Source organism: Bos indicus x Bos taurus, chromosome 18 (assembly GCF_003369695.1).
Source record: "Bos indicus x Bos taurus breed Angus x Brahman F1 hybrid chromosome 18, Bos_hybrid_MaternalHap_v2.0, whole genome shotgun sequence".
Taxonomy (NCBI): domain Eukaryota; kingdom Metazoa; phylum Chordata; class Mammalia; order Artiodactyla; family Bovidae; genus Bos; species Bos indicus x Bos taurus.
This window is the reverse complement of record NC_040093.1, coordinates 46,142,780-46,286,593: the sequence shown is the minus strand read 5'-3', so window position 1 is coordinate 46,286,593 and position 143,814 is coordinate 46,142,780. Positions and strand designations below refer to the sequence as shown.

Sequence of the window (143,814 nt, the reverse complement as noted above, 5' to 3'; positions counted from 1 at the left end):
TAGCACCGCTTGGGAATTCTCTCCACTTTTCTTTTTTCTTCATTTCAAAGAATGTTACTATTTAATCTAAGTAGTTGAATTTATGAGTGTAGAGTTGTTAGTAGTATTTTTTTAGTAATCTGTTATGATATTGTCTTTTTTTGTGTGTGATGAGCTAGGTATACCAGCTTGTTTTACTTTTAAATTTTTTAAATTTAATTGTTTTAATTGGTGAAAAACTGCTTTACAATTTTGTGTTGGTTTCTGCCTTACAACAATGCAAATCAGTCATAATTGTTGATACATATACATGTCCCTCCCTCCTTTCCCCTCCCTTCATCCCACCCCTTTAGGTCATCAGAGAGTGCCAGGCTGGGCCCCCTGTGTTATTTAGCAACTTCCCAATAGCTATGCATTTTACACAGGACAGTGCAAATAGGTCAATGCTACTTTCTCAGTTCTCTCTACTTTCCTATCTCGGTGTTCCAGAAAGTGTGAGCAGCTACTCAGCCCTGGTGCAGGTACAGCCCTGGAGTCCAGTTGGTTGTCCTCACACCCCCAGGGGCCACCCTCCACCAGTGGAAGTGGGAGTCAGTAGATGATCCAGCCTCATTCCCTGGGAAGCCAACACTGAGCTGAGTCCTGTGTGGTCCCCAGACAGTCCCCACGGCAATGGGACCTCTCTGCCCTTGGCAGCAATCAGCTCAACAACTTTATTTGGTTTTCCTCTCTTTCCTCTCCCACTCTGCCCTCTCCTTCAACTTGTCTCCTAGGACCATATCTCAAGTTACCTTCACCCAAGTTCTATTCTTAGGCTCTGCTTTGGGGGGAATCCTAACTTCAGACACAGAGGAAATGAAAGATCAGGAGCCCTTCCGGAGAAGTATCTTTGAGAGCCCATAGATGGGTTCAGGCTTCCCCGGTGGCTCAGCGATAAAGAATCTGCTGGCAATGCAAGAGACACTGCTTTGATTCCTGGGTCAGGAGGATCCCGTGGAGAAGGAAATGGCAACCTACGACATCCAGTGTTCCTGCGTGGGAAATCCCACGGACAGAGGAGCCTGGCAGGCTGCAGTCCATGGGGTTGCCGAAGAGTCAGACATGACTGAAGTGACAAAGCACAGATAGATGAGCTCAGGCCAAGTAGGATGTGTGCTGTGCCCTGACCATGCTCCACACAGCAGGAACAGACTTAAGTCCCCAGGAGGCATTATCCCGAGGCTGTGCCCTGCTTCCTTCCTGCCGTGGGGGTGGCCTGGGAGAAGGCTCAGGACACCTCTAGGGAGAGCTCATCAGCACATGCACAGCTCTTGGATGTGTGACACTTTCACTGGAGCCTAGGACCATCCCAGGAGGCATGACAAGCCAGGGAATCATCCTCATTGGACCAAATGGCAAACCAAAAGCATTCTCACAAAGAGTCCTTTGAAATAGGCTTGATGCCATCTTTAATAAAATCATTAAACAAATGCATGCCAATCTGACACTTCCTTTTTCCTTTACTTTGATTATCAGTAGAACAATGCATTTTGGGGGCATATGGAAGTGACACATTTTATTTCATCTCGTTCTAGCTCAGGATTTCCCAAAGTGTGGTATGCTGTAGGAGGTACAGAGCCATATTACTTAACCTGAATCACATAGTAAGATAAAATTTTCCTCTTAATTCACTTCCCATTCTATAAAGACAAACAGAAAAGCCTGACTTGGTGCTATCAGGTCTTTAACACTTCTCCAAACTTTGACCATCTCTCTACTTAAGGAGGGCAGGAAACAGTGACTGGCTAGAGCTGTCTGATTGCTTTATTTTTACAGAGTTAATTTTCAGGTTTGTTTCTTTTAATAGGAAAAGAAAGGTTGACTTCCATATATGTAAATAACACAAGCTTTCTCTTTTAAATAAATTCATTTAAGCAAAAAATGGAGTTAATTAAAATGGTAACCCATTGTGGTGAAATTGATGAGAATGACTAAAGTTGGGAAACATCGTTTAAATCATGACTCCACTTATGATGTCTCTTTCCTGTTTTCAGAGTCAGGTCTCTTATTGATAATGAAAATGTTTCCATCGAAAGGGAGTAATCAATCTGGGAAAGGATTCCAGAGAGCTTTGTGGTCTTGACAAGGTCCTTCCCGTTTCTAGGACTCAGTTTCCCCATCTTTAAAACGGTAGCAGGATGAGTAAGGTGATCTCCAATAACCCATCGGCTCTGATGTTTTAGGTTTATAAATGTGGGTGAGCCCTAAGTCCTGACCTTCATCCTAGACTCCTCTCCCAAGAAGCTCAAGGTCTCAAACACATCATATGCCAAACTAAACCCATCTTCATCCCTGTAGCCTCTAGACATTTCCTGGTCTGCCTCCCAGCTGCCCAATCTCCACTGTGACTCCCTCTGCTCTGGTCCTAGGCTTCCTCCCCACTCATGGACTAAAATGACAGCTACCTGGTCTCCCTGCTTCCCTACTTGTCTGCTCAGAGGCAGACCTCACAGGTTACTCTGATGGATGGATTTCAAAGAAAAACCCAGGCATGTGAGGTTAACATACAAGCCCCTTACTATGGTCTACCAGATCTTCCAATTTCTGGCTTCTGTTTGCAACTCCCCTGTTTATATTTATTGCCATCTCCTTTACGTTCACTCTTTCCCCTCACCCCTAATATTTTATCGGGCTAATTCTTCCCTATCTTTTAAGATTCATCTCAGGTGTCACCTCTTCTGGGAAGCTTCCCTTGATCAGCTTACCACTGCCAGTCTGAAATAGGCATGGCTTCCTTCCAAGCCCCAGTGTTACCTTGGTTTTGACTTTCGCCATGTGGCATCATGATGATCAATCTATATATGTGCCATTTCTCTCGTCAGACTGACAGCTTCTTTGTATGCTTTGTCCCTCCCACGGGCTGGCATAGAATAAGGTGCTCACTAAATAAATGATAGACCTGAATGATTCATTGATGATTTATCTCATAATCCTGTGAGTCTACCACTTTGTCTACAGAGCGGGTGGTCTTCCTCTTCATACGTGGCTTTTTTTTTTGGTATAACCTCATGAGGACAAGGTGAATTTATCCCCTGCATCAATACTGTCCCTTTCCGGAGACTCAAAGCTTCTGGAGGACAGGGATTACTTCCTGCTTCACTGTCTTGCTAAGAAAACAGACATTTGAAACTGTAATTGTCCAGAGAAACACAAACTCTGCATAAACACAAATAAAATGTCCTCTAAGCCCCCTTCCACCCCCTGTTTCTCCTCTGTACCCTCCTCAGGCAGGCCATTCCACTCCTCCTAAATCATCATCTGTATAAGCTATGCCCTGCCATGACATCAGATACAATTATACATGGAGGGAAGAAATTTCTATTTTGGTCTCAAGAAAATTATGTGATTTTGCTTAAGTTGAATTTTAAAACATGGAATATGACTGAACTTAATGTTAGTACTTAAGAAAAATGTTCACAGTAATTACAGATGAGGATACCTATATGCAATTTATTTCAAATTTAGTAATACAAAAAAATTCTGGATCCTAACATCACTATTTATAACTTGGCCAGGAGAACTCTGAGAATCCCAGTTATTTCACCAGAATAGGTTATTCTTCATGTATCTTATTTAAGCAATAATGCATGACAGAGCGTGAATTATGGCATATTAATTCTCACCTAGTGTGCTATTAGGCTAGTGCTGATGGCCGAGAGCTGTCAGTGCAACTAGGCATGAATTAATATCTAATAATTCCCCTGCTGAAATGTCTTATTGAGATTATAGCATTTTATTAGCAAAGGTTATTCCTTTAAAAATGTTTTTGTATGCTAATTGGGAGATGGGGGCTCGGCATGAAAAAGCCATCCCTGCTTTTTCCAGCAGCCATTTCTAAGACTTCTCTTTGATGTCCTCAGCATCTCATCCTTGTTGATACGCTAGCATCTTTTGGAAGTTTTCTCAGAAGCATGACACAGAGGAACTGCCTGGAAAGTGGAATATGAACATAAGCACATGCACTGCCCAGATGCTGCATTCAGTAAAATGTAAGTGAGTCTTGAAAACATGAGCATTGCCAGCAGGTGCTAAGGGCGAGTGTGAGATGTGGAAGACTTCCATGGGCAGAGGGGACCAGACACTGTATGAGTCTAAAGAAGAGGCTTTGAATACTGGCTCTAAACACACTTACCAGCTGCAATACTCTGGCCAAGCAACTCATCTCTCTGGCCCACCATTTGCTTCCAATACCACGGGCATTCTGCCCACCTGGTAGGTGTGCTGTGATGCACAGAGTCTACTCCTCTCTGCACCCACTGTCCCTAATACTGAAGCCAAAATGAACCCTGCGTGACCACTCTTCTCCCCTGGGGCACGACTACCAGCCTTCCATTGGCATCTAATGCCCCATGGATTCTGTTGTCATGGAAGCCACTTTCCCCTTGCTCACGGGGTGGTTCCAGATACTCTGGCCTTCCTTCTGCTACTCAGACAGGCTGTGGTGCCTTCTACCTCAGGGCCTGCACACATACTGCTGCCACTTCCCAGCTGTTCCCCCACCCTGCCCTAATGTTACCCTTTGCCTGGTCAATACTTACGCACATTTCAGATCCTTGCTAAAACTAGAGAAGCTGTCTATACCCTCCCTGGTAGGCATTCTAGAGTTCCTTCTCTGGGCACACGGAGAATGCCCCTCTCCAACCCTCCTTTAAGTTAGGTGTGGCCATGTGACTTGAATTGGTGGATGGAAGGTGAGCAGAAGTGACCTGTATTGCTTCCAAGAAGAGACACTAAATGAAATGCATTTCTTTCTCCTGTGATTGTGGAAGCAGGATTGAGATGGAGCCTCTCAGATGGCTCCTGAGTGAACATAAGAAGCAGACTTGCATAAGGAAAAAACAAATATGTCCTGCTAACCTTGGAGGCTTGGGGGCTATTTGTTACACCACAAAACATAACCTAACCTAGCTAATAACACCCAGTCTCACTCCCACATTTGGTCAGATCCCTATAAAACACTCAAACTCTCTGCTCAGATCATTTATCATGGCTGCAATTACTTAGTTATGTGTAATTATTGTTTAATGTCTGTTTTCTTCATTAGACCAAAAGTTCCGCAAGGACACGAACCACATCTGTTTAACCAACTACTGTATCTCCATTTCCTATGTGCCTGGCTCATGCTAGATGCTCAATAATATTTGTTGAATGGTTGAATAAAAAGAATGAATGATTCAAATGAATGAATGGTGACATAAATATATTAGACCAAAAAAAAAAAAAAGTATGATCATCCCCCTAATAAAGTTTCTTAGTTCAACAGATTAAAATCTCTGAATGGCAGGTCAAAAATGGTTCCCACCCTCTGAGTAATATGCCCTTGAACTCGCTCTGTGACCTTGAGTAAAACTCTTCCCCTCTCTGGGCCTTGGCTTCCACATCTGTCCAATGAGGGTAATGGAGCTGGGATACAATACAGTATGCATTTATGTGTTTATATAAACATAGAAATAAATCACACTGAGAATGCAGTTAGAGTATAATATCATCCCCAGTTATACTTCTCCAGGCTGACAGCAGCCAGCCTCTCCAGGTCTGTCAGCCACCAAACCCTGCAAGATGCCTCATCTACCTGGCAGTTCTCACTTAGAAACTTCTTTGGGTGCCCTTTAGCAGTGTCCGTCATAAAAATGTCCCCACAGAGGCTCAGGATAAAAAGTACATTTTCTTAGGCTAACAAGCATCTTCTTTCACTTGAAATATATGGAGATTGCTTTGTCCAACCCAGAAATGAAGTTGCAAATATGATTTCTCATCTATAGCCTATTGGTACAAGCAGGGGTCCTCTAGTGTTTGGGGCTCAAGAAACCTTTCCATTCTCCCCACAAAAGGAAAGAGGCGCAGGAGAGCAGAACAAACGAAATCACTCATGTATTACAAAATCAATGCCCATCAGTGCTCAGAATGGCTACGCTGCTCCATGTGTGGACAAATGTGGCAGAGAAGACACTGGGCAACATACACAGCAACATGGCTTTGCTCCCTGCACAGAATTTACAGCTGTAATTAAGTTCTGAACGGATCTAGGGGGACCTTCACAAGGAAACAACCAAGCTAAAAGGCTAAGGAGTGATTGCCTCCTGAATGGTGGTTCAAAAACACATCCTGCCTCCCAAACAGCCATTATTCCATGGAGGGTTGACTGCAGGGGAATGGCCAATAGCACAATGAGATCTCCAATAAATCCTTGCTATTCTAGTGGTTTGAGACTCTCCATCTTCGCTTTGAACTCTCATGAGACAGCCAGTTTGACTCTCAGAAGCTGCCTGGGTCTGAGTCTCTTCCTCTCAGCATATATCAAAGGAATATACATTTTCCTTCTATGAGTCCTGGGGCAGACAAGAAATTTAGCATCACCCTCTCTCCTTTCTGACCACTTGCAGAAAACTGACTTATAGGCTCTGACAAGTCAGAGGGCTGCAAATGACACGAATGTTCTCCTAACCCTCGGGGGGCCACTGTCTCCTCCACATTAGGGAGCCTCTGCTTTTAGTTCCAGCCTTTGTGCAAAGCACCCAGCTCTGCCTGGGCCATGTCTCTCAGATATCCGTCCAGAGATAATCAAGAAACTGTCGTCATCATTTGCTAAAAAAAAAAAAAAAAGAAAGAAAACGCAGGAGGCTGAGATTTACAGCCTGGCAAAGATGGTTATGTCTTTATGGTTTTGTCTACACTCTACCTTGCAGATGCCATCTCCTTGGGAACAGTGCTCCCCTCACCTGGAACAGGCTCTACCTCCCAAGTGTATCTGCTCAGAGGCCTTCACTGCATTTTATGGGGAAAACCACGTGATTGAGGTACTGCAGAGGGGAGCCCACTGTAGAGATAGGATTACTGAGGCAAGTGGAACAACTAGCTATGACGAAAGTGATGCAAGGCCCCTAGCATCAGAACCGTGTCATCCTTGTTAAAATGCATATCTTCAGGCCCTGTGCCAACCCAGAATATAAGAGCTGCTGGGGCCGGAATTCGGGCACCTACAGTTCTAGTAATCTGCAATCACCAACCTGTTTTCGTGCTTCCTCACACACTCTTACCCAGCTCAAGTCTGATGAACTGTCAAGTCCAAGAATCTCTGCAGTAAAACCTAATTCCACCCATCTTGCTCTAGAGTTACCTTAAAAGGAGGCAGATTTGAAAGTTGACACAGACAGACCATTAGCAGGGGCTAGTTAAACTGGCCTCACGGAAAACATACAAGTTTTAAAATCCTTTCCTTCTACCTGGTATTTTTCTAGTGGTGCTTGTTTGCTGTCGTTAAAATCCCCTCTCACTCACTCATGCAAAACCCAGGAATTTTATGAAGGTTCTACAAAGAGATCTGATATGACCAATCCCATATTAGCAAATTTAGGCCAGCTTCAGATGAAGGTAGCCAGCTTCCCAGGTGGCTCAGTGATATAGAATCCACCTGCAAATACAGAAGATGAGAGTTCCATCCCTGGATTGGGAAGATCCCCTGGAGAAGGAAATAGCAACCCACACCAGTATTCTTGTCTGGGAAATCCCATGGACAGGGAAGCCTGGTGGGCTACAGTCTATGGGGGTCACAAAAGAGTCAGACACGACCTAGAGGCTAAACAACAACGATTTCTGAGACAACAGGGCTGGCCCCTTGGGCTCTGTACTCTCTCCAGGCTGTGAGTTTCCATTTTTTCCTCCTGGCTGTCCAGAAGCGTTAGTTATCCTGCTCTCACCTCCTCGGAAGTCCATTTCCCCTTCTTGGTAAGCAGCTGGGTCCTTCTTGGCAGCTGCTACAGATTAGTAAATTACAAGTTCAAGATTAAAAAAAAGAAATGACTAAAGAATAAAACCTTGAGTCTGGCAATTTGAAGTCAGACTACCACAATGAACACCTGTTGAGAAAGACCATTATTAGAAGCTGGAGGTTCTGGGTGAAAAGATCACTATGAATTAATTTTGATTGCCTCACAAAACTCTGCATAACAAGCGATCTCCAATGGGGGTGTCAAGGGACTTGCATTTGAAGAGGGGGGGAAGATTTTGTTTCCAGCAAGGTAATACAAGCTCTGCCACGATATTACAATTCACCATTGGCTCTGCTTGTCTGTATGCCTCTGTGGAAACAGATTGTGTGTGCTAAGGTTACCATGTATTATGCTTCTGGGGAAAAAAGAGAAACAATTGATATCAAAATCTTTTCAAAAGGTTAGTTGAGAAAGCATGAGGTCAGAGACTCATGACTCCCAAATTGTTCAATCATTTATTTATGTCTTGTCTATGTAAATGGAGATTTGGGTGTGTTCTCGGGGATTTAAGGAAACTTTACTTTTTTAACCGTATATACGTACACCCACATCCATAATTTTTTTTTTTTTTTTTTGTAAAGAAAGAACAGAGTAAAAGATGTTCTTAGACATGGATTCGCTTGCAGTTAGATGACCTTTGTACTTGGTAATGTCATCACAAAAGAGAAAAAGTTAGGCAGCTCCAGGTCACGAGGCACGGTGGGTGGAAGAGTTGGGCAGGGCTGGAGGAGAGGGATGGGTATACTGAATATTAAGTGGTTTCATTCTTTTCTGAAAAGAAAAGAGACTCCAACTCAAATATGCCTGTGTCCTACCTGTCTGTCAGCCCCTGATTAAATCGAAAAGCAGGCATTCCATCTGTTTGCCCCAATGAAAAGTGGAATATTTACTAACTACTTTCTATTATGGCTCGTCTTAAGAGTTTCCTGCAAAATGATCCTCGCTTCATTTGAAGTCTATTTGGCACACAAAAGGAAGCTCCAGAAAGCTGTATGCTTTTAAGTTAATAAGCAACACACCCGGGTGACTCTGTGGCTGAATCTTCACACTTGACCATTCACAGAACATGAATTTTCATAGTTGTGGATGTCCATTTGTCATGAGACACAAAACCCCAAAATATCTCAAGAGCAAGGGACAATTAGGAACATAAAATCATAGTTCTTTGTCCCGGTTTGGGATAATTCTGAGTCTAGAAGTTATAGAAATCCACGTTCAAATTATGTAACCCTATTTTCCCCACCAAGCATATTATTTTACTAAAACCAATTTTTTTCTTCTTTCCAATGTACTGGGATGTTGCCTCCCAGATTTGAGCACAACAGGGGAATGAAACCTCCAAGGAAAGTCATCCCACAAAGTTTGAGGACGTTTCTGGGGTCCTTGCCTTTGTTTCTAGTTTATCCAGATTTGGGAAACCTCGCGGGCAGGGAAGACTCTTTGGGTGGCTGGCAAATGTAATCTCCCTAGGAGCAAACGCTTGGTAAAAAAATTCCAATTTCTGCACGATTCGGAAAGTCTTTGGGGGTTCCTCTGAGATATTAGATAATTGAATATAGCTTTCTCCCATTGAAAAAAAAAATTCGCACCTCCAACGACAGCCCCCAAACTCCCAAGATCCCTGAGCATACTAGTCAATTTTACGACAAAATTAATCTGGAGCGTGACTTACGGAGCCCCAGAGGGAGGTCACTGGGGCCGGTAAATATGTAAACATGGCTTTTTCGGTTTCCGTTTCGCATGAATACAAAATAAACTGCGGCCCTCCGCACGCTGGAAAGTTCTTCCTTAAAGTTAATAAAATCTGTCAACTTCCATAAAGGCTGAGAGGAAGGGGTTCACAGGTGCAGGCGCTCGGGCTCCGTCTCGGGAAGTCGGGGCAGCTAATAAAAAGCCCTGGGCACCGCGCGGCTCCCTCCCCATCAATTCCCATCAAGCGTTATTAGAGTCATCTGCCGCCTCCGAGGTGCGTCCCCCGCGCTCGCCCCGCAGAAGCGACAATGACATTTGGCCGCGCTGCAGGTGCGGCTGTGTGTGGCCGCGCGGCCCGAGTGGGCCGCCTTTGTGGCGCTCGGGTCCTTTGATCTGGGCCACAAAGGGCCGCGGAGCTGCAGCCCCCTGCTTTCTGCCTGCGGCTCCTCCCGGGCCAGGGAGGGGTTGGGGCGGGGGGCGCTGAGCGGGCGGCAAGGAGGGAGATGGGAGCCGGGAGCGCGAGGGAGGGGGCCTCGGGAGGGGGCGATCCATAATATTTATTTCAACAATAGCTTCAAATCTTTTTAAACATCATAAGAACACGGCTCATTAAGCCCACAACAGCCTTGAAATTGTGTTATAAAACCGCAAAACAGAAATCAATACATTTGCTAGAAAGGAGGTAATGAAATATATTGAGTTGCCCGAGAAGTGGTTTGTATGAATCATAATATTATTATGTGCGCATCAATTCCATTTCCAATACTTAAAGTTAACCAGCTAGCGAAGAGCGCTCTGAACCCCTCGTTCAACAAACTCTCCCCGGTTACTCGCCAGGCCGGCGCATCCTATAAATAACCTGGGGAGAGGGGCCAGATCAATGCCGCCCACCCCAGAGCTTCAGCTGCCGAAGCCCTATTGCTTCCCCGTCGGATCAATACGGGGCGCACAATGGCCCGGAGAGCGCCGGGGGCAGGCGGCAGGCCCACGGCTCCGCTCCGAGCCGAGCCTCCCTCCCGCCCGGAGCAACGCGGCCCGCTTCTACCAGGCCAGCTTCGGCCAGCTGCTCAGCCCCTCCTGGCCAGAAACTGCGGCTTCCCTCCCCAGCCTTCTGGAGATCCCGGCTTCTACAGCTTCCTCTCTGAGGACCCTAGTCTCCGAAACCAGCACCCACCCAGTGGATGAACTCCAGTTTGTTTTCTCATGACTTTGTGGTTGGAATGGGTGTTGTTTTCCTTCCCCTATACTGTTAGTGAATTAAAACCGATAACGTTTTTCTTCTCCCTCCTGATACCTTTTGAAAGAGAATCTGCTTCTGTAATGTACGGCAGCTACAAGTCAGGATAGATCCAGGTTTTGTGGAGCCTGAAGTTTATGCAGTTTGGCGGGGTGGTTGTGAAGAAAATCTATCTTACTCTTGCAAATTTCATAAAAACATGGCCAAGGCCCCTCCCAGTTTGAGAGCCGTGGAGGGGGTGGGAGTCTGAATTGGATCCTAATAATTTCTGGGAGAGTCTGACCCAGAAAAAGTCCAGGCCCCCTGAAATCATCTGATCTATGCAGTTCCCTGCTGCCTGCCGCTTCTGGAATGTAAGCCCTGTGAGGGGTCTGGCCCCAGAGCACAGGACCTGTCACCTAGTAGGTGATTGGTGAGTAGGGGTTTCAGGGAGTGGGCGGCTCTGTGGGGTCTCCTGGGGAACCACAGGCTCATGTAAGAGCTCCAGAAGTTTCCTGAAGGTCTTGAGTTGGTCAGCCTTGTGTCTCCCTTCTAACTCAGCTGCACCTGTGGTACTTGGACTCTGCATTTGGAGTTTGGCCTGATCATCAACACAAGAGCTGGTCATTGCCTGAGGATTCTCAATAAACACAGACAGCTGTGTGGGACTGTGTGTACACACACACGCAAACCCTCACACCTGAACAGATGCACACACAAAGCAGACAGGAATCCCCAGATAATCTAAGTCTGGGGAGGTATCAACGACTAGTATACGAGGGTCCCAAACAGTGGTTCTCATCCTGGAATGATTTTGCCCCCCACAGGGGATATTCCACCATGTCTGGAGACAGTTTTGGTTGTCATATTCTGGGGAGGGGGAGGGGGTTGAGAGGGAGAAGAAGGTACTGGCATTTAGAAGGTAGGGGCCAGGGATGCTGCCAAATAGCCTACAATACACAGGACAGCCCTTGCCACAGAGGACTCTCCAACCCCAAATGACAGTGGTGCCAAGATTGAGAAATCCTGAGCTAATGCTGTACCAAGGGTTCCTTTCTGGCCAGAACTGACAGGGCTGCTGGCCCTGTTTCAACTACAGAGCCTTGGACAGGCTCTGTAGAAGAAAGGGGATGAGCAGTGTGAGATCCCATGCCCCTGCCTCTCTTGATGCTGTGGCTGGGTACCAGGGCTCTCTGACTGATAACCACTGACAACCATTGCCCCTGGTATATTGCTGCTGCTATAGCTCTGGGTCTTTGCTCTGGGGCCTCTTGAGGACAAGCCCTTCTGAATATTTCCGACACACTAACCAGTCACTTGTTTGCTAAGAGTTGTCTACTGGTACTCCTGCCTGGCCTTTGAGGTACCTGACTCACAGGAAAGGCTTGAAGAAATAAATCCTCAGTCTTGAAATTAGTGGCATAACCTCTGCTCTCCATAACCCCCCTTCCATGAACACCCCTAATACCCCTCACCCCTACTGCATATACAAACCTCTCCCTCCAGCAGGTACCCCACCACACACTGGCCCTCTGAAGCTACTGGATAACGCCCCAGACTCTACAGTATAAGTACAGAATTAGACGCTGAATGTGCCTATATTTCAGAATCTAAAAGCTGAGTGAGTAATTTTTACAGCCCTAGAGGTTCCCCGCCCCCACCCCCGGCCCCGATTCCTTTGTCTCTTTCTCCTTTTTCCCCTCCCCGACCGCCTATTGTCTCATGCTTATCCCAGAATTGATCCCTCCTACCATCTTGGCCATTCTCAGACACAGACTTTATGATGACCCAAGTTTCTGCTTTTGTTGGCCAGGAAAGATCAGCGGTCACATGAAACAGCACAAATGTGATTTTCTTTGTTTGAAGAGGGGAGTGTCATCTCTGCTACATAATCCCAATTACGCACAATTAGCTGACTCAGGCCAGTGCTGGCCACTCATTGACCAGGCAGATGGTCACCCAGGCTATGATTTTGTCATTGCAGAACCTGGAAACCAGTTTAATTTGGGCACAGAAAACTAAGAAACTGTCTCCTATTTTCATTTGGCTTAACACCTACAGATAACCCTCTGATCATTTTAAGAATCAAATCTGTTGGGTAGTTTTTGGATTTCAAAAAATTGTTGTTTTTTTAAAATCAAATTGTTTTCACTTTCAGTTTGTACCTGAGGAATAAGACCAAAAGAAAACTGCCGCAGAACAAAATTTTCCACATTGGAGAGCTCAGAGATGCTTAACAAAAATTAGCCCTAATGATTAAGTTTTAAAACTTCAGAGGATGAAATTTAGGGAAAACAAAAACGCTTGCCCAGTTCTGAACATATTAAACTAACCCAAACAAAATGATTCAGTCATCCTTCAAGTCAGGATTTGCCATCATGGCTTATGGAACCAATATTGAGAAAGAAGGTCAAAATAATTTCTTTCCCTGTAAATTTTTGGGGTTTTGTTTATAAACACAGAGATTCCATCATAAAATATGTTTTTTTTAAACTGAGTATGCAAAACATTGAGAATTCCTCCAAATGGCAAGCAATTTATTCTTGTTTATTATGTTTATGATGTTTATTATGTTACAGGATGTCCATCTAGACTGGAAACATAGGCAAATATAAATAATGTGGTCAAGAACATCTTCAGTTTTAAAAACAACTAATAATATATTTCCAGACTTTATGGCCATCTTTTATTATCATTGTCATGTGGACAGCACAAATGAAAATCTAGTTCACACTGCTTATGTGATGTGAATACATACTCAAGAGTTAAATAGATCTTCTTTCACATAATAATATCCAGTTGCATAAATTTTTTGGAGGGCAGATCAAACTTTAAATGAATACCATTGAAGATACCCTTGGAAGGTGAAGAATCGTTTTTGAGAAGGGAGTTTTACCCGTTTTTGAAGTAGAGGCTTGCCTAGGTTGAATTTCCTTAAAAAGCAAGATGCACAATAATGATGGCAACATGAAGATGATGGAGATCAGGATGGGCATTCGTGTCTGTTGGACTGTTAGGTAGCAGGCATGTTGCTATACAGGCTTTGCATGGTTCATCTCAATGGAATCTTCTTCCATCTCTGCCCATGAATTAGGACACATCTTTAGGTACATAAATCTAATGCAGGGAAGATCCGTGTTTTACTTGGTTCCTAGATGTGAATGCAGCATGATGTCTGTGATAGAAAGACCTGGAAAATAGAAAAACGCACAACCCTGGGTTTTACTTCCAGTCTTTTCAAATAATCAGCTGTGCATCCTTGGTTGCTTCACTGACCCTTTGTAGGTCTTAGTTGCCTTTGCTGCTGCTAAGTCACTTCAGTTGTGTCTGACTCTGTGCAACCCCATAAATGGCAGCCTACCAGGCTCCACCATCCCTGGGATTCTCCAGGCAAGAACACTGGAGTGGGTTGCCATTTCCTCCTCCAATGCATGAAAGTGAAAAGTGAAAGTGAAGTCACTCAGTCGTGTCCGACTCTTTGCGACCCCATGGACTACAGCCTACCAGGCTCCTCCATCCATGGGATTTTCCAGGCAAGAGTACTGGAATGGGGTGCCAGTGCCTTCTCCGTGTCAGGCAAATTTATTCTAGGGCTAAAAATGCTGGAATTGCAGTACTGTCAACCCCACTGATAAGGAAGCTCCCTTTGTCTTCACAAAAAATCCAACTCACAGATTCCAGTATCCATAGGTAAGGAAAAAAGTCTCACCTACAACCTGGACTGTCCCATCCACTGGGAGACCCAGCTGCACTGACTGGAGCTACTTGAAAGAAATTTAGGTGTCAATTCCAATACTCTTCTTTGAAATTAAAAAGTCTATTTGAACCGGGGTGTGATAACTTGGGCTGTACCTTTGTGTAACACCATCGTATGTCCCATTTCTATTCTAATTCTTGAGGGCGATGCCGCTATCCTATTTATGGGGCAACACTGTGGTATCTGGCAGACAGAGCGATGCTGCCTAAATATCTCTTCAGTCAAAGACAAAGCAGATTGAAATAATAAATCGAGATCCAACCTCGTGGCTTCTACTTGAGTTGGAGTCACAATGTGGAGGCATTCTGCGGTAGGGAGTATGTTTGTCCATATTTTGAAGTTGATTCCTTTCAACCTGTTTTTCTTATCACTTGCATCCATTCCTGTCCCAAGGATTTGAATCTTAGATTCAGCTAAATATGAACAAGTTACATTTGCCACACTGCCTAGGTTTACAGCAGTCTCTGGTGTGTATGCCTCTATGTGTGTGTGTGTGTGTATGTGTGTGTTTGTGTGTGTGTGTGTGTGTGTACGTGTGTGTGTGTGTGCGCGCGCGCTGCCAGCCAGAGGTTTGGGGGCATTTGCATCTGCAAATGGGTGTCTCTTGCCAGTGAGGAGAGGGCCTGCCTTTCTACAGCCCTGCAGTTCTTGAGAGCATTGGCTGTATCATTTGCAGCAGCTGAATCAATATTTTAATGGAAAATTACAAAGAAGATGAGTATTTGGAAACCAAAGTTTGCCGACCAAGAGCAGAAAATAAACAAGACTGCACATCACCTAGAAGATGGAGACCTAGGAATTGACTTCCCACCCATCTTTTATTCCTGTACTCATTTTATAGCCAGCATATTCTCTTCCAGTCCCTGATTGCTTATTTTAAATTGTCTTCCAGTTCCCGGCCTCTGTCTTCCCTGTCCTCCTCCCTGCCTGTCCCTTCTCTGAGGCCTCCCAAATGATACAGTCTGTGCCATTAGTAATGTAGCTGATGGACAGCCCAGAGATGCTTCTTGTCTTCAGCCAATCCTGGGGAGAGCAGATGAGGAGAAGGGGGGTGTCTTCCTCCTGGAAGATGATCTACAGCAAGCGAAGCCCCCCTGACCCTCTCATTGCAGGTCCAAGGCTCCGCAGAGGAACCACAAAAATACTGCAGAAGGTAAGGCTGCCAACAAGTGCAGTCAATACACAGAAGGGATCTGGGTCAGAGGCACAGATCGATATCAAGGCGTGAATCACTGACCTCCGTCCACGCTCACCCGCTCTAAATTCTGAGTCCCTGTTAACTAAAGATCGCATTTCCATTGTTACAGCCCAGAAAGTGATTCCTGGTTCCGTTGTTTTACGTCTTAAGAGACGTAAAAAAGCCCAAAGCCTATTTGGGAAGCCTTTTTATTCCATCTTCTAAATATCCAAAACACAATTCCAAATATTTCCAAGGTACACTTCTCTTCCATTCACCATAAACCCCAAAAAGAATGCAGGTAGAAGAAAAAGGTGCAGTAAACATTCCTTTGTTCTGCACTGAGCTAATGGTATCTGGATCATTCTGGAGGAGGTATCATAACAAATTGTCTCTCTAACCATTGTCTCTGCAAAGGTTGGGTAAAGTCCCAAAGATCAAGAGCACATTTCTCAACAGGAGGGAAGGGCGGTGGTTTGGGTGACTTTTGCTTACTACACAGGGAATCCCCACCCCCCGTCCCTCCCCAGCCACCCCATGAGTTTACATATTGCAAAAACTCTAAAGGAGGAAAACCTCCACTCCAGGAATAGTGCAGAGAAGAAGATCCCGAATATCCAAATTTAACTAACCGCTCATCCAACCCTCGCCTTGGCAATTTAGAAACTATTTTCTCTATCAGCCGGATCACTTCTCTGCCTTAGAAATATACTGTTTTCTACAGAGCCTGACTAGCAACCTGGGGCTGTACATTCCCCAACCTTTGTGTCTGCATGACTGGACCCCAGCGGGGATGAACCCCAGGATCATGAAGTTCATCCTCAGAACTTAATTAAAAAATATACAATCGCTAGTTTCACCTTTTGTAATTGTCATTTACAGTTTTCTAAGAAAATCAAAATTTTGCAGGTAAAATATCAGTTATTCCAGAATTTAGTACCTGGAGTTCTAATTACTGTAAAGCACGATACCAGGGCAAAGTCCTATAGTTTAATGGCGGAATGCTAATTTGAATTTTAAGTGACTGTTGAATATTAACCCTGATGCTGTTCTGGCCAGCAATTTCTCAACCTCAGCACTATTGACCTTCTGGCTGGATAATTCTTTGTTGTAGCAGTTGTCCTGCTATAGGATGTTTAGCAGCAACCCTGACTTCAACCTACTAGGTTCCAACCGCAAACACCCCGTTGTGACAGACAAAAAATGTCTCCTGGGGGCAAAACTGCCACCAGTTGAGAACTGCTGCTACTCTCGGTAAAGGGAGCATTCATTTATTAAACATTTCTATTCTACTTCAAAGACAGCACAAAGTTAGAGCGCTTTTCTGGACAATGGAGTAACAAAGAAAGAAAGAAAGAAAGTAAATGATGTATTTCTATCCATTTAGTGGAGTATTAAGCAACCATTAAAAATATACTTTATTTTTAATAAGAAAATATGCTTATCTTACAATGTTAAATAATAAGAGAGCAGAACTTGAGAGAATATCGTCATGTATGTATTCTATAAGACACATACATTTTAAAATTTTAATTTTAGCTAATTTTTAAGACACATGCATTTTTAAATATTGAAAATATTCTAAAGAGAAAATACCTCTAGAAACACCTTAAAATAACAAAAACTATGGTTATCTATGAGTGGTCGGATAATGTAGTACATTTTTTTTTTATTTAAATTTTTCTGTTTTCCCAAATAGTCTACTATGAACATGTATTTTTACAATTTTAAAGCAGACACAGAAAAAGGACAAAGAATCTTATGTTATACAGCAGGCTTATGGTACATGAACAAAAAGCTGCGAACACACTGCCATCCTCTATTCCTAATTTAATTTTCCTCCACACCCTGAAGGAAGCATAGCAATTCCTTTCCTACTCATCTGATCCTTTTGCTCATTAAACCTTCACATCTGCTTCACTCTGGAGCCTTAAGTTTCTAAGGCCAGAATTCACAACACTGTTTATTTTGTTTTACACCTTGCTGCTCAACCTGGATATACTCATTCATTTGTTCATTCATTCATTCATTCCACACCCTGGCACTGTACTGGGTCATGAGGATTCAGTGAGAACAAGATGGGGAGAGTCCCTCCTTTCATGGAAGACAGATACTAAATCAATAAACACGTACACAAACAAGATAATTCCAGATAGTAATAAGAGTTGTAATGGTAATAAAATGTGGTGATATGTCAAAGAGAATAAGGGGAAAGCACTATTTTAGATTGAAGGGAAGCGATGTTCCTGGGAGGCTTCTCGGAGGAGGTGACATTAGAGCTGAGAGTTAATGAGTAAGAAGAGATAGTCAGGAAAAATGGGGAAGATCAGGCACACACTTTTATGTCCAAAGATTCGGAACAAGCATGGAACATTCAAAGGAGAGAAGAAAGGCCACTGAGGTTGGAGATTTGCAAACAATGAGAAGAGTAGCTGGAGCCTGAGCTGGGAAGTTAGCAGGTCCCTGATTAGACAGCCTTGGCTCCGCCAGGCTTCCATCTAGGTACACTGGAAAGTAGTAGCTATGAGTCGGAATCTTTGATGTCAGAGCCCTGGAATCTGCAATTTAAAGCAAGCTTTCAAGGTGATGTTGAGGCACTGGAAGATTTGAGAACCATCAGTCTAGTGTGTACATGCACCGTTGCTCAGTCATGTCCGACTCTTTGGGACCATCAGGCTCCTCTGTCGATGGGATTTTCCTGGCAAGAACACTGGAGTGGGTTGCCATTTCCTCCTCCAGGGGATCTTCCCGACCCAGGGATTGAACCTACATCTCATGTGTCTCCTGTATTGACAGGTGGATTCTTTACCACTGAACCTTCTAGTGTGTACAATTTTCTCAGAAAGTGTGGGAACTCTTTGACAGAACCATTTAATCAACTAAATTCAAAGTTTTGCTACTTAGAGGTGGTCCATGAATCAGCAGCTCCAGCATTATCTGAGAGCTTATTACTAATGAAAATTCTCAGGTCCTTTTTCCAGATCAGAAACTGTAGTTCAACCATATTCCAAATGATTGACAGGAAGGTTTGAGGAGCACCAACTTAAGCCAGTACATTATCTATTATAATAAATCTTTTGAGAAAAAAACCCTGAAGACTATGATATTCAGTGTAAAGAAGATTATAGAGCAACAAAATACCCGATTATACTATCATTTTTCTCTGGTATTAGGGAGTCCCAGAAAAAAAAGGAAGCCAAGTAAAAATCTGTTCCCAGCTGTGCCAGTATTAAGCCTCCTAGACTGACTGAACTCTAGCATCTGTACTGAAACCTTGAAATTTGAACTTGTGGGCTTTATAAAGGTGCCCTTGACTGAGTAATAGACACTGAAAATTATGTTACCGTTCAGATTTAAGGGAGGGAAAGTTATTGATTAAAGCAACTAAGTATCAACTTTTACTATCTTTTACTGGAATTTTATAGAATATTTAAAAATACATAAGACTTCAAGAAATACAAACACTATCATATCAGGAAAGACTTCTATCATTAACCCTTAAAAATCATCAGTCTTCTTCACGGTCTCTCTTCCTCTGACCCCGCACGCTTTGTAACACTTTCCTGACCTCATTGCACTTTGTGTCAGCATCTGTATGTTCTCCCTTTACTCTGTAAAATCTCTGTCTCTTTCTTTTCTCATTGGCATGGCATTTTTATTTTATTTTTTTTAATGGAACAGTTTAATTCTAGGATGGGTCTTGCTGCTTTTTCTTCGGTGGTTGGAAACAACCACATGTGCAGAAGTTCTGTGTTTACTCTGGCTCTCGCTAATCAATGGGTTTTTTTTTCATTCAGCAGACCACGACTCCTAACTTTATCTCTTTGTCCTTTGAAGCCAAAAGCTATTATTTCTAGCAGCCATCACTAATTCAAGAAAAAACACTCTGTTTTCTCCCAAAGTGTTATATTCTGTTTAAGGAAGCTAGAATTAGGAGAGTCTCAATTTCTATCATCTATTTTATTTTATGAAAGGATATTGAAGCAGAATGCAACAAGGCTTGAGAACAGAGGCAAAGTGTGTCTTCTCCATGTTCACTGGCTAGCCCCCTCCTTCCATATGATGATGGCCAAGCCCACCCACCCAAGGGTGTTGCATAGATTCACTGCAAAGTATAAACAAGGATTCATAGGTAAGGAGAGCTATCTTTTTAAACTTTTTCTTTATTTGGAAGCAGTGGCTGCTGCTGTACTTTTCTTGCCTGCCTCAATCAGAAAGATATTTCTTCTGGAAAAGATCTGATCTTTGCCCCTAACCCGGTTGAAGGTACTAATTAGGACGGGAAGGAGACCAGGAGACCTCTCCTGCGGACAGTGCCCCTGCCTGGAACAGCAATGGGGGCTGTTTTACTCAAATGTCTGAGTGCAGTCTGTGCCTGTCTTGGTTAAACTCTTTGCAGAGGGTTGTTCCTGGATCTAGAGCTTCTGTTGCAGGAGGGCTTGTCCATCCTCCAGACTTTAGAAGCAGAAGCTGCCGGAAATGAGGTCACTCTCTTAGTACATGGTCTGTGTGGTTTGGGCTACTTCTCAACTCACTGGCTGTGACATTGCTCTGTTCTCTAATGATGCAGAATGTAAATATCCAACAGCGTCAATGTCATTGTCCATACCATTAATAGAGCTAGTAATTCACTGGTTGCGTAGTACAACAGCTGTTAGAAAAGTAGCAGCCTAAAGCCACATGAGCCATTCGTCCAGCCATTTCACAAGAGTGCAAGCAACCTGAGGGCAGACAGCCATTCTGCACTGGTCACTGATGTGTCCCAGGACCGAGACTAGTGCCTGGCACAGAGCAGGTGCTCTCTATGAATGAATGAATGAATGGACTCCATCCAGCAAGCCAGTGCTGTTCCCAGGGTCTCCGGTGACTTCTAGAGCCCCCATCCCTTTTAGAGGTATGCTCCACCATCCTGTGTACAGATTTCTAGCTCACTTCACTGCACTGTGGGTTCCCTCATTCTGCCAGCACCAGAGGGCAACCCTGGGACTCCCCAAACTGCCTGGCACTTAAGCGGGTGCTTCATAGTTGAATCAGCTTCTAATAAGCATTTGGTGAAGGAAGGAAAGAGGTGAGGGCAAAGAGAAGGTGGGAGGGTGGAAAGGAAGTCTCTGGTAGGTAGTTCATCCAAGGTTGCCCTCTCAAGATAACTCCATCTAGATCCGAGGAAGCTAAACTATGTTAGCTTTGCTATGTTATACATCACATATATGTTATGCTATGTTATATGTGTTAGTGTGTAAAGCATTTTTTAAAATTTATTTATATTTTTGGCTGTGTTGGGTCTTCGTTGCTGTGTGTGGTTGTGGTGAGTGAGAGCTACTCTCTAGTCGGCACATGTGGGCTTCTTATTGTGGTGGCTTCTCTTGTTGCAGAGCACAGGCTGTAGGCATGCGGGTTCAGTAGTTATAGCTCCTAAGCTCTAGAGCGCAGGCTCAGTAATTGCGGTGCACAGGTTGAGTTGCTTAGCAACCTGTGGGATCTTCCTGGACACCAAGGACTGAATCAGTGTCCCCGGCATTGCAAGGCAGATTCTTAACCACTGGACCACCAGGGAAGCCCTGTAAGTTAGCTTTCTTACGTTATGTATGTCTTTGTCATGGCTGGGTCTGAACTAAACCTTCCCAACTCAAAACTTTGAGAACCTTCTGGCCAGAGGGCAATTACAACTCCTAAACTAGGGAGTTCATTAGAAAGAGCACTGGGCTAGCAGAAGAAAATGCTGGATTTAAATAATTCTCTGGCCCTGGGAAGATCTCCTTCAATTCTCTGGACCTCGATTTCCTCTTCGGTTTAAAGAGATTGGTATTGCCAGCTGCTCTGTCCAGGAGGGTGAAGTGAAACAGTGAATGTGAAAGTGCTTTGGAAGCATAAAGCCTCTAGCATGCAAAGGATGGTGAGGGAAATCTCCTCCCCCCACCTCACATGTGTGTTTAGGGTGCTTAGTGTTCTTAGTCGCTCAGTCGTGTCTGACTCTTTGCAACCCTGTGGACTATAGCCTGCCAGGTTCCTCTGTCCATGGGGATTCTCCAGGCAAGAATACTGGAGTGGGTTGCCATGCCCTCCTCCAGGGAATCTTCCCAACCCATGGATTGAACCCAGGTCTCCTGTATTATGGGCAGATCTTTACCATCTGATCTGTACCACCAGGAAAGCCCAGTTTAAGCTGTTCTGTATCTAGTATCTCCAGCAAGGATTTCTGCAGGAAATCCAGGGTCTTGTCTGAGATCTGCTTTCTGGTGGACCCCTTCTCCTGACATGTCCTTGTGCTGTGGATTACCTTCTTCTCTCTGACCCTGACGGTATCTACCTGTCCTCCTTCTACCCCTGCCTTCCTCTGCTGAATCAACCTATGGTTGCATCCACCACTTACACAAGGTGTTCCTGTCTTGTGGCCTTCCCTTCCTCCCTTGCCAAATGAGCTGATTGGACTTCATCTAGGGAGAAAAATCAAATGCATACAGAGGCCAGCAGGCTGGCAGATGGGTAAGGTGGTCTGTAGTAGGGGGAATGGAAGAAAAGTGGAGAACGGGTATGCTCCCTCTAAAGGGGACAGTGACACCTTAGCACCAGCCAATTGTTGAAATGTGGGCAGGCGAGAGCACTACATCATCTGACACTCAAAAAAAAAACTGGAAATTTGAACTTTTATATGAGATCTCCTGACTTTTGAATGTTGGCAATGCTTTCAAATTTGTTAAATATGTCTTGGGAGCCAAATAAAACACATATGCAGGCTGAACTCAGCCTCTGAGTCTCCACTTTGTGACCCGAGGTCTCTGAACATCCTTTAAGCGTTAAGAGCCGTGGCTCTTCTGGGCTGTGAAAATTGCTAAAAAATACCCCAAGCAAATTCCACCCTTTCCTCTCCTCTCAAATCCTCGTTGTGTCTCACCTGAGCTACCGTGGGGCTTCTCTGGTGGCTCAGATGGTAAAGAATTTGCCTGCAATGCGGGAGACCTGGGTTCAATTCTTGGATCGAAAAGATCCTCTAGAGAAGGGAATGGGAACCCACTCCAGTATTCTTGTCTGGAGAATTCCATGGATAGAGGAGCCTGGCGGGCTACAGTCCATGGGGTTGCAGAGTTGGATATGACTTAGCGACTTTTACTTCACTGAGCTACTGTGACAGCTTCCCTCCAACCCTCCATATCTACACAGGTGACCTTATGTGGAAATAGAGTGTCTGCAAATATGATTGAGTTGCGATGAGGTCATGAGGGTGGACCCCGGATCAATATGATTAGCGTCCTCATAAGAAGAAAAAATGAGACATACAGACAGACATGCACAGCGGGAAGATGATACGAAGTCTGACAAGGAAAACGCCATGTGACAATGCAGGCAGACAATGGAGTGATGTGTCTACAAGCCAAGGACTGCTGGCAACATCAGACACTAAGAACAAGGCATGGAGCAGCTTCTCCCCTGAGGCCGTAGGGTACATGGCTCTGCCAACACCCTGACTTCTGGCCTCCGAAATTGTGGGAAACTAAGTTTCTGGCACCGTGTTTGTTACAGCAGCCCTAAGAACGAATACACTGGCCAATTAGAGGGTGGGCACCAGGAAAAGAAGGCAGATCAGCCACCATTTTCTTCCTTCCCTCAGAGCACATCCAGACCATGAAAACCTGACCCTCTTCCCAGTTTCTTGAATTTCCTAAAATGTTAACTACTTCCTTAAATGTTCCCTGGATTTTCCAGGGATGTGCAAACCAAGCTTTGTATGCAAAAGAACATGTGAATCTCATTAATCCTCCTCACAGGGAGACAGAAATATACCAGCCGCTCAAGCCTGCAAGCTACTTCTCCACTGTGATAATTCAGAGGAAACATGTCCCTGTTCCGTGAACAACCATGTGACCTGCAGTCTGTGAAAAGCACAGGAGAAAGAGAGGACTTGTTTTTCCACGAGAGAGGAGGAGAGATGGGGAGTAAAGCCCCACACACTGCTATGTGGCGCATCATGTCCTCTATGAAAAAGACATCAAAATAACTTTATCTCTAAATATTAACAAGGTCTTCATAGGGTAGATAATGCTTGTCACATCCATAAAGCATCCAGTGTGTGCTGAAGGAAGGGGATGGGCTTAGTGTGTGGATTCACAGACCATGTGCATTCCTGCCACTTCTGTCAACACTGCATGGTGAGCTGGAAGGACCCTGGTCAGGAGAGTTCTCCTGGTAGAGGGAGGTGTTGAGAGAGCAGATCACTTCCTGTGAATCCCAGCTGATTCTACTCCTCCAGAAGCCTGTAAGTCGAGTAGGGAAAGGGGAGGGTGCAGAGGCTTGATTTACTTATTGTAGAATTCTGGGTCTGGGTTTGTGTTAGAGAGAGATGGGCAGTACTCAATCTTCTTGGGAAGATTTGTGACAGGACAAAAGGAGAGGAGAACGGTGAAGAGCTAGACACGCATGCTCCAGAGCTGGGCTGTCTGGGTTTAGACATTTCACTTAACCTCTCTGTACCTTAGTTTCCTTATCCATGAAATGGGCGCAATGATAACACCCACCTCACTTGGTTGTTGCAGGGATTAAGTGAGTGAATTCAAGTAAACCCTCTGAAACATCATGTGACACTTTCTAATCACTAATTACAGCTTATTTAAATGGTTGATTGTGGCCCAGTGTTGCGAAGTAAGGGAGCATTCACAAGTTCAATGGCTTAAAACAGTGCCCATCTATTCCCCTAGTTCTACGGGTTCTGGTCAGCTGGTCTCACCCAGGTGCTGGCTGGGGCTTGGCTGATCTTGGTTGGGCTTAGCAGAGGATAACTCTGCACCGTGTGGCTTTTATTCTTTCACCAAGACTGGTGAGCATGTTCTTTCCATGGTGATGGCAGAGGCACAAGGGTACAAGGAGAAACATACAGGCATCTCAGGGCCCAGTCATGGCGCTAGCACACCATTGCATCAAGTCACATGGGCAGACCCAAAGAGACGGGGAAATACACCCTGTCCTGGGGGTCAACAGTGCAAGTCCCATGGCAAAGGCTGCGGATAAGAGAGGGCTGAAGAACTGTTGCTCAGAATGAGGACTACCATAGTAACTCTTTTTATTATAATTGACATAAGAAAGATTAGACTGAGAAACCAGGTCAAGAAAGTATATCCTAACCTTCAAACAACAAGCTGAGCTTGGGCAATCACTCCTCCACCCAGAGTAAGAGGGTATAATTTGTTTAGGTAAATAACTCAGGCTCCAACTCTCACCCTACCTTCTATACAGCCAAAGAAGTTCCTTCCTGGCCACTCCTAGCTCTGAAGATTTAGGTAAGTGTGTGTGCGTGCGTGTACATGTGCATGTGTGCACATGTTAGATAGAATCTATTCTTTGTTAACATCTGCAGAAAATCTATTTGAGCAGCATTCCTAAAAGAACTCTTCTAGAAATGATTACTCACGATGACATACTATTAGGCCATGGTAAGCCCCCTAGTTAGCACAATGATTAAGAATGGCAGGTTTGGGGAGGGATGTTATCTTAGCTACCCCAGAGCTTTGGCCCAATAACCAGGGCAGGAGGGTTCTTAAAGGCACAGGGCAGCTTGTTGCAGAAATTAAGTCTTCCTACTCTGTTTTTGTTTTCTCCTTTGCACTTACGTGTGTGTTTAAGGAGAATCCCCCAACAGCAAAAAAGCCCAGGAGAAGACAGCACAGGTTCTTTGGCACCAGGGGGCCAGCTGCTCGGCTCTCTTTACCTGCAGAGGCAGGTAAAACCAGGGGGGCCTGCTGTTTCCTGGAAACAGCATGTGGATGTATGAGTACAAAGACAAGTGGGCAACTGGTCTACCTGTGCCTTCATCAGTACTCTTCTCACTGCTAAATCTGAGCCCCAGACCCCTCTCCAAAGCCCCCAGTCCCACAATTCCTGCTGAGAAAAATGAGAGAACCAAGCCTTTGTCAGTGGCTTCAGACTTTTTGATGACAACTTGTGCTAAGAAGCTCATCGATCATTGTGGCCTGGTGCACACACATATACGGCGGAAACAGAGCTCCATAAGTCACTGTATGTGCGCAGTCATCAGTTGTGTCTGACTCTTTGCGTTCCCATGGACACAGAGTAGTACATCAGACTCCTCTGCCCATGGAATTTTCTAGGCAAGAATACTAGAGTGGGATGCCATTTCCTCCTCCAGGGCATCTTCCTGACCCAGGGATCGAACCCACATCTCTTGCATCTCCTGTACTGATGGGCAGATTCTTCACCACTAGAGCCACCTGGGAAGCCCTGGTAAGATACTACATTAATACAGAGTGTGATCTACATAGGAGAAGGACACTGCTATTTTTTATTCTATTACCCTTAAAAAATAATGCTCAGGATAACCTGCTAGACTGATTTCATAATGTGCTAATATTAGGTTCCCAACCCACAGTTTGAAAAACCCCGGGCCAGTTCCAAGATGTGTGTCAATAGGTAGAGGGGTGGAGAAACAAAACTCTTTTAAGAGCCACAGACCTCACCCTTGTCTAGAGCAAGAGACGGTTGGTTAGAAAAAACTAAGAAAGGATGCAGCTAACGAAGCAGTGGGATGTGTCTGTGTTGTTTTGATGTGGGCACATCACCAGTGGGTGTGAACTGTTAGTATTTTTCCTGCCCAGGACTAGAAAGACTATTGGAGAAAACGGTATCCAGTGTTTTCTATTCCTTTTAAAAGAAGTAAACTTATGTTTTAAAAAGGGACCAACTTAAGTGAAATGATCAAATAGGTCACAGTGTAAGTGACTATGATCATGTGAAATTGTGGACAAGGTAAGACTGATGGAAGCTGCTGGGAAATTTTGATGGATATGGAACCTTTCAGGGTACAGATGGGGAAACCAGTCCATGGAGCAGACAAATTATGGCCCAGAGTTGGCTATTAAGTGGTCATAGCTCCCGGTATTCTGGGGTCCAGCTGTTCATTCTCTGATCTCTGGGTCTCAGTTTTGTTATAAAGGACAGTGGCCCTGTCTGTCTCACTGGACTGGTGTGAGATGAGATAGGTGGAAACACCCCAAAGTCTAAACACCAAAGCTAGCTCTGCAAGCTGGTTAGTATTCCATTTCACATCCTTTCCATCAGGAGAAGAGCCTGCCTGCCACGTTTGCATCTTTATCCATGTTTACATCCATGTGACTGTCCAGGCCTCTTACTGAATGTGGCTTTGATTACAAGATGGTGTAACCCCTAGTCTGTCTGCATCATGTCCACCTAGACTGTGCTGTGTCAGGATTCAGCTGGACTGGGTCCCATCTTGGGTCTAATAAGGAAGGATCAAGGGACTTCCCTAGTGATCCAGGGGCTAAGCATCTGCACTCCCAATGCAGGGGGCCCAGGTTCGATCCCTGGCAAGGGAACTACATACCACAAGCTGCAACTAGGACCCAGTGCAGCCAAATACATGATAAATAAATTTAAAAAATAAAAAGGAAGGACAGATTTGCGCAGCCTCCAACACCATGTCACATGTCTTCAAACTCCTCCATAGAACATAAGTAAAAAGTTGACCCTAGAACTGCCCTTGCAGAGTTGAGTAGCCAGAGTCTGTTCAAGGTGTTTATAAAGGCCCCATCACATTCCCCACCCCAGTCCTCCTGGCTTTAGGGCGGATCAGAGCCAAGCTGACAAGCAGTCTCTGAGTCTTTGTTAAACCTGAGCTCAGATGGATGTAGAAACACAAGAGAAGCCAAATCATATGTTTAAAAAGTTAAGAGGAAACCAAACTCAGCAAGGAACTACAATCCTGGATTTAGCCTGGGTGAATTTTCCTTCTCTGGGATTTCCTGTCCTTTTTTGGGATGTTTCTATCTGTCCAAATGTTAGGTGGCAACTGGCTTAAGGTCATCAACTGAACGGTGAAAGAAAACCTTACACACTACTTGGGTTTAGCTGCTAAAATATCTGTGGCTACCCAATCAACCCAAACGCAGGCTTACAAGACACATGTTCCCAGCCTCCATCTATCTGTCCTTAGTAGAAAGAGGCCAAATTTGAAGACAGGGCTTAAAGAACCATCCCTAACAATAAAGGCCAGGCCAGCATTGGGCCCCAACTGCCTGGGGAGGCAGGGACAGTGGGGCTGGTTGGGGAGGTCCTTAAGGAATGTAGAGTAAGTGAACCCAAAAGTCTGCCTCCTGCAATGTTCTTAGACTGCAGTTAAAATTTAACAATTTTTTTTTATGTAAATCATCTGGTATGTTCAATTGCATGGGGGTTGGGGGCAGCAAAGAGGGAACAATGGGCTGGGATTAGATAATTTACTTAGTGCTAAAATTCCAGGAAGTTTGTGTTGATCTGGGCCTGGATCTTGTTACTTTTTAGCTTCAATCTAAATCTTTATCTTCCTAGTATAGTTGAGAGGACATTTTTTACTTAGCCATTTTTACAGTTGTTAATTTTTCCCCCCTTTCATCAAATAGAGCCAGTTAGATTAGCAGCTCTTAGCACGGAGATGAAAATATTGGTAGGGCCCATTGGGCCCTGTTTTGTTTATTCTAACAGAGCAGGCTTTGATCTAAACATATTTCCTGGGGTCTGGACGAGATGACCTAATTCCTGTCTTATCCGTCTCCACTTTCTGTGAATCTCAGATTGCGCTTGACTGTGGAGCCCTTTGAAATTCACTTTACATTTTTTCCCATTTTGTTACCCCCTCTGACATTTGTTTCATTTGGGGTAGGGGTGTGTAGCTCCTAGTAAAAGACTCCAGTGCTTTATTTTTCTAACAGTACTGCTAAGTTTTAACAGAGTGGGAGCTTTTTTTTCCCTTAAGTTCTCTCCTTCTTGACATTCGCAACACGCCAAAAACAATAAGCAAATAATCTACTGCTAGAAATTTTATGTCAACTGCAAATCAGTCAGGATTTTCTGTATGACACTTTTTTCTAATTTAAAAAACAAAAGAAAACAAAAAACTGTCCCCCAGCCCCTTACACATCAGTTGAATAAACCCGGCCCAGGAGAATTGAGAGGCAAAGACTTAAAGCTCAAAGTGACTCTTGAGCCAATCGGTTTCCCTAAATGATCTGGAGAAACCTGCCCCCTTCCTTACTCTATGCACCCCTCCCCCCTCCACAGCCACTGGCCTGAGGGGCCTTGGGTAGCTTGGGTCTTGTCACTGGTCTCCCTTTTTCCACCCTAGTTTTCTGTCAATCACCAAACTGCTCTTCCAAGCCTATTTTCCAGAAAGAGGGGAGACCCTGTGTGTGTATGCGGGGATGGGGACAGGAGTCGGGGTAGGGGTGCGGTTGGGGAGCAACGCAGATGGAGGGAGAAAAACAAACAAACAAACACACAGGAATACAGGGAAGGAAAGACGGGGAGATAAAGGGCCACAAGAAGGTGGAAGAATGACAGCGACACAGACAGAGACCCAAAGAAAAAGAAAAAGCATCCTTATTCCGAAAGGTGGGGGGGGGGGGGTGTGGGGGTGGGGAGGGGGCAACTCAAGTTTCTAACGTTTGTAAATTTTGAGTGATGGGTACAAGAAAGTTGGTTATTCGCTGCACTCTTTTGTTTTGTTTTCTACAAGTCACATTTTTTTTTTTAAAGGAACTGAGGCAAATGTCACCAATATGAATATTTTTAGTTCAAAAATGTGAAATTTGGCTGTTACCATTCCGGGCAGCAACAAGCCCAGGAACTTCGGTGTTCGGTGATTCCAAAACTATCTCGACGCACCTCCAATTAGAGAAGGGGGCAAAGAAAGGCGAAAAAGTGAGGCGAGGCTTGGCGGGAGGGGGTGGGGCGGCGCGTTCACTTCGGCCTTAAAATAAACTTTGTAGCTTTATAAATATGAATCCATTTCTCTTCCGCCGGGCTGAGCCGAAAGGCTGGGTGTTTTTCTCACTCAGAGAGGAAGCAGGCTGAGGGCGACTTCTTGTTTTGGAAACGAATGTAAGCGGGAATAGGCAGGTAATGATCAATAGATTAGAGAGAGAGTCGATCGATGGATGGACAGGCAGGGACCAAAGCGAAGAGGGAAGGGAGGAGACAGAGTCACCGACTGAGACCCCGAGGCTCCGACTTTCTCCTAAGGGCTACGGTCGCCTTGGAAAGTCTGTCCAAACGAAACGCTGCTTTTGCTCCCCTTAACTCATCAGAAAAAGCTAGAAGGGAGGAGGTCGGTGGTGAGAGAGAAAAGAAAAAAACCGCCCCTGCCCACCCCGCCAGCCTGGCGGAAATGGACGCGCAGCTGGGGAGGCGCAGGGCCGTGACCCCCGCGCCGGCCGCGGTGGGAGCCCAGCGGTGGGGACCGCGCTGCGGCCGCGGGACTGACGGGGTCGGGGGGAGCGGTCCTGCAGCTGAGCGTGTGCTCGGAAACCCGCGTTGGGGCTCTGCCGACAGGACCCCTTTGGAGAGGTGGGCGTGGGGCTCGAGGGCGCGGGAGGGAGGGGGAGCGCCGAGGGGCGTGTACGAGCAGGTCCCTCACGGAGGCCGGCGGCCCTCGGATGCCCCTGCAGGTCTCAGGCTTGGTCCCCAGAGAAGCACCCGGATCCAAAGACCACTCAGGCCTGGGTACCCAGTCGTCGTCACGCCCAGCCCTGGGAAGAGGTTGAATGCCTCCTTTCGCAGCGAAAACGTCCCCCTCCGGCCCGCGTATGACAAGAGCAGCCAGAATCCCACCTATTCGCCTGGTCCCCACTTTTGAGCAGAGAGGTCTCTCTCGGGGAGACGTGACTGGGACCCTAGAGGCGCAATCGAAGATGCTCGTTAGCGCGCTGAAACGTCTAGGTGATTCTCCGCAGCGCGCCGCAGCGCACAGCCCAGTGCCTGCCCTCTCAAGGTTTGGGGGCGCTGGTCCCCATATGGCGCCCACCTTTTGGCACGCCCCTCCTGGGCCCCAGACCATTTAGCCTGCGGAGGCTCGCTCCAAGTGGCCATGGAGTGGCCTGCGCCCCGATGGAAACTTCTTCTGGAAGGTGGCCCGGACGCTTCTCCCTTACCTGGGCGCGGGGCCACTGTCTGCCGACGGTTTACCGCCGCCCTGCAAGAAAAAATTCGCCGACCCCTCTAGCCACCAACTACCACCCAGTCCATTTGCTGACCCCAAAATAGTGCTCTGGAGGAAAACATGTTCTAGGGGAGACCCTATAACAAAAGGAGAGAGGAAGAAATCAGACTGAATTCTGGTGATGCAATATTCAAGTCGACTCGACATATCCTTTGTCATGGACTTTTTCTTTCAAATATGCGTGTGTATTTAAATGCCTAAAAGACTAATTAAATAAAGACCAAGTTGACCTCGCTGGGTTGAGGCCCAGTTTCAGATTATATAACCCCAGCTGCCCCGGGAATTCTCCAGCAATGCTGCTCACAGCCGCCTGGAAAATGACTGAATTAAGGGAAGTGAAACCACCGGAACAGGAGAAATAAAGCCAAAGTCTCCAAGAGCACGGATGTCCTGCTTAAGGAAACTTACCTGAGCCGACGGAACCTCCTATACCAACTGTTTATTTCACACCATTTTTTTCTTTTTTCTTGGGGTTAGAGAGGTTGTAAGAAGAGTAGCCAAACAAGTAATTGATATTGGGAGAATATCTAGATTCTCCAAATTAAACAAAAATAAAAAAAAAAGGAAGAGAAAACACACATGCTCATGCAAACCTGTTTCTGTTATGCCTTTTACAATTCCTTATTTAGAGAGAGAGAGAGAGAGATACATACACAATTTACTGGTGCCTGGGGAAATGCTAAAATACATTTCGGGGCCTGGCTAAATAGAAATGCACTCTAAAAACACAGACACAGTATTTTGTTTTATCTGTTGCAAAAAAAAAATGTATTTGATTACTTGAGTAAAATTACAGTATCTCTGTTGTTAGTAAGTATTAAATGTTAAAGAAATTGGACCCCCCTTCCTTTCAACTTTCCAAGAAAGTGCATGTAACAGTCCATTTTTTTTTTCCTTCCATACCTAATACAAAATAAACAAACACTATACCTGCTCTCTTGATCAAGAAGAAGCATTTGCTCTTGTAAGGAACATATGTACATTTTAATGAAAGTGATATTTCTTTTTGTATATACAAGAGCATCTACATTTTCTCCACTGAAGGTTGTTCAAGATGCTATTCTTAGCAGCATTGTGAAATTCCAGCACACATTTTCTATTGTGAATATACCTACAAGGCAAAATGTTACGTCTTAGTTTCAACTACCAAAACAACACTTGTATTTTTCTCTAAAGAATTCTGCGTGCTTATCACTGTACAGAAACTTATTAACATTGAGGACGACTCAAGTAAAAAGCACAATACAAATAGCAGTTCAAAACGGAAAGGGTTAAATCTACAAAAAAAAAAAAGCAGGTTGAATTTTAGAATTAAAAAAAAAAAAAAAAAAAACCCAAACCTTTCAAAGAACCACACAGTTCAGTCTGTACTTTCAGTCCTCTCCTTAAATTTGTTTCAAAAGATTAGACAATGTGTTTGCTGATAAAATTTTCCAGCAGGATCAAAGTATACATTTATATACAGATTTTATTAGAGATCTAATGCATCACTGAGGCATTGCATCAACACCAGATTCATATTAAACTGGATATAGAAAATAAGTTAATGCCAGATTAGGACCGCCTAGCAGGGCAACTTGCAATTGCCATAAATGTTACAGCAAGTTTACAGGACTCTAGTCAATTAGTATTTAGTCCAAAAATACAGAAGACCAAAGTTAACGCTTGCATTCTGTTTGCAAAGCCAGGTTATATCACTAATAAATAAGCTTTCTTAGAACTCTAGAAGTTGAACAAGGTACAAAAGAATGTCTTCAGAACGTTGTAGTTCAGAGATCTGTGGGGGGGGGGGTGCAGCTGTGGGGGAACCAGAAGGTTGTGGGGCGGGGGGGCAGGGCAAGGAGGAGGAGGCAACCGTGGGTCTCATTCTGAATGGGGGATGCTCTCTCTCCAGCCAGAGGGCCTTTAACTTGTGACGATCTCTTTGCTGTCTTCCACGAAGCGGGTGAAACGGAAGTTGGTTCCGTTCTCGCTGCTTGCCATCTTCTCCAGGCCAGCCAGGGGCGCGCTGGGCTCTGAGTTCTGGAGCTTCTCCAGGTTTCCTGTCAGCCCACTAATAGGTGAGCTGCTTCCACTGCCCAGGCTTCCAGGAATTGGAGGGATGCCCCCATTCTGAATGACGGAGATCTCATTGGCCTTCATCGCCAGCCCGTTGGAAAGCGCGGCTGCGTACTGATTCCAGAAACTAGAAGGATCCCCGCTTCCTGACCTGGCCGCCAAATCCTTCTGGAACATTTCTGGGAACTTGACGGGATTGCCTCCTAGAAATGTCATAGGGCCATCCACAGAGAGCCGGCGACCCCGGCGGGCGGGGGTGCTATTCCACATGTGAGTGCCCATGTGTACCTGGGAGGCGGGAGAGAAGGGAGGAGGGAGAAGGAAAAAAAGGGGAGAGAGAGGGAGAAGCTTAATAGTTGAATCTGTCTCAGCTCACATCCCAACACTCGACAGGGCCAGTGGCCACAGTGTCTATTCTTATTACATACCGGACAGTGGGAAGGGTAATAAGAACCGTCCACTCCAGTCTGCTAGTAATAAGGTGTCCACTCTCTGCAACCCTGGTCCACCTCTCCTCTGCCTGGGCAAGGATGCCTTACTTACTCCTTTTTTATTACCTGTATTTAGCTTATAATGGCCTTGAGCAAGCCAGTCAGTTGCAGATAGCTCCTTCCAGGGTGAGAATTGTTACGTCCACTCTCATTGCCATGGCAAGTATTGTATCTGACACCCTTTACCCTATAAATGTCCTTTTCAGATGGAAAGAGAGTGCCCCTCACTGATTGCCCAATGGAGGGCCTGTGCGTGGAGCGAAAAAGCCAGAAAGTAATTATTCATCTCGCATTACTGGCAGCAATCTCTAGAGAAATACTCTGTCAACAGAAAAATGTACACAGTAAGAGCGCTCAACTGTTGCTCTAGAACTTAAGCATATTTGCTTTCTTTCCAACACATATCAGTAGGAATTGTTGTATGATCAATTATCATAATACCCATTAGCAGAGTGGTGACGTTACTGTTTTTAGAAAGACAAACCACGCTGGACTGCAGAGTTTGAAAAAAATAGATGCCCACACAGAGGAGAACTGTAATTATTAAGTGGTATGGGCAGCACACAGGCGACATGGAGGCCTTTAATCAATACCCCATGGCAACGCGGGGCTGTCTGACCTGGTAGGTAGAGCAATTCATTAGGCGCACTTAGCAAGACAACAGGGCCAGGCCGCTGTTTCGCTTAGGTACCAAATTATTCAAGGCGCTCTGACGTTCAGCAGGCTGCAGCCTGCCCTGGTCCCTGCCGTGATCCTGACCTGCATAGGCACCCACACTTCTCCAGATAAGCCACGCAGCAGCAGGTTCTCTTGCGAGAACTCGCCCCCTAACTGTCTGGACCAAAGACTCTGGGAGCGTGCCTTACGAACCCTCAATGGCCTCAAAAGAAAGAAGGCTGCTGGGGTGGTGTGGGTGAGGTGCGGATGGAGTGAAGTACCTTAAGATTGCCTTTTGTTGTGAAAGCTCTTCCACAAATAGTGCAAGCAAAGGGTTTCTCTCCAGTGTGAGTTCTCTCGTGAATCTGCAGGGCACTCGACGAGGAGAAGGTCTTACCACACGTGTTGCAGTAGTGCTGTTTGGGGGTTCTCCTGGGCAGAGCTGGGAGGAGAACTGGGGACGTGGCGGAGGATGACAGAGGCCCAGAAGGGACGTGACTGGTGGGGGTGTCCTTACTGTCCTGAGGAGTCACATGCACGAAGCCGTTGACCTCTGTCTTGATGAGAGATGCCAACGAGTTGGCGGGAATCACCGCCGAGTTCTGATTGGGGCCAAGGCTGGAACTGGGCTCAAAGAGCTGTGATGGTAGATCCCGCATCTGATGTGTCAACATGTGTTGCTTCAAATTACCCTTGGTGGAAAAGCCACGATTGCAGACTGTGCAAATAAATGGTCTCTCTTTGGTATGACTTCTGTAGTGAATGTCCAAGGCACTCTGACAAGCAAAGGTTTTGCCACAAATGTCGCAAGCAGTGTTTTTAAATTTACCCCGGTCTCTGAAAGGGAAGAGGATTCCCAAAGAATCTTCTTTGATGATTTTCTCTGTGTGACTAGATGTCAAATCCAGAGCCCCACCATTCACTGGGGCGGGAGACAAACCATTGGCAAACTCGCTTGCCCCTGCTCTCTGCAGCTTCTCCTCGGCGCTGGGTGACTTGTGGAATTCCTGGGTGCTGTTGGATGGGGACAGAGCCTGCATGGAGGAGGTAGACTCTGAGATGGCTGGGCTGCCTGCACTTTGGCTCTCCATGTCGCCACCCACCGAGGATGAATCGTTGGTCAGGACGTCCCCCTCGACTGACCCGTTTTCCACCGACTTCAGGCTGGCCTGCAGCTGCTCTGCCAGGCCGGCATTGATCATCTTCATCTGATTTTCCAAAGCGGCGATGCTCGACATCTCTAGAGGCAAAGGCGAGGAAGACAGGCTGTCTTGGGAAGCGTCTGCGGACTTGGGCGTGTCTGGGATGCTGCCCTCGGGACAGTCTTCCATGTTTTCATCGGAGAAGGTGTCTAGGTCATCAAAATTTTTCTCATCAAAGGAGCCTGTGTCGGACTCCATGGACTCGGGGTAGCTGTCAGGGACCGGGGTGTTGGGGATCTGGCCCCCCATGTGCATTCGGATGTGCTGCTGTAGGACCACAGCGTTGGTGAACTTCTTCTGGCAGATGGGGCAGGAATGCTGGACTCTGAGCGGGGGCATAGCTCGATGGACGCTGTAGTGGGTCTTCAGGTTCCCTTTCGTGGTGAAAGCCCGGCCACAGATCTTACACTTGAAGGGCCTCTCCCCGGTGTGGGTGCGGTAGTGCATCTTCAGGGCGCTCTGACAGCTGAGGACCCGGTGGCAGATGATGCACTCATTGGGGTCAGTGGCCTTCTTGTCAATGTTTTCGACCAGTTGCTGAAGCTTGGATGTCTCTGAGGCCTGGGCTGAGTCCAAGAGTCCCCCAAAGGGAAACTTCGCCTTGAACTGCTCGGACATGAGCGGCAACAGAGGGTTGGTGAAAGTCGAGGCACTGCCAGGACCGCCGTCAGATGCCAGGGAGCTCAGCACGCAGGCGTTCGGGGCTGAGGCCGAGCTGGGGACCACACCGCTCTCTTCGCTTTTGCCGCCGGGAGGGGGCGCAGTGGGGCCTTCCGCTTCCTCCGGGAGCCCACCCGGGTTTCTCGCGGCCGGCTCAGGGGCCCCAGAGTCGCTTGAGACGGAGCCCGGGGGGCTGGCGGCAGAATGGCTGATGGGGATGGGGGCTGGCTCTTCGGTCTTGATGAAGGGGGTGAGGTTCGGGAGGGTGGGGGGCAACGGCAGGCCGACAGAAGGGGTCAGGGTGGGCAGGACGGGTTTGGTGTCTAGCCAACTGGTGACCGGCTTTTCTGGAGGGATGGACATGCCGTAGGGGATGCCGGTACTGGTGGGTATGTTGTCCAAATGCTCAGGCACGGGGTAGGGGTTCATCTGGATATGAGGGTACTTCTCTTTGTGGCGCTGAAAGTGGACTTTGAGGTTCCCCTTGGTGGAGAACCTGTTCCCGCAGATGTTGCACTTGAATGGCCTCTCTCCGGTGTGGGAACGAAGGTGGATCTGCAAGGCACTGTCGCTTCCGAAGACTTTTGCACAGAACCTGCACTTGTGTTTGAAGAACGCCTCATCCGAAGCGCTCTTGGCTTCGAAGGCGGTGACATTTGGTGGCTTGCTTTTTCTTTGCTGGGCCAAGGCGGACAAGGGGTTTAAATCCTCTGCTGTCGTTCCAATGTTGGGCAAAGGGCTGGGGAAAACCGAGTTAGCGGGGGCCGGCTGAGGTAGAAGTGGATTAGATGCAGGACTCAACAGACTGCTTATTGCAAAAGCTGGTGAGGATGAGGCAGAGGCCGCGGGGTTGCTGGTGTGGGAGGTGCCCGCGCTCGAAGCCACTTTTTCCGAGGATGGGGTGGGAACTGCTGCCGCCAATATGTGAACGTTGGGGGAAGAGCCGCTGTGTGGGGGGGCGATGGTGTTGCCGGAACTGCTCTGAGGTAGCTGGATGGGGGGGAGCTGTTTCACACCGCTGATGCTGGCAGATTGGCTCGCAAGGCTCTGTGCTAACCCAGCTGCCGCCGCCAGCTGCTGAGATAAATGGGAGCTGAGGGTGGACAAGGGGTTGGCAGATGTTCGTAAAGTACCTGGAGAAGGACTGGAAGAGGTTGGCAGGTCTGCATTCTGAGAAGCCAACAGCAATATTTGGTGACGAATCTGTTCGATCAGTTGCAGCTGGTGGATCTGTTGCTGCTGCAGAGCTAAGAGCTGCTCCATCAGGGCTGGGACGGCCAGCTTGCCCCCGGAGGCCCCATTGCACCTCGCTTCCTGGGAGAACTGGGCCACTGCCACCTTGGTGCTCTGGAGGTTCTCGATGATGACGTTGCTGTTGATCACGGAGAAGTTGCCCAGTGTCGTCAGGTCCCCGAGTTGAGGTAGAGAGGTTGTGATCGCTGAGGTACCTGCGCCGGAGCTGCTGCTGCTGCAGCTAGGGGGGACGCTGCTGTCGCCAGCACTACTCGGAGGCCCACTGGCGCCTTTGGGAGCTGCCGGGGCCTCCACCTCCATGGACTCTTCCCTGTCCGGTGCCTGGGCTTCGGCCAGGTCGCTGCACTCTCCTTGCTCTGTTTTGTTAGCCGTGTCATTCATTTGTTCCTGGGGATGATCGGGAGGGGGGCTGGGGCTTGAGAAGGTTTCAGGTGGGGAGGCTGGACTTTCATTTACGATTAGAACTAATTGGTTTTTAGTACAATTCTTCTTGTGGAGCAGAAGATCTGACAATTCAAAGAACTCGGCGCAGCACCGGCCACAGACGTGGGCATCCTTGCTCTTAGTGGTGCGGTTGGGTTGACCCTTCTCTGTGTCTCCTGCAAACATGAAAAGGAGCAGGATTAGCAACGAAGCCAGGACACCCAGAGTCATCCAGGACTTCAAAAAAGGAGAGAATGGGGGTGGATCAACTCTTTCCTCCCTGCGAAACTCAAAAAACTATGGCCCCAGAAAACCAATCAATATTCCTTAAGAATGTTCTTGATTAAATGTTTAGGCTGTTGGAGGACTCCCTATCAATCTGGTATCTCCGAGAGCCATGGCCTTCAGGTAATCCATCAAAATATAAAATACTATGAACTGCAGACATTGGTGCATAATGAAATTCCATAGCAAAATATTGATTTCCAATATTTTATACACCTTATTGTCTACTCATCCATCCACAGAGGGTCCAGCCACCATCCTGAGGACTTATTAGGCTCTTGAGTTTCTGTCAACCTTATTCATTTTCAACTGATTCAAAGATATCTGTGACAGTTTGTTCTGTCACTAAACTAATTTGTAGTCATTCAGGTTCCAATCAGTGGTTGACAAGGGGAAAAAAAAATGCCTATCACCAAGGTGAAGACTGACAACTTGAAAATCACCTCCAGCCCCTACCTGGAACCTGAGCTACGTCTGATCCGTGACAAACACACTTTAGCCACATCAGTAACAAATCCTCTGGACACTCAAGATTCAGCTGAATACAAGGGAAAGCAATGAGACACACACACACACACACACAAGAAACACAATGATCAAAATCCGTTACAAGGTCTGCCTGGCACCTATATATCAGGCTGCGGCATATTTATTTTTAAAATTAAAGAATGCAACTGGCTACCATCCCACTAATCAAGGAATATATGCCACTATGCTCCAAATGGCAACATTATGCCTGTAAATAGTTCATCAAAAATGCTCCTTCTATCTATAAAAACTGGCACAAGATTTACATTTCTGATTAAATATCAACTTAAAGAAAGATGTGCAGTTAAGGGGAAGTGAAGAAATAATTCTTGTTTTCTAGTTTGGAAATGCTTTGCAATTCTCCTTGTCTGAAATGCCTTTAAAAACAGTTTGCTCTTAACTGTTATCAATTGTTTAACAGATTGTCCCGAACCTTTCATTATAAAATCCCTTTATTTCATGTTTGTTTCCACTGGTTGCTCAGATTTCTTCTCACTAAGATCCATTTGTAAATTAAACATAAAAATCTCCAACTCCAAGCTAACATCCTATTCAAAGACAGGATGGCGTCCCATTGTTTGCCCAGCATGGGGAACACCAACTTCTGTTGTACAAATGGTGTGTGGTCATCTCCGTAGGCTGTGAAAAAAAAAAAAAAACTGTTTAATTCAAGGATTACCTCCCTGCATGCTTTTCTGCAGAACTGAATCAGATAATAGTTTCCATGACTTCCAAATTGAATCTCCCAGAAAACTTGCAGGGAAAGAAAAAAAAAAAAACTAATAGCAAATATGAATAAATGCAAAATCAAAATTCTTTTTTTCGGTAAACTTAGAGTTGAGTCAAAAGAGTCAGCCATTTGCCTCTTTGCAGTAAACATAAAAAAAAAAAAACAAAAACAAAAAAGCTTGAGTAGTTTTACATTCCAGAAAATATAATTAATACACAAATACTAACTTCTGAAAATTCCTTAACTCTGTTTGCCTTGAGTGATGCCACAGATGATTAGAAAGTATGCCAAATGTATGCACACTTTATTCACTGGGAGGGTTATTTGAGTAGCTAAGTTATACTTAACAAGCTAGCTTCCTTAATACCCATCTTTTAATCTCTGTAAGGGTATAGTGTGAAATGCATTAACAATACCAAACAAATCTTGGTTGGAGCAGAAAATACCAATAATGATTCAGTTTTAATTTAATGTTTAATCATCCTAATTGGCACAGGATTCCTCTGCACATTCAAGGTGCTGTTTTAAGCTCTGTCTCTCGCCTTACTTAAAAATAATGTAAACAAAATATTAAACGAAATTCGCTAAAGTTATGTTGCTTAACTGGGGACGAAAATAATGTGACAAAAATTCTGTTTAAAGCTTCTTATTTTGACAACCAATTTTAAATGATGCATCCATTTCAGATGCTTATTTTAAACTAGGAAATGCAATTCCTAATATATTCAACCGAAATGTTATTTCTTTCTCTTTGCACATTTCCATATGTAATGGTTATGTTTCCATCTACTTTTACAGCCAATTATGAAGGAACAAAAGCTATTCTGTTTGTTCACACATTTTCAACAAAATGCATTAAAACTATTATGTCAGCATGTTCTATTAAGCTCTGCATTCAGTGGAAAATACTTTTCAACCAGCTCACATTTATCAAAACATAAAGCCACTTTAAAACACAGTTTTGCTTGGTCAGCTGGGCTTAGACAAATAATGACAGATTCAGAACTAAATAACTAGCAAGGGAAATCAGAAAACTGACTTCATCAATTGTACACATTACAATGTAGTTGCTTCAAATATTTAGCACATCTGTGCTCACGATTAAAGGGCATTTTTAATTCTTTATAACTTGCAAACATCTGATATTCTCATAATATAGAGAAAATTTTAAAAAGGTTACTTTACTGGATTTAGCTGATTATTACTTTCCTGTGCTCCAATTCTGCATTTGTGCTGCTTCAAGACTCACTTGAGAATTTTCAAGTTTTTCGACCTGAACATTTTTATATTTAGGGTTGTGCTAACTGGAAGGAAAATATAGACACTTAAAAATAAGTGCCTGCTTGCTTCTAAGAAAGAGACTGTGTTAAAAAAGCTGCCCATATTTTAGCTTAGATTTTCGCAACATTTTAATAAGCTGACATTTGATCTCACTGTAGAGTCAACTAATTTAATTTCCTGATGTTTATGAACACCAAAAAAAAAAAATTCTGATACCTATTTTGATTTATTTCAAAAGCAGGTGTCGCTACATTATAATAGTTCTTAACTTTAAATCCATCTGCCTTCTGAACAGAATTCCAATGAAACAGCTTTATATGAAAAAAAAGAAAAGGACAAAACATGAGGTCTAGTTTGAATCTTTAACTACCAAAGGGAATATTTTAAGTTGTAATAAGATGCACACACACACACATCACAAACTAACATATTCTAATTCATTTTTTTGACCGGCTGGCTATCTTGTATCTCTCTCAATAATCTGTTACACAAGATTGCAACTGGTGACCCCATTATAGTAAATACAGTTGCCTTGTTCCCTGTACTATAGTGAAAACAATATTCTAGTTCCTCTTTATGGATTATGCATACAAATTAATTTTGTCATCATGGTCGTACAGGAAAATTTAAGAAGAGGTGGTTTTCTAAGTATGTACACACAAAAAGATTTTTGGACTTTTCTGGGTTTCTTTTACCCCCTCTGGGCCAGAGGAAGAGGTGATCTTCTGGCTTTATCCAATTTATATGAAAATCCCAGATGTTTTAGTTCTCATTGTACTATTTAGGTTCTTGATGCCCAATTCAAATATGTCAGCTTTTCGTCATCTGAACTAAACACTGCAGAATAGGAGGCAGAAAATTGAAGTGTTCCAGTATATCTGTCTGCTGAGAAAACAAAAATAAAACTATGCCCCATGCTGAAAGGTTTAGCCAGCCAGGAAAACAAAACAAAACAACAGCCCTACTGCACCACACTGAGTTTTCTTTTTTTGGAGCTTCTCAGAAAGACCCTTCGCTTGACTTCCCAGTACCTTCAGGTCACATTAATGTTTTTAAGAAAACCCCGCAAGATTATGATTTTGGAGCCTATAGTTTTAACTGGCTGTTCCTTTTGGTAGACCAGTTTCGAAAGGCTATCACAAACATTTCTGATTGATTGATTTTTCTCTCTTTCTTGCACAGACCTGGGAAAAACCTGCATCTGAATGTTCAGCTTGAGATTCCACCGCAATTTAAACACCGCCACATATGCTCTGCATGTTTTCTGTAATGTCTTAAGTTTCTTCTGTGAGATCTGTAGCCAGATGACACATTTTACTGGCTCCCTTCAAGTCCCCTCAGTGTTCTGACTGGGATTAGCGTGTTCTCGAGTGGAAGAATACAAGGGGAAATCTCTGACAAAATAACAACACGGACAAGACAGTCCTTTGAAAATCGTGATACCAGCCCACCTAATGTACACAATAAAGGAAAGGGGGAAAATATCTTCCCCTTGGATGAATCAAACTGAACACTAGATGGGGTTCCAGTTGCAAGGGTTTGTTCAAAAACTTCTTTGTGGCTCTCCTCTTCCAGTGACGCGTAAAAGAGACTGCTTAAGGCGAGATCTAAACTTTGACTACATAAACATTGGCAAAGGCACAAGAAACTAAATCCCTGTTGTTTGAGGGTAAAACTGAGCTATGGGAACTACCTGTCAATCTTCCCCTTTGGGGGTCTGGCATCTCAGGGTGACAGGGGAATAAGGTTAGGAAAAGAAGCCAAGCTGATAAGGTGAAACTAAAATAAACTCCGAACTTCCTGCTAAGTGACTAGCAAGACTCAATTTGGGGGTCACTGGGAAGATACTGAAGGACATATTATGATCTGGACCTTGTCACCTCTGCATGGGAGGAGGTTAGCAAAGGTTAAAACAGCTCGACACATCTACGTTTTCCAAAGCCTGGCACAGCGACTTTTTTCTTTTGGAGGGGGAGGGGTGCTGGTTCTTGGGATAATTTACCACCTCCTCCCTTCAAATGCTCCACGACTGCCCTTTTGGTAATCTAAGAATATTTGGGAAGACTGGGTGAGCGGTATCAGGAGGTACCTTAGAAAAACCGAATTAAGTCTGCAGAGGGAATTAGTTCTGGCTACTCCACTGAGCTTGGCTTTTCTCAATTTCAAAAAACTGAACTGCTGGTCTACCTAATTCCCACCCCCCACTTTTCCATGAGAGCTCTGCCTCAAAAATTCAGATTTTTGCTTTCTAAAGGACTGTGGGTCAAGACAACTTTCTACCTGCCAAAGCAGAAAGAAATGAAATAAAGGCCCCAAAGAATAACCTATAAATTGACACTTGTGCTTATAAACCATAGGTGAACCTGGATGTAAAATAAGCCACAAAACATTCGGCATCACAAATTCACTTTCATGCACGCTCTCTCAGGTCCTTCCACTTTCTGCTTGTTTGTGTTTGCTTGTAACATTTTAGGGAGTATGTAAGGCCTCCAGCAAATCCCCCAAAACAGCTTGCATTTTCTCATCCAAAATCTTCCATGATGCCACAAACTTAAAATAGGCCTGATTAAACAGGAGGTTTTTGCAACTGCCTTATCATGCAGGTGTCGGTTTTTCAAAAAAAGCAATTAATTATAGTTCTCTCTAACCTTTTGGGCCCAGAAATCAATGTGTTGCCATTAAGCTGCTCACAATGAGTAAATTACTTTGGTAAATAATAGAATTTCATTATTAATATGAATAAGAGGAATTTTTTGTGATACTTTATATGAGAGGCAGTGTGCTTTATCTGCAGTGTTTTTATCTTTCTTCCAATATGATCTTTTCCTTGAAAAAGCTGGCCGCAGAAGTACTTTCTTAATAAATGAATGGAGTATGAGTGGGCCAAACATGTCGTTCCAGGAATCTTAAAAAACTCTACCCAAGGAAGAAAAAGCCAACACACACACATACACACACACCTGAAATCCGAATCGCTAGTAAAGAATCCACATACAAAATCATCCCATTCTAATGTTCTCTTTCCTCAAAATTATTTACCTTGCTAAATAATTTTCCCAGTGGCAGTCATCTTTCTACAAGTAATTCGAGACTTGTTGAATATCATTTAAGAGACAAGTAATAAGTGCCATACTCTTGGTTTCATAAGAAACAGTAAAAATCTCCCAGTTTATTTTAGGAGAGTATATAGCAGCACCAAAAATAGAATTAAAATATGAACATCATAAGACTGACCAAATGATCTTGTTTTCTTGAACTTGTTCTGATGAAGTTATCCTGGAGATTGCTGAACCCACCTCGGATTTTCTTTGTACGCACGCACACGCTCAAACACACACAGGCGTGACAAGCCGCACAGTAAGCCTGACTGCTCCCAGCCTTGGGAGTTGCTCCTTCAGGGCAACTGTAACGGGGGGCCTACAAACTTTTCTAGGTCTCACTCTGGACCGAAGTCATGAAATCGGAGGTGCCAGCATCTGCTGAGGGCACCACCAACTAGGTTTAATTTGATAGGTTCAACATTTCCTTTGCCATGTTTTAAGCCCATCTCAAGAAAGAAAAAAAAAAGTAACCACAGTGTTTAAGGAAGGTTAATCTTCTAAAAATTTAACAACTTTCATGTAGATTAAACAAACAAACAAACCCGCAAACTGAAAAACAGAGCTCCAATGACTCCTTGAAGTGTGTGTTCTGTGCGGACAGGAGAATGGGTGGCTGGATACAGTGCATGAAAAGTGGTGACTTTTTAAAAGTAACTTGGAGACATGATTGCTCGGTTCTCTATCTCACAACTACTCCCAAATAAAAGGAATTGGAGTGTGTAAGGCCCTCCTGTAAAATCAGACATGGAGGAGGATTAGTTGTGTACTAATATTATTACAACATACTAAATCCTGTAACCCTATTACAAAATCTACCCTCTAGGCAGTTTCTCCCAAACTTATTGTTCAACCATGTAAAAACAGTCATAACCTAAAACCATTACAACTGGAGAAATGGAGGGGGGTGGGGAGAGGTGAGAAAGGAGGCCGAGAGGGGAGTGTTTCCTATGGTGCCCCTAACTGTTTACTGCTTCTTAGGACAATGAACCAGCTTTTGGGGATAAAAAAGAAAGAAAAAGGAAAGGAAGGAAGGAATAAAGTAAAAGAAAGAGAAAAAAGAAAGAAAGGAAACTTGATGCAACTTAACTAACTTACCTCAAAGCCCAAATAAACCAAAAAAACAGTCCTAATAAATAATAATGGTCAGAGGTAGTGAACTCCTTTTATGCTATCGCTTTATGAGAAGCCTTAACTATTAAAAATTCCGGATTCAGAAGGCGACAGGAAAAAGGTAAAGATCTAGCAAGCATCAATTCTCTGAGAATCCCAAGTCTTTTTTTTTTTTCCTCTTTTTTGAAAAAATATAACATCAGTACACATTAATTAAAAAAAAAGACTTAAAAATAAATCTTTCCTCTCCTCCGGTTAGGTTTGGTCCTTTAAAAACTGTTGACTTTAACAGTATTACAGTGAGGAAGATCTCACCAGAAACTTTAGCAAAGATGGTGTGGGGGCGAGATGCAGAAGAAACCAGCTGGGAAAACCCGGAAAAATACTGTGGCAGCGGCCTTGGATAATTTCACCTCGCTGTACCTTGAGTACCCAGTTTCGCCTGGGGTGGAAAGCGGGGATCACGGGTTCTCAGGGGACTGAAAAATCAGAGGCTCTGGATAAGGCTTTAAGCTTGAGAAAGTACTGGGGTGGAGGGGGCCAAATATTGTACACAAATATCTTTATCTGTGTCTGTTCTCCTCCCTTTCTTACAGGGATCACCCCCTTCAACAGGAGTCCTCTTTCCCGACAGTCGGGGTGAAGTGGGTGGGAGTCCCTTGGCTTCTCCGCCTGGGTTCTGCGTGGGTCCCTGCGCCCCAGCTCTGCAGAGAAGCAGGCCTCTAAGGAAGGACCCGAGGACCGTGAGGGCCGGGCGGCCGCAGAGTTTGGAGGACGGAGGTGCCGACCAAAGGGCAGGCTTCCGAGCCCTATCGGGGTCCAGCTCCCTCCTCTACACCCCAAAATGACGCCGGGGACTGGAGCACCCCGAGAGACATCCCGAGTCGCGGATACCGCTCGGGGGTTACCCCTCGAACCTCCGCAGCCGAGAGGCGAGCACTGTCCCGGGGAACCGAGCTGGGGAGCCGCTTCATCGCCTCCGGCCTTGGGCCTGGGAGTTCGGAGGCCCCTAAATTGTAATATATTTTTTAGCGATAAAAAGGGACTCAAGGTGCCTGCCCTCCTTACCCCCAATTCCCTGCCCGGATCTCTGCCACTCTCGGCCTTAGCTCCGTCACACAAACTTTGTTCTGGACTTGTTCGCTCCCTTTGGGACCCGGCAGTTGTCGCCTCCATCGGAGGAAGCGAGTGCCTCTGTTTTAGGGGGACTCTCTCGTGGCTAGATAGCCCATCCCACCTCCAGCTCTGGAGAACGACCCTTACGGCTCCTGGAAGTGCGAGGTACCACGATCCTTAGCGGGAGCCGACCGAGTCTAAAGATTTCTTGGGGGCGCCGAGTGTGCATGTGTTGGGAGAAGAGATGCGGGGATCAAGTGGGATAACCGGACCCCGACACTTGCCCCCATCCGCCTGCACTCTGTCTGGGGAGCACCCGACAGCAAAGAGCACTCTCCAACACGGCCTCTACCCCCGCGTGTCAAGCACGGTCGCCCCAATACAGGTTCCCATCTTCTTGGAACTCCGAACTCCCAAAGGCACCCCATTCCGCGGCGCGGGCCCAGGAGGAGTGGGAGCGCTGGGGAAGAGGGTAAGTGCGGCGCAGGGAGCTCCCCTCCACGTTCTAAGTTCAGCCCGGAGCACAAAGTAAACTTCCTTCCCGCAGGCAGCAGGACCAGGGCGGCGGAGGCCAGGCCGGGCCTCGGGCGCGGGCCGGGGAGCGCGTGGATCACCGCGCAGGCAGGCGCCGACGGCCTCTGTCCGCACCCGCGCCCCGCAGGGCACCCGGGCCCCGGCCGCAGTTCGGAGGGTCCCGGGATCCGCTCCCGGAGACAGCCGGGACGCAGGAGCAAGGCCGGCGAGCCCTCTCTCCTCCCCGCAGGAGGACCCAACAACTCCGGAAAGATCCTGCCTGGAGAAGTGTTTGCTTTCCTCGGGGCAGGGGGGTTGGGGGTGGGGAAGCCCAGCAAAGGCAAATTGAAATTTAAAAAAAAAAAAAAAAATCGCGGAGTCGCAATGGTGATTCGGGTCGCGGCGGCTGGGCGGTGGGCGCGGGGGCCAGCCGCGTGTGCGTGGGTGCGAGTGTGCGTGAGTGTGAGTACTAGTACGTGTGTGCGCGTGTGTGTCCGCGGCGCGGGCCGGAGCACTCACCATCTCGCCGGGGGAGCGAGGCCACTTCGGGGTCGGATTGGAAATGTTGAGGCTTCGCTTGCTTCCTCCGCGACATGCTGGCTCAAACATCAGCTGGGGCAGAATAAAAAATTACTAAAAAAAAATCTTCTCAAAATTACGGAAATCGAGCGGCGGCGGCGGCTCCCCCCGCCCGCCGGCCCGCCCGCCCCCTCCCCGGCTCCCCGGCCCCGGGCGCAGCGCGCATGTGTCCTGCTATAATTATGATTATCAATAATGCATTGCGATTAATCATAGAGGGGCTCTTTGAAAGGCGATTGGCACCGGGCCAGCGCTATTCAAACCCGCTCGCCTTAATCAATTAGTTCGTGATTTGCTGCAGACCCCTGTCTCTCCGCGCGCTGGCCCAATAAGCCGGCCGCGGGGCTGGCTCTGCGAGCCGCGCCGCCCGACACTGGGTTAACCCTCTTCGCGACCGCCCGGGACTCCGCGGCCGGGCCGCCGGGGGCCTGCCTCCTCGCCTCTGAGCACCCGGCGCCCCGGCCTGCGCCCCCCTCCCTCGCTCGGCCCCCCCATCCCGGGCTGGGCCGACCCAAATTAGCATGCCCTCCCCGGAATTAAGCCTCCCCGGGTGGGGGGTGGGGCCGGGCGGCAGGGGCTGGGGACCCGAGCTGCGGGCGCGCGGCGAACTTCCCAACTCCGGCGCTAGGCGCGCCGGCCCGCGGGGGGAGGGAGTCCCGTGGCGGGATTTGGGGGGAGGAAGTCCCGTTTCGTGAGTGTTTCTTCGTTTCTTTAAGAGCTACCAGAAAGCAGCCCACCCCCACCCCCATAAAAAAAAAATAAGCGAGTGGGGAAGAGCCAGCCCCACGCCGGTCCGCCTCCCGCCCGCGGCCCGGCCTCCCTCCCGCTCGCCGCCTGGCTCGGCGCTCCTTCGCCCCGAGTTCTCCATCCCCTGGATCCCGGGCTCGCGGGGGCGCGGAGAAGAGGACCAAGGAAAGGTTTGGGAACGTGATGGGTTTGGGGCTTTGGGGGGGAGGGTCAGCTCTCCCGCCACCCCGTTCCTCCTCAGAGGGCCCCGATCCTCCAGCTTCTCGCTTGCTCCCTCGCTCCCTTTCTCTACCTTGGACATTCCCAGGACAATTAAGGCTGAAGTTTTCGGGAGAAGCGGCCCGGAGCCCGTGGGATAAGGGGGCGGCCCAGCTCCGCCCAGGACCCCTCCCGGACCTCCCCCTCGGCTGCCCCGGTTGGCTGCAGGGCGCGTCACTCCGCGGGGAGGCGGCGGCGGCGGTGGCGCCGCCGAGCCCAGGGCGGGCGGCGAGCGGGGACCGGCTAGGGATCCGAGTTCAGCTCCAGCCGCGGGGAGGGGAGGGGCCGCCGCTTACCCAGCACGCTGCAACCCTCCCCTGGCCTCGCCAGGCGCGGGCCTGCCCCGCCGGGCTCCGGGCACGGCCAGTCCCCGGGACCCCGCGGCTCTTCGTCCTGGGGGAGCGGGCCGTGCCCCAGGCTCTTGGCGAGGAGGTGGCCGCGCTGAGCCTGGAGAGAGGGGGCTCCTTGTCCGCAGCTGTCTGGCCCCGCAGAAGCTCGCCTCCACTTCTCAGGCACTTGCTGAGCGCGGCACCCAAACTTTTCGCTCCATCTCCCCAGGCTTTGAGGCAGCCTTCCCACCCGCGCCCCTGAGCCCGGAGTGGGGATCCCGGAGCCCGCACTTTGTCCGCTGGACTCGGGTCCCGGCGAACCTGAGGCTCAGTCCTCGGCTCAGCCTAGCTCTTCCCCCCTTGCGCCTCAGGGTCTCCTCGCTCCTGGTTCCCGAAGTCTTGCGCCCGAGGGACACTCTAAACTTCAGTTGAGTAATGGGGACGAGAGGGGGTGGTGGTGCAGATACACAATCCCTGCGCTATCTCGCGATCGGGAAAGGAGAGGGCTCATAAGGACGCCCCAATTCGGGAGCGCCCTGGAGCCTGGAGAGCAATAGAGTCAGTTCGCGCGAAGTGGGCACCAGTCTTCCGAGTAGAGTTTCGGGTGCTCCGGACCACACTGCGCTCCCGCAAGAGTCCCTCTAGCCACTTTGGTCTTCCCCCGCTCTTTAAAATCTAAATCTTTTGTGTGCGGGTGAATGTTTCTGTTTTCCTCCTGACGACTTTATTTCTCTTGGTATAACTTCTCCTTTTTCCTTGTTCGCCCTTTCTTCACCTTTTCTCCCGCTTATTTTTCCTCTCTTGAGGCCTCGCTCGATCTCACACACACACAAACACACACCCACACCCCTCTGCACCTCGCTCTTTCTCCCCAGGTCCTGTTGGTTACAGTAGATTTTGATAAAAAGACAAACGAAGCTATCAGTGGGGCTGATGTTGAAGAATGAAGATAATAATGTTTCCATAGGTGGTGCTTCAAATGCCATTATTTCTCACTGAATATTTAAAGAGATCCCTCGGCAAAGATGGATCTGCGTGCTCCTGGGGTGCCAGCCTCTCGCTTCCCCCAGATCCCCGGGAAAGTGTGCGGGAGCACGTGTAAAACCCACCCCCCGCTCTGCAAACTGTGATCCTCGCAGGCATCCCAACCCACACTCTTCCAGGTACACCAACGCCGCCGTATGCACTTGCACACGGGTTTCTCCGTTTCTGGCCGTGTTTGGATTCGCCCGCATCCGTCTCTAACAATCTTGGCTTCTTGAAAGTCTGGGCCTCCGGGGTACTGCGTGCTGCCAGGAACCGAACGGAGCTAGCGATCCCGCAAACCCTTCTTCCCGGATCGCGCCGTAAACTCCGCGGCAAGCTCCCGGGATTGGCGTCACACGTGTTCGTTACTTGCTCTATGTGTGATTAAGATTAAGGGGCGGGGGAGCTTTCCCTCCCCCCCTCAACAAAACACCAAAACAACCAACCAAACGAAATGCACACGTAAAGAAGCAGCTTCGCGATGTTTAATTAAAAATGGGCGAGCAGAGACGAATTAATTGGGGGTATCCAAACTTTAATAACTTTTTTCGTTCTTCTGCGTCCTCGAAGACGTAGAGGCAGGCGTCTCGCTCTGTGCGCAGCGTCCCCCGCTAATTTCTTGTTTGTTTTCTTTCCCTCCGTGGCTCGGAGAGAGGAGAGGGGAGGTGGAGGAGGGGGGATGGGAAGAGGGGGATGGTCGGAATGGCGGGGAGAGGAGAATTGGTCTTTATTGTTGACGGCAATACATCAATTACGGGCCATTGTCTTGGGCCCAAGTTCCGTGGTTCGCAGACGCGGGCGCCGCGCTGTCAGGGTACTCGGGTGAGGCTTCATGTGCCGCGAGGCAGAGAAATAATTAAATTAATAAAAACGGAGACAGAGTGGGGTTAGACAGATGGGGGTTGATTTGTACTTTTGAGCGGGTCGGAAGAAGGCAGGGACTACAGTGAGGTGCCACAGTGCAGCCCCTCCCCACGTCCTGCTCACTCAAGAGACCTGCGCGCTCTACTGGGGGTAGCGGGTCCCTGCCTTGGGTGGGGCAGCTGCTGGGGGACTCCGGTTGACGGGGCTGGCACTTAGGCCCCTGGCTTTTAGGGGCTGCTCCATGTTAAAGACGGGGTGGCCCAAAGTCTGGCAGCGGCTGCGCCAGGGTCGTGACCTCGTGGGTCTACAGGAACCGCACCCGAGCGAGGCGCTTGGCGAGTTGTTCAAACTCACATTTGGGGGGCTGGATGCCTGTGTTTCTACCAACAAATCTCTCTACCCACCCCCACCCCCAGTCTTCCCAACACCTACAGAGTCCTTGGAGGGTTTGACAGGGGCCGAAGGGCCCCAAGGCTTGCGGGCCACAGCTGAATTCCCAGCGAAGGGAATTCTCCTTTTCATTCCCCGATCTTGGGAAGGGGAGAGGATGTTGAGCCTCCTTTCCCCAAGGCCCGATTCTTCCACCCGCAAAACTATCTTATTTCGGCCCAGTCTGACCCCCGCTTTCTGATGGAGCCTAGAATGAGGCCTGGCCTGGGCCCAGGACGCTCCTTCTAGCTCCTTCTCCTTCCACCAGCGCGGGTTGGACACTCTACCCTCGAAGTGAAGGTCGCCCCCACTCCCCTGCCCCAAGCCTGTGCTTCCTCGGTCCTCCAGCCTCAGGCCCCGCTGGGCCCCTAGCCGAGGCTAGAGGGGCGGGAGAGGAGGTTTCGTTTTCTCCTGCCAAGCAGAAAGCGGCGAAAAGGCGACCGCGGAGTCCTGGGAGCGGGGGTGGAGGCACACCCGATGGTATCAACATTATTGATGGGGAAATATTAGGGGCAGGAGCCCGGAGATCAGGTTCCCGGTCCCTCCCCTACCCGGAGGTGGGAGGGACGGACGGAGTGGGTGGTGGCGGAGGTGGTGTTGGGGTGTGCTGGGACGCGGGTGGCTCAATGCACCCGCATTAACCACTCTTGGGGTTTATTTATAATTTTCTTGTCTGTAAGTTGGGGTGGCGGGGAGAGAAGGATGAAGGATTGATTTGGCTAGTACCCTAACCCTTAAGGTCTTTCCCAGGGTTGAGGCCGGAGTGGGGGAGTGGGGGATGGAGGAGGGACAGGAAAAGTGATCAAAAGCGAAGACCAAGTTTGGAAAACCCACCGTAGGCTCGGTTATTTTCCAAGCCCCAGTACTTCGCTTCCCCGAGAGTTTCAGAAACTCTTTCCTTAACTGCTGTCGCTCAAATCCTCATCTCTCCTCGGCCACTGGAGAGGTTTCAGACCCGAGGCTTCGGGGAGCCTGCTCAGGTGGGTACCCCCGGCCCCGGCGGAATCTGTGCCGAGGGCGCTTTGCGCACTGGCTCTCCGGTAGTCAAGTCTCGGCAGTGGTGAAAAGGCGCACTTTCTAGGGGAACCCGCAGTCCGCAGCCAAGGGCTATCTGCAGCCCTGGCGCCGGGTGCAGCGTGGGGACCAGACGCCCAGGCGCCAGCTCCGGCGGGAAATTCAGCCGTGGCGAGCGGAGGGCGGGCTTGGTAACCCATCGCGTGCATCCCACCCAAGGGTCCCACACTACCGGCAAACTTCCTCTTTCTTCTCTTGCAGGGCCATCTGCATGCCGGACGTTTAGAAACTGACTTCTTCGCTGGCGACCGCAAGTGCCTGTGATTTTTTCTTTCCGTCTACATTGAACATCTTATACTGAAACTCACTGCACCCTGCGTGCCACAGTGCCTCGCTAAGGGGTCTCTGGGTACAAAATGTCTCTCGAAGGAAATGTATCGAGGTAGAGAAAGTGAAAAAAACTAATCGAATTTATAAAAAGAAAACCTTTGCTTCCTTTTGGTTAAAATCCTTTTGCGGTCTTCTGAGCGTGGAAAAAAAAGTCATCACCATGCAATAGAGTGTAGCTAATTCCTGGAAACCCATTAGGAGGGTGTCCAGAAAGCCCAGCAGGGCTCACAGATTCATTCCCATCTTTGAGCTCAAGAAGTAGGACTTTTGGATCCAGTGAATAGAAATCAGTTCTTATATGTTATCTGTTGGGAATAGGTGTGGGACCTCTGAAGCCCTGGACTTTGTGTGTGTGGGGGGGTGTGACTGGGGGTCTGCCAGGAAGCTCATTTTCATTCATAAAGAAGATTCGCTTAAATGACCTCCCTATGGGACCCCTCGATGAGCTAATTTGGCAAATCTCTTGCAACAAACTTTATATGTTTTGCCTCTTTCTCCAGCAAAAGGTCCCTTTTTATAGAACAGATCAACAGTTCCCAAAGAGAGGTGCATCTTGGTTTTGTAAAAAGCTGCATACAGTGAGACCTTGATGGGGCAATTGCTTCTTGTTGGTCAGCGTTTGGAGAGGGAAGCACCATTTGGTTTCTGTTTGATCAATCAAATGGCCACATGGAACCATCCCGGGGGCCTGGCCCTTGTCTGTCTGGCAGCCTGTGAGCAAGGCTGGACTGTCACTCACATTATGGGTAATTTACAAATCTCCCAGGTCTCAGCAAGCTATGACTTTCTTAGGGAATATTTCTCTCGACTGAGAAAGGGCTTTCTCTGAGAGACATATTTCTTTTTGGGGAGTGCAGTGAGTCAGAGTTGTCACTGCAAACTTCACTTCATCCATCCTGTGCAGTTCAAACCTGCATCCTTCGTAGCTCCATATGTGTGATGAGTGGGAAAAAAAGGGGGAAGGGGATAACCCATTGCTTTCTTCTCCTCCTTTCATCTTTTCCAGCTCAAGGAAGTTTTCTATACTGTTGCACTGATATTTCTTTCTCCTAATGTTCACCTTCATTTCTCCAGCCACAGTTACAATTGTTTCCGTCTTAATACCCAGTTTAACATGGAGTTTTAAATTTAAGAGACTACAGTTTTCCAGTTCCAAGCCTGTTGCCCTGTTTCCTTGTGCCTTGTCAAAACAGAGGCGATTACTTCTTAAGTTATACAGTTATCAACACCGACACATTTATGTCAGAAATCAGTTCTGCTTTTTTGGTGCCTCTTCCCATTTATAATGCTCATTGTGTCCCAGCCTCTAGTCTTTCATCCTGGGTTCCCCTCACCCCCAGACTCTTTGACATACTCCATAGCAAAACCCCATCCCTGGAAGCCTTGCTCAGAATCTCCATCAGGTTGTGATGCATGGAACTTCTACTTAGAACTTGGCCCAAGACTGGCTGTGGCCTTTCCCCAGGGCCTGAAAAACGGGAAGATGCCAGCAAATCTCTCCTTCTCTAACCCAAACAGAAAGATTTCAGGAGAATTCAGGTTGGAAAGATTTTCCAGGTTTGTTTTTACTTTCTCTTTCCCCCCTGGGCCCCCTAGTACCTCCAGTTTGGAAGGATAGTGCTAAGAGAACCAGCCTCTTAGCTCAGGTTCCGCCCCCCCACCCCCCGACCCTCCCTTGACGATGTCTCCTCTTCTGATCTCAGATACTTGCCAGGAACTAGCTTTATTCACATCGTGCTTGGGAGTTGGAGTTGGACTCTTGGGTGCCTGTGCTGGCTCTGTCGTTTGATGGTATCTTGGGAACACCGTCGTGGGTGTGCACCCGTGTGGTACGTAGCTTTGGTCAAATTGATTTCACTAGCCGCTGTTTCCTGCTCTGTCAAGTGTAGCTAATGGAGAGGAAGCGCGGAGCTTAAGAGCATCCAGCAAGGACTCGGCTTTGCTTCCTCCTAGCAGTGTGACCTCCATATGCCTCCAACAGTTTCTCATCTGTTAAATAGGGATAATAATAGTCCTTATTTCATAGAGCTCTTGAGGGTTAAAAGAGTTAATATGTGTGAAGAGTTTAGAATAGTGGCTGGTATGTAATTAGCACAACATAAGTGTTAACTATTATTGTTATTACCTCACAGGCTTGTTGTGGGAATCAAATGATACAATATGGCTAAAATATCATTCTCTATTCATCCACATGCATGTGTGTGCTCAGTCTCCACCAACTCGTGACCCCTAGGCTGTAGCTTGCCAGGTGCCTCTGCCCATGGGATTTCCTAGGCAAGAATACTGGAGCGGGTTGCCATATTCTTCTCCAGGGAATGTTCTCAACCCGGGGATTGAATCCACCTCTCTTGCCTCTCCTGCATTGCCAGGCAGATTCTTTACCACTAGCACCGCTTGGGAAGCCCTGTTCATCCACCCATCCATTCATTATTTATTTATTCATTCATTCACTCTACATAGTAACACGCAAGGCATGGAGAATAACTCTGAAACAAACACTATCAATCCTTTCAATTAATCCAACATTATTTCCTGGGATCCTGTTATCAGTGCCTGGTTAAGTGTTGGGCCTGAGGGGAATAGTATAGGAGCAAAAGTAAGAGTGGGAAGTCCCAACTCATAGAGAAAATTAAAATTAGAACAGGCTGTGTGTGCACCCAGTCCTGTTGTGGTGCATGTGGGTCCTTTGGGCCAGGGATAGATCATCTTCATGCTTCTAGAAGGTTCATAAACACCAATGGACATGTAAGTGGCCTGTTACTTAGGTTCCAGGCTGTATGCACCTGGTTGTTTTATCTGGCTCACATATTTGTCCTTTTGATGGTATGGACTCCTCTGAGTTGTGCAGAAAATAAAACAATAAAATGGGTGCTGTTTTCCTTTGGGCCCCCTTGAAAGGTATAAATCACTTACAGTGTTCACTTAGATCCCTCATTTCTGGCTTTTTTTGCTTTCCATTTTGGTCTGATTATAAAAATGAACCATGGGTATTATAGTAGCATATTCTGTAGGCAAATGTAGTGGTTGCGATGGAAAAATCTCCTGTCAGTCTGTCCTGCTCCCCCCAGGTATTGGTCTGTTCTGGATGCAAAGCCTCCGGTGGCTGCTGCGTGGACCAACTTAGTATTAGAACCATGTTGTGACCAAATGTAATTTAACATTCACTGGTGGAATGCAAAGTGCTCTTGTGAACCCCCTCCCTTCCCCTGTGCTTTGAGATTAAAACACATTTTATGGTTAGAATCTGGAAAAAGAATGAAAGAGTCTGGGCAAGTATACCTGTTAGCAGTGGAGTTGTGTAAAACGGGAGAGAAAATAGCACATGTGCACCGGTCTCGATGTAATAACAGCTTCCTTGGGAAGCATCGGCCAGCAAATGCAGTTTAAGACCATCACAGATGTCAGTGAGCAGGGGCTGAGCTTGCTTTTTGCCCCAGCGTTGAGGGAGCAGACTCGATTTAATCTGTCACTTGATGTCCTTCTCCTCAAAAATAGTGCCCGGGGGCTCTCAGGGGCTTTATTTAGAGGCTCTTAGGAGCTTGGCAGTATGTAAATTATGCGTGAGTGTCCTTCATAGTTCCCAGTGGTCACCATCAGAGGGGTTTAAACATGATTTAGCCTTTCAGATGATTTGTGGGAGTGCTGGGGCCAGCCAGTGCAGTGGTTTCTCACCATTGCATTAAACAGGTTTCCATGTCTTGCTTGGCTGCTCTGTCCATTCACCTCCTGGCCTCCGAGTTGGTCTATGAGTCACCTCCCAGTGTTGGTGGGTGACCTCTCAAATATCCTTACTATATTAGGGAGTTCTGAGATTTTTTCAAAACAGAAGTTTTATGACTTTAAAAAAATACCATTCAATCCGTAGTGACTGCAGAGCTTCCCATTCATTTATTCTTTCATGCATTCAACCCACATTTATTAAGCACCTACTATATGCTCCTTATTGGTATTGGGTTGGCGAAAAAATTCATCCTAGTTTTTCAGTAACAGTGTATAAAAACCCGAACGAACTTTCTGGCCAACTCAGGGTTTTAAGCACTAGGAGGAAATCGGGCTTGAAAAAGGTTGCTCTGTTTCCTTCCTCCCTTTCCTCTCCTCCTTTTTGTTATTAAGCTTTTATGAGGATTAGGGAAATTGTTCTTTAAAAAAAAATTTGACTTTTCCAGCTGAGTGTCTAAAACAAATTGTGGAACATCCATGCAATGAAATATTAGCCACGAAAAAGGAACTGCTGATACTTGCGGTGATGTGGATGAATCTCAGAAGTATTATGCTGCATGAAAGAATCCAGAACCAAAAGACACCACAAAGTATCACTGCTTTTACATAACATTATAGAAAATGAAGGGCTTCCCAGGTGGCGCTAGTGGTAAAGAACCTGCCTGCCAATGCAGGAACCTAAGAGACACAGGTTCGATCCCTGAGTCAAGAAGATTCCCTGGAGGCGGAAATAGCAACCCATTCCAGTATTCTTGCTAGAGAATTCCATGGACAGAGGAGCCTTGAGGGCTACAGTCCATGGGGTTGCAAAGAGTCAGACAAGACTGAAGTGGCTTAGCACACACGTAGACAATGAAAGCCAATTTATAGTGACAGAGAGCAAATCAGTAGTTTAACATTTGCCTGGGTTGGAGGGGAGGGAGGGAAAGAAGATTATTGAGGGGCACAGGGAAACTTTGGGGGATAATTGAAAACTTTGCTATCTTGATTGTAGTGAAGGCTTCACAGTTACAGACGTATTTCAAAACTGATCAAATTGTATACTTTACGTATGGGTGGTTCAGTATTCTCAAATCATAGCTCAGTAAAGTTGAAAAATAAGGTTTCTCATTTTCACCAGTATGGGAAATGGATGTGCGTTAAGGAATTTGAAGAGAAAATGGAAATTGTCGCTGTCATATTTGAACACTTGAGCCCTTAGGAGTTCTCTGGTGCTTGGTCACACTTGATGTGGGTACAGGTCTTGGCTTGAGTGGGGGTGGCACCGGCATTGGCTCCTGCATGGACCCTGGAACAAGTGTAAACCTCTCCTTGTGGTTTTGAGTACTGGTGACTCTCAAACAAAAATTCCTTTGAATGCCAGATACTAATCCAGTCTGGGAATTCGAGGACCTGTGAGTGGTGAGAGGTCACAGCCCCCGCCGGCAGGTGCATCAGACGGAGTTCAGGGTCTGAGGCACTATAGCACTGTCCAGACTGACTTAGGGATTATTGATTGGATAGTTATTTTGAAATTCCATAGTCCATAGCTGACCATGAGGGATAATCTTTGTTGATGGCTCAGTTTTTCTTTATCTCTCTAGGATGTCATGGGCCAATACTTTTGTAGAATAAAATAAAAATATAGTATTAGAAAAACATGGAAAAGAAAACAGAGTCATACAAGATATAAGCCCCAAACTGTAGTACAGGCATACCTCAGAGATAATTGTGGGTCTGATTCCAGACCATGGCAATAAAACCGCTATCACATTAAAGCAAGTCACACGAATGTTTTGGTTTCCCAGTGCATATAAAAGCTGTGTTTACACTGCACTGTAGTCTATTAAGTGTGCACTTGCATTATGTCTAAAACAATGTACACACCTTAATTAAAAATGCTTTATTGCCACAATATGTTAACCATCATCTGAGCCTTTAGCGAGTCATAGTAGTAACATCAAAGATCACTGATCACAGATCATCATAACAAATAGAACGAGAGTGAAAAAGTTTGAAATATTGCAAGAATTACCAACATGTGACACAGAGGCATGAAGTGAGCACATGCTGTGGGGACACTGGCGCCCATCGACCTGCTCAACACAGAGTTGCCATGAACCTTCAATTTCCAAAACAGTGCAATAAAGCAAGGCACACCTGTACAGTCTCAGCAACATCAAATTATTCTGGCAACCTGCCAAAGTAACTTCTAGCTGCTTACTTTCAGTTTCTCTGGCTGGGGTGTGGTAGATTCACAATGCACTGGACCAAGCGCTGATCCGTAGACCACAGTTTGAGTCACTCTGGGGTAGCTCAGAACCTCTCAGCCAGTGTGGTCACAAGGAGGGTAGTGGTGTGTAAGTGCTCAAGGAAGCTGGATGGGGGTTGGGGCAGCCTGAGCCCCCAAGGGCCAGTTGCCTCTGGTCACAAGGAGCTTCTACTTTTGATCACACCTGAGCCACACGGGTGTTCCAGGGGTGTCTGTGGAAAAGGTTAGGAAGAATCTCATACTGGTGGTTCTCACATTGAGGGAGCAAAACAATTGCGGGTATAGGACTTGCTAAAAATGCATGTTTCTGAACCACAGCTCCATAGATTCAAATTCAGTATCTGGGGAGTATGGGTCAGGAATCTGCGTTTTTATCAATACCCTAGTACATGCTAATGACCTCACATGCATGTGTTCCAAGACCTCGTTTTGAGAAGCACTCAGGCAGGCCTAGGGGAGGTGGGTTAGTGACAGAGTTTTCTCCATCAGTGTGTACTTCCTTCTCTCTGCAAGCTACGTTTAAGGTCAGAAATCAAACTGAGAGATGCTTCCATCAGTGTGCTTAGCTTCAGCAAAAGACACTGTTTTATTTCAACAGACAAATAACCTCTGAAGGGACTTTGGGGGAGGGGTTCACAGATTCTGGGAGGGCAAGAGTCAGATTCAGGACTGTCTTAGATTTGATCTCCAGAAGAGCTCCCAGGAGACATCATTACATAAGTCCCCTGCATACAAATGGGTTCTGTTCCAAGAGAGTATTTGTAAGTTCAATTTGTTTACAAGTTCAACAAAGTTAACCTAGGTACTCAGTTGTTATAGATAATGCCAAGACACGTGAACTAACGTACATGATTGGACCTGCGAACATGTTTGCATCTTTGAAAAGTTTGCAACTTGAAGGTTCAAATGTAGGGGTCTTGCTATAATGCCACTGGAAACAGCTCCACTGCTGAGCCCACAAAAGCTGCCACCAGCCCCATTCCTGGGACATCCTCAGCGAACTGGATTCTTTATGGGCCCTGGCTCAGGAGTCAGTTTTTAGCTGGGAATTTGGTGACGGCTTCATAGCTGCAAGGGAAGCTGGGGAAATGACCACTGGTGTCTTCAGCTTCTGTCCCAGGGGTGATCTAAAGCTTTAGCAGTGGGGTGTTTCTCTGAGCTGGGTGAGCCAGGGCAATATCAGGTGTCCCTACCAACTCACAGTCTCACTCCCCATCTGAGACCTTCATGGCTGTCTTCTTCTTCCTTTGCACATCACAAAAGACCCAGAGAACACTGTCAGACGCAACAGTGAGCTCACCTGCAGGCATGTAGAGCAGCAACAACCCTTCTGCAGGGCTCCATCCTCTACATTTGAATGGGGCTCCTTTGTCCTCTTCACAGTTCAAACAGAAGCCTTGGAGGATCCCTTAGAAATCTCATCAGGCACCATCAGCCCTCAGCAGCCCCCTGGAATGTTCTCAGGAAAAATGGAGAGAGAAGGTATTTGCTGTTGGTTGTACACAGGCCAGGACTTGGGCTGGGGTGGAGTCAGTGCACATATTAGCCCCACAAATGTCCCCATTTTACAGATGAGAAAACTGAGACTCTTGAGTAATTTCCTCAGCACCATGGAGCTGCTGGAGGCCTGAGACCAGTCTCAAGACATCTCTATGAGAAAACAAAACTAAATGGAAATAAATGACAACAAAAAAAGTTTTCAGATTTTAGAAGGCCCAGGTGAGGAAGGGACTTGGGGTGGCATTTTGGCTTTCACACTATGGACATAATCTGAACTTCTTTCTTGATTTCAAAGGATAGGAAGATGGAAGATGGAGTCTGAGGGCATGCGTTCATTAAAATCTCAGGAGCTGTGATTGCTTTGTATTTTTTGTAATGGGTGCTTTGGAACTGATGAAACTGAATTGCTTTGAGCAAAGCTAACCCATCTTAGCAAATTAAACCACCTCTGGTTCTAGGTGAGTTCATAGCTGAAGCTGGTGGTCAGTCTCAGTGATCTCTCAGCCCTCAGTCCTGCCTTCGACATGACCTAGTAGTTAAAATAGGCAGAAACTTCTGTGTCTTCTTTTTATTCCGATGACTATAGTTGAAAAGTAGTACAGGTGCAGGAGAAAGAGCCAAGATTTGGGGAAAAGATGTGTGAGTAAAAACCCTTGCTCTTGTTATCAGCAGCAGGATTTCCCGAGTCTCTTGAGCTGGTAGAGATTCATTCCCTCCGAGGTAACCCGAGGGATTTCACCTGTGCAGTCACCTGTCTGGGGTGGTGGTGGTGAGGGGCCACCAGACTGTCAGCTCCACGAGGGAAGGACACATGGCAGGCATTCAGTACATATTTGTGGAATGAATGAATCTAGCGAGAGAAAGCTATGGGTCTGTGCACACTCTAAAATGCTGCCAGATGCTAGCGGCCTTGTACTGTTCAGTTCAGTCGCTCAGTTGTGTCCAACTCTTTGCGACCCCATGGGCTGCAGCTCACCAGGCTTCCCTGTCCATCACCAACTCCCAGCACTTGCTCAAACTCATGTCTTGTACTGTTAAGATAAAGCAATGTCTCAGCTTCAGAGCCTTCAGACATGATATGGGGATTGTGTTAGAATGCAGATTCTGAATGGGAAGGTCAGGGCTGGGGCCTGAGATTCTGAATTTCTAACCAGCTCCAGGCATCAGGATGTGGATGTTGCAGATCATGGACCACGCATAGTGTAGTGAGGGTGGAACTGAGTGGCCAGTAAGTGCACAGGGCATGCCAGGTGGGGCTGGCGTGTGTAATGGGTCCCCTAGGCCAGTCACCTTCCAATAGGTGCAGGGTTCAATTCTCCAGCTCGTCCTGGTTCCAGGAATCTCTCCAGTCTGACACCACGCCCATGAAGGGACAGAAAGCACGAGCTCTTCTCATGTGGCAGTGAGTGCGGCCTGGCTGTGGTGTCCATATTTGGTGAAAATGATCCCTCTGGCTGCCCATTACTCTGAGTCATCCGTGCATGGCACAAGCATTAATAACCACTAATACTTGTTAGGCATGGTGGTGTGTGCTAAGCGGTCGGCACAAGCTTGGCACGTGAGAGCCGCTTCAGAAGAGGTTGCTGCAGCCGCTGCTGCTGAAGATTGTTTTATGAGATCCTGTCCATCTCTTTTACTTCTCTTGGCAGCTCGACGGTGTGGGTGTTAATTTTGTGGCTCTGGAACATCTCTCTCAGGCTTCCCTGGTGGTTCAGATGGTAAAGAATCAGCCTGCAATGCAGGAGACCCGGGTTCGATACCTGGGTTGGGAAGATTCCCCTGGAGAAGGAAATGGCAACCTGCTTGAATATCCTTGCCTGGAGAATTCCATGGACAGAGGAGCCTGGAGGGCTATAGTCCATGGGATTCCAAAGAGCCAGGCTTGACCGTGTGACTTTCACTTTCTCTCTAGATTGTGGACATACCAGGCTCATTCTCACCTCTACGCCTTTGCTTGCGGCCGCGGTTTACCCTGGGGGCAGTTTCCACCCCGTGGACATTTGGCAGTGTCTGGAGACATTTTTGGTTGTCATGACTCAGGGAAGGGTTTGCTACCTGCACCTAGTCCGGGAGACCAGAGATGCCTCGAAACATCCTGCAATAGATAGCATGACCACCACCCCCCACCCCGCCCATGACTAATAGTTACAGGGTGTAAAATGAATGTCATAGTGCTCAGGCTGAGAGACTCTGGGTGAGCCAGTTTTTCCTCCAGAGACTACTGTCCCCCAGTTCCACCTGTGAATACCCTCTGGGTCTCTAAGCTGACTTTGGAGTAGAATAATCTCCTTAGGCTATTTTCCTAACTTTTAAGACCTTAGAGCATCTTTTTAAAAAATTAATTAATATATTATTTTTGGCTCTGCTGGGTCTTCAGTGCTGTTCGGCTTTTCTCTAGTTGTGGAGGGCAGGGGGCTACTCTTCACTGAAGTGCATGGGCTTCTCATAGCGGTGGCTTCTCTTGTTGCAGAGTGTAGGTTCTAGAGTGTGTGGGCTTCAGTTGTGGTGGCTCGAGGGCTCAGTAGTTGTGGTACACAGGCTTAATTGTTTCGTGGCATGTGGGATCTTCCTAGACCAGGGATCGAGCCTGCATCTCCTGTGTTGGCAGGTGGATTCTTTATCACTGAGTCACTAGGGAAGCCCCTCAGAAAAATGGCATCTTAATGCTATAGGTTCAAATTCAGGCGAGTGAGAGCTCCCCTGCCATTCCCACCTGCCTTTTACAGTAAGAATACTGTGAGCGGAGCAATTGTTTTGCCCATTTTAACACGTGTAGGGAGTAAGGAAGGAGAGGGCCTCCATGGGGGTGTGTCTGTGTTGTCTATTTCAGAACAAGGCCTTACAGCTCTTGGCTACTTCCCATCACACTCTGACCAAGCCCAGCAAGGGATGTCTGCCGGGAGTGAGGAGGCAGAATGCTTGGCCCTGCCTTGGCTGCAGCATCCAGACTTTTTTTTTCTGAGAAAGAAGAAGAAGGGAAAAAGCCTGTTAGGCAATGATTTTGGCAGCATCATGCCTTTTCCTCTCCGAAAAATGAGGCAGGACTGTTGAGGTGTGGCCTCCCTGGGTGTAATTTAATCTGGAACGCCTCTCCTCAGCACATGGGTCTCTGCCACACCTCCCAGGGAGCCGGGAGCTGCCACCAACCCTCCATCAGCATTCCTCGGGAGATCTGCTCTCTCAACATGACCCACGGGAATAAAATAGGCGAAGGGGTCTTGGAGACAGCCTGCTCAGTACTGGCAAGCCAGGGTAAAGCTGTTAAACAACACAAGGAAATGTCCGCTGGGATGTAGGAGGCCAGGTGACAGGCTGGTGGCGTGATGCCTCCTGGAAATGGTTTCTTCGCTGTGAGCTTATGGGGGACGTTTATCAGACAGGCCTGCCAGGGGATGAGCCTCCCTCCTGTCTCTGGCAGCCTTTCAGTGCTCGTGATGGTGCCATCCGTGTCGGGCCTGAGAGATGGCTGTGCTACAGGCACCTCTGTCAACACATCTCATTGATTAGCTCTGCTCCTGCGTCCCTGGATCAAAGGAGAAGGAGTAAAAAGTCGGGAGCTACAGTAGCCCCAGCAGCGTAGTATTGGGGCCTGATAGTTCTCAAGACTGCTCCCCTCCGGATCCCCATTCTGTGCACCGCCCCCACACCCAGGGACGGCCTGAGCCTGCCTGCACAATGGCCTTTCAGAAAGATGCATGCTTCTTCTGATTTTTTTTTCCTCATCGAAGTGATGTGGCTGTGATTCATTTTTCCATCATTGACACATTGGACTGCTGTTAAATAGGATTGAAAGTAATTAATCTGGGGTGTAACACCTGAGAATCCCATTCATAAATAATGCTTTCCTTGAGCACCCCAGCACTGGTATGCCAGGGGAGATTTTACAAATCCAAAGTTTGAAGCCCAAACTCACAGGAAAGAGTGTGTACCCAACCCTCTGCCTTTGCATGTGACATTCAATGGCCATCATCAGTATATTGTCATCAGTCCTGTGCACGCATAAACAGTCGTGTCCAGCTCTGCGAGCCCATGGACTGTAGCCCACCAGTCTTCCCTGTCCATGGGATTTTCCAGGCATGATTACTGGAGTGGGTTACAGTTCCTTCTCCAAGGAATCTTCCTGACCCAGGGATCAAATCCACATCTCCTGAGTCTCCTGCATTGGCAGGTGGATTCTTTACCACTGAGCCACCTGGGAAGCCCCATGAAGGGCCATGTTTATGGCACGTACATAAGAGTTTACAGTGTAGATCCACCACCAGCCCCAACCAGGGCTAAAACTCATCTTCCAAATAAAAACCACAAAGGCACTTTAGCAAAAGTTCTGTTCTTTGGCTGCTCGGGCTGCCGAGAAAGATCTGCTGAGAATAAGGCAGGCTGAAATGAGAGTCAGAACACGTGAGTGTGAGGCGTGGAAAGCGAGCATCCCGGAACCATCATCAGCTGGGGCAGAGCTGAATGGTTAAGGGCATGGCCAATCCTGGTGGTGAATTGTGGCTCCATCACTTGTTAGCTGTGTGACCTTGGACAAGTCACCCAGGTTCTCCAAGCACCAGTTTATTCATGATAGTAATAGTACCTGGCCTCATACAGCAATTCTAAGCATTAAAGAACTAATGTGCAGAAAATGTGCAGCATGTCCCTGGGGGTTAATAGTAGCTTCATAAATGTTAGGAAGAAGAAAAAGATGCTGTTGATGATGACATTGTTGATGGTGACGGTCGGTACCTTGGTGTGTGGAATGTACTAAGGGATAATGTACGGCCACATGCCTGATTCAGACCCGTCAGGTAAAAAGCAGGTTTGACCACGTAAAGCGTGCTTGGTGGTAAAGAGGCCAGGAGGAGCAGTTACAGGCACGTCCCTGGGATAAATGTTTGACCTCCAGAGCTGGTCTTGGACCTCTGCCCTTGAGCCCTTCACCTTCATCTGTTTTCCTCCTAGGGCCCATTGTCTGTGCATCCCCAGACTGTGAAGTGATTTTCACGTTAGGGCTGATGAGCCACGGTTAAGAAGGAACATTTGTTGCCCAAATCATCACTCAACATGCTAGTTGGTTTGGTGTGGCTGTTGGATGTGTCTATGCCTTCCTTCCATTGTGTTCACCCGGTGTTGCCAATTCTTGGTGGAGATGGCAAACAGGACATCCCAAGTAGCCAGAATCTGAGTGCCGAGGGCAGAGTGGCCAGTTCAGCAACCAGGATTCTGTGCATCCTTCCTGCTGACTCCACACCTTGTGTTTAACTCAGTTCATCCCTTCATGGGGGCCATCTGAGTCTGTAATCGTCTCAAGAGCTGCCATGTCCTGAGCTAGGCATTCAGTGTACAACTCTCCAAGTGCAATTGCAGTGAAGCTTCACAGCAGCCTGACAAGGAGGCGCTTTTATCTGGCAAGCCTTCTTGGCTGCAAGCAACCCAAGCTGACTTGCTGTTCCAGAAGGAGGGAATTTATTGGAAGGAAACTGGGGGCTACAATGTAAGTGATGACTCTTGCTCTTCAGAAACTGGCCTTATGTTAATTGTCAGAAGGCTGGAACTCAAGGCTGTGGAAAGGGGCAGGGACCCAGTGAGCCCCTGAGAGCCGGGTGGCAGGGAAGAGCTGGTCCTGGTGACCCCTGTGCTGCTTCAATCACCATGACTTCCAGTCTTCTCCAGGTCCTAGTCCCTCAATCTGGATTTGCTGAGTTTTGCATCTGGAGCTGCCATGTGGCTGGGCCAGGGGAGGGAAAAAAAAAAATGCTCTTGTCTGTTAAGCATCAGTAATGCCAGGCAGACTCTATCTTTCACCAACACTATACCCCATTTGGGATCCCCCCAAAAGAGTTGGATGTTTGGGAGGCTGCATTCAAGATAGCCCACACTGGCAAACAACCCCCACAATACATTAATGGCTTTACTGTACAGATTAATAAGCTGATGCTCATAAGGGTTGGGTAGATGACCCAACTTCACACAGACATGAAGTGGCAGAGCTGGGATATGCACTCAAAGTTCAGACATTGGCTTCCCTGGTGGCTCATTCGGTAAGGAATATGAATGCAATGGAGGAGACCGTCTGCAATGTGGGAGATGTGGGTTCGATCTCTGAATCAGGAAGATCACTTGGAGAAGGAAATGGCAAGCCACTCCAGTATTCTTGCCTGGAAAATCCCATGGACAGAGGAGTCTGGGGGGCTACAGTCCATGGGGTTGCAAGGGTCAGTCGTGACTTGGTGACCAAACCACCACCACCAGACACTAAGCACTTAACCACTAAGGTAGGCTCTTCCTTTCAGTTGATACTGCATCTGTTAGGATGAGCTCCGCTGCTGGTAACATGATACTCTTCCCAGACTGATCTAACAATAAGGAAATTTATTAACCTCCAGCCCCAGCATTGGTGAATCCAGGACCTCTGCCATGGCAGCAGGGACCTGTGCCAGCCTCGTCGTTTGGCTGCAGGATAGTAATCACCAGCATCTGGACTCCTGGCTTCCTTGTTCATGTCTCATTGGGGAAAGTGGGAGTAGACTTTCCGATTCTGTCTCCTTAAAGTGCATGAAAGAACGTCCTTGGAAGCCTCTAGCAAATCTCCCCCTCAGTCTCAATGACCAGAATTGGGTCATGTGACCATGACAAAAACACAGGCTGGATATGATTAACCTCAAATCTGTCACTAGAGCTGGTGTCAAACCCTCAACTGCGTGGCCTTTCCAAGATGAGAGTGGGGATTCAGACATTGGGGAGTCGACTGTGGTCCACTGTGGACATGATAATGCATTTAAATAGCCATAAGTGTGTAAGTTTCACATATCTGGTACTTATAACAGGGACCCAGGCTGGTCAATATATTCACCATACTGATTGGAGTCCTAACTCTATAAATAAGTCACTAAAATCCCGCTGCAAAGCAGGAGACATGGGTTTGATACCTGGTTTGGGAAGATGGACAAGGAAATGTCAGTTTCTTTTCTCGAGAAAGGGCCTCAGTCTTTAATTCAGGAGCTTTCAAGCTTTTGTGAACGTGATCCACTCTTAAAACATATATTTTAAGTCCCAATTCTAGTACACATGTGGAACTTCTCTTCCTCTCTGGTCCTTTTTCTTCTCAACCATAAAGGTGTACTACTCTCCTTTCTCTTATTTTTGGGGCATCTCGTCTTCTGTCATGACTTGAACTATCCTCTTGGGTTAAATCCTACATTTCTGTTTGACTCTAATCTTAAATTCTGTGCTATATAGTCAGGGTGTCTACTACCAATTTTCTCCAAATTCCAGCAACACTCTTTGTCCAAAATAGAACTGATAATCTTGTATAATCTCTATAACGACCCTTTAACAACACAGTTTTGAACTCCTGGGGTCCTCCTATATGCCTATTTTTAAAACAAATAGTACAGTACCACATGATCTGTGGTTGTTTGAATCTGTGGTTGTGGAATTGTGGATGCTGACTGTAAAGTTATCCATCCCCCCCTCACTTCTCAACTCTGGAGGAGTGGAGCCCCTAACTCCCATCCCCACCCCCATTGTTTAAGAGTCAACTGTACTTGCCTCCTTCTCTGACTTCCTTATTCCTTTAAAAGGCACTTCATCTGCTCAGCCACTTGAGCTAGAAACCACAGCTTTATCTCTGGTTCTGCCCTCTCCCTTTCCCTGCATATCTAGTCAGTAAGTTCAGAATAGTCTGTCTTAAAATCTCCTGAAATGTTTTCTCCATTCCCATTCATGCTTCTGCATTATTGCTGCATTCTCCCACCTGGCCTTCTTTTTTCAAACCATTTTTGTGGCTCCTTAATTTTATTTTTCCAAAGAATTGGTTTTATGTCTTACTACTACTTGTTTCTGGAGAAGGAAATGGTAACCCACTCCAGTATTCTTGCTTGGAGAATTCCATGGACAGAAGAGCCTGGTGAGCTACAGTCCATGGGGTCACAAAAAGTTGGACACAATGGAGTGACTAACACTTTCTAGTGCACATAAACAGGTAAATTCCTGAAATAAAGAGTTTTAAAAACCAAAGCTTGTCCTTAATGAATGCGATACAGACTTAAAAGAATGGTTCCCGAAGTGTGGTTCTGAATCAGCAGCAGCAGCAATGTTACCTGGGAACCTGTTAGAGACACAAATTCTCAGGCCCCACCCCTAGACAGGTGGTTTCAGAAGGTCTGGTTGCTTTACCAAGTCTTCCAAGTGACTCTGACACATGCTAAAGTTTGAGAATGACTGCATAAAAATATTATACTATTCTAACCTGTTTCTTTTTTTTTTAAAAAAGTGTTGTTTGTAGGCCAGACATTTACAGGTAACTTAAAATTACTTTTAGAAAACCTCTGAGCCCCCTGGGGCTCCTTCTGGCCTCCCTTTCCAAACTCATCTTGACCATGTGCTCTTCAAAAACCTTGCTCTGGTTTTTGGGATGGTTTTCCTTCAGCCAAACTTCTTCTTTTTTAAAAATAATTTTCTTTCTTTATTTATTTTTGGCTGTGCTGGGTCTTTGTTGCTGGATGGGTTTTTCTCTAGTTGTGGCCAGCAGGGTCTACCCTCTGGTTGCTGTTCACAGGCTTCTTCTCCCTGGTAGCTCAGCTGGTAAAGAATCCACCTGGGATGTAGAGACCCTGGTTGGGAAGATCTCCTGGAGATGGGATAGGTTACCCACTCCAGGATTCTTGGGCTTCTCTGGTGCCTCAGATGGTAAAGAATCCGCCTACAATGCAGGAGACCTGGGTTCAATCCCTGGGTTGGAAAGATGCTCTGGAGGAGGAAATGGCAACCCAATCCAGTATTCTTGCCTGGAAAATTCCTTGGATAGAGGAGCCTGTGGGCTGCAGTCCATAGGGTCCCAAATGACTGAGTGACTGGACGACTGAGCATGCGCAAGTTAGGGCCCTTGCATTCAAGGCAGAGTTCACACACAGCCTGGCTGGCTGTTTGACCTCAGGCAAGCCTATTCACGCCTTTAGGCTCAGTACCATGGGGCTGATATTAAGAAAACCCCCTTAAGCTCCTTTATAGAGTTGTCAAAGGTCAACTAAGATAGAACTCATGAACATGTCACCTAAGAGGATTTGCACCCTTAACACCTAAGGTATTGACCCATAAGCCACATTTGTAACATGAAGCACAGCCCTCCCAAGGAAGCTGCAAGAGTGTGGCCTAGAAGTCCATGGAGGGAGCCAGCAAACAAGAAAATAGCTACTTGGCTTCTCAAAGGAATCCTGAGCCCCAGGGGCTAAAGGAGGGCTTTGGTGATTTGCATAATTATTTGCATATCCTTTGCCAGTCATTCCAGGCAGGTGGCTGATCCCTCCTCCAACCATCCTCAGCCTCTACACCTTCAGGTCCCGCCCCCTCCCCTGGCTGGAGCCCAGCGTGGACCAGTGGTGGGTTGGGCTCCCCCTGGGGGGCTCCCCCTGCCTTCCCCACCCCCCACCTCCCAGAAGCCAAGTGGGGATGGGGGCGAAGGCAGGTCTGTGGAGAGTTCAGAGCCACGCTGCCTGATGGATGGCAGCCCTTAAGCGTGACTGAGCTTCCACAGTTGAAACCATTAAAGGTTATTCTCCTTTTAATTCTCTGTGGTCGTTCTCACTCCTTCCTTAGAGAAACCTCTGATTTTCACTTGCGAGACGCTTGGCTGCGCTTGTCACACCCTAAAAGGTGATTTCAGTTCTCCGATGCCAAAGAACCTTTTCTGCTAATCAAAACACAGCTGCAGAAGCCCGTGTGATCCGCTAATGGGCCCCCCAACTCCGGGGTATGTCTGTCTGTACCTGGGAAAATAGATATAATTAGGATAACAGATATCATATGTATATGCTAATACAGCAGGTAAAAGTGACTAGCGATGAGACAGGGCTGGAGTTTGCCAAGTCCCGTCAGACCAGCTGTGCCCCTCACCCAGAAGCCCAGCCCAGAACCAGCCCTGGTGCCCTCTTTCCATCTGCTTGTCCCCCCTCCACTGGACCCTCTCATACAAATTATTATTCTTTTCCATACAAAAATAGATCCCCATGCTGTTGTTCAGTTATTTAGTTGTGTCCCACTCTTTGCGACTCCATGGACTGTAGCATGCCAGGCTTCCCTGTCTTCCACTATCTCCTGGAGTTTGTTCAAATTCATATCCGTTGAATCAGTGATGCTCTCTAACCATCTCATCCTCTGCTGCTCCCTTCCCCTTTCGCCTTCAGTCTTTCCCAGCATCAGGGTCTTTTTCAATGAGTTGGCTCATCGCCTGGATCCCCACGTGCTGTGCTGTGCTTAGTTGCTTCTGTCATGTCCGACTTTTTGCAACCTCATGGATTGTAGCCTCCCAGGCTCCTCTGTCCATGGGGATTCTCCAGGCAAGAATACTAGAGTGGGTTGCCATTCTCTCCAGGGGAGGGGGATATTCCCAACAGGTATTGAACTCAGGTCTCCGGCATTGCAGACAGATTCTTTACCAGCTGAGCTACCAGAGACACCCATAGATTCCCCACCCTTTTCTGCAAAGACTCAGTAACCCCAGATCTGATGAGGCTGCAGGAAGCTTAGCATCTGAGAGGCAAGATTACTGTTTGGGCTTTGTTCTGTTCCCACAGTAGCAGCATCATGACCAGACCTGGCAAATTGTTACCGAGACTAAATTCCCTTTTTCAAAAGGAACCACATTAGGAAGTTTGGTGTCAGGAGTCAGAAGTCCAAGGTTTGAGCTGTGTGTCCGCTTCTTTCTGGTGGTGTGAGCCTGGGTGAGCGATTTACCTCTCTGTTTCTCAGGTTCCTCCCCTTAAAATGGGCATAATAACACTACCAACCTGAAAGGGCCTGGCAGGCTGCAAGCTGGTACCTGATGTTATTCTTTGTAATGGGTTCGTAGGAGGGGAAGAGAGTCAAGGATCAGGCTCAGGTCCTGAGAGCACTATATCCCTCTGTCTTGGAGAAACGACTTCACCTTTTTGAATCTGTTTCCTCATCTGTAAAATGGGCTATCATTGCCTACTTTCCTGGGCTATTAGGAGGGTCAAATAGACAGTGGATAAAAGTCATGGTATATAAGAGTAGAGCACAGAAGCTAGTTTATATATGGAATAATGGTGTCTGCATCTCTTGAGGGCTCCAAGCATGATGTCATGGGTTGAAGATGGGTTGAAGAAGACCTTGCTCCCATCCAAACTTTGAGTAAAATTTACTCAAAGTTGTGCAGGCAGACCACATGGGCACTTTTACCAAGCAGTGCAGGCATTCAACTTGCGCATCCAGTTTCTGCCAAACCATAAAGCTCTGCATGTGGACATCTGACTTTTGTGTTGGAATTGGGACCTTTTTCATTTCTGTATGCTCTGGGCCTAACATCGTATCTAGTAGCATTGGTGATGTTCAAGAAATATTTATTGGTTGCCTGAATCAATGGGTGAATAGATGCTAAATCACATCATAAATTTATTTCTCTGCCCCCCTGGGCAGAGCAGGATGCTGCAGAATCCTGGTCCCTCTACAAATGGTGAGGACAATTGTTGTATAGTACAGATGGGCTTTGGACTTAGAACCACATTCAAACCTTGGTTTTGCCATGTCCTAGAAATTTGAACTTCAGCTTAAGAAAATTTGCTGAACCTCAGTTTGCCTCATCTGTAAAATGGGGATAAAAATACTGCCTCCTTTATAAGGTTATTATGCAGATTGCTGAAACTTGTACCTTCCAGTGCCTGCAGATTCCCACAAGGAAGGTAGAGAAATTAAAGTGGAACTTCTTCCTTTCTCTCCACCCTTCTTCCTTAATCATTACACAGATTTCAGGGATATTTCAGATCTGGTCCATTCCCAAGCCCCAGGAAGTGATTCTGATTCTTTATCTCACTGTGGCATTGATGCTTTTTTTTTCTGTTGAAGGCATCAATATTCGTTCAATAGTATAAGTCTTAAATAAGCATTTAAATGACATATTACAGATGATGAAAGTCATTTCCTCACAGAAGATTATCTCACATGATCATGTTTCCATCGTTATCTGGGGCCTCTGTAGTTGGCAAATCTCCGGAGCTACTTAAATGATAACATTAGTTCTAATACCATGTAAAATGACTAGTTCCTCAGGGTAGGTTTATTTTTAATAGAGTATGTCAGCAGCAAATAGCTCAGAAGACCCCAGAGGAAAAAATACAGCTCCTGAAGGCAGTGAAGTGATGATATAGATATATTTAATATCTATATTAAAAACCTTTTAGGTGCCATGGTGATATTGAATGGAATAGTAAGACATATGCAGGCAAAATCCTGGGCTGTTTATAGGGCCTGATGCAGCGTGCATTACAGGTACCTTTGAGGTTGTTCGAAGTCAAATCTGGGCTTCAAAAATCTTTGACAGATGTAACCCTCAGTAGTAAAATACTCGGAAACACAAGCTGAGAGAGAGAGAGAGAAAAAAAAAAAGACTTCCTTTTTTCCCACTCCTTGAGTCCATTGATAAGTTTGCTGCACTATTAAAATGTTTAATCACTCGCCTCCAGCAAAAGCAACCTTCCATCTGAAGTTGCAATTTATTAGAGTGCCCAGAACACACTTGCTATTCACCCAAAAGATGGCTGGGGGGATCCTTAGAGGGAAAAGAAACCACAAGTTCAAATGAAGCATAGAGTCACAGATGAACAGATTGAAAAGCAACATTATTTTGGGGTCAGTGTCAGGGGAGATAATGTCAAACTTGCACCCGAGTTCCTAACCTGAAAGCACACGGTTGAGTCACGGGGCGGTAGCAGCTTAGGTCCAGCCTGAGCTGCAGCCCTGGGACCATTGCTGGGACCAGACGTGTAACAGGGAGGGGCGAGGGGGCAGCAGGGGATGAGGCTGCATGCTGGGGGCCTCTGCCTTCCCAGAAAAGGCACTCCTTTCTGCTCAGGGTGCAGTTTCAGCTACACACACCATCCCTTCCCTCTGAGCTTTGTGGGAGCGAATCTCACTCTAGCCTTTCAGACTTAACCAAAGGCAAGCTGAATTCTGGGGCAAGGCAATGCGTCTGAGGTAGTGATTGCCATCAGACTATGAACACTGAGGCTGTCTTAGGACCAGTGAGGCATAACACTGTGGACCTCACCCTTCGAGGCAAGGGGGGTGGAGGCCCTTTGGATGATCACAAATAATTAACCCCTTCTGGTAAGCGGTCATTCCAGACTGTGACTTGAAGGACACCTAAGAGGTAATGAGTAAACTGAGAATCATGAGGTCACAAGTCTCTAAAAATTGATGAATACGGATATAGGGAATTCCTGGGTCAATGGCTACCCAAATAGCTAAAATTCATTTTAAAAATCATATAATCATATCCCAATCTTGTTTATGAGGAATAACAGGTATTCTGGCAGGAAAGGGTACCATAACCTGACATATCTGGGAACTATATATCATGAAGAGTCACATGGTCTATCAATCGCTCGGATACGTTCTGAAGTGAAAAGCTAGCCAACAAAATGGGTTTCACTCTGCTCAATTAGTGTTTCCCAAAATTATTTGGCTATGCATTCCTTTCTTCACAGAATGACTAGCATCATCTTACTCTTATGAAACCTAGTTTCAGAATCACTGTGTGATGGGCAGAATTCTAAAAATGCTCTCCCTTTGCCAAGACTTTCTTCTTCTGGTTATTCAATCAAACCCTAATGCAGATAGTGCTGTGAAGGGATTTCACAGGTGTAATTAAAGTCCTACCTACACTGACCTCATGGCAGGGAGATGACCTGGGTGGGCCTGACCTAATCAGTTGAGCCCTGAAAGATTGAGAAGGCTTGAAGTTCCATCACTCCCTGGCTTTGAAGTTGAAGGGGACCACATGGGGAGGAATGTGAATGACCTGGAGAAGCTGAGAGTGATCCCCAGCTGACAGCCAGCTGATACATGGGGACATCACACCTGTAGCTACAAGGAATGGGACTGTGCCAACAACCTGAGTGGCACTAAAAGCAGATTCTTCCAGCCAGAGCTCCCAGACAAGAGTCCAGCTTGGCTGACACTTTGATTTTGGCATTGAGAATGCCAGGTGAACCCACCCCAGTTTCTGCTCCACAGAACTGTATGATAATAAATGATTCTTGTTTTAAGTCACTGTTTGTGGAAATTCACTCATGATTTAGTTATAAAAAACACACATGCTGATTCAGAAAAATCAAAGCAGAATTAATTGTGGTCCACTCTTCCCTATCCCATTACATTTATAAGGTGTCTTGCATGCATGCTAAGTCACTTCAGTTGTGTCTGACTCTTTGCAACCCCATGAACTGTAGCCCTCCAGGCTCCTCTGTCCATGGAATTCTCCAGGCAAGAATACTGGAATGAGTTGCCATGCCCTCCTCCAGGGGATCTTCCCAATCCAAGGATCGAACCTGTGTCTCTTATATCTCCTGCATTGGCAGGCATGTTCAGGTTCTTTACCACTATCGCCACCTGGGAAGCCCATAGAGTGTCTTGCACATAGCAAAACATTTCCGTCTAATCAGATCCTACCAGTGATGAGTAGGGCAGGTGTCTCCATTTTTTACAGGCGATTGAAGAATTTGCCCAAGTCACTCAGCCTATAAATACACACAAGATGACTTGAAGGGGGCTATTTGTGACTTAGGGTTGGGGTTTTCCTTTACTTCCTCCTTCTTTCAAATCGGAAAAATGTGAGCAATGGGAGACATTGCAGTTGGGAACTTGCAAAGGAGGATGAAAAAAAAAAATTCAGAGAACACGTCAGACCAAGGGTTTGACTACTTTTTCAGGGAGGTCTTTGCTTTTGTCCCTTGTCTCTGACCAGAAAAGCATGTTAGAAAATGGACTCACAGCTGCGAGCCAGTGACAGTGTGTTGGGGCAGGGTGCGTGGAGGCTTCTGGAAGTGGACGGCGGGGATGCTTTATTTGGATGACTAAGGGCAAGACACACAGGCCTATAATATTGGAGGAACAGTGTCTGCAGGCTGACCTCCTAGGTGGGTGGTTTGCCGAGTTGGGGCTGTCAGCATAAACCATCTGCTTTCTCTGCCACGAGTAGCATTTCTACCTGTGCTGCCCACAGACCTTCAAAGGGCCCCTAACTTAGCATTATGGAGCCGAGCAGTCACCCAGCACCACCTTCATGGACGCAAGGGAGCCTAGGGTCCAGGAAAGTAGCAAGATTCCTTCCAGGTCACAGGTGCCCTGACTTGCCATTCAGGGATTCCCTTCTCACACACACACCCCCCAATATTTAGCCATCTTATCACAGCAGTTCTCCATGTTGGTTAATGATCACCTCCTGATGAACCAGAGCTCCTTACTAAGCAAATGCAGCATGCGTGTTTTGTGTCCAGCATGAGTCAGGAGTGTGTTAAGTGTTTACTTTCGTGGTAATAATAATAGAGTCCAGTGCTGATAGAGTGCAGACCCACTGCTGGATACTGTCTTGAAAGGGCCTCTAGTTCACTCACTTCATCTGAACAACGAGCCCATGAGGTCTTGGGGAAGTCCTCAGGGTTCTTAACGAATGTTTCTGGCCAGAGGTGGGCACAGGTTTTGTAGAACCTGAAGCATCTATGATTTGGTGGTGGGCTTCTCCGATAGCTCAGTAGGTAAAGAATCCAACTGCAATGCAGGAGACACAGGAGATGCAGGTTTGATCCCTGGGTCAGGAAGATCCCCTGGAAAAGGAAATGGCAACCTACCCTGGTATTCTTGCCTAGAAAACCTAATGGACAGAGGAGCCTGGTGGGCTATAGTCCAAAGGGTTACAAACAGTCCGACATGACCAAGCGTGCAAGCATCTTCAAGAAAGGGAATCCAAAGTTACCAGAATAAAATTAGGTACAGGGTCCTGGAAGGCACCCCAAAAAGAGAAGGGCTCTGAAGTATCATGGTAAGTCTGCCTCGAGTTCCCTCTTCCTCCCCAGCAAACATTAGAGCTGTCTCTTCCCACCCCCATGAAGTTAGCCAGGCCAGGTAGGTGACCTGCATTGGTCAATGTAATGTGAGTAAATTTCACATGTGTCTCTTCTAAGAGGAAGTTTTGAGAGTCAGTATGTGATTCCCCTGGAGAAGGCGATGGCACTCCACTCCAGTACTCTTGCCTGGAAAATCCCGTGGACGGAGGAGCCTGGTAGGCTGCAGTCCATGGGGTCGAGAAGAGTCAGACACGACTGAACAACTTCACTTTCACTTTTCACTTCATGCATTGGAGAAGGAAATGGCAACCCACTCCAGTGTTCTTGCCTGGAGAATCCCAGGGACGGGGGAGCCTGGTGGGCTGCCATCTATGGGGTCACACAGAGTCGGACACGACTGAAGCAACTTAGCAGCAGCAGCAGCCGAAGCATGTGATTCCCCACTTTGCTCCCTGACCCTGACATTCACAATCCCTGGACAGATGATGGGGGTGTGTGCTAAGATGGACCCTTCTTTGCCCTGGGACTCCAAGTCATTATGATGGTTACAGCATCCTCTCTTGGCCCCCTGCCCTTGTCAACCCGCGGTAAACACAGAGCATAAGTGAGAAATAAGCTTTCACTATATTCATTCCCGCAGATGTTGGAAAAACATTTTTTTCTTTTAATTACAGTATACCTAGCTTAACCTAACTTATACAGGTAGAAGACTCTTGTTCCCATTTTCTGGAGGAGGAATCGAAGCACAGGAAGGTTTAGTTACTCACCCAAGGTCACACAGCTAGTCAGCAGTGGATGGGGGTCAATGACTCTGTTCCCCAGTGACACCAGGGAAGGGTGGGTCCTTTCGTGTACTGATGGTATTTGTCCCATCTAGAGGCTGCTACTCAGCTCCAGCTGATGGTTGTAAAAGAGGAATGTGAGTCAACTGTTGCCAGATCTTCCGATTTTTTGTTTTTAAAGAGAGGTTGTAAATCCAGAGTTTTAATGTGAAATCCTGATTACTATACATAGGCAGCTGATTGAAGCAGTTTTCCTTTTTTGAACATGGCGAGATCAAGACATCAGAGGGCTTGATTTTGTTCACCAGTTTGGGACCTTCCAACCCTAACCTCCAACTTCTCACTAAAAACAAAAACAAACAAACAAAACAGAAAGCAACTGAAAATTCAAGCCAGTAACAGGTATGTGCTAAGTGACAAAGTCAGGATTATAAGTTGGGCAGGGAAAGCCAGAGAGGGGGTGGGAACAGATGCAGTGGTCTAAGAAGCCTCCGGAGAGCTGATACGACCAGGCAGGGAGGGTTGCAAGCAGATGTTTGTGTCCAGAGAAAAGAGGTTTCATGCAGTAAGATGACTGAGCTTGGGTTTTTGTTCCTGGAAGTAAAGAAAGTTCACATATATTTTTCAAGGACTTAAAAGCATAGAAAATGTTTTGTTAGGGTTATTCAAATTTTTCTAGGAAGCCACCATCCTTAGACACAAATTTACCTCCAAGGAAACATGCATCCTTCTATATGGTGAGTACCTGGGAGCTTGACTGTCAACGTGAGCCTGTGAGATGGAGCAGGATGTGGCCAGGGGTCACTGAGCCGAAGAGACAAGGGACTTCCTGGAAACAGAAGATCCGCTCGGACACAGTGGTCCTTCATAAATCCCTGATGAGCCCAAGGTATTTCCATCTGCCTTGTTTTTTCTTCCGCCGTTTGTCTGTGGGGCTCAGCACGTTCGTGGTGAATGAAAACAATGAGCAGTTAAGAAGGTCATGTCCACGAGACTCTTAACACGAAGGCTCTGACAAGGAAAGTCAAGGTCAGCAGAGAATAGCGTGCGTTCAGAACATCTGACCTCATGCATTAACCTGCAGGTTCCCAAAGCACAAAGGGGAACATGAAAGGCGTTAAGAATAAATGGACCCCTGGTGGAAACAGAATCTCGGAGGCCAAGATTTGGAAAACCGAGTCCCACAGTGAAACAAGCCCCTTTGCATGACTTCTCAGAACTTTAATAAGCCCGACCACCATGTGCCTCCGACAGCACAACATGGCACCCTGCTTGGCTGGGGGACCCCTTTTCTTCACCCCAAATCTCTTGGGAAAGAACGTGACAAGAAGGCTCTTGGAGACATGCTGGCTAGTTTTTCCTTGGTGGCTTTTTCTCCTCACCTCTCAATATCCTAGCCTTTTTCTTTCCAAGTTTCTTTTAGAATGACATTGTTCTCTTTTCCTGGTGGTGGCTCAGACAGTAAAGAATCTGCCTGCGATGCAGGAGACCTAGGTTTGCTCCCTGGGTGGGGAAGATCCCCTGGAGAAGGGAATGGCAATTCTTTCCAGTATTCTTGCCTGGAGAATCCCATGGACAGAGTAGCCGGTGAGGGGCGGGGTAGGGGGGTGGGGGGTGGTGGTGGTGGGACTACAGTCCCTGGGGTCACAAAGAGTCAGATACCACTGAGTGACTAGCACTTTTTCTCTTTTCAGGAAATGGATCATTTCTACTTATCCTACTTACCCCTTAGTTTCAACAAGTAGGTGGTGCGGTGGAGACTGGGGAGGGGCTGGGGGGTGGGCAGCAGGTCCTTGCATATCAGTCACTGTCACTTTATGTTCTGGGGACTACCCCTGTTCTCCAAGGACTGACTTTTCACAGTTGGAATTTCCAGCCCTCGGGAGACAGAGAAGGCAAAGGGACAAAGCACTTGGGAGGTAGCAGCCTTCTAAAAGAAACACTGCCTCTGCTTGGGGACACGTACTGAGGAAGGCGGAAAAGGGAGAGGAGGAGAAACCCCTGAGTGCTGACCCACAGGGGCCCCTTTTATGGCCTTCCTGTTTATGGCTGAGAAGTAAACAGCCTGGGAGCCAGGTCGTCTCCGACGGCAGCTGGGGCACTGCTCGAGCTGGCTGGGGACCCTCTCTTTCTGGGTGGCAATGGGCGGGGAATCTGCCAGTCACGAAAGTCTCAGAGGACTTATTTTTTTTTTAAACCAGCATCTTGGGGCATTTTCCCTTCAGCTCACACCATCTGCTTTACCCTCCTCATTGGTCCTGCAGCTTTCGGTGGTGGAGGGGGGTGCAGGGGGGCACAGCTGGGAATCTGTGTGTGCAGGCAAGGGGTGAGGATCCCAGCTGTGACACTTAGCAGCTGTGTGACCTCAGGCGAGCCCTGCACCTCTCTGAGCCTCTTCTGTAGCTGGGTAGGAGGATGTGGAGACTGCCTGTGAACAGCCCTGACAACTTGCCTGGCATGTGGTAAGTGTCAATACACCCCTGATGATTTCAACTGCCCTCCTGACTAAGCCCCCAGGGTCTTAGCTGACGGGAGGGGGTGGGGGGCTGAGAGGGGGAGGAGGGGTCAGGCCCACCTCTGAGAGGTTCCCTGGCCTCGGTCCAGACAGCCGCTCTCTCTCTGGATCGGAACCTGCGGTACTCTGCCTCCTGAGAAATGTGGGCTGTGATGGACGACTAGATGGTGCCCCAACTAAGATGAAGAACACGGCGCCGGGGGCAGCAGACACCAGGAGAATCAATAAACTATAATTATCAAGAGCGGTGTCTGTGAGAGGTGTGGAGTCCTGTGGACAGAGAGAGACAGAGGAGGGGGCGAGAGCGAGACACACGCACATCCTGAGAGATGCAGAAGACGCATGCGCCCAAGGACGCGAAAGCCAGAAGGGAGAAGCAGAATGGGTGTGATGTACACAGGCCCTCCACCCCTGCGCCGCACCCCGCCCCACCCCCGGCCCCAACCTTGCTGATGGGCCTGGCAGAAGGTGCAAGAGCAGGTCTCCCACCTATTTATATAGCCCTCAGCTTTTTACATTCTCCAAGTCCTCAGCCATATCATTTTTTTGCATTACAAAAAGAATATCAGAGCCTCAATATAAGAATGGATTCCACTGATAACATCGAATCCATTCATTTGATTAGGCTGAGATGCGAAGTCAATATAGATTGCAATATATTGCTTTAGAAACATGACTTCCACATCACCAGGGTCTTCATCGTCCCTGAGTTTACCACTGTCCTCTGGGCCCACCACTACTCCATGCGGTTTTTGATCCAGCACTTCTGGAACTGATGTACGAGACTGTCACCAGGAGTTCTTGAGGAGCCTCGTGTACCCGCTGCTGTCAGTGAGCTCTGCCTGTTGCTGCTTAACCTGATATAGTGTGAAGCCTTCTTGAAATGCTACCTTTTCTGATCCCCAACACTTGAGGTCTCACCACTCCCCCGAGAAAGGATTATTGAATCTGTGTTCATTTTCTTGGCCCCATTTGATCTGGGAACCTAGTGACCTTTATCAGCACACAACTGGCCTGATTTGAAGTCATTTGGGGTTGGTGTGTCTTCTGAATTTATTAGAGAGGTTCTCATAGGAGGCATGCTTTTGTGACACTCAGATTGTCAGAGTCCCTCCCCATGTCCTTTTTTAAGGTTAGTATTTTTTTTTTTTTTTAAACAAACGCATGCAAACTAGTTTTACTTTGGGCTTTATTGTGTGCCTGGCACCAGCCTAAGCATTTTACAAGCATTATCTCAGTCAGCACTTAATCTCAATGGCACCAATAACAACTATTTCTTCCCTCATTTGTGGGAGCTATTTCTTCCCTCCCTGTCACAGAGCTCACAGGTGGCCGAGCTTAGTGGATGCCCAGGCCAGCCTGGAAGCCCGGGGCCATCACCACCTTTCCCAGAGAGGAAACTGAGCCTGAACAGATTAACACCCAGGGCCTCACAGCTCACCAGAGTTAAGTGACCAGACGGGGTTGGATCAGGCCCCCCAACTCCCAGAGAAGTTGAAGTGAAAATGAAGGTACACAATAAAACCCAGCCTGCATTGGGGGTCTCCAGGATGGTCCCACACTTCCCCCCATCTCCTTCCTACCACCTTGAAGGATGCACACAGCCTTTCCAGCTCTAGGGGACACATGGCCGCCCAGGATCCCAGGCGGCAGGGACACAGGGCTCCTCTGAATTCTCTTTCCATTCTGGATTGGGGGCAGGTGGGGGGACCATCCAGAAAGCTCCCTCTGGCTTAGAAGCAGAAGGAAGAGACCTGTGTGTGTCCACTTGGCTGAGGGACCCTCGGTGAGAAGACTGTTCCTGGGTTTGGGTGGCCATCAGGCGCAGGCACCCACAGCTCTCACCTGGTGCGGGTGAGTGATGGACACCTGCACAGCTGCCCGTTTGGGTTTCTGTCCCTCATCACCCAGCTCTCTAATCGGCCAGCACAGCCTCCGCCTTGGGGAAAGGAGAATGTGATTTCTACTTTGTTTCTTTCTCTTTTTTTTGTTATTTTGAATTGACCTGGGGCAAAGTGCTGCAGGGAGTTTCCCTTTATTCCTATCTTTTCTTTTCTGTTTTGTGTCAGTTTCAACTGTATACAACTGTTGGAGAGTTTAATTTGGATACAATGAAGGCAGATACCAGAAACATAAATTACTTTCAAGACTCTGAGCTTTGAGAATTGGTTAGGATTCTTTCCCCTTTCAAAACTCAGTGCAACTTTTCTACTCAGTAACTTATTCTCTTACTTGATAAGATATCATAGAGAAAGGATGGCTTAAAAAAAAAAAAAAAGAAGTGCTGTGTGTGTGTGTCTGTGTGTGTTTTCTACTTTAATGAAAAGAAAAGCAGAAACACAGAATGATACTCTGTTAAGAAATGGCTACCTAATTTATGCCTCCCCCAAAACCCCTTTCCATTTTGGTAACCATAAGTTTGTTTTCTATGACTGTGAGTCCTTTCTGTTTTCTAAATAAGTTCATTTGTATTATTATTATTTTTTTTCTTCCACATATAAGTGATATCATATGATATTTGTCTTTGGCTTACTTTATTTAGTCTGATTATCTTGAATTAGAAAGTTGGACTAACATATGCACACTACAACATATAAAATAGATAAGCAACAAGGGAACTTACTCAATATTTTGTAATAACTCACAAGGGAAAAAAATCTGAAAAGGAATACACACACATACATATATATAACTAAATCACTGCTATGCATATCTGAAACTAACACAATATTGTAAATCAACTATACTTCAATTTAAAAAATATTAAATTCACCAGAGGAAAAAGAAAGAAAGAAACAGGTTTTCTGCTCAGCAAACATTACCCTATGGGTTGCTTACAAGTAGGGTTCCTTACAACCAGGGCTAGCTTTCTCCAGTTTTATTGACTTCAAACCCAAATTATGCTGACTCTTAAAAGACATTCAGAACACAAATGTGAGACTTTACAAAAGGCCTAAAACATGGAAAGGCTATGGAGCAGATTCTCTTTAAACTCAAGTTGCATGAGGTAGAGGAAAATTTTCCGCAAATTTAGCCCATGGGTTTCTGTTTTACTGGGGGAGAAAGGGCCATCTGTGTTACCCTAAGCCGAGGAATCATTTTAATTAGATGTTTTTGCACTTGCTTTAGATGCGTGGAGAGGTTTGGAAGCTCTAGGAGAAGAAAGATGTTGGGAACAAATAATGTAAGTAATCACTCTCTGTCTTTTTTCCGACCTAGATTTTGTCTTTCCTTCCTCTGTAGCTCCCCGCACCCCCCAGGCTCCCCTTTCTCCCCCTGCTCTCCACCCCATTCCTGCTGCCCCCTCGGACCAAGGCCAGATACTTGCTGGCTTGGACTCCCACAAATGGTTTGATGCGGGGAGCTCGGGGAGGCATGGAAGACTGGGGGAGCAGAGCAGTTTGCATTAGCAGAATTGGGGGCTGAACTGCAGCCAGAGGCCACCAGGCCAAGGGGATGATTTTGCTTGGAGGTACCAGCTACTTCTTTCTTTTTCTGATACTGAATTCAACATCCCAACCCCAGCAATCCTCCCACTCAGGACACCTTATGAAACAATTATGTAAACTAGGCTGACTGCAGCTGTGAGTTTTTAAGTATTTAGAGACCTTGCTTTCCTTCAAAAAAAAAAAAAAAAGAAAGAAAAATGAATTTGATATCAGCCTTTTGTGGAGGCAGGCAGGAAAGACCCGTTAAGAAGGATATTGTAACTCCTGCCAAAAGTTGTCTCTCACTGTGTGGTTTTCTTATTGGATTGCTTATTTTCTCTTTCTTACTACACTTGACTCTAAGGACTTTGCTTTCTACTTTTCTCTTCTTTCTTCCACCTCAAGATTTTGAATCTCTGCTCAAGGGCTCAGAAATCTATACCACATGAGGAGGTGTGCATATATTCTCCTGGGGGATCCTGGTCTCCTCTGTGGTTTCCTCTAAAGCCCCCCTCTGTACTCTGTCCCTCCACCCCATCCCCTTGAAGTTTACATCCGGGTGGCTCTGACACAAGATAAAGATTCCAAGGTCTTGGCAACTTCCTCAAATGTCTCCATCCCCTCACACCCCAGGGTTTCTTACTGTTGTCTCTATTAGCATGGACCAAATGTCCTGCTTTGCGGGCTGATTTATGGTTGCATTAGGGAAAACTCCACAGAGGGTGTAAAATACACTGTCCCATGCCCGGGCCAGAGCTTCCGCGTTATCGGTGATTGCAAGTGCGTTTTATAACCCCAGTGCCAAATCGAAATCAAGGTGATTTGCGCATCAATCTCCTGGATAAAATCAGGGCATGCTCTATTGTGGTTTGACCTTCCTGGTGCCTTTGGCTGGTCCGCCTTGTCTAAGTCCCCTGGACAATTACCCAGGGACGGTTGGAAAATGCAGAAATAATGGCCAGGGCCGGGATTACCAGCTGTATCAAAAGGCTTAACTGCTCATCCCAGAGACTCCTGAGCGCCAGAGGAAAAAACCCTAAGAGGAGGTTTGCCTAGTCTTTAAGGGATTGCAAGCTGCAGGTGGGGAGGGGGAGAGCCCTGGGACTGTCTTCCTGTGCATTTAGTCAGCACCCCTGAACCCCACAGCAATGGAGAAAGCAAAACTTTGAAATTTATGAAAAGCCAGCAGATAACTGGGCCTCAGAAAGCCGGTGCAGTCCCTTATTTATAATCCCAAGATCTCCTCCAAATGTAGGCCAGAGAAGTAATTGTTTCAAAAGTAAATGGAAGATCCGAGATAGGACTGAAATCAGTAGTATCCATCTTGCTCACCACCCAAGGTGGGTTCTTTTTGATTATTTTTCATAGAAAAATCATGCTCATTTGTCATAAAAAACAAACAAAAGCTTCCTGAAAAATCTGACCATCTATTTTCAGTAAAGTTCAAACTTAATCCAAAATGTTGAAGGATGCGCTCTCAAGAGTAGGGTTGAAGATCTTTTGAACAAAGATGTGGGAAATTGTAGATTTTTAGAACCTGAAGGCCCTGTAGTGATGGTCAGAGGGTATATTTAGGATAAATATTTTTAAGTCAGGGTTTTATGCCTATAATCTAAGTTTCTCAACTTATATTTAGTCCAAACTTCTTTTTTAAAGTAATTCCATCTCTTCTGATTCTGCACCCTTTCATAGACCCAGGAGGAATTTAGTTGACTCTTCAAATGGTAAAGCCTATTTTGCAAATCCCTTTAAGATATGCTAATGTATATGGGCTGATTATTAAGATAAATACCTTCTGCTGGAAACTGAAGTTAATTATAATATATGTAATTAGTCACTGGTCAGCCTAGAAGTTATAATTTATTGTCCCCTAATTTGCATTTATTATCAAAGATATTTAATTTAAAGGAATTAAAAAAAATAGCCTGATTTGAGTGGTTATGGAGATGGTGGGCATTTAGTAAACTTCAAAACTCTTTTTTTTTCTCTCCCCAAACATTTCTAAACCTATTATATACAATTTCAGGAAATAACACACCAACATTAGGAGATGGCTTGTGCTGCTTGATTAAAAAAAAAATCAGAAAGCCATTTTTGTAAGAAAGGATGCAGTATTCTCTTCCTGATCCTCATTTTTGGAACGCTAGGTAAGCTTGTGTGATAAGAGGGTCCAAGTTCAAGTAGAATTAGGGAGCTTGTGTGATGAGGATGACTTTCATGTCTGTGTTGATTGGGAGGGGGAGATAAAGGAAAATATTAGATGCTTTTCCTTTCAGATTATAATTTCTTCTAGATAATGTAAAAGAGACCAGCAGTTGGCCACAGCTACAGCTTTTGTATAAAAGGAGAATCTCATGCCATTTCATAAAATGTTTCCATAAAACTCCACTGACCTTTCAAACATATTATTTCTGCGATCTTTTATCGAGACTCTATCGAGACTCTGAGCTCCCTCTGCCACACAGGAGTGACTTTCTGGTGTTCTTTTCCCTCTAAATTAAAGTTTGTGTTGAAGCGGGGCTCCTTGGTACAGGGAGAAAAGGCAGCCCTCATCTCTGTCTCCTCCTAGGAGCCCTCTCTCTTTAATCAAGGAGGCTGCTGATTGACTTGGCAGCGAGTTGGTCTGAGATGTGTCCATGGCGGAAGCAACACCATTGAGATATCAGATTTTTTCCTCTTGAGAGGAAGGGACTGTCCATATAGGGTGATGTCCCTGAGAATATACCTTTTGAGTTTGTGCGTCTTCCGATCCAGAACATCCTTGAGCCGTGTGGACATTGTTTTTGAACTCTCTGAATGCTGACATTTCTTAGAAGTCAGAAATGGGGCTATTTGATTTCATGACTTTTTATAAATCAAAGGATAGTTGATTTACAATGTTGTGTTACTTTCTGCTGTTCAGCAAGTGATTCAATTATACATATACAGGGCTTCCCAAGTGGCTCAGTGGTAAAGAATCCACCTGCCACTGCAAGAGAAACAGGAGAAGCAGGTTCGATCCCTTGGTCAGGAAGATTTTCTGGAGTAGGAAATGGCAACCCACACATAAGTGATATCATACTTGATATCACTTATTTGAATTTCTTTTTGACTTACTTCACTTAGTTTGATAATCTCTGGGTCTATCCATGTTGCTGCAAGTGGCATTATTTCATTCTTTTTAGTGGCTGAGTAATATTCCACACATACCACATCTTCTTTATCCGTTCATCTGCAAATGGACATTTAGGTTGCTTCTGTGTCTTGGCTATTGTGAATAGTGCTGTTATGAACACTGGGATGCATATTTTTGAATTAGAGTTTTAGATCTCAAAACTTTTTAAAGAGTGAAACATGGTCAGATTGGGTGTGACACAGTCCCTTCCTGTGGATAGAAATTCTGTTCTCTTATTGAAGGAGAGGTTGGAGGTAAAGATGGTAGACATTTTCTTCTAGGTCAAGACCTCAAATTACCCTTCTGTGTTCCTAGGGGAGCAGCTTTTTGGGTGGTGGAATAAACAGTCCTGAACATCATGAAGCACAATGGGACACCTCCCAGTCATTTCTGCAAAGGGCCCCTTGGCTTCCCCTCTGCTCAGGAAGCCCTGGTGTGCAGCAATAATCAAGAATGGGATGGGTACAACCAGGGGGTGCATTAACTGAAGAAAATTTAAAAACAGACACCAATTAAAAGTGCTCTCCTTGTATTATCACCATGTGTGCTAAGTTGCTTCAGTCGTGTCTGACTCTTTGTGACCCCATGGACTAGAGCCTGCCAGGCTCCTCTGTCCATGGGATTTTCCAGGCAAGAATACTGGAGTGGGTTGCCATTCCCTTCTCCAGGGGATCTTTCCAACCCAGGGATTGAACCTGCGTCTCCTGCATTGGCAGGTGGGTTCTTAATCACCACCACAGACAGTACTTCAGTAACACACACCTCAGCTCTGCATGGGGGATGGGGGTTGATACTGAGTACTGGTCAGATCCCTATCGCCAGATCAGGGCACCCCTTCCCCAGCTACTGAGAGCATTGGCTTCCAATGGCTTAGGGCTGCCACCTTCCCTGGAGACTTAGACCTATTCTTCCTGAGCAGCTCATGGCCAGTAGATAGCCCGTTCCCTCAGGGGCAGATAGCACTAAGGGACGGTTCACCATTCAGAGTCCCCACCTCCATAGACTATGCTTAGACCCAGCTCCAGACCACAGCCTTGCTCAATACCTTTCCTTTCTCCTTCCTGCTCCTTTTCCCACCTCCCAGTATTCTCTCCACAGAGCCCATGCAGATCCCTTTCTCAGGTGGGGCTTCCAGGGAACTCTCCCTAAGTCATTTGACTTCCAGGCAGGAATGCTCTGCATGAGCAGCAAACTTGGCCTCTGATTTCCCCAGGTCCACCTGCAATCCCAGACGGTCCATATTTCTCATTTCTTCCTCTTCACCTGTAGATGACAGATGTACTTCCAATACAACTGTGAGCCTTTCAAGTGCCTTCAGTGACATCCATGTGTCTGGAGAGTCAGAGAACCCCATGTTCCCTTGAAGACGCTAGATTTCTTTTCTCAAGAGCTCTGTCTGAAGGTTTTGTGACCCAACAGACCAGACTGCCACTTACTTTATGTACAATAGCAGGCAAGAGGCTCAGGCCAATGTCATTCTCACCCAGCTGGTGAGGAGAGCCAGCGTGAAACCCCGGAGCTCCATTCCAGGGTCCCTACTTTTAGCAACTATTGTGATTAAAGAGTACTGTGGATATTTGAAGTGCTTAGCATAGTGCCTGGCTGCTCACGAAATGATAGCAATGAAGATGATTATTCTGTTAATGAGATGATAAAGATGATGATGGCAACAAGGTTGAGAGAATAAGATTTGCATCTTTAGATAACAGAAGGTAAGAGAACAATGGACATCCCATAAATTCTTCCCTGGTTCCCTCTGATGAGAGAAAAAAGAAACCAAAACCTTGGGGCCCTGGAATGAGTACTGGTCTTAGAGTCAGAAGACCCTGGTGTCAGATACAGACTTTGGATTGGTTGCCAACTTTGGGAGAATTCTATAAAATGGGCAGAGATGTCAGGATTAAGTGGAAAGAGATCCTGGGTACAAGGACTTAGCATGTAAGTATCGAGCAGATGTCTGGTGGCTAGAAACAGACTATGTCGTGGGAGAGGACATAAGGGTGACTCTGGAGAGAAGCAGTGCAAGGCAGCTCTGTCACTGACTGAGCACCTCCAGGGAGTAGGTCAGGGTACCTAAAGAATTACTGGGTCTCCAGTGAATATGGCTCTGTTGGCTCTTATGACAAGCACCTGTTGATTTCCTTGACTTTGTAGTGGCCCTTCCTCTGCACTTCAGGGCTCTCTGCTATTCCCAGATCCTATTTCCACCCATTTGACCTCATCCTGAAGGTAAGCACCTCATACAAATGCCCAGGAGGGCCAGGATTTCAGTCTATATTACTCATTGGTACACTCCCCATCACCTGAAATATACTCAACATTCAAGAAATATTGTTGAGAAAATAGACCTTATCAAGAACCAGGACTGAAGGTGGCAGGAACAAGCATTTCACTAGGAGCCAGGAGGCCTTCAAGTGTGTCCTCTCTTGGCTCTGTGGCTTTGGAAGGCCCACCTAACCCCTGTGGATTTCATTTATCTGCTACGTCAGTGACATCAGGTCTACTGAACAGGGTTGGAATAATGCCTATGGAATCTTACTGAGTCTTTGAATTTTAAGAGCTATGAAACTGACTTGAAAAGGACAATTTAAGGAAATGTAGTTAGTCTTAGAATTTACTGAGATAATATTTCTAGAAAATGTGCTGCAAATATTTTTTCTCTTAGAAATTTAAAAACACCTTTCCAAATAAACTCTTGGATTACAAAGTCAAAACTGAAATAATAAACTATTCAGAAATTAAAGGTACCGTGTACCAGATGTGACCTTGGGATGTGGCTGAAGTAGTGCCCAGAGAACAATGTATAGCTTAAATGGACTTATCAAAGAATAAGATTAAAAATACATGAACATTCAACTCAAGAAACTGGAAAATAAACATATGGAAGTCACTCAGTGGTGTCCAACTCTGCAACCCCATGGACTATACAGCCCATGGAATTCTCCAGGCCAGATTATTGGAGTGGTAGCCTTTCCCTTCTCAGGGAAAATGAACACCACCACCAATAACAACAAAGACACAGTAAACACACACACACACACAAAGGAAGAAAAACATTTTCAGTAGAATGTTTTCATAAGAGTCTTCCAATAGTTGAATGTGTTTATGCCAGGAGAATTTCTGAAAGTGGTCACGAATTGACACATTTTCCACTAATCAATAGTTTGCAATTATATATTGCCTTTTTGCTGAGTATGAAGCTTTGTACAGGACATAGCCATTCTTTAATGAGCAGTCATGCTTTATTTTATCTAGATCATCCTTAGAAAAGTGCCAATTGAAGAAGATGGAAGGGATTGTGGTGGATCTGACAGGTCCTAGAGAAAGCAGAAGGCTCCTTTGGTCTCTTGACCAAGCAAGGAGCATGTGAAGAAGCATGTTGCTGAGTGATGCATTTTATCCAATATGGTAGCAGCTTCAGTGAGGCCCTGGAGGCATGAATATAAAATGCAGGGTCCTGTGGGGAGGGGGGACCCTGAGACACTGGCTGGGATTTCCAGAGAGGTAGATTTCCAGGTATATAGAGGGTCAACAGGCTTCCCAGGTGGCTCAGTGGTACAGAATCTGCCTTCCAATGCAGGAGATGCAGGAGATGCAGATTTGACCCCTGGGTCAGTGAAGATCCCTGGAAGAATTCTTCAGTATTCTTGCCTGGAGAATCCCAAGGACAGAAGAGCCTGGTGGGCTAAAATCCATGGGATTGCAGAGTCAGACATGACTGAGTTACTGAGAACATATGCATGCAGAGGAGAAACAAAGTCCATTTGATAATTAGTCTGATAACTCATAGGAGACTAGACTCTGACCTACCTAGGGACATCATATCGACAGGATGTTGGTGTCTGGAAGGCACTGGAAAATCCTCTATGGGTTTTTCTTCTGGAGCAAAGAAGACCTCAAATTCTCATTGCTTTAAAGCAACACCTGACTCTGGGCTCCTTGCCTTTTTTTTTTTTTTTTTTGATGTGGATCATTTTTAAAGTCTTTCTTGAATTTGTTACAATACTGCTTCTGTTTTATGTTTTGGTTTTTTGGCCCTGAGGTATGTAGGATCTTATCTTCCTGACCAGGGATTGAACCCACACCCCCTGCATTGGAAGGCGAAATCTTAACCGCTGGACCATCAGAGAAGTCCCTGGCTCTTGTTCTTAAAGCAACTTAAAGAATGGAGTTGAACACCTTGCACTGATATTTCCTCTGTACTTTGGACAGTGCCTGCACCTTCTCTCCTGCCCAGAGGAAAGAGCCAGGAAATAGGAAGATTTCCAAGCCAAAGTCTGCAACTTATCCATGGGGCCACAGGATGATGCACATCGCTGACTGGACTCAGGGCCCCTGGAGTCTCCCATGGCCCACAAATGCCTTGAACTAAACATACTGCAGGGATGCTGACATCTATAAACTTATGAGTCTGATGCGGTCTCCACTGCTAACTAACCTCTTGAAGCCTTCTTTTGCTCTTTGTGTTTTTTATTGGAAAGTGGGCAAAATGATAGTGTCTACCTGTCTTAGTCCTAGTCCATTCAGGCTGCTCTAACAGAATATCACAAACAGTAAGGTGGCTTTTAAATGAGACATTTATTTCTCATAGCTCTGGAGGCTGGAAGTCCAAAACTGGGGGATCCAGTATGGTTGGATGAGGGCCCTCTTCTGGGTTGTAGATACCTCAGTATACACTTATGAGGGTAGAAAGGGACAGCAGAAGTGATTTATCAGGAGGCTTCTTACATAAGGCACTAATACCATTCATGAGGGCTGCACCCTCATGACGTAAGCACCTCTCTGAGGCTTCAGCTCCTGACCATCACCTTGCGTGTAGGTTCAGTCACTCAGTCATGTCCGACTCTCTGTGGCTTCGTGGATTGTAGACTGCCAGCCTCCTCTGTCCATGGAATTTTCTAGTCAAGAGTACTGGAGTGGGTTAACACGCCTTCTCCAGGGATTCTTCCCGACCCAGGGATTGAACTCGTGTCTCTTTCATCTCCTGCGCTGGCAAGTGGATTCTTTATCACTGGGGGCTAAGATTTCCACATATGAACTTTGAGGGGACACAGCATTCAGGTCGTAGTACTACCTCAAAGACTGCTTTAGGTTTTCCATGAGGAAATTATAAAGCATTTCAATGCATGTTTGGTTTATGCCAAAACTCAAACTAAATGGTGACTGTCTGTGACTTGCCATTTTTGTGCCCATTTTCTCATTTGGAAAACAGGATAAACAATAAATAACCCTTATACTCTACTTCAGAATGGAGTTTAAATATGTAATGTTGGGAATTCCCTGGTGATCCAAGGGTTAGGATTCTATGGTTTTACAGCTGTGGGCCTGGGCTCGATCCATGGTTGGGGAACTACAATCCTGCAAGGTTTGCCAAGATAAAAAAAAAAAAAAAAACTTAAGGTTGAGCCATATGAAATTGTCAATATTTGATCATTTTTGACCTCTACAAATTGCAATTTCTTGTGTGCCAATCTGATGACATGTGGTATGTCAGTTCATATCTATAGAGCCTTATAACCAGTTATACATATGAGTGGTTGCTTTGCTTTCTAGTTTCATTGTGAAACACATCTCAGAAAAATAACAAGACTGCACCTATGGGATTTTTTTTCTCTCTTTGTTTCATTTTATAGTCTTCTTCACCTCTCCCCAGAACTTGCCCATCATCATATTTCACAGAACTCTGGAAGGGCAAGCTCTGTTCATCAGAAACATCCCACTGGAGAAAGTAGATTTGTTATTTTCTGTGTTACGTTGTTAATTGATTTGATAATTGCCTGGGAGACACACACAGACATACACATACACAAAACAAATGTCAGGCCACACACTTTTCTCTAGACAGTAAGATGAAGATGTTTTAGTTATTGGAACGCAGATGTCACCTAGAAGAATAAGAGGAGGTACCGGGAAAAAAAGAGGGGAGTGGAGCCGACAGGGCGGGGGGAGGCAGGCCATCCCTCTTGGTTATCAAGCGAAATGACTCCCCAAATATGACAATAAATCACTGCAGGAATCAATCAGACGGGAGGCCACTGCTCCACGCTGATAATGCATCAATCAATATTTAATGTTTACACTTTAATTAATCCACACATGGGAAGCATTCTTTCAGTGACAAAAATAAAGGGATGAGAAATAAAACACCTTTTATATCAAGGAGTGGTGAGGGCACTGCCTATCTGTGTGGCTTTGATTGGAGCTGTCATTGATCACCTTGAATCTCGCCCGCCTCTGAGTCACATTTGGATAGAAAGCTAATATGGGGGAGGGGTCCAGAGGTGTCAGAATCCGACCAGGCAGACTGTGACTTCGTCGAAACTGTCGCAGACCATGGATTCCTGAGAAGGCAGAACAAAGCCAGGGCAAATACTGGATTCTGCACGCTGATGACATCTTCTCCCCAGAAAAGATTTCTGTCTGCAGATAGTGATATATAACTCCGGGGGAGGCAGGGTACTCAGGAAAGATATTTTTCCCTCTGTTTTGAAGAGTCCAAGTGTTGTCCTAGACACACAGATTCCAGTCTCAACCCCAGGACTGTTTTTATAACATTCATAGCCCATTAGCATGCTTTTCACAGTCTGCCCTACCTCTTACAAACATTTAAAAATACTCACACCTCACATTCGTTCTAATTCATATACAGCTGCGTGTGAATCACTTTGACCTGGGGTTGACTAGTTGACCTCATACTATATTTAGGAGACAGTTAATCAAATGTATATTACATTTGGTTTTGTAGATTTCTTTTTATATTTTGGGGCCGATGCATTGGGCCCACATGTCTCGGGGCTCAAGCATTTTGCAGGCCCTTGAAAAGTACATAGGCTGTAGATGTAACTTTAGTTCTATTTGAGAAAATGGCTTGGTAGACAATGCTGGATTTAAAAAGAAATTTTTTTATTCATTTGGCTGTGTAAGGTGGTAGTTGCAGCCATGTGCAGACTCGGTTGCTGTGGTGCACAGGGCCTAGTTGCCCTGTGGCATGTGGATCCCAGTTCCCCAACCAGGGATCAAGCTTGCATCCCTGGCATTGGGAGGCAGTTTTTTAATTTCTGGACCACCAGAGAAGTCCTGAAAATGCTGGATTTTGACCCTCAAAAACCACCATATGCTAAGTTGCTTCAGTCATGTCTGACTCTGCAACTCTGTGGACTGTAGCCCGCCAGGCTCCTCTGTCCACGAGATTCTCCAGGCAAGAATACAGGAGCGGGTTGCCATTTCCTCCTCCAGGGTCCTCCCAGCGCAGAGGCTGACCCCGCGTCTCTTGTGTCTTCTGCATCGGCAGGCGAGTTCTTTACCGCTAGTGGCACTGGTCTCTGCAGTGTATTTCTTTGTCTTCTTTTTTTTTTTTCCCCTAAATTGCTTCATTTGAGGCCTTCTTTTCCCAGGCTTTAGGGTCCCATTTCTTCTTCCTTTCTGTTTCTGTCCTCAGTGGGTAGGGTTGGTGCAGTGGTTTGTACTGGTTTCACGTTGGGGATGAATTGTGACTGCATTCTAGTGTGAGGAGGTGACTTTATTTTTTTCTTTCACGGGCAAAGCTATGTGTTGCTGTTGTTGTTCAGTCGCTCAGTCGTGTCTGACTCTTTGTGACCCCATGGACTGCAGCACGTTAGGCTTTCCTGTCCTTCACCACCATAGGGTTTCAGAGTCAGACACAAGTGAAGCAACTTGGCATATAGTGGTTTTGGAGGGTCAAAATCCAGTTTTGAAGTCTCAAAAATGACTAAGCTTTCCTTTTTGGAACATAGCAGTGAAGGGAGGATGTGCTTGAGTTTGTGTTTAATCACTCAATTGTGTCTGACTCTTTGCAACCCCATGGACTATAGCCCACCAGGCTCTTTGGTCTGTGGGAATTCTTCAGGCAAGAATACTGGACTGGGTTGTGATTCCTTCCTTCAGGAGATCTTCCCAACCCAGGGATTGAATCCAGGTCTCCAGCATTGCAGGTGGATTCTTTACTGCCTGAGCTACCAGTGAAGCCCAAGAATACTGGAGTGGGTAGCCTTTCCCTTCATCAGGGGATCTTCCCAACCCAGGAACCAAACTGGGGTCTCCTGCATTGCAGGTAGATTATTTACCAACTGAGCTACCAGAAAAGCCCCAAGTGAGAATACTAGATGTTAAAAAAAGCAGGAGTCTTGGTTTGAGTTCCCCCCAGAAGTAGATTTTGAGATAAGATTTTGAGAACAAGTAGTTTATAAGTGAGAAAGGGAAGGAAAAGCAGCAAAAAAAAAAAAAAAAAAAAGAAAGAAAGAAAAAAGAGGGTTATCAGTGTGGGTAAGAGAGACTTGGTCCCACTGAGAACTTGGAAAGTCAGAGCAGAAGAGTCATTTCAGTTAAACCTTCTGGTAGGAGAGAAAGCTCTATTTATCTTCCAACTCCCTGTCTGCTCTTAAGTGAGGGCTGCTTTTGGAGGGACTCACAGCCCACTACTCCCCACTCCTAAGGCCAGATAAAGAGACCCTGGGTGGAGAATCAGGTCTTCTTATTGAGAAACCTTCAGCTTACAAAGTGGAACAATGGCAGGATACGGGCACACACCAACTGTGGCCATTCCACCAGGACAGATAAGTAATACCTGACAAGGATTCTGACTGTAAAATGTAAGAACAAAAATTCACATGTTTCAAACCAAAACGTTTCAGTAACTCTATCAACTTCTCAGTATGTCCAACTCTGTTAAAACTTCTTACAGTTCTAGAAGGCAGCTTGCTCTGCTAGCTGAGCATGGAATGAAGTCATTTAGGGGATGTGTGTGAAAAATATAGAGTCACACTCACACTAACAGAGGCACGATGTGCATATTAGGTGAGGCATGAAGAAACTGAGGATGACAGTTTTCTCTTTCTCTGTCTCTGCTAAGCTTGATGAGCTGGCTTTCAGCAAAGTCAATTCTTCTATGATGCAATTCCGTATCTACTTGCATACTCCACTCCCTAATGTAAGAACCACACTACCCCTCCTATGTCCAACTCAAGCAGGATATATGATAGTGGTTCTTTGTGTAGAATGCATATTACAGTTGTCTAATGCTGACTATATTGATTTAGTTTTTCCTCTTTTAAACTATCTGCTCCTGCACCCCAATCTCCCCTGTGATTTATTCAGTTTCCCTCCTCTGTATCTGTCATTGATTTCAACATGCTTCTCATTTGTTGAATAGAACTTAATTTCAAAAGTCTCCCATTACAGGTCCAGTCTGTTTCTCTGAGTTTGAAAAAATTCTGTTATGAGGTTCTTTAATTTCATATAATAGAGCTTCCATTAACTTAGGCAAAAAGAAAAGGAATAGGGAAGGGCAGCTGGCTAGACCCAGAGCATCGCTGGTGACCTCAGCCATGACCTAGCTTTCTCAAGAGCAACCACACTGTGGCCAAACTCCAAACACCTGTCCCTGTGCACCTCTACTTAAGAATCAAACTCCTAAGACAGACCCTTTGATTGGCCTTGGTTAGCCTCTGTTCTCTCTCGGTGACCAAGACTGAGTAAGGTGTCATGCTGTCACTTTCCCCAAAGAAAAGATGGACACTATGCCCAGAAGGAGAGGTAAAGTGTTACTGAGTGGACAAGAGCAAAAGAAGCCATGATGTCTGCCATTGGTTTTGCACCATTTTATATAAAAGAAAACTTTAACTGAAAATGCGTGCTCTGTTTTATTCCCTCTACTTTTTCTTTTCAATTTTGAAATTAGCATACACACATTCACAAGGATCTTTAAAAGCTCATAGAAGATTAGACGTACAAGAGAGCAAGAGCTGGGAAAGGAAATTGAAATGTTATTTAGCACTGAATACACACCAGGCCCTTTTATATTTATATCTAGAAAGTTCTGTTGTATAAGCTCTTCTTTTCCTAGTAAATTTCTTGACTCCTGAATCTTTTAGAACAAAGATGTACAGTATTTCCCTGTTGAGAATTCTTCTATACTCTCTTTAAATTGTTCAAGAACCTCATAAGATTACTTTAGGCCAGTGGTTCTCAACCTAGGCCAACTTTGCCCTTTCATTCCCCAAGGATATTTGGCAATGTCTGCAGACCAGTTTGGTCATTACTGGGTGGGGAGAGGGGATAAACTGCTATTGGCATCTAATTAGTAGAGACTACAGATGTATCTACACATTTTACAATGCACATGATTGCCTCCTATTAATGTCCTTAATGCCAAAATTGAGAAGCCACACTTTAACCCAAGGAGGTTGGTTCCAGTACCAACATCAAGCAAAGACAGAATTGATGAGTTAGTCAATAAATTACTGCTAGTACTTATCATTTGTCGGCAAAAGTCCATACAGTCAAAGCTATGGCTTTTCCACTAGTCCTGTACAGATGTAAGAGTTGGACCATAAAGAGTACTGAAGAATCAATGCTGTCAAATTGCAGTGCTGGAAAAGACTCTTGAGAGTCGCTTGGACAGCAAGGAGATCAAACCAGTCAATCCTAAAGGAAATCAATCCTGAATATTCATTGGAATGACTGATGCTGAAGCTCCAATTCTTCAGCCACCTGATGCGAAGACCCTGTTGCTGGGAAAGATTGAAGGGAGGAGGAGAAGGGGACAACAGAGAATGAAATGGTTGGATGGCATCACTGACTCAATGGACCTGAGTTTGAGCAAACTCTGGGAGATAGTGAAGGACAGGCAAGCCTGGTGTGCTGCAGTCCATGGGGTTGCACAAGAGTCAGACATGACTGAGCAACTGAAGTGAACTGAACTGAATACTTATACTTGCTTCTTTGAGTCACTGTTGAAGATGGTCCGGTGCAGTCTGGTAACTATTCATTCTAGTAAGAATCTGTGCTGATACTCAGTGATACCCCATATTGGCTCTTCTAGTTTGCACGTTCATATGTTATTTTCTAAAGTTCAACAACTGAGCCAGGGAGACTGGTCCTGAGTTGCTTCTATTTTAGTCACAGATCGATTCTCTATAGAAGGAAAGGGCTGTGAACTTCAGGGTTTAGCTGTGTTCCTTCCCTGAACTTTGCTTCCTAAAGTAGAATTAATCCTACAGATTTCTACCACAGTTTCATTGCTGATCAGATTTCAGACTCTCCTTGGCCTTTCCCTTTGGCTTCCCTGACTCAATTTTGAGGCTTCATTTTGCTCAATAGGAGCCAGACACCACATTTCCTTGGTTGCTCATGTCTTGGAGTTGGCTGCATGTAGAGAAAGAGCCCAGATAAATTCTACTACCAGCAAGCAAGTGACCTTGAACTTGGCTTTGGTCCACTATTGGCAGGATGATGGGTTGGGTTGGTGAGGGTTTTTTAGAATCAGATCAAGTGTGTATACCATTTTCCTAAGTTTTAATCATGTCTATGAACATATACTCTTATTTACTTAATACTTTCCTTTGAATTGACTCACTAAATTTATTCAATAAAATTTTTTTTTGAAAAGAAATCTTTATTCACCTTCACAGATGGAGAACCAGTTGGCATAAAGGAAGGTGATAGAAGAAAAAAATATAAGGAAAATGAGATAAAAAAAAAACTGTTATCAAATTCTAGCTAAATTCTAGAGATTCTGGAGAGGTTGTGGAGAAAAGAGAACGCTCTTACACAGTTGGTGGGGATGTAAATTGATACAGCCACTATAGAGAACAGTATGGAAATTTCTTTAAAAGTTAGAAATAAAATTACCACATGACCCATCAATCCCACTAGGGTGTGCAAATACCCTAAGAAAACCATAATTCAAAAAGACATGAGTACCTCAGTGTTCATTGTAGCACTATTGACAATAGCTAGGACATGGAAGCAACCTAAGTCTGTCAACAGATGAATGGATACAGCACTTGTGGTACATGTACACAATGGAGGTCTTCCCTGGTAGCTCAGCTGGTAAAGAATCTACCTGCAATCCAGGAGACCCCGATTCAATTCCTGAGTTGGGAATACCCGCAGAAGAAGAGATAGGCTACCTACTCTAATGTTCTTGGTCTTCCCTGGTGTTTCAGACAGTAAAGAATCTGCCTGCAATGCCAGAGACCTGGGTTTGATCCTTGGGTTGGGAAGATCCCCTAGAGAAGGGAAAGGCTACCCACTCCAGTATTCTGGTCTGGAGAATTCCATGGACAGAGGAGACTGGCAGGCTGCAGTCCATAAAGTCAGACACACACAGTGACTTTCACTTTCACTTTATATGCAATAGAATCTTCAGTTCAGTTCAGTTCAGTCACTCAGTCGTGTCCGACTCTTTGCGACCCCATGAACTGCAGCGCGCCAGGCCTCCCTGTCCATCATCAACTCCCGGAATTCACTCAAACTCATATCCATCGAGTCGGTGATGCCATCCAGCCATCTCATCCTCTGTCGTCCCCTTCTCTTCCTGCCCCCATCCCTCCCAGCATCAGAGTCTTTTCCAATGAGTCAACTCTTCCCATGAGGTGGCCAAAGTATTGGAGTTTCAGCTTCAGCTTCAGTCCTTCCAATGAACACCCAGGACTGATCTCCTTCAGGATGGACTGGTTGGATCTCCTTGCAGTCCAAGGGACTCTCAAGAGTCTTCTCCAACACCACAGTTCAAAAGCATCAATTCTTCGGCGCTCAGCCTTCTTCACAGTCCAACTCTCACATCCATACATGACCACAGGAAAAACCATAGCCTTGACTAGACGGACCTTTGTTGGCAAGGTAATATCTCTGCTTTTCAATAGGCTATCTAGGTTGGTCATAACTTTCCTTCCAATGAGTAAGCGTCTTTTAATTTCATGGCTGCAGTCACCATCTGCAGTGATTTTGGAGCCCCAAAAAATAAAGTCTGATATATGTAAAATTTCCACTGTTTCCCATCTATTTCCCATTAAGTGATGGGACCAGATGCCATGATCTTAGTTTCTGAATGTTGAGCTTTAAGCCAACTTTTTCACTCTCCTCTTTCACTTTCATCAAGAGGCTTTTTAGTTCCTCCTCACTTTCTGCCATAAGGGTGGTATCATCTGCATAACTGAGGTTATTGATATTTCTCCTGGCAATCTTGATTCCAGCTTGTGCTTCGTCCAGCCCAGCATTTCTCATTATGTACTCTGCATATAAGTTAAATAAGCAGGGTGACAATATACAACCTTGATGTACTCCTTTTCCTATTTGGAACCAGTCTGTTGTTCCATGTCCAGTTCTAACTGTTGCTTCCTGACCTTACTTAGCTATAAAAAGGAATGAATTTGAGTCAGTTCTAGAGAGGTAGATGAACCTAGATGAACCTGTTATACAAGTGAAGTGAGTCAGAAAGATAAAAATAAATATCATATATTAACACATGCATACAGAATCTAGAAAAATGGTATTGATGAACCTATTTGCAGACATAGAGAACAAACTTGTGGACACAGTAGGAGAGGGAGAGGGTGGGATGAATTGAGAGAGTAGCAATGAAACATATAGATTACCATATGTAAAACAGATAGCTAGCGGAAAATTTCTGTACAGCACTGGGAGCTCAACCCTGTGCTCTGTGACAACCTAGAGGGGTGGGAGGTAGGTGCAAGAGGGAGGGATATATGTATACTTATGCTGATTCACGTTGCTGTAGGGCAGAAACCAACCCAACATTGTAAAGCAATGATACTTCAATTAAAAAAAATTCTAGCTACATTCTGTTGCTTGCTAAGAATTCTGAGCTATAGGTTCACTTGTGGTTTCTAAAAAAAGGGGCCTGGACCAGTGTTAGAGACACCCTAAGACCCATAGAGAACTGTTTTCCTCTACAGCTATTCAGAAGGAATGGATGAGAGCTGAAAATGAGGGCCTGCTGCGCCCTACAGCAGCTCAAGTCAGCTCGTGTATTAAGTACAGCCTGCGCTTTGAGAATTTTGAACTCCATCATCTTTAAGGGCTCTTCTGGCCCTAACCACTGGTTCATCTTCCTTGTCCACATCACAGACCTGCTGAGACACTCTGATGAGAGCATGGGATGAGAGGACTTCCTGAACCATGATGTGCTCCCTGCTCCCCCGACCCCGCTGGAACAGGCGTGTCCTCACTTTCTGTAAGTGGGAGAGGTCTGACATGTGGGACAGTGCTCCTGCCTCCGTAAAAGCACCTTCCTGTCTGATCCCTAGGTGTCTTTGCTTCTTCCATCAGAGATAAGCTCCTTGGCTTAAGGTTTCTAGAGCTTGGCAAATGTGCAAGTTTCCTGCTGGCAGTGGGTACCTTGGACAGTCCATGTATCATTTTACAGCACCTGGGACTGAGCTGATCAGTCCTTTCCTGGGAGGAATGGCAAGTCTCAAGGATGGTTAAGGAGTGTCTTGATGTCAGGCCAAGGTGAGCGAACAAGGAAGCAGAGAAGAGCTCAACCCTCCAGTGTCATGGCTTTGCCAAGGTCCATCCTTGGCTTCTGAGCTCTGTCTTCAGCGTGAATAGAGCTTGGCTTGGACCCCATTTATAATAACTACAGAAGGGCTTGTAACTCCTTAAACCATAAGGAGGATTGGAAATAACTATGGAGGGTTGGAAAGAGAACCTTGCTATTTGGAACTGGTAACATTGTATGAAGACCTACAAGACCTTTTAAACTAACACCCAAAAAAGATGTCCTTTTCATTATAGGGGGCTGGAATGCAAAAGTAGGAAGTCAAGAAACAGCTGGAGTAACAGGCAAATTTGGCAAACACCCTCTTCCAACAACACAAGAGAAGACTCTATACATGGACATCACCAGATGGTCGAAACCGAAATCAGATTGATTACATTCTTTGCAGCCAAAGATGGAGAAGCTCTATATAGTCAGCAAAAATAAGACCAGGAGCTGACTGTGGCTCAGATCATGAACTCCTTATTACCAAATTCAGACTTAAATTGAAGAAAGTAGGGAAAACCACTAGACCATTCAGGTATGACCTAAATCAAATCCCTTATGATTATACAGTGGAAGTGAGAAATAGATTTAAGGGCCTAGATCTGATAGATAGGGTGCCTGATGAACTATGGAATGAGGTTCATGGCATTGTTCAGGAGACAGGGATCAAGACCATCCCCATGGAAAAGAAATGCAAACAAGCAAAATGGCTGTCTGGGGAGGCCTTACAAATAGCTGTGAAAAGAACAGAAGTGAAAAACAAACAGGAAAAGGAAAGATATAAGCATCTGAATGCAGAGTTCCAAAAAGTAGCAAGGAGAGATAAGAAAGCCTTCCTCCGCCATCAATGCAAAGAAATAGAGGAAAACAACAGAATGGGAAAGAGTAGAGATCTCTTCAAGAAAATTAGAGATACCAAGGGAACATTTCATGCAAAGATGGGCTCGATAAAGGACAGAAATGGTATGGACCTAACAGAAGCAGAAGATGTTAAGAGGAGGTGGCAAGAATACACAGAAGAACTGTACAAAAAAGATCTTCACGACTCAGATAATCACGATGGTGTGATCACTGACCTAGAGCCAGACATTCTGGAATGTGAAGTCAAGTGGGCCTTAGAAAGCATCACTATGAACAAGCTAGTGGAGGTGATGGAATTCCAGTTGAGCTATTCCAAATCCTGAAAGATGATGCTGTGAAAGTGCTGCACTCAATATGCCAGCAAATTTGGAAAACTCAGCAGTGGCCACAGGACTGGAAAAGTCAGTTTTCATTCCAATCCCAAAGAAAGGCAATGCCAAAGAATGCTCAAACTACCACACAATTGCACTCATCTCACAGGCTAGTAAAGTAATGCTCAAAATTCTCCAAGCCAGGCTTCAGCAATATGTGAACCGTGAACTTCCTGATGTTCAAGCTGGTTTTAGAAAAGGCAGATGAACCAGAGATCAAATTGCAAACATCTGCTGGATCATGGAAAAAGCAAGAGAGTTCCAGAAAAACATCTATTTCTGCTTTATTGACTATGCCAAAGCCTTTGACTGTGTGGATCACAATAAACTGTGGAAAATTCTGAAAGAGATGGGAATACCAGACCACCTGACCTGCCTCTTGAGAAACCTATATGCAGGTCAGGAAGCAACAGTTAGAACTGGACATGGAACAACAGACTGGTTCCAAATAGGAAAAGGAGTACATCAAGGCTGTATATTGTCACCCTGTTTATTTAACTTAGTATGCAGAGAACATCATGAGAAACGCTGGACTGGAATAAACACAAGCTGGAATCAAGATTGCCGGGAGAAATATCAATAACCTCAGATATGCAGATGACACCGCCCTTATGGCAGAAAGTGAAGAGGAACTCAAAAGCCTCTTGATGAAAGTGAAAGTGGAGAGTGAAAAGTTGGCTTAAAGCTCAACATTCAGGAAATGAAGATCATGGCATCCAGTCCCATCACTTCATGGCAAATAGATGGGGAAACAATGGAAACGGTGACAGACTTTATTTTCTTGGGCTCCAAAATCACTGCAGATGGTGACTGCAGCCATGAAATTAAAAGATGCTTGCTCCTTGGAAGAAAAGCTATGACGATCCTGGACAGCATATTAAAAAGCAGAGACATTACTTTGCCAACAAAGGTCCATGTACTCAAAGCTATGGTTTTTCCAGTAGTCATGTATGGATGTGAGAGTTGGACCATAAAGAAAGCTGAGCACTGAAGAATTGATGCTTTTGAAGTGTGGTGTTGGAGAAGACTCTTGAGAGTCCCTTGGACTGCAAGGAGATCCAACCAGTCCATTCTGAAGGAGATGAGCCCTGGGATTTCTTTGGAAGGAATGATGCTAAAGCTGAAACTCCAGTACTTTGGCCACCTCATGCAAAGAGTTGACTCATTGGAAAAGACTCTGATGCTGGGAGGGATCGGGGGCAGGAGGAGAAGGGGATGACAGAGGATGAGATGGCTGGATGGCATCACTGAGCCAATAGACGTGAGTCTGAGTGAACTCTGGGAGTTGGTGATGGACAGGGAAGCCTGGCTTGCTGCGATTCATGGGGTCACAAAGAGTCAGACACGATTGAGTGACTGAACTAACATTGTATGATGCAGGGAACTCAAACCTGGGGCTCTGTGACAACCGAGGTGGGTGGGATGCGGTCAGAGATGGGAGGGAGGTTCAAGAGAGAGGAGAATATGTATACCTATGGCAGATTCATGTTAATGTATGGCAGAAACCAACACAATACTGTAAAGTAATTGTCCTCCAATTAAAAATAAATTATAAAAAATATAAATAAAACCTCCCCAAGCATGAAGCCTGACACAGAGTAAGTAACTCCCAACTGTTATTATTATTATTACCATTATCCCTGACAAATACCACTTTATCAACCTGGCTCCCTGTTGTCTTTCACAGCACTTGAATAGGGCCTGACCTGTCTAACTCACCTGTGAAAAGAGTAAAAACAACACTCGCCAACTTTTAAAAATGCTCATCATTTGTCCCAGGCCTTGTGCTAAGTTTATATACGGCGGTTTACTTCATCCCTTCAACAGAACAGAGGCTCTTCACTTTAGACTAGAGGAAACTCAGTTTAAGTGGCTTGGCCAAGATGACCATGTGAATAGGCAGCTGAGCTAGTATTCAGGTCTAGCTTCCAGCCCAGTTCTTTTCTAGCATTTTCAGAGAAGCAATTTGGTTAGAGTGGGAATCAGATTATGTTTATATTTCTCTAGGACAGTAGTCCCCATGTCTTGGCCTTCTTCTGAATGCCCTATAGCTGAAATTCTCAAGCTACCAAGATCAGGTAAATGACTGAAGAGCAAGAGACAGAGAGAGAGAGAGAGAGAGAGAGAGAGAGAGAGAGAGAGAGAGAGAGAGAGACTTCAGTCTCATCCTTGGTTAGAGAGTCAGTATCTTTGGGATGGATACTTGGAATGAGTATTTTGAAGAATTCTCCTGGTGATTTAGCCAGACACAGGAAGCTATGCCCCAAAATCTGTGAGATATTTCACTCTATGAATAGTGAGAAAATGAAAGTCACTCAGTCGTGTCCAGCTCTTTGTGACCCCATGGGCTGTATCCAGTCCATGGAATTCTCCATGCCAGAATATTGGAGTGGGTATCCTATCCCTTCTCCAGGGGATCTACCCAACCCAAGAATCAAACCCAGGTCTCCTGCACTGCAGGTGGATTCTTTACCAGCTGAACCACAAGGGAAGCCCAAGGATACTGGAGTGGGTTTCCTATCCCTTCTCCAGGGGATCTTCCCCACCCAGGGATCGAACCTGGGTTGCCTGCATTGCAGGCGAATTTTTTGCCAGCTGAGCTATCAAGGAAGCCCATGAATATGAATAGTGGTGTCTACTAGATGTTGTTTTGAAAGGATATGTTCTTTAATTTGCCAAAGATGAAGTATAGCATTTCAGATAGGAGAAGATTTATATTCTGTAATCCCAATGGGCATTGTTAGACAACCATAATCTTCAACTCCTTTTATTCTTCTTTTTCCCTCCCTCCCTTCCTTTCATTATCTATCTATTAATATTATTAAGGTTTTTTTTTTTTTGTATAAAGACTGCCAGGATTCCTTTTCTGTCATGGGGTGGGTGTTTGGGTCCTGATGATGAGATATGACTGAATCTTGCATGGGAATTGGTGACATAAGCATAAGAGGTGTCATCACCATTGTCCTTTCCTGCCTGGAAGTGCAGAAGGATGCTCTGCCCCGGGGGCTGAGATGACTGCTGAAGGATGAACTATTAGGCCCATGGCCCCATCCCCTCTAGCCCTTGCTCTCCAAATCTCTGCTGAGAGTAGACCTGACTTGTTCTTCTATTTTTTAGTTCATTGGTCTCACCATTTGACACGTTGAGATGCAACTAGAATTTGCTTCTAGCTGACTTCTTTAAACATAAAGGATTCTTCCCTGAATCCATTTTCAGGATCCACAAACTACTGCCTTTCAGAGGAGGAGACTGATCCATGAGGGAGGTAGTGGAATAAAGAATGGGGCAAGGAGAACCTTTCAAGGTGCTGAGAAGGCAGTGGCAGTGCCTCTTGGCATTCCAGGCTGCTGTTTCTCTCCTTGGATCTGGGCAATCAAAGGCTTGATGCTGCTAGTAAACCCTCTGACCTCTTATTTTCTAGGAAGTCAGACATTCAAATTCCCCTCATTTAGTTTGTACTAGGCACACAGGAGTACGTTAAGGCTGTGTACATTGTCACCTGCTTATTTAACTTATATGCAAAGTACATCATGCAAAATGCCGGGCTGGATGTAGCACAAGCTGGAATCAAGATTGCTGGGAGAAATATCAGTAACCTCAGATATGCAGATGACACCGCCCTTATGGCAGAAAGTGAAGAGTAACTAAAGAGCCTCTTGATGAAAGTAAGAGGAGAGTGAAAAAAGCTGGTCCCAAACACAACATTCAGAAAATGAAGGCCATGGCATCTGGTCCCATAACTTCATGGCAAATAGATGGAGAAACAATGGGAACAGTGACAGACTTTATTTTCTTGGGCTCCAAAATCACTGCAGTTGATGATTGTAGCCATGAAATTAAAAGACTCTTGTTCCTTGGAAGAAAAGCTATGGCCAACCTAGACAGCATATTAAAAAGCAGAGACTACTTTGCCAACAAAGGTCCATCTAGTCAGTTATGGTTTTTCCAGTAGTCATGTATGGATGTGAAAGTTGGACCATAAAGAAAGCTGAGCGCCAAAGAATTGATGCTTTTGAACTGTGGTGTTGGAGACGACTCTTGAGAGGCCCTTGGACAGCAAGGAGATCCAACCAGTCCATCCTAAAGGAAATCAGTCCTGAATATTCATTGGAAGGACTGATGCTGAAGCTGAAACTCCAATGCTTTGGCCACGTGATGTGAAGAACTGACTCATTGGAAAAGACCCTGATGCTAGGAAAGATTGAAGGCAGGAGGAGAAGGGGATGACAGAGGATGAGATGGTTGGATAGCATCACCGACTAGATGGACATGAGTTTAAGCATGCTCTGGGAGTTAGTGATGGACAGGGAAGCCCAGCGTGCTGCAGTTCATAGGGTCGCAAAGAGTTGGACATGTCTGAGGGACTGAACGGAACTGAACTGAACTAAGGCACAGTTTGTCAGTGCGAGTGCTGACTTGTGAATGCACCAGAGAACTTTCATTTTCTTCCCACCAGTTAAAATCTCAGGCCCTTGCCATGACACGTATGCTGTAGTCGAAATTCTGAAACTATGTTCTAAGGTCACCATCCAAACCCATGTAGAGATGCCTTTGCATTCTCTAATGGGCCTGTATCCTTCACCAAATGCATTTCCATTGGTTTCTAATACTTTCAGCGAGCTCCCTTAAACAAGCAGAGAAATAAAATTGTTTCATTTTTAATCTACTATCTAGTTTTGTCTTTCTCTCTGAGAAATCAAATGAGGGAAATGGTAAACCAAAATTATAATTTTGCCTAAAACATTCAGATGTTTTAGTGATGTTTAAGAATTTCTCATAGATACTGAAAGAAAACACTTTGCATATTTACTATAAGATGGTACTTTTAAAGAAGCAGACTCTATCTCTGCATGTTTTATACTATAATAGTTCTAGAATGAGAACAATGAGTTCTAGGAAATGAATGGAAAAAATGGCCAATTCTCTTACTCCAAAAAGGATGACTTTTTTCTTTTGCTAAAAAGGGTCATGCTTTTACCAAAGGAGGAGATTTTGTGGCCCTCAGCATCCCTGGAAAATGCTCTCACATAAATTGACTGTTGCTACAATGTTGGGACAGTTGAGTTAATTCAGGAGTGTGTGTCCAACTATTAGATTGAAACCACCATGTTGGCCAAGGCAAGAATGATGAAAATTAAGCCGTGGTCAAATCTCCTGTGGTTGGCATCAGAATGAGAAGTTGATTGGGTGTCTTGGCCAAAACTAAAAAAAGAGCTAAAATTCTGAAATAAGACCAGAAGTCTCTGAAATAAGACTTTTTCCCCCCCCTGTGGTAAGAAAATCTCTGAGAAATAATAGTTTTAAGGTAGAATGTCTTTGAAATTCAAAGGCAAGAAAATCACTGAGCAATTCTTTCCTTTGCTATGATACATTCAGAAAAAACTTGCAGGTTTTACAGAGGGACCCATGATTTTAAATACCAAAGGAGACCTCCTTTGCCCTTTTCTCTTACCCCCGTGACTGTCTGTCAAAGCTGAGGCACCCCATAAATTCCCATCACATGGGCTTCCCCATCAGTAACAGAAAATGGAATTTAGGGTCAGTTTATGGGGTGACATTGTTGTGGCTGACAAATTATTCATGCCAAAAACCTGTTGTGAATGCTGATTGAATGCCATGTACATTCTCTGCAAAGGAGCTCAAAGAGTACCGAATTTAAACTGTTTAAAAGGTTTTGAGAGAGACAGAGTATTGTGTTTAGGTATTCAGCTGCATTAGCCACTTTGAGAGAGTTAATGAATATGTGCACCAAATTTGATTTTCAAAAGGCCAGTTCCATCAAATGGTAAGTGTGCTGGACATAGATGGAGGAACTTGCTTAGTCCAAGGATGATGTTTAGAGATCACCTGGTAAAACTCACACATTTTCCAGATGGAACTGAGGATCAGAAAGGGGAAGTGACTTGACTAGAGTCATATGGGGGCTGTGGCAGAACTGGAGGTCTTCTGGTTTCCCAGTTTCATGTTTCTTCTGTGTTAATGATCTCATCTATTTGTACACAGGTAAAGGATTCTAAAATCATCATCTATCCATCTATCATACATCTGCTCTGTTCAGTCACTAAGTCATGTCAGACTCTTTGCAGCCCCATGGACTGTGGCATAGAAGGCTCCTCTGTCCTTCAGTATCTCTTGGAGTTTGCTTAAATTAAATTCATGTCCATTGAGTCAGTGATGCTATCTAACCATCTAATTCTCTGCCACCCCCTTCTCCTTTTGCCTTCCATCTTTCCTAGCATCAGGGTCTTTTCCAATGAATTGGCTCTTTGCATCAGGTGGCCAAAGTAGTGAAGCTTCAGCATCAGTCCTTTTAATGAATATTCAGGGTTGACTTCCTCCCTTCCATAAAATAACATTTATTAACCTTCTTTTCTCTTTGGGGTATTCTGCTGGATCATGAGGGTACAAGAAGGAAAGATGCTATATTTATCTTCAAGAAATAGGTCAGACAATATGGTACATTGAGTGTTCTTTTGAGGTTTTGTGTTGTTTCCTACTGGAACATAGAGAAGATGTGTTGAAATCTGATTGGACCTAATTGAAGAGGGTGCAAATGAAATATAACACCTGTGCTGAGTCTTGGAGGACAGAGAATATAAGTTTTTCAACTTTGTTCTTCTTTTTCAAAATTATGTTACCTATTTAAGTTCCTTTGATTCTTCATATAAAAGCGTGGATACTGTACTTAATCTTTTCAAGGACCTAATCTTTGGTTTCGTTGATTTCCTCTATTGTTTTTCTATTCTCTCTTTGATCTATTTCTGCTAATATTTATTATTTTCTTCTTTCTGCTTGTTATGGGTTTAGTTTGCTCTTCTTTTTCTAGTTTCTCAAGATAAAAGTTTAGATTATTGATTTGAGATCTTTCTTCTTTTGTAATATAGGCATTTATAGATATAAATTTCCCTCTAAGCATTGCTTTAGCTGCATCCCATATTTTGTTATGTTCTTATTTCCATTCACATCAAGGTATTTTCTTTGGACTTGTTTGCGAACCCATTATTCAGTTGGGAGAGTGTTGTGTAATTTCCACACATTTATAACATCTTCTAATTTCTTTTTCTTACTGATTTATAATTTTATTTCATGTTTAGAGAATATAGCTGGTGTGATTTTAATTCTTTTAAATTTATTGAAATTTGTTTTGTGACCTAACATATGGTCCTATGATGGAGAATGTTCCATGTGTACTTGAAAAAATGTATATTCTGTTGTTCATGGTGGAGTATTCTATAGATGTCTACAGGGTTTAGTATTTTATAGTGCTATTCAAGTCTTATTTTTTTTGTTTGTTTGTTTATCTTCTTCCTAATTGTTCTATCCATTATATAAACTGAGTATCTAAGTTTCAGCTTTATAGTTGATTGCCTACTTTTCCTTCAGTTCTGTTAGTTTTTGCTTAATAAATTTTCGGGCACTGGTACATCTTTTTGTTGAACCTTTACATACCATTACAACATGTCCTTTTTATGTCCAAGCACAAGGCTCTTTGAAGCTTTGAATGATGCTTTCACTGGAAATTTTATCTTAATGCACCAGTACTGTTCATGATCTTCAGTGCTAATAACTTACTATGTTGCTTTTTGAACCAATCATTTAAAGACTTGTGTACAACAACACTTAGAACTCACTCTTGTAAAGTCATACCCCCAGGAAGAATGACCAAATCTGTTTTAAATATTTTTGTCCTCTTTCTTTATTGATTCTGTCAGGTGATCTCTGTTAGCATCCCAAACCAGCTGGCTGAGGTTATTTCAGGCTTACTTGTTTTCCCGAAATAGTACTGTTTGTTCAAAATAAAGTATTTGAGAGAGCCTTTTACAATATGAGAGACTTCAGGCCAACTTAAAATATAATCCACTCCCTCTTATTGAAGAAATAATTTGGGGGGAAAATAAGCTTGCCTGATAGTCAAGCATATACAGTCTGTAGCTATCTATGCTGGCATTTTGATTCTATTTCATAAAGTGGCTCAGCGGATCACACATAATGTCCTATCCACTTCTTTACCTCTGGCTCTCTGGTGCTTTGAAAGTTGTTCCTTACAGGGCACTGGGCCTTACCAATGTGGACTCTTGGGGAGTAGTATGTGGGTTCCAGCTGCTCGGGATGCAACTTGGTGTGTCTAGGCCTCAGGAGAGTCTTGACTCAGCCTGCTGATCTGTTTCCATCCAGACTCTGCCAGATAACTAATAGGCTTGGTCAGTTAAGTAGGAAGCTCAGGAAACAAGAGAGCATAGCTCTGTTTTCCATAAAAAACAATTTTCTTCAGGACACCAGAGGGATGAGGATCATTCAAGGCCAGCATCACAGTTCCTGGGTTCATTGCCACTGACTTGAACCCCTCAACAAAGGGCATTCTCAGAGTCACGTGTTTAGGAGGAAAGTCTATCTGTACAGCCAAACCTACGCACATATCCTACATCTACAACAGTGCTTGGTGTTCTTCATGGAGTCCTAGAAAATCTCAAGGCTAGAAGGACCCAAGACATTCTCTTATAACAGAACCAAGGGGATGGGAGAAGGAATGGGTTGGAAGTTTGGGATTAGCAGAGGCAAGCTATTATTATATAAGGGATGGATAAACAACAAGGGCTACTGTATATCACAGGGAACTATATTCAATATCCTGTAATAAACCATAATGGAAAAGAATATGAAGAAGAATCTATATCTATATCAAAATCACTTAGCTGTACACAAGAAACTAACACAGCATTGTAAATTAACTATATTTCAATAAAACAAATTAAAAAAAAAAAAAAACACACAGTCAAAGGATCCTTCTATTTCATTCACATATAACTGTGTTTCAGCCCAAAGACATTGGCTTATTTCTCAATGTGTGTATCCAAATGTAGCTGAAAAATGCACATTTTGAAAAACCAGATCATTTGGCTTTAAACTATCCATTGAAAGTAAGAGTACCAGTGAGGCTGTCAGCTATGCACTCTGTTCAGGGTTTACTGTTTATTGACCCCTCTTGTTCTGTTCCCACCTCCCTCTTACCCCCAACCATTGTTCTCCCCTTTAAAGAGATCAAATGAAGAAATGAATAGGCTTTGCCTGGATTAAGGAAAAAGGAATAAGAAAACAAGGCTCAAAGAGATGTGATACATGTCTTTCAACACTTAGGAGCCTGTGAGATCTAGGCTTAGTTTGAGTGATCACAGAGATAAAACTGAAGCTATTAGAAATTGTGGGGGTATAGAACTGTTCTAGAAGAGCTTTCTATTTGCTGAGAGGGTTCAAAGAAATAATGGCCTGCTCTGGGAAGTAATACGACTTTTGCTTCTGGAGACAGTAAAATATGACCTTGATGATCAGTCATTAACTTTTCATATTTTAGCAATATATATTTGGAACCCTACTGTTCTGGATTCTGTTATAGGATCTGGGGAAATAGCTGTGAACAACAGCAGCAGGGTACTTGCTCTCATGGAGCTTCTGTTTTAGTGGGGTGGAGGATGCAGACCATAAACAAGGAAACCAAATATTTAAAAAATCAGAGATTGTGATTCCTGTTAAGAAGGACATAGGCTGCTATGGTAGGGAATGAATCCTGACATCCATCATTTCCAGGGTGGTTTAGATGGAAATTGGACATCACCTTGGACATTGATTTCTTTACAATTCTGGGAAAGTGATTCTATGACAGTAATGATTGCTTTGCTGCCCAGGAATTCAAGATAATCCAGGACTTTTGGGTTTGGTTACCTGGAAACCAGTGGAGTGTAATATAGGGCTCGAAAAATCAGCCCTTGACCCAGCAATGCCAGCTCCCTGAATCTTGTTTGCTGTTGATTTTTAGTCCAGTTTGAACTTTACTGTTTTCGGCCAAAGGTCATTGTGTTGATTTTTTTTTTTTTAGCAGAGAGACCTCAGATTAAAAGAATTGGCTTGATGTCTAGATTTCTTTTAAAAAACACCTTCTGAGGTCTGTCCCAGACACAGGCTCTCCACATGACGCTGGAGGGGCAAGGATAAGGACAGTTCACCCTATTCACCTTCTCTGTGACTGACTGAGATCTTTTTTAAAATTAATTAATGTATTTGTTTGCTCTTGGTTGCACTGGGTCTTTGTTGCTGTGCGCGGGCTGTCTCTAGTGGTGAGCAAGGGCCACTCTTCATTGTGGTGCATGGGCTTCTCACTGCAGTGTGGGGGCTTCTCTTGTGGAACGTGGGCTTTAGGCACTCAGGCTTCAGTAGCTGCAGCACGCGGGCTCAGTAGTGGCACATGACGGGCTTGGTGCTTGGAGGCATGCGAAATCTTCTTGGAGCAGAGATTGAACCCACATCCCCTGCTTTGGCAGGCAGATCCTTATCCACTGTACTACCAGGGGAGTCCCTGGATTTTTTTTTTTTAAGCCAACATTTAAAATTGGGATGCTGGGTTTTACTCAAAAACCCAGATTTCTGATTTTTCTTGCAAAAGCTGAAGATCTGTCAGAAATGCCCACATTCCCACATGGAGTCATCAGCTGGAGACACAGAGCAACAGCCTTCTTTAGATGAGTTGTGGGTTCTCTGTTTCACCCTGGTTACTATTCAGCCCAGCTCACTCATTTCTGAGACATGCTTGGCTCAACACTGAGTTGGTGACATCAGAGGCACTCCACAGGGAGTTGCCCATACACAGAAATCCCATAGTAACCATTGCATTGAATGGAATCCAAAGCAATTTAAGAACAGATTTTGATACTGGAAGAATTGTTTCCTTTCTTAAAAACATTAAAAATAAGTCGAGAAAAAAAGAAAAAGAAAAAATTCTGTGTTCTCGATCAGATCTGTGCAAATTTTAACAATCTTAAACATATTCTTCCAGATAAAAATATCTGAATGTCTCATCTTAATCATTATCTTGCGGATTTGCACTTAGCATGTAATCCAGAAACCCTAGAGAACAATCTTAATCCCTTTGGCAAAGTTCTTTAGGGTGTTGATGCCCTAAAGATGTGAAACTTTCCAAATATCTTCTCAGGTGATGGAAAGGAGGAGATTCTTTATACTTGAGAAAATGTATTTCTTTGACATAGAGGATACCCTTAGACTTTGGACTCTTGTCCTTCATCCTTTGGCTTTGGCAACTGAGATAAAAAGGATGGCTTTTGGGAGTTCCCAATGCCTCTCTGATAAAGAGTGAATTGCTTAGGAGACAAAGTGTGATTCCCAGAGGCTGAATACCATTGATAACAACAATAACAATAGTAATAATAAATTTTTTTTTTTAAAGCAGCTCCATTTCTTGAGTATTTACCAAGACTTAGAACTTGTTCTTAGAAAGCCCTGTGTATTACCTCCCTGACTTCTTTACAACCCGCCTATGAACTCAGGTCTACTGTTATTCCCATCTTACAGATGAACTGACACTGAGAGGCTCGGTGGCTTGTTTAGGGCTTCATAGCTAGATATGTTTAAGCTAGGATCCAGCTCTGGTCTCCAGAGCCCAAGTGTTTCACCATTATTTGAAAAAAAAAGAGCAAACAGTTGCAGAAGCAGAATCTACCCATCTGAAGTTCTCTTTCTATACATTATTTGGAACAGATGAAGCCTCCTAACTCCCAGCTTTCTAGATTTGCGCAGCCCAATATGGTAGCCACTAGCCCTGTGTGACTATTTAAATGTAAGATGGCTATGATCACATAAAATTAAAACTTCACTGCTCAGTCACAGTGACCACATTTCAAAGAGTTCAAAAGCCGCATATGTCTCAAAAACCCACGGTACTGAGCCCTGAAGACAGAGAACGTTTCCATCTTCGCAGAAAGCTCTTTTGGCCACACTGTTGTTGATGAAGAAATCAAGACTCAAAGAGGCAAATTGACTTGTCTAAGACACACAGCAAGACCCAAGATTTGAAAAGTGCCTATTACACTGCCACGCCTTAGTCCTTTCCTTGATCCTCTGCTGCCAACCTCCTACACATCTGTCTTGTGTGTGTGTGTGTGTGTGTGTGTGTGTGTGCAACAAGACTTTATCAACAGCAAGCAGTAGACGTTTTATTTCATCTGTGCATCACACTCCAGCTGCCCAATCCTTACTCCCTTCCAGGGCTGAGCACACAGATGGGCCTTTACAAGTCTTAAGCACATAGTAGGATCTTCACAACCACTCTCTCCTTTCTTTCCTAGTCTCCACTTTCAAAATGACAGTGGGAGTTCTGGTAAGCATCAGGCCTCAAGTTTTAAGTAAGATGTGTTATTCTAATTTTTTTTTTTGAACTGGCAATCTTATTGCATAAAGCAGAAAGATGGTTTTTATTTGAAAATCTCGAAGGACTAGTATGTTTAGTGAGAGGAGAGGGGCTGAGGGGACCTGTAATGTTTACCTTTCTCGAGGTGAGAGGCGGGAAGGGTGTGTGGACACCCGAGCCTTCAGGACCTGGGCTCTAGCTCTGTCTTATAAGAATCTTAACCAGAGGTTTGGTTAGGTGTATAGACCCTGGAGACTGCAAGATCTGGGCTGCTGCTCCAGCTTCAGCAGGTAACAGCTGTGTAAGCTTGGACAATTTATGCAACCTTTTTGAGCCTGCATTTCATAGTTTGTAAAGTGGAGTCTGACCTCCTAAGATCAGGAAGCATCTTTGTGATAACTCATGTAAAAGACCAGTAAGTACTCTGACCCATTACCTGACATACACAGTTGTTTTAACTGCCTCATTGTAAATGAGTTATTTACCATTTATCACCCTCACTGGACTGAAGGTTTCTCAAGGGCAGGGCCCATGTCCATCTCATTCACTGCTGTACAGAGTACAATTCTCAGTCCTGGAGTTTATGTTCAATAAATATCTATAGTGAAAGAATATTTCAGTCTCAGGAAAAGTCTGTGTTAATAAGGAGACTTAAAAGTTTATCCCTCTCAGATGCAAAATCTCAGCTGTAACAGTTTTGTCAGGCAGTTGTCTGACCACTACTTGAATGCCTCCAGTGATGAGAAGCTCATTCCCTACGAATGGCTTTTTTTTCAGTTTGGACCCCACTATTGGGCTGGAGGGCAATCACATATGTCCAGCGAATCACAGACAGAAAATGTCACACTTTTCAAGTGTATCTGGCTGTGTTGTGCAGCCACCCATCTCAGCCTAAGTAGAAACAAGGCCGTACAAAGTGAGTCTCCAGACAGCTCTGTGGAGTTTCATGCCTATCATTGGGGGTGGGGAGAGAGGTGGAAAAACGAACCTAGAGAATCTGGCTATAAAACACATTACCTGCATTTATGGTCCTTGTGCCCCAAGGCCTGGGATAAAGTGAAGAAGGAAAAACATTCCACTCTGGCTCTCAGTGACCCCTAAAAGAAACCCCCCGTGGAGTCATTTAGGATAGTAATTTAAGTATAAACTCAAGCCTGCGTTCCTAACCTTCCCTCCATAAACTCAGAAGCCTCACGATGATCGGTACCAAATTGCTTGAAAATGTGGCCCAGAACCCTTCCAGATGAGGGCTGGGCTCAGAGAAATAAAAAGTTAAGGGCATGTTGCTATGGCATTAAAATCAAGGGAGTATGCACGAATCTCAAACTGTGCACAGAAAATATGTTCTTTTTGTGTGCCCTGACCATGAAAGGCTAAGCCAGCAAAAGTCATTAAAATGTCAGAGAGGGAACTGGGTGGGAAAAAAAAATGCATGTTTAAAAGTAAATATGTAGCCCTGTGACAACTGTGTTCCCTGAAAAACTAAAGATGATGCAAAGAAAGAAAAAAGAATTGGGAATAAAGAGGAAGTCAAAGAGAAGCGGCTACATGGTTCCTTCCTACCCCAGTTTGAGGAAATGGCATGATCATCCATTCATTTGCTTCAACTTAGTCCCTTAGAGTCATCTCTGATTCTTTCCTTTCTTTAGTTCCCTGCATCTAATCAACCAGCAAATTCCGAGTCCCAACTTAGCTCTAAAATATTAGGTTGAACCGTATGAAGTTGCCAATAATAGAGCTTCTTTGACCTACAAAAAGGTAATTGCCTACGACTCAACCTAATTAAATCTTGATTCAGCCCTTTTTTTCTATCACCGCCGCCACCGCCCTGGTCCAAGACACCATAATCACTTCCCTGGTCTATGCCTTAGTGTCCAATTGTCTTCCTTTTTCTACTCTAGTTTTCTTCTAGTCCTTTATTCTTTACTTTATATATCAAAGTGGACCATGTCAATCTCCTGCTTAATATATTGGGTGGGTCAAAAAGTTCCTTTGCTCTTTAAGAATAAAAGACACGTTTTTCATTTTCATCAAGAACTTTATGGAACAACTTATTCATGGTTTTGTTCCACTACCTTTTGCCTTTTTTAAGGCAACTTCATAATTCTACCTTCCCAAAACTTTTTATCTTTTTGGGCAAAGAACTGTTCCAAGTGCCTTTTATAGTCTTCCACGGAATGGAAATTTTTCCTATTAAGGAGAACTTGGTAAAGACTGAAATAAATGGTAATTCAAAGGTGTAATGTCTGGTGAATATGGCAGATAAATTCTGCCAGCCAAGCTGTAACAGTTTTTGCCTGTTTATCAAAGAAACATGTGGTCTTATATAATCCTGATGGAAGATTATACATTTTCTGTATAATCTAATTCTGGATACTTTTCTTCAAGCACTGGTTTCAGTTGGTCTAATTGGGGGTAGTATGTTTGGAGAAGGCAATGGCACCCCACTCCAGTACTTTTGCCTGGAAAATCCCATGGACGGAGGAGCCTGGTAGGCTGTAATCCATGGGGTTGCTAAGAGTCAGACACGACTGAGCGACTTCGCTTTCACTTTTCACTTTCATGCGTTGGAGAAGGAAATGGCAACCCACTCCAGTGTTCTTGCCTGGAGAATCCCAGGGACGGGGGAGCCTGATGGCTGCCGTCTATGGGGTCACACAGAGTCGGACACGACTGAAGTGACTTAGCATAGCATAGCATAGCATGTTTTGGAGTTAATCATTTGATTTTCTGGAAGGAGCTCCTAATAGAGGATTATGAGCTTCCAATCCCACCATATACACAGCATCACCTTCTTTGGATGAAGACTAGCCTTTGGTGTGGCTGGTTGTGGTTCATTTCTCTTGCCCTATGATCGCTTTCATTCCACATTACTGTGCCGTATCCATTTTTCATCACTTGTCACAATTGTCTTAAAAATGAAAAATTTTCATTATATTTCAGTGAGAATTGCACACAGATATATGATCAAGAAAGATTTTCTTTTGTTAATTTATGAGGAACCCAACCATCAAAGCAATTAATATAACCAAGATGGTGCAAATATTTTTCAGTGCTAGATTTGGATATTTTGAGTATGCTGGCTATCTCCCGTGTGGTATATTTATTGTTCTCAACTAACATCTCGATTTGATTACTATCAACTTTAGCTGATCTGCCTGACTGTGGAGCATCGTCCAGCAAGAAATCTCTAGCATGAAACTTCTCAAACCACATTTGACATGTTCAGTCAGTCACAGCACCTTCTCCATACCCTGCACAACTCATTTTTATGACTTTAAGTTGCATTTTTAGCTTTCTTAGAATAATAAAGCATAATATGCTGAAAATACTGCTTTTTTCCCCTTCCACCTTCAGTATTCAAATAGCTACACAAAAATTCACCAATTTTGATAAATTTTTAAAAAATGCACTCTGATATTGCTGCTGTCATAGTATTTAATACAATTTAACAAAATTGTTTCAAATGAAGTTAAAAACAATAAAGCACTACTAGAATCAACTTATGGGGAAAAAAACCAAAAAACAATGTTTTGGGCAACCCAATTCTTCAGTGATAAATTTGACAAAGACATGGTCTCTCGGACAGTAAAGAATCTGCCTGCGAGGCAGGGGGCCTGGATTTGATCACTGGGTTGGGAAGATCCCCTGGAGAATGGAATGACTACCCACTCCAATATACTTGCCTGGAGAATTCCATGGACAGACGTACCTGGCAGGGTACAGTCCATGTGGTCCCAGAGAATCAAACACAAGTGAGTGACTAACACTGGTCAGTGGTCTTCTGTACACTGAAAACTACCAAGTGTTCTGTAAAGAAATGTGAAAGTTCTATGTAAATAGAGAGGTGCACCATGCTCCTGGGTCAGAAGTCTCAATATTCTTTTCTAATTGGATCTATAGATCTAGATTTAAAGCAACTCCAGTCAAAATCCAGTAGGCTTTTGTCTTATAAAATTGACAAGCTGATTTTAAAATTCATGTGGGAATGCAAAGGACCTGGAATAGCCAAAATAACGTTGCAAAAGCAGTTCTAAGAGGGAAGTCCATAACAGTCCAGGCCTACCTCCAGAAAGAAGAAAGATTTCAAATTAAAAAAATCTAACTTCACACCTAAAAGTGTGAAAAAGAACAAAGCCCACCGTTAGTTGAAGGAAGAAAATAATAAATACCAAAGTGGAAATAAAGGAAACAGAAACCAAAGAACAATAGGAAAGATCAGTGAAACTAAGAGTTGATTCTTTGAAAAGATAAACGAATTTTATGTCTTTAGACGGACTCATCAGGGAAAAAGGGGGGCTTCTGTGGTGGCTTAGATGGTAAAGAATCTGCCTGCAATGCAGGAGACCCAGGTTTGATCCCTGGGTCAGAGAGATCCTCTGGAGAGGGAATGGCAACCCACTCCAGTATTCTTGCCTGGAGAATTCCATGGACAGAGGAGACTGGTGGGCTGCAGTCCCTGGGGTTGCGAAGAGTTGGACAAGATTGAGCAAATGACATACACATCAGGAAAAAAGAGAGAAGATCCAAAAAAATAAAGTCAGAAATGAAAATGGAGAAGTTACAACCAATACCACAGCAATACAAAGATCATAAAAGACTATTATGAACAACTATGTACCAACAAATAAGACAGTGTGGAAGGAAAGGATAAATTTCTAGAAATCCACAGTCTTCCAAGACTGAACCATGAAGGAATAGAAAATCTCAATAGACTGATTCCAGTTCCAGTTCAGTCGCTCAGTCGTGTCCGACTCTGCAACCCCATGAACTGCAGCACGCCAGGCCTCCCTGTCCATCACCGACTCCTGGATTCACCCAAACCCATGTCCATGGAGTCAGTGATGCCATCCAACCGTCTCATCCTCTGTTGTCCCCTTCTCCTCCTGCCCTCTTTCCCAGCATTAGGGTCTTTTCAAATGAGTCAGCTCTTTGCATCAGGTGGCCAAAGTATTGGAGTTTCAGTTTCAACATCAGTCCTTCCAATGAACACCCAGGACTGATCTCCTTTAGGATGGACTGGTTGGATCTCCTTGCAGTCCAAGGAACTCTCAGGCATCTTCTCCAACACCACAGTTCAAAAGCATCAATTCTTCGGCGCTCAGCTTTCTTTACAGTCCAACTCTCATATCCATACATGACCACTGGAAAAACCATAGCCTTGACTAGACAGACCTTTGTTGACAAAGTAATGTCTCTGCTTTTTAATATGTTGTCCAGGTTGGTCACAACTTTCCTTCCAAGGAGCAAGCATCTTTTAATTTCATGGCTGCAGTCACCATCTGCAGTGATTTGGGAGCCCCAAAAATAAAGTCAGCCACTGTTCCTACTGTTTCCCCATCTATTACTAGTGATGAAATTGAATCAATAATTAAAAAAACTTGCAACAAATAAATGTCCAGGGCCAGATGGCTCCACAGGTGAATTCTATCAAATATTTAAAGGAGAGTTTTCACGTCCTTCTTAAATTATTCTCAAATAACTGAAGAAAAAGAAGTGCTTTAAACCTCATTTTACAAGGCCAGCATTGCCCTGATATTAAACGTAGACAAATATACCACACAAAAGGGAAATTACAAGCCAAGATCCATAATGAAAATAGATGCGAAAATCCTTGAGAAAATATTTACAAACCAAATTCATCAATATATTAAAACAATCATACACACAATCAAGTGGGATTTATTCCAGGTGTGCAAGGATGGTTTAACATTTATAAATTGATTAATGTGATACACCACTTTAACAAAATGAAAGACAACAATCATATAATAATTTCAGTGGATTCAGAAAAACATTTGACAGTATTCAATATCCATGTGTAAAAAACCTCAACAAAATGGATATAGAGGGAATGTACTTCAACATAATAAAAGTTGGATATGACAAACTCACATTTAATATTATACTTAGTGGTAAAAAGCTGAAAGCTTTTTGCCTAACAGCAAGAGCAAGACAAGAATGCCCAGTATCTTTATTTTTATTCAGATTAGCATTGGAAATTGTAGCAAGAAAAAGAAAAGACATTCTAATTAGAAAGGAAAAAGTAAAATTATCTCTGTTTACAGATACTCTGATTTTTATGTAGAAAACCAGAAAGACTCACCAAACCAAAATTTGTTAGAATTTTATAAATAAATTCAACAAAGTTGTAGGGTACAGTGTCAACACACAGAAATCATTTGCATTTCTATACACTAACAATGAAAAATCTGAAAAGAAAAATTTGATTTATAATATTATTAAATAGAATAAAATACTTAAGTAAAGTTAGCCAAGGAGATATAAAACTTATACACTAAAAACTCTAAAACATAGCTGAAAGAAATTAAAGAAGACATGCTGCTGCTGCTGCTGCTGCTAAGTCACTTCAGTCGTGTCTGACTCTGTGTGACCCTATAGACAGCAGCCCACCAGGCTCCTCTGTCCCTGGGAATCTCCAGGCAAGAATACGGGAGTGGGTTGCCATTTCCTTCTCCAATGCATGAAAGTGAAAAGTGAAAGTGAAGTCGTTCAGTTGTGCCCGACTCTTAGCGACCCCATGGACTACAGCCCACTAGGCTCCTCCGTCCATGGGATTTTCCAGGCAAGAGTACTGGAGTGGGGTGCCATTGCCTTCATAAATACATTAAAATTCATGTGTTCATGGATCAGGGGCCTTAATATTGCTAAGATGTCAATATTTCCCAAAACAATCTCTTGATTTCATGCGATTACTATCAAAATCTCAGCTGTTTAGATAAAGAGAAGGCACCATTCTAAAATTCGTATGTAATCTCAAGGGATTCTTAATATCGAAAATATCCTGAAAAAGAACAAAGTTGAAGGTTTTGCACTTTCTGATTTCAAAACTTATTGCAAAGCTACAAAAATCAGAACTATGATACTGCATTAAGGATAAGCATACAAATCAATGGAACAAAAGAGAGATGTGAGGTCAGATGATGATGCCAAAACCATTTAACGGGATAAAGATGATCTTTCAACAAATGATAATGGGAAAACTGGGTATCTACATGCAAAAGAATGAAGTTGTACTTTTTTCTTATACCATATGCAAAACTTAATTCAAAATGGATCGAAGACGTCAATGTAAGGACTAAAAGTATAAAACTCTTAGAACAAAAAGTATGGGAAAAGCTTAAGGACGTTGGATTTGGCAATGATTTCTTGGATATGATACCAAAAGCACAGGTGATGAAAGAAACGTTAGATAGATTTGTCTTCCTAAAAAATTAGACTTTGGTGCATTAAAGGAAACTATCAGTAGAGTGAAAAGTCAAACCAGAGAATCAGAGAAAATATAGTGAAATAATAGATCTAATAAAAGATTAATACCCAGAATACATAAAGAACTCCTGAAAGTCTACAACTAAAGAAATGACCCCAATACAGTATACTAACGCATATATGGAATTTAGAAAGATGGTAACAATAACCCTGTGTATGAGACAGCAAAAGAGACACTGATGTATAGATTAGTCTTGTGGACTCTGTGGGAGAGGGAGAGGGTGGGGAGATTTGGGAGAATGGCATTGAAACATGTGTAATATCATGTATGAGACGAGTCGCCAGTCCAGGTTCAATGCACGATGCTGGATGCTTGGGGCTAGTGCACTGGGACGACCCAGAGGGAGGGTATGGGGAGGGAGGAGGGAGGAGGGTTCAGGATGGGGAGCATGGGTATACCTGTGGCGGATTCATTTCGATGTTGGGCAAAACTAATACAATATTGTAAAGTTTAAAAATAAAATAAAATAAAAAAAAACAAGTTGATTGATTAATAATTGGAAAAAAAAAGAAATGAAAGCTCAGTCAAAAAATAAACAAAAGACTTGAATAGACATCTTTTCAAAGAAGATATACAAATGGCCAATAAACACATGAAGAGTCTCATCATTACTTATCAGAGAAATGTGAATCAAAACTACAATGAGATTCCACTCTATGCCCATTAGGTGGATATTTAAAAAAAAAGAAAATAAAAACCGAAAATACCAAGTGTGAGCATGGATATAGAGAAATTAGAACCCTCATGCATTGCCAGTGGGAATGTAAAATGGTCCAGTCACTGTAGAAAAAATTAGGGCAGTTCCTCAAAAAATTAAACATAGAATTACCATATGATCATATGATCCAGCAATTTCACTTCTGGTATGAGTCCAAAAGCATCGAAAGCTGAGTCTCAAAGAGATATCTGTACACCCACTTTCATAGCAACATGATTCACAACAATCCAAAGGGGAAGCAAATATCCATTGGCAACGAACGGATAAACAAAATGTGGGTATATGCATTCAAAGGAATGAAATTCTGATATATGTTATGGCTTGGATGAACCTTGAAGATATGCTGAGTGAAATAAGCCATGAAAGGACAAATATCATAAGATAACATTTGTCATAGGTACTTAGAATAGCCAAATTCATAGAGACAGAAATTAGGATGGTGGCTAAAATGTTCAATTTTATGTTATTTATGTTTTACTGCAATTAAAAAAATACTACCTTATGAAGAAAAAAAATGCTTCAGTGGCTTCCCATCACACCTAGAATAAAATCTAATTTCCTTTCGAGGCCTGTGAGGTCTTCCAGGACTTGGTCCCTGCTGACCTTTCTGAGCACACCTGTTACTGCTTTCTCCTTCACTTACTACACTTCAGTTACATTGGTTTTTTTTCTTTTCCTTTAACACAAAAAAAATTTTCCTGCCACTGGGTCTTTGCATTTACTGTTGCCCCTGCCTGCAATATTCTCCCTTCAGCTGGCTCCATAGAGAGCTTGCACTTTCCCTACAGATGCTAGTTCAAATGCCATATTAATAAAGCACATCCTTGATCATCTATTAAAATCTTACACCTCAAATTATTTAATATGTTTTCTCCATAAGTTACACTTCATCACAGAACCCTATTTCTTTCCTTTAAGGTATTTTTCACAATCAAAATTATCCTTTTAGTTTTTTGTTGACTTTTATTCATTGTACACATTTATTAGTGATTACTAGGTGCCACAGGCTTCCCGGGTGGGTAAAGAATCCACCAGTCCACCTGCAATGCAGGAGACACAGGCCAGAGCAAACCTGATCCCTGAGTAGGGAAGATTCCCTGAAGGAGGGCATGGCAACCCACTCCAGTATTCCTGCCTGGAGAATCCCATGGACAGAGGAGCCTGGTGGGTTACAGCCCATGGAGTTGCAGAGAGTCAGACATGACTGAAGCACCTGAGCCTGCATGTGCGCACTGGGTGCCATATCCTGTTCTATCTACATTCATGGTTATATCAATGAAATCAGTAAAACAGCACTTATAGTCTAGTGACAAGATACAGGCACACAGCATAAATTAGTAACATATATATTATATTAAACTATGATGAGTGTCAAGGATAAAAATAAAAACAGGGTCAGGACAGAGCCTGTTGGGGATGGGGTTTACAATTTGCTTGCTTATTGCTTGAATATAAGCTTCTGAGGGCAGGATACTTCTCTATCTTGATTACTTCAATTTTCCCACTGCCAAGAGTAACATTGGAAACGCATCATGAATAAATGCTGTGTAGACCAATAATCGGAGAAGGCAGTGGCACCCCACTCCAGTACTCTTGCCTGGAAAATCCCATGGATGGAGGAGCCTGGTGGGCTGCAGTCCATGGGATCGCTAAGAGTGGGACATGACTGAGCGACTTCACTTTCACTTTTCACTTTCATGCATTGGAGAAGGAAATGGCAACCCACTCCAGCGTTCTTGCCTGGAGAATCCCAGGGACAGGGGAGCCTGGTGGGTTGCCATCTCTGGGGTCGCACAGAGTCGGACACGACTGAAGCGACTTAGCAGCAGCAGCAGACCAATAATGGTCCAATTTGAATAAGGTGCTTGCTGCAGGAGTATAGGATGGGGATATTGTTTACAGAGTGATCTCAACTTGCCCACTCATCCAGAAAGCTTGTGTCCACTGAGATCCAAGTGATCTTCTTTTTTTTATTGTGGTAATATACACACAAAATTTAGCCACCACTGGTAGGTGCCTCTGAACGCACTTCGTCACTGAAGTGCGGAGAACATTTCCTCCTCTTCGTCCTTGTTAGGGATGGCTCTTTCCTCATCTCCTTCTGTTTCCAGGTCTTGTGCTGCATTTCAGTTTGCTCCTTTTCAGGGATTCAGATGAGGAAGTATAACCGTGGCTGCTCTATTTTGGAACCAAAGAGAATCAGATCAGCAGACGCCTCGGAGATATTATTTCAGAACTGGGAAAGAACGGACTCTAAGGCAGGAGCTGTTCCTTGCAGCCAGGAGTGTTGGGTACAGAACCAGCTCAGAGCAACTTTGCCATGTCATATTTACTCTGTCGTGCTGTGCAAACTGGAGAGTTTGTTTCCAAGAACATCTGGGAGGACCAGCTGGACACATGTTTCCCTTCTCATTAATTTAGGTTCCTAATTAATCGTGCAAAACCCAAACCAAATAAGCAGGAACTGGGACTGAAAATAATTATTAAGCGCCTCCCCGCCACCCAACCCTCAATGCACACATTCTAATGAAAACTTGGCCCAGGTGATTGGGCCTCCCTTGACTCCCTACCATGGCTCTAACCAAGAAGTTTATCAGACTGAAATGCTTGGGGAAGCAGACAGATCTCTACCCTCTGCTGGGCAGCACAGAACTTAATGGACAAGTGGGACCTGGGATCAATTTCCTAATAATTCTTAAGAAATCAATGTTCTGCTGTGGGCATTTGAGTCAAATGGCCTGAGTTCAAACCCTCCCAACAATACTAACTCTTGTTCACGTCTCTGGGCCTCAGTTTTCTCATCTGTAAAATAGGAATAATTACTGTGAGGATTAAATGAGATGGTTTAATCCAGGTGCTTGGCTCTGGACTTGGTACATTGTAAATACGGTGAGCAACAGACATGATTGTCAATGCTGCTACTGATCGTGAGTTTTATTAACAATCTCCTCTGATTATTACTATTATTGGTCACATAAAAAAGAAAATAGGAGAAATGCCAGGGAGGCCAACTCATGGGAATTAAAAACTCATATCTCACCTTTCTTTGTCGTCTGTCTGGGTCCCTAAGAGCCCAGCTGAGGGCATAATTTTGGTCATCAGTCTCAAGGCACATCTTTGTTTGTTGAATCTGATAGTGTCCTTGGTTAATGTCCCTCTTAAGCTTCAGTGTATCAGAAAAAAAATTCTGAGTGCATTTCGATCAAGGTGTATCAGGGCATGTGGTGGGGTTGGGAGCTCCATCATGCACAATGAGCAGAGTCTAGAAAATGCTGGTTGTGCCACCTGATCCTATGCTGAGGACAAGACTTCCTACTTTGAGAAAAAATGGAGTTTAAAAGACTTATTGAAAGTGCTCCAAAGGTCTCTTGAACATCAAACAGCTATGCAAAAGGGGCTCCCACTGCAAGTCCCTCTGAAATACCCACAGGTTGTTCTTCACTTCTGGATAGAGGTTTCAGAGGAAAATTAGTTCTAATGACTGATACTGTTCCCCCTGCTTTATATGCCTCTTTGAGAGAGACCTTTGAAAAGTAGTTTAGAGATGTATTTGGAATAAAATGTGGGCTATGGTCCACTAAAAGGCAAATCTGATCACATCATCCTGTCTGTGAAAAACCGTCCTTCAGCAAAAACGTAGACTTCCTGCCTGGCTGACTTGGAGACGTGGCCCTGAAGTGTGGCCCCTGCTCACCTCTGCATCTGCACCTCCTATCATGCTCACCCTCCTGCTCCCTCTCCAACTTCTCAGGCTCCTTCCTATTCCTAGAAATCTATGTACCCACTCCTGCCTCCTGAAAAACTCTCTCGACCCCTGCTTAAAGCATCTCCCCTCCTGCTCACCCATTGGCTAAACTTCTCATCCCTCAGACTTCGTTTCCTGCAGGAAGTTGTCCATGAACCTGAGTTTGGTTGGTTTATTTCCTTTTATCTTCCCACAGCACCTATTATCTTTTCTAGACTAGCAACTTCTATGTTTTATTATTATTATGTTTTAAAGTTGCTAAGTTGTGTCTAACTCTTTGAAACCCCATGGACTATACAGTCCATGGAACTCTCCAGGCCAGAGTACTGGAATGAGTAGCCATTTTCTTCTCCAGGGGATCTTCCCAACCCAGGAACCGAACCCAGGTCTTCTGCATTGCAGGTAGATTCTTTACCAGCTGAGCCAGTTGCTGGTTTAATGGTCTTCCTCTGATAGATACAAGGATGAGAGCAAGGGCCACATAGAGTATCCGTGTGTATGACTCTATGGCTGTGATGGTTGCTTTATCTATCTGTCATCCATGCTGTCTCTGTACCTTGACATGCAGTGAGCATTTGTGGAATGAATGAGTGTCCAGCCTGATATGGCTTTTCCAAGCATTGACTTATTGGAAAAGACCCTGGTGCTGGGAAAGATTGAGGGCAGGAGGAGAAGGGGACAACAGAGGATGAGATGGTTGGATGGCATCATTGACCCAATGAACATGAGTTTGAGCAAACTTGGGGAGATAGTAAGGAAGGGAGGCCTGGCATGCTGCAGTCCATGGGGTGGCAAAGAGTTGGGCATGACTGAGCGACTGAACAACGAAACGTTGACTCTAAGTCAGATAACAGACTCCTTGTTCAAGGTGACCCAGTGCATGTTCTTCATCTGGGGATGTAAGACCAACGCACACACCTGGTTCTGCCTCTCTGTCTCAAGACCCTTTTCCACTGCTTCTGCCACATGTCTCTTCTTTGCCCTCTAGTTTTGTTGATCAGTTGCATTCCTAGCAGTGTCCTTGGATCCTCTCCATCCCGCCCTGTAAACCTTGAGTTACCTCAAGGAACACAGCACCTGGCTTGCCTCAGGGTCCTCCTACCAGGCTTCTCTACAGGCAGTAGAGCAGAACCTTGGAGACCATGTTTCCCCCAAGCCCCACTCATGGTGAAGACTGCTTTCTCTGCTTCTCATTTCTGAGCGATGGGGTTGCCTTTCACACAGTAGATGCTGGCATGCCATCTCTGTCTGCAGGAAAGGCAATAAGTGTATAAGCTTTAGCAATGATGTATTAAGTAACCTATGGAATGGGAGAAAATATTTGTAAGTCATATGTCTGATAAAGGGTTCATATCCAAAATATATAAAGAGCTCGTACAGCTCAATGACACAGAGAGACAAGACTAAACAGTGTGATTAAAAAATGGGCAGAAACTGAATAGATATTTTTCCTGAGGAGACATACAAATGGCCAACAGATACTTTAAAAGGTCTCGACATCACTAATGATCAACTAATAATTAACATCACAAATCAGAACCACAATGAGATATCATTCCATGTCTGTTAGAATGACTATCATCAAAACAACAGGAAATAACAAGTGCTGGAGAGACTGTGAAGAAAAGGGAAACCCTGTGGACTGTCGGCGGGAACGTAAACTGGTGCAGTCATGGTGGAAAACGGTAAGGAAGTCTCTCAAAAAATTAAAAAGGGAATTACCACAGGATTCAGCGATTTCACTTTTGGCACATATATCAGAAGGATGTGAAATGATTATCTCAGAAAGATATGTGCACCTCCAAGTTAATTGCAGTATTATTTATAATAGCCAAAATATGGAAACAACCTAAGTGCTCATTGATGGGTGAATGGATAAATAAGATGTATTTCCAATCCCAAAGAAAGGCAATGCCAAAGAATGCTCAAACTACCACACGATTGCACTCATCTCACACGCTAGTAAAGTAATGCTCAAAATTCTCCAAGCCAGGCTTCAGCAATACATGAACCGTGAACTTCCAGTTGTTCAAGCTGGTTTTAGAAAAGGCAGAGGAACCAGAGACCAAATTGCCAACATCCACTGGATCATGGAAAAAGCAAGAGAGTTCCAGAAAAACATCTATTTCTGCTTTATTGACTATGCCAAAGCCTTTGACTGTGTGGATCACAATAAACTGTGGAAAATTCTGAAAGAGATGGGAATACCAGACCACCTGATCTGCCTCTTGAGAAATCTGTATGCAGATCAGGAAGCAACAGTTAGAACTGGACATGGAACAACAGACTGGTTCCAAATAGGAAAAGGAGTATGTCAAGGCTGTATATTGTCACCCTGCTTATTTAACTTATATGCAGAGTACATCATGAAAAACACTGGGCTGGAAGAAGCACAAGCTGGAATCAAGATTGCCAGGAGAAATATCAATAACCTCAGATATGCAGATGATACCACCCTTATGGCAGAAAGTGAAGAGGAACTAAAAAGCCTGTTGATGAAGGTGAAATAAGAGAGTGAAAGACTTGGCTTAAAACTCAACATTCAGAAAATGAAGATCATGGCATCCAGTCCCATCACTTCATGGGAAATAGATGGGGAAACGGTGGAAACAGTGTCAGACTTTATTTTTTTGGGCTCCAAAATCACTGCAGATGGTGATTGCAGCCATGAAATTAAAAGACGCTTACTCCTTGGAAGGAAAGTTATGACCAACCTAGATAGCATATTCAACAGCAGAGACATTACTTTGCCAACAAAGGTCCGTCTAGTCAAGGCTATGGTTTTTCCTGTGGTCATGTATGGATGTGAGAGTTGGACTGTGAAGAAAGCTGAGCGCCGAAGAATTGATGCTTTTGAAGTGTGGTGTTGGAGAAGACTCTTGAGAGTCCCTTGGACTGCAAGGAGATCCAACCAGTCCATTCTGAAGGAGATGAGCCCTGGGATTTCTTTGGAAGGAATGATGCTAAAGCTAAAACTCCAGTACTTTGGCCACCTCATGCGAAGAGTTGACTCATTGGAAAAGACTCTGATGCTGGGAGGGATTGGGGGCAGGAGGAGAAGGGGACGACAGAGGATGAGATGGCTGGATGGCATCACTGACTCGATGGACATGAGTCTGGGTGAACTCCAGGAGTTGGTGATGGACAGGAAGGCCTGGTGTGCTGCCATTCATGGGGTCGCAAAGAGTTGGACACGACTGAGCGACTGAACTGAACTGAACTGATGTATATGACACACACACATATACATGTATACATATACACTGAAATGCCTTAGAATGTATATTGGCATATGCATAATGGCATATTATTTAGCCATTAAAAAGAAGGACATTCTCCCATTTGTGACAACACTGGTGGGTCTTGAAGGTGTTATGCTGAGTGACATGTCAGATAGAGAAAGACAAATATTACATTTCACACATATGTGTGCATGTGTGCTCAGCTGTGTCTGACTCTTTGCAACCCTGTGAAAAGCAGCCCACCAGGCTCCTCTGTCCATGGGATTTTCCAGGCACGAATACTGGAGTGGGTTGCCATTTCCTTCTCTGGGGGATCTTCTCAACCTTGGGATCAAACCCACGTCTTCTGTGTCTCCTGCATTGCAGGCAGATTCTTTATATCTAAGCCATTGGGGAAGCCCTTCACATATATGTGTAATTTTAAAACACTGAACTCATAGATAAAGAAAGCCGGTTGGTGGTTACCAGAAGTGAGATGGGTGGAATGAGTGAAGGTAACCTAAGATACAAACTTCCAGTTACAAGATAAATAAGTTCTGGGTATGTAATGTTCAGCCTGGTGGCTAAAGTCGACAATGCTGTATTGTATATTTGCTGTTGAGATAGACCTTCTCATCACATACACACACAGTTTGTAACTATGTAAGATGATAAATATTAACTCAACTGATTGTGGTAATCATTTTGCAATATATATGTATATGAAATCATCATGTTTTACACTAAAATTGATACATTATGTCAATTATATCTGAATAAAACTGGGGTGGGGGGAAGAAATGATGTATCAGAACATGAAGGATCCTTATGTCTATGTAGTAGGACAGAAAGTTCCATGAAAAATCTATAAGGGTTCTGTGATAAACCAGCAGATAAGTCATGGTAGCGTTATACGTTTTCATGCTTCTCATGGTAATGACAGATACTCCAACTCTAAGGAAGGTAAACAATAAACGGAGTTTGTCCGTTCAGTGTAATTGGAAAAAGTCGATATAGGTTTCAGGTAAAGTGTGATCCTGTGGCTCAGTGATGCCACTAAAGATCGTTTCTTCCTGATGGTTGCAAGGTGGCTTTCAGTGGCGCTTGGGGCTTCCTATTTCACCATTCGCACCTAAGAGGGATGTTCCTGGCATCTCTGGAAAATGTTCTCCTCTAAGATTGCCTTACGTGGCTTGAGGCATGTGTCCAACCCTAAGCCAATCCCTGAGGGGAGAGGCTGACTGCAAAGGTCGTAGGTTTTACTTCTGGAAGCTCGGATGCATTTCCAAGAGGGAATCACAAAGGGGAAACTAGGGAAATTAGTGTGCAACAGTAGTCCGGTCACAGGAATAAGCTGTTGATTTGAGCAGCTTTCCTTGGTGTGATGAAGAAAGGGAAGCGCTTGGCTATATAGCACTGGGGGCAAATGGGATACACCGGAAGACACACCGGAAGTTGACTTCCGTGAGTGACGTTTTGTTGCTGGGACAGGTTTGGTTGGCTAACGGTTTGCCCTCGCTCTCTGCCAGCCCTTGTGCAGGTACATGTTTGGGCTGAGAGTAGATGCTTGCACGTGACTCTGGAACGCACTAGGTTGGAACAGAGTAGGACTCCGGAGCCAAGAGCTGGCGCCTTATTCAGTCACTCCTCCGGCGGGTTCCCTATTGTCCCCGTGGCAGGCGTGGCAGCATGATCATATCTTCCATTACATTTCCTTATAATCTGGACATTAATCGGAGCTCAACAAGTGTTATGCGAACCCACACAATGGACCTATAACAAACCTCAGACCTCCTTGTCGTCACAGGTTACAGGGCATAATCCCATGTAAGAGCTTGTTTACTTATATGCAATACACAGGTTTTCCTTGATTCAATGGACTGTGTTACAACAACCTAGCAATTTACATGTTCTTCCTGATTATCTGGTAATTAAACCCAGTAACTACAAACATACTATAATTATCGTGTAACCGACCATCTGGATGGAGAGATGGAAATAACTATGTATTTACGCTATAGCTGTATGATAATTATGACGTAATGGAATGATCAGCCATGAACAAGGGGAAAGATTTGCAAGAGGTAGGATCATGTTTTCACGTGGATCAAGCAGTAATTCTGGCATTAATTTTCTAGAAACAGCCAGAGATACAAGGCAACTTGGCTGATGAATCCCATTTGGATGGAGACACTGAAGACATAAAGACCAACCAATAAGGAACAGATACCCAAGCAGGAAGTAAATGTGCCCACTCATTTATTTGGATCTTGTTTGCACTTCATTGGATAACACTAAGGATTTGTTTGTTTGAATTGCTCTTCATTTGCATTGGAATCATCAGTGCCTGTCTGTAAATGGTAATGTGTTTGAATATGGTTACTATGTTTTACAGATCTCACATTCATTGAGGAAGTCAGGTGTTCAACCACAGAAAGTTTGAATATAATAGCATTTGTGCTATTGTAAACTTGCAAAAAGGCACTGACATTTTTGGGTAGAACCACAAATAGTATTACCAGAGAATGAGCCCAACTTGAAGCCTTACTATACTTTGGCTGTGATGCAGGCATATGGGGCATGGAGCAGGGGAAAGAGAAAATAGTGTACAGAGTATGAAAGTGAAAGTGTTAGTGGCTCAGTTGTGTTGGATTCTTTGCCACCCCATGGACTGTAGCCCGCCAGGCTCCTCTGTCCATGGAATTCTCCAGGCAAGAATACTGCAGTGGGTAGCCATTCCCTTCTCCAGGGGATCTTCCCAACCCAGGGATCAAACCTGGGTCTCCTGCATTGCAGGCAGATTCCTTACTATTTGAGGCACATGTGTATATATATATATATATATATATATATATATATATATATATATGTATGTGGGATTCCCAGGTGGCACAGTGGTAAAGAGTCTGCCTGCCAGTGCAGGAAACACAAGAGACTTGAGTGTGATCCCTGGGTCAGGGAGATTCCCCTGGAGAAGGAAATGACAACCCACTCCAGTATTCTTGCTTGGGAAATTTCATGGACAGAGGAGCCTGGTGAGCTACAGTCCCTGGGATCGCAAAGAGTTGGACATGACTGAGCACACACACACATGTATGTATGTAGTAGTATAAGGAACATATGGCCACTAGCAGCAAAGTAAACTATACCTGCAATAATAATGCAGTGGGATTGTATCATGGGAGCTTTTAGGTTACGAAACTATCATGTTTCTGTGGAGTCCAGGATGCTGTCAAGGTGTAGTGATCATTTCACAAAGCACTAAGGAGGAAAATAATATCATCAAATAAATAACACGCAGCATTTTAGCATTGGGATTTTGAAATTAAATAGGTTGGAAGAATTTTTGTATACATATTTACATATGATTTTAATCCCGTATTCCTTTTGGGTAAACATAAAGAAGAATCCCTGGTGGCTTGATGGTAAAGAATCTGCCAGCCAAAGCACGAGACTCAGGTTTGAGTCCTCTGTCGGCAGATCCCCTGAAGAAGGAAATGGTTACCCACTCCAGTATTCTTGCCTGGGAAATCCCATGGACAGAGGAGCCTGGCGGGCTACAGTTAATAGGGTTGCAAAAGAGTGAACACGATTTAGCAACTAAAACAACAACAAAAGGAGAATCCATGGATAAGGCACTTCTAAGGACTGCATGGAGACCCAACCAGTCCATTCCAAAGGAGATCAGCCCTGGGTGTTCTTTGGAAGGAATGATGCTAAAGCTGAAACTCCAGTACTTTGGCCACCTCATGGGAAGAGTTGACTCATTGGAAAAGACTCTGATGCTGGGAGGGATTGGGGGCAGGAGGAGAAGGGGATGACAGAGGATGAGATGGCTGGATGGCATCACCGACTCGATGGACGTGAGTTTGAGTGAACTCCAGGAGATGGTGATGGACCGAGAGGCCTGGCATGCTGTGATTCATGGGGTTGCAGAGTCGAACACGACTGAGCGACTGAACTGAACTGAACTGAACTGAAAGTGTCTTCAACACATAAACTGACATTTTTATTGCTCTTTGACTTTGAGACTTCAGCCTCTGTGTTCTTCATACAACATTGTTCTCTGCCATCAGGCACATTGGTGACTCAGCATTTTCTTAAAGGGTGGACGGCTATTGTCTTCTGGATTTTTTTCCGGGCAGCTACACCCATTCTGCAAATTATACAGCATTATTGATGGCTTAAATGTTTGTGATGGTTTGAAATTTTATTCACTATTCTCACTGAATAAGATTTTGAAAGGTTTATTCTCTGCAAATATTTGTGTGCACACTATGTGAATATGAGAAATCTAGTAAAACAAAATGGTCTTTAAAAAAAATCACAGTGACTTAAACTAAGATTCCTTCACTATGAGTCAGGCAACAAAGTCTTGATTGAAATGGATTATTATAAGTAAATTAAATATTATGTAGGATTTGCATTTTTAATATTATGAATTAACTCAGTATTTTACTAGTATAATTCTTTCACATCTTGTTCATATCTTATTATTGGTCACAATAAGTCTATTTCTGTTAAGTTTTTGTAGAGACAAGGAACTTTACCAAGCCCAACTAAACTTCTGTCTCCCTGATGAGTAAGATTTGGCTTCTTTTCTTCTTGCCTACTTCAATTGGTCAAGAGTATCCCAGGGCCTTCCCAGAAATGACTAGGATAAATGAAAGTAAAAGGTGAAGATTACCACTAAATGTACCTATTTAGATAGGATTTTTTTGGTTAAAAGTTAAAAATTAAAGAAAGATTAAACAAAAAAGAATCATTTGTTAAGTGTTCAGGATGTTGTTGGTTTGTGTTGTTTTTTCTTAATTCTTGTCTAATTAATTGTCTAACATCTAATTCTTGTCCACTAAAAATACCCAGTTGTCCTTTGGGGAATTCTTCCTCCCATATCAGTCGCATGGTTTTTGGAGGAATAGACTCCACCTTCTGTCCCAAGGGAGAGTCCTGATTGGTTCAATCCAAACAGTATATCTTATCTCCTTGTCCATTGGTTCAGAAATGGGCATGTGGCCTAATCTGGGCCAATGAGTGTGAATCCTAGAACATGAATAGGGCAAAGGATTCTCTCTTCCTTTGGATAGCATTGTTTATGGTGTGAGGTCTGGAACTACTGCAGCCATTTTGTACCACAGAAAAGCCTAGAACTGGAAAGGGCCCTGTGGTTTCCGAGAATGAATTCTAATCACAAAACATGGGAGAGAGAGACAGAGAGAAGCTGGGTCCTTGGTCAGCAACCAAACCAGTCAAGAATCACTCCTGGACTTTTTAGCTACATGAGTGACACTCAGTAATACTTTTATCATATTAGGTCACTTTATATAAGTTTTATTTTACTTACAGCAAAAATAAAAAAACTTTTACTCTCTATAGAGCTCTATCATGGAATCAAAGCCTAGGAATGGAATAGGGGCCCAGGAAGTGACTGGCAATAGGAACTCTAATCTGCATCTCTAATGCTTCCTGTATGCAGGCTACATCACTCTCCCTTCTCACAGGAGCACCCCACCAGTACCTTCTGGTCAACACATTTAGTTGCTGTGTCTTATTAGCAGTTCAGCATTCCCAGGAGGGAGATGTTAATTGGACCAGCTTAGGTCAGAGGTTGACCTTTGATCCAAAACCTCTGGTTAGAACGTCAGGGTCAGAAAGCATGAAAATGACATACAGTCAACCCTGAGGGTGGGAAGACAGTTCTGAGAGGAAGAGGCGCGGGGTGGGGGTGGTGATTGGAAGACACTCAGGCATCCCAGGAAGTGTCCACTCTAAGTGGCCTCTGGGAAGTCTCCTCAAATCTAGGAATTACTGTTTCTTCCTGTAAAATGCAGCTACTAAACCAAAGGGCTTAAAAAAATTTATTATTGTAGTTGATTTAGAGATTATAATATGGGGTTAGCCAAAAAAGTCGTTTGGGTTTTCTCATAATATCTACTGAAAAACCCAAATGAACTTTTGGCCAACTCAATACTAAGTGAAGTAAGCCAGATAGAAAAACACAAATATCCTATGATATCACTTATATGTAGAATCTAAAACAATGATACTAATGAACTTATGTACAAAATTGAAAGAGACCCATGGATAGAGAGAACAAACTTATGGTTACCAAAGGGGAAAGCGTAGGGATTAGGAAGGAGGGATTGGGAGTTTGAGGTTACCATATACCAAAGGGCTTTCTTTTCTTTTTTTTTTTTTTTACCTTGCCATTCATTAAAAAAAATATATATTTAGTTTTAATTGAAGGATGATTGCTTTTCAATATTGTATTGGTTTCTGCCATACATGGACACGAATCAACCATAGCTATACATATGTCCCCTTCCTCTTGAACCTCCCTCCCACCTCCCACTCCATCCCACCCGGCTAGGCTGTCACCAGGCAGCACTTTGAGCTCCCTGAGGCACACAGCAAATTGCCACCATGTATTTTACATATGGGAGTGTATATGTTTCCATGCTGAGCCTTGAGGTGGGGGTGTGAATATTGGAGACAGGGCCTATTTCAGTGGGCTCTGGGCCTGGGGAAACCTGCAGACATGACAGCATAAGCCTCACAAACATAAGCAAACATTTAATAAGGTATGTTACCACAGGTATCCTCCCAGGTGGCACAGTGGTAAAGAACACGCCTACTAATGCAGGAGACATAGGAGACGTGTGTTCCATCCCTGGGTTGGGAAGATCCCCTGGAGGAGGAAATGGCAACCCACTCCAGCATTCTTGCCTGGAGATTCCCATGGACAGAGGAGCCTGGTGGGCCACAGTCCATGGGGCTGCAAAAGAGCTGGACACAACTGAAGCAACTTTCACACACATGCACACATGCTTTCACAATTTTTTTTTTTTTCCTGAACACCTATAATACTTGGTTATAAAAGTATCATCACAGTAGCTTTTATCTTATAGCCTAGTTTCAGTTCAGTTCAGTTCAGGCCCTCAGTCGTGTCCGACTCCTTGCAACCCCATGAATCGCAGCATGCCAGGCCTTCCTGTCCATCACCAATTCCCGGAGTTCTCTCAGACTCATGTCCATCGAGTCAGTGATGCCATCCAGCCATCTCATCCTCTGTCGGCCCCTTCTCCTCCTGCCCCCAATCCCTCCCAGCATCAGAGTCTTTTCCAATGAGTCAACTCTTCGCATGAGGTGGCCAAAGTACTGGAGTTTCAGCTTTAGCATCATTCCTTCCAAAGAAATCCCAGGGCTGATCTCTTGCAGAATGGACTGGTTGGATCTCCTTGCAGTCCAAGGGACTCTCAAGAGTCTTCTCCAACACCACACTTCAAAAGCATCAATTCTTCGGTGCTCAGCCTTCTTCACACTCCAACTCTCACATCCATACATGACCACAGGAAAAACCATAGCCTTGACTAGATGGACCTTTGTTGGCAAAGTAATGTCTCTGCTGTTGAATATGCTATCTAGGTTGGTCATAACTTTTCTTCCAAGGAGTAAGTGTCTTTTAATTTCATGGCTGCAGTCACCATCTGCAGTGATTTTGGAGCCCAAAAAAGTAAAGTCTGACACTGTTTGCACTGTTTCCCCATCTATTTTCCATGAAGTGATGGGACCAGATGCCATGATCTTCATTTTCTGAATGTTGAGCTTTAAGGCAACTTTTTCACTCTCCACTTTCACTTTCATCAAGAGGCTTTTTAGTTCCTCTTCACTTTCTGCCATAAGGGTGGTATCATCTGCATATCTGAGGTTATTGATATTTCTCCCAGCAATCTTGATTCCAGCTTGTGCTTCTTCCAGTCCAGCGTTTCTCACGATGTACTCTGCATATAAGTTAAATAAGCAGGGTGACAATATATAGTCTTGACGTACTCCTTTTCCTATTTGGAACCAGTCTGTTGTTCCATGTCCAGTTCTAACTGTTGCTTCCTGACCTGCATACAAATTTCTCAAGAGGCAGATCAGGTGGTCTGGTACTCCCATCTCTTTCAGAATTTTCCAGTTTATTGTGATCCACACAGTCAAAGGCTTTGGCATAGTCAATAAAGCAGAAATAGATGTTTTTCTGGAACTCTCTTGCTTTTTCCATGACTCAGTGGATGTTGGCCATTTGATCTCTGGTTCCTCTGCCTTTTCTAAAACCAGCTTGAACATCTGGAAGTTCACGGTTCACATATTGCTGAAGCCTGGCTTGGAGAATTTTGAGCATTACTTTACTAGCGTGTGAGATGAGTGCAATCGTGTGGTAGTCTGAGCATTCTTTGGCATTGCCTTTCTTTGGGATTGGAATGAAAACTGACTTTTCCAGTCCTGTGGCCACTGCTGAGTTTTCCAAATTTGCTGGCATATTGAGTGCAGCACTTTCACAGCATCATCTTTCAGGATTTGGAATAGCTCAACTGGAATTCCATCACCTCCACTAGCTTTGTTCATAGTGATGCTTTCTAAGGCCCACTTGACTTCACATTCCAGGATGTCTGGCTCTAGGTCAGTGATCACACCATCGTGATTATATGGGTCGTGAAGATCTTTTTTGTACAGTTCTTCTGTGTATTCTTGCCATCTCTTCTTAATATCTTCTGCTTCTGTTAGGTCCATACCATTTCTGTCCTTCATCGAGCCCATCTTTGCATGAAATGTTCCCTTGGTATCTCTAATTTTCTTGAAGAGATCTCTAGTCTTTCCCATTCTGTTGTTTTCCTCTATTTCTTTGCATTGATGGCGGAGGAAGGCTTTCTTATCTCTCCTTGCTACTTTTTGGAACTCTGCATTCAGATGCTTATATCTTTCCTTTTCCTGTTTGTTTTTCACTTCTGTTCTTTTCACAGCTATTTGTAAGGCCTCCCCAGACAGCCATTTTGCTTGTTTGCATTTCTTTTCCATGGGGATGGTCTTGATCCCTGTCTCCTGTACAATGTCATGAACCTCATTCCATAGTTCATCAGGCACTCTATCAGATCTAGGCCCTTAAATCTATTTCTCACTTCCACTGTATAATCATAAGGGATTTGATTTAGGTCATACCTGAATGGTCTAGTGGTTTTCCCTACTTTCTTCAATTTCAGTCTGAATTTGGCAATAAGGAGTTCATGATCTGAGCCACAGTCAGCTCCTGGTCTTGTTTTTGCTGACTGTATAGAGCTTCTCCATCTTCGGCTGCAAAGAATATAATCAATCTGATTTTGGTGTTGACCATCTGGTGATGTCCATGTATAGAGTCTTCTCTTGTGTTGTTGGAAGAGGGTGTTTGTTATGACCAGTGCATTTTCTTGGCAAAACTCTATTAGTCTTTGCCCTGCTTCATTCCGTATTCCAAGGCCAAATTTGCCTGTCCAGGTGTTTCTTGACTTCCTACTTTTGCATTCCAGTCTCCTATAATGAAAAGGACATCCTTTTTGGGTGTTAGTTCTAAAAGATCTTGTAGGTGTTCATAGAACTGTTCAACTTCAGCTTCTTCAGCGTTACTGGTTGGGGCTTAGTCTTGGATTACTGTGATATTGAATGGTTTGCCTTGGAAATGAACAGAGATCATTCTGTCGTTTTTGAGATTGCGTCCAAGTACTGCGTTTCAGACTCTTTTGCTGACCATGATGGCTACTCCATTTCTTCTGAGGGATTCCTGCAGCAGTAGTAGATACAATGGTGATCTGAGTTAAATTCACCCATTCCAGTCCATTTGAGTTCGCTGATTCCTAGAATGTCGACATTCACTCTTGCCATCTCCTGTTTGACCACTTCCAATTTGCCTTGATTCATGGACCTGACATTCCAGGTTCCTATGCAATATTGCTCTTTACAGCATCAGACCTTGCTTCTATCACCAGTCACATCCACAGCTGGGTATTGATTTTACTTTGGCTCCATCCCTTCATTCTTTCTGGAGTCATTTCTCCACTGATCTCCAGTAGCATATTGGGCACATACTGACCTGGGGAGTTCCTCTTTCAGTATCCTATCATTTTGCCTTTTCATCCTGTTCATGGGGTTCTCAAGGCAAGAATACTGAAGTGGTTACTTAGAATTTATTCCTCACATAACATATTTTGAGGTTGCTCATAATAAGAAGCACATGGTTTTTAATTGAACATTTAAAAATTGTATTAAAGTATGAGAAGTAGGAGAAGGGAGGAGATAATTTTGCCATGAATTTTATGCAATATAGTCACAGTGCTTTAAAATTAAACTTATCCTTGAGCTTCCTGGCAGCCAGATAATAAATGGTAAGAAGATTTTTTGTATGAGTTCTCTTTGCCTGATAAGAGATTCAGGAAAGAGTATAAACTGGTGGCTTGTCAGGCTTCAAGTTTTCATTGTTTAACTGTAAAAGCTTTCAAATCAGGAGCATTCACTAGGAAATGCAGCCTTACTTTAAGATGACAAGATATGGCTACTCCATGTTCAAATCTTTCAAGTTCAACAAGCAGGAGGAAGTGAGGAATAGTTGCCCCTTGACATCAGCAGGCAGCCTCCTGTTGGCCACGCTTCCGACCATTCTCCAGAATTCATTCCCTTCATCACCTGTTTGGCCCCTGTTGTTGCTGTGTTTAGTCACTCAGTCGTGTCAGACTCTTTGCGACCCCATGGACTGCAGCACACCAGGCTTTCCTGTCCTTCACCATTTCCCAGAGCTTGCTCAAACTCCTGTCCGTTGATTAGTGACACCATCCAACTATCTCATCCTCTGTCATCCCCTTCTCCTCCTGCCTTCCAATCTTTTCCAGTATCGGGGTCTTTTCTAATGAGTTGGCTCTTTGCATCAGGTGGCCAAAGTATTAGAGCTTCAGCTTCAGCTTCAGCATCAGTCCTTCTAATGAATAGTCAGGATGGATTTCCTTTAAGATTGACTTATTTGATCTCTTTGCTGTCCAAGGGACTCTCAAGAGTCTTCTCCAACACAACACCTCAAAAGCATCAATTCTTCAGCATTTAGCCTTCTTTATGGTCCAACTCTCACATCCATACATGACTACTGGAAAAACCATAGCTTTTACTAGATGGACCTTTGTCGGCAAAGTAATATCTCTCTGCTTTTTAATACACTGTCTAGATTAGTCATAGCTTTTCTTCCAGTGAGTGAGCGTCTTTTAATTTCATGGCTGCAGTCACCATCTGCAGTGATTTTGGAGCCCAACAAAATAAAGTCAGTCTTTATTTCACCCCTGTAGGTGCCTGAAATAAGTGGTCTAGGTGAGCATCTTCCGTATACACACAATCTTTGGTCTATTCTACCCATTGAAGCCAGCATGGTCTTGTTGATGCAAACATTGAATCACATTGCTCCTCTGCTCACAGCCAATTCAGCGGTCCCTGTCACCCTCCCAGTAAATGCCAATGCCCTTAAAATGACCTTGTCTTGGACTCTGTCCCTTTTTCTCACTCCTTCAACTTAGTTCTTTCTGTGCCTCGAACCCATGAAGTACACTCCTGCCTCTGGGCCTTTGCACATGCTCTGTGGGCTGCCTGGAACACTCTGTCCTGCAAGGCTGCCAGCTCAGGGGTGTGCTCCACTGGCACCTTATCAGTGAGCCTTTCCCTTGACTCCCTCACATAAAATAACCCTCTTCCCTACCCCAGATCTGCTTCACTTTTCTCCACAGCGCTAATTTTTATGTGACCTATTTCTATTTCATATTCATTTTCTGTTTCCACAGACAGACATGTGAATTCTATAGGGGGTGAGAGTGGGGGAGATTTCTTGTTTGTTCACTGTTGTATGCCCACCACTGGAGCAGTGCCTGGCACACAGGAGACCCTGAATATGGTGTGAATGGAGGAAAGTCTGAGAAGGCTCAACATTTATATGTGAGACACACCATACACAATCTTCCCGAATAAAGATATCTTTATATAAACATAAAGCTTAGAGATGCAAAGGTCCATTGTTTTATCTTTGCCTGTAAAGATACAATACTATAAAGATGGTGATATTTATATGTATAGCATTTCCAGATTGAAGGCCAAACAATGGCCAGTAGTCATAGAGGCAAGAACAATGGGAAAGCTGTTTACAGTTTCTTTGCCAGGCACACTGTTTCTGGGAGCTCCTTTTTTTTTTTTTTTCTTAAATAAGTACTATTAACCCTTGTGTGATTGTTTGACTCTTTCTAGAATTAGTCACAGTTGGCCAACTTTTCTATGTTTGACAGGTTAGGATCTAAATGTGAGATACTCAGATTTACACATGGCCCTTAGAAAAGGAGAGGCAACTGGGAAACAGACCCAGGCAGCCCGGCTCTTCTCCTCAGCTGCATCTCCTCTAGGCCGGCCGGGTAGGGACCATCTGGACAGCAAGGGCTCAGCTTATTCCATCAAGAATCCACATAGGGACTTTCCTGGTGGCTCAGTGGTTAAGAATCCAAGTGCTGATGCAGGAAACACGGGTTTGATCCCTGGTCCAGGAAGATCTCACATACCACAGAGCAACTAAGCCTGTGTGCTACAACTACTGAGCCTGTGGACTACAGCCTGGGGATCTCAGCTACTGAGCTGGTATGCCCTGGAGCCTGAGCTCCACAACAGGAGAAATCACCGCAATGAGAAGCTCTCCCACAGCAATGAAGAGTAGCCCCAGCTCGCCACAACTAGAGAAAAGCCCGTGCAGCAATGAAGACCCAGCAGAAACAAAAATAAAAGTCCACATAGACCTACTATGAATCCATCCAGTGAGTCTCCAGGGCCCTGAGCCCAGGCCATCCATTCCCCCACCCCAATCCCAAGCTGACAGAAGATCTTCTGAGCCCAGAGAAGTCTGACCTGAACTCTTATTGAGTGAGACATGCATTCTTCCTCTAAACAGCGCTGGCCCTGGCACTTTTCTGGGGCAAAGCCACTGCTGTCAGGATTTGAGCCCACTTCCTGATCTGGAGATCGGGCTTCCCTACTGGCTCAGAGAGTAAAGAATCTGCCTGCAATTCAGGAGACCTGAGTTCGAACCCTGGGTTGGGAAGATCCCCTGAAGAAGGGCATGGCAACCCACTCCAGTATTTTTGCCTGGAGAATCCGATGGACAGAGGAGCCTGGAGGGCTGCAGCCCATGCAGTTGCAAAGAGTCGGACACAACTAAGCAACTAAGCACGGCACTGCACCTGATCTGGTGAAGCTTTTTCATGATATACATCCCAATATGGGCTTATTTCAAATGCTTCAGCTTCCAATTGCAGATGAAATAGGTGAGGATTGGTCTGCAGAGCCAAATGGGCTTCCCTGGTGGCTCAGCCATAAAGAATCCACTTGCGATGCAGGAGACCCAGGTTTGATCCCTTGGTGTGGAAGATCCTCTGGAGGAGGGCATGGCAACCCACTCCAGTACTCTTGCCTGGAGAATCCCATGGACTGAGGCGCCTGGCAGACTACAGTCCAGAGGGTCGCAAGGAGTGGGACACGACTGAAGTGACTTAACCCACAGCACGTGGAGCCCACTGGGGACTGCTTTGCTGGCCTTGCTGCTCCTGGCAGCTTGCCTTTCTTTCCCTAAATTCGTCGTCCCTTCTCACCCACTGCCAGAGACCTCCAGGTAGCTCACTCATCTCCCACCTCCCAGTCCTCAGTCCCTCCAGATGAAGGAGCAAGAGGGGGTCTTTCTAGCTGTGAGTCTGCCTTCCACTGCAGAGAAATCTGAGGTGTACTGGAGAGTGGAGTTGGTTATTTCATCCCTGAACCCCAGAAGAACCTTCTGCTGAGTGGAGGGGGCAAGTTTCTTTTCCTCCCTTAAAAAACCACTTCCGGAGGCAAGCTTCAGGAGAAAAGGAAAAGCAGATGTCAGCCCGTGACATAGAATAATCGCTTCACTCAGTGCTTGTATTTTCCTACCAATTTTGTATTTTTCAAAAAGGACAATAAAACAATTGTACTCTCGGCTAATTAATGACAAGCTGGTAAAAGCATCTCCTCATTGTCCCATTTATTTCTCCATTTCTCCCAGTTAACAGTCCTGTCTCTGAAATGAATCAATGTCGTTTACACAATGCTGTCACCCCATTGTTCCTTTATCATTCTCCATTTTCATAAATCGGGGTGTTAATCCCTTAATGGCTTTTCTCAGTGCTTAAAAAAAAGGGGGGGGGGCGGGGGCGGTGGGTGTAGGGGGAAGAGAAGGAAACAGGGGGAAAAAAAAAAAAAACGCCCAGCCTTGCTAATCCTCCAGTAGACAATGCATGTTTACATAGGCGGCCCTGCAGCGTGTTTACTCAAAAAAGCGGGTCTGGTTGCAGATTCAGCCCCTTCTGTTTGTTGGCTAAATGGGAGGCCCTTCGCTCCCAGGGATCTGCCTTTTCCCCAGGTAGAGCCCGCCTCTGCTCCGGCTCCAGGTTCCTTGCTGTATCTTGGATGAGGCCTCTGACCTTTGCCCTGAAGGCCCAGGAAGGCCTTGCATGTGAGGCACAGGATGGGAAAAGATGAAGTAGGGAGATGGTCCTTCCTCGACTTCCCAATTCACAATCCCAGTGACTTCTTATTCTCCTTTCACGGGAGCAGCAGTTCTTAACATGGGGTTCCTAGACAGCAGGGTCAGCATCACCAGGGAACTTGTTAAAAATGCAGATCATCAGATCCCCCTCAACCTGCTGAATCTGAAACTCTCGGTAAGGGTTCAGCAACTGTGTTTTAACAAATCCTCTGGGGGATTTCTGATGCACCTTTGAAATGTGAGAACCACTGTACTTGGGAATTTAATTCAAAGGTTAAAAGGTAAATAAGTGAAAATAAAGATCATTTTATACAACAAACATTGGCTGACTTATGGTGCCGGTTTGGTAAGACTTTGGAGTCCAAGCATTGATTGAATCAGAGTGGGAACAAGTCTCCAAGAAGATTGCAGTCTACTGAGTGGGCTCCCTATATGTTAGAGCCCTGCCCAGTCTTCCTTTTAAATTCTCAGGTCCTTGCACTGGCATAAAGTTCTGGGTCATCAAAATCATTACCATTATCATCATCATTCTCATCATCAAGGGGGGCAGGAGTGAGTTAAGAGCCTTGCCTCAGTTTCCTCTGCAGGAATCAGGATTTCATCAGAATCTCATGTTCCATCATCCTGTCTGAGCTCTTGTTCTAGGCAAGGCCTTTCTGGGGTTCAGTGTTAAATCAGAAGGTCTCTCCCCTCCAAGAGCTCTCTGTCCAGTGAGGACACAAATAACTTGCACAAAAAACTTACAAAGCCCCCAGATGTGCTTTGATAGCCCTTTTGGAATTTGCAAAGGCTGCATGATCAGCCTGGCAGGTGGTGGTGGGGGGGATGGTGGGGATGGTGGGGATAGTGGTGGTGGTGGTGGTGATGAAGTGGCAGAGGCAGTGTTGATGGTAATAGGGGTGATGGTGGTGGTGGAGACAGTGGCGGTGGCGATGAAGGTGGTGACTGTGGTAATGTGGTGGTGATGTTGATGGTGGGGAAGGTGGTGGTGGTGATTAAGATGGTGGTGGTGCGGTAGCAGCCTGCAAAGAGAACAGCCTTAATTTTAACCTTCCAGTCTGAGGTAAAATCCTTCAGTTAGACTTGGGGGAATGAATATACAAATCGGAATGAGAGCAATTTATACAGAATAGAAAGATTTGAACAGTATGAAAGTGAAAGTGGCTCAGTCGAGTCTGACTCTTTGTGACCTCATGGACTATACAGTCCATGGAATTCTCCAGGCCAGAATACTGGAGTGGGTAGCCTTTCCCTTCTCCAGGGGATCTTCCCAACCCAGGGATCGAACCCAGGTCTTCCATACTGCAGGTGGATTCTTTGCCAGCTGAGTCACAAAGGAAGCCCAAGAATACTGGAGTGGGTAGCCTATCCCTTCTCCAGTGAATCTTCCTGACCCAGGAATCGAACCAGGGCCTCCTGAACTGTAGGCAGATTCTTTACCAACTGAGCTATCAGGGAAGCCCTTATAAACTGTTAAACTTAAAACTAATAAAGCTGTTAAAGCAGTTTGCTATGGGTGGTTACAATGGAAAGGTGAATTGCTGAGAATTTCAGGGTTGTAACCCAACTGTCCAGACTTGGGTATGAGGTTCAAGGATTTAGAATAACTGAGAAAAGCCTGTGGATTTTAGGTTTATTGGTTAGAATCTGACTCACACTCGTTTAAACCATAAAAGGAATTTATTGGTTTCTATGCTGGCATTGTCCAAAAGAGTTCATGGAGTTTCAGGCATAGCTAGATCCAGAAACTCAGTCAACTTTTCAGAACAGTGTATGTTGGCCTTGCTTTCTTCTTTCTGAGCTTCAGTTCCAGAAAGACTCTCCCTAGTTGATGGCAAAGAATGCCACTGGCAACTTTAAGCTTATTGAATCTTTATGACTAA

General features: G+C 44.8%; 3 protein-coding genes and 1 long non-coding RNA gene across 10 annotated transcripts; 3 read left to right on the top strand and 1 right to left on the bottom strand.

Moving 5' to 3' along the window:
- Window positions 1-31,507: 31,507 nt before the first annotated feature.
- On the bottom strand, window positions 31,508-47,724 carry SALL1 (spalt like transcription factor 1). Of its 3 annotated transcripts, none has more exons than XM_027513599.1 (4): window positions 47,652-47,724; window positions 46,553-46,645; window positions 34,112-37,545; window positions 31,508-32,970 (listed from the first exon to the last, which is right to left on the bottom strand). In XM_027513599.1, exons 2-4 carry the CDS (start codon window positions 46,626-46,628, stop codon window positions 32,530-32,532), a joined length of 3,951 nt encoding a protein of 1,316 aa, XP_027369400.1. In that variant the 5' UTR covers window positions 46,629-46,645; window positions 47,652-47,724; the 3' UTR covers window positions 31,508-32,529. The 3 variants fall into 3 exon arrangements, with proteins under 3 accessions (XP_027369400.1, XP_027369401.1, XP_027369402.1); XM_027513600.1 differs by lacking the exon at window positions 47,652-47,724 and adding an exon at window positions 38,616-38,821 and having other exon boundaries at window positions 46,553-46,659; XM_027513601.1 differs by lacking the exons at window positions 46,553-46,645; window positions 47,652-47,724 and adding exons at window positions 38,616-38,821; window positions 40,410-41,893.
- On the top strand, window positions 41,893-46,512 carry LOC113875283 (uncharacterized protein DKFZp434B061-like). The gene is made up of 2 exons (XM_027513604.1): window positions 41,893-45,992; window positions 46,068-46,512. Exons 1-2 carry the CDS (start codon window positions 45,765-45,767, stop codon window positions 46,380-46,382), a joined length of 543 nt encoding a protein of 180 aa, XP_027369405.1. The 5' UTR covers window positions 41,893-45,764; the 3' UTR covers window positions 46,383-46,512.
- LOC113875284 lies at window positions 46,742-131,122 on the top strand. Of its 5 annotated transcripts, XR_003506224.1 has the most exons (8): window positions 46,742-47,529; window positions 51,541-51,721; window positions 53,373-53,498; window positions 77,459-78,226; window positions 78,369-80,133; window positions 81,409-81,463; window positions 129,708-129,929; window positions 130,973-131,122. It is a non-coding gene; the product is annotated as an uncharacterized LOC113875284 (long non-coding RNA). The 5 variants fall into 5 exon arrangements; XR_003506222.1 differs by lacking the exons at window positions 129,708-129,929; window positions 130,973-131,122 and adding an exon at window positions 89,074-90,102; XR_003506225.1 differs by lacking the exons at window positions 129,708-129,929; window positions 130,973-131,122 and adding an exon at window positions 83,734-84,640.
- LOC113875282 lies at window positions 47,536-50,580 on the top strand. The gene is made up of 2 exons (XM_027513602.1): window positions 47,536-48,373; window positions 48,914-50,580. The coding sequence occupies exon 1, from the start codon at window positions 47,543-47,545 to the stop codon at window positions 48,206-48,208; it is 666 nt and encodes a 221-aa protein (XP_027369403.1). The 5' UTR covers window positions 47,536-47,542; the 3' UTR covers window positions 48,209-48,373; window positions 48,914-50,580.
- Window positions 131,123-143,814: the final 12,692 nt, after the last annotated feature.

Bases quoted from the DNA above. Each gene is read 5' to 3' on its own strand.
- LOC113875283 (XM_027513604.1), top strand. From the start codon at position 45,765: ATGCGGGGATCAAGTGGGATAACCGGACCCCGACACTTGCCCCCATCC. The intron at 45,993-46,067 runs GTAAGTGCGGCG...TCCTTCCCGCAG, and splicing joins TGGGAGCGCTGGGGAAGAGG to GCAGCAGGACCAGGGCGGCG.
- SALL1 (XM_027513599.1), bottom strand. From the start codon at position 46,628: ATGTCGCGGAGGAAGCAAGCGAAGCCTCAACATTTCCAATCCGACCCC. The intron at 37,546-46,552 runs GTGAGTGCTCCG...TCATGTTTGCAG, and splicing joins CTCGCTCCCCCGGCGAGATG to GAGACACAGAGAAGGGTCAA. The intron at 32,971-34,111 runs GTACTTCACTCC...CCCGCCTCCCAG, and splicing joins CAACAAAAGGCAATCTTAAG to GTACACATGGGCACTCACAT.
- LOC113875282 (XM_027513602.1), top strand. From the start codon at position 47,543: ATGGGTTTGGGGCTTTGGGGGGGAGGGTCAGCTCTCCCGCCACCCCGT.